Raw genomic sequence first — 144,179 nt, forward strand, 5'->3', positions numbered from 1 at the left:
TCCACAAGATACCTCTGTAATGCCTTGAAATATGGAAGTGTCTATAAAAGCAAGGAGAAGCTTTATACAAGATACACTTTCAACTCTCACAATCACCTTCCATGAAAACATGGGCCCTTTGGTGCTTATTCACTTATTTAATGCATTGGTTGCATACTGAATACTTGAAATAAATGTTATCGGTAGCACATGATGTAGATAACAATTTAGATGCAAGTATAGGAAGTCAATAACCATAAGCACTTTCAAATGGAGGCATACCTATTGCAGAGTTATTGTAGCTAAGTTGTAAAATATGCAAATAATAATCTCAAAGTTTAGGTTGTGAATGCACATATGCGGTATGCAAATCAATGATAGTGCAATCAATGACTTCAATTTGACCATTAGACTCAAGATGAAATGATGATCTGAAATCAAGTGTAGTGCCTAAATTTTCAAACAAAGTACAAAATGCACTACAAAACCTTGAATCTAAATCAAAGATCACTAACCAAAAAACTTTAAATACAAAAGTGTTGCTTGATGTCTAGTGAGAATCTTGTTATACAAGGAATGAAACGTTCCTGCTTGTTGAATCAATCAGCATCATGTTTACAAACAATGAGAAAAAAACCAATAATAAATTTCATTGAGAGGTCTCTTGAGATTGGTAAGAGGGTGTAAGGGACCTAAGCTTTTACCTATATCATATTTAAAATTTTGAAAAACTAAACAAATTAACATCAATTCTCATAGTTGCCAAATAGAAATGTTGACACAAATTTGGATAAATGGCTGCAAAACCGCTATGTTCAACATAAGGAGTTTGTGCAACTCCTTGATAATCATGAAACTAAAAAATTTAGTCACATAAAGCTTATCCTATCTGCTTAATTATCTATCCAAAATCAAAGATTGGGAGAGAAAATATTTGATGTTCTATTGATCTATTTTAATTAATAATTAGCACCCATCAAAACAGTGCTTTAAATTTAAAAAATATGTACAACAAGTGTGAGTTCATTGTTGTAATTATTGTATTCAGATTTTGATAGTCAAAATTTGTGACTTTCAAACATAATAGGGTGATTCTGTTACATGAGGGCATTACCAATTCCATTAGGTGCACTTGCATCAATAACAACTACAAAGAATGGATGAGATGTTATTTGGAAAATATCAAATGCATTGGTCAATTAATCTTGTAATGTTTGAAAGGAATGGTTATGCAAATTTTCCAAATATATAGTGTGGTCGTTTTCAACAAAATGGTGAGACAATGCGTCTTATATGCAAACTTTTCAAACTATAGTTATTTTGGGATCAACATGAATGACTTCTTTAGAGGATATATGAACTAAGCAATCACTTTTAGATTGAAGGAAAGTGCTTCTGCCAAGATTCAAATACAACTTATCCTTTCAAAGACAATTGCAAGGTGCTCTTTATGTTCATCCACAGACTAAAGACAAGGTTTCCATAAAAAAATACAATCACAATAAGTTCGTGATCAATGAAATTATGATTCGTCATGCGAGTGAGTGGCAAGTGTACTAGCTTACCCAAATTGCACAACAAGAAATTTGCAGTGCTTAGTTTGAGTCCTAAATATAGTTTTGTAAATCTCTTTACTACTTTTACCTAGTGGTATCTTGAATCAAGGTCAAATGTGCTAAAGACAATAGTCCCCATCATCTTATCTAGCAAGCCATCTACCCTCAAAATAAGGATTGTATTTTTTATAGTGATCTTATTTAAGGCTATATATTCTATACACATACAAAAGATGCTAGTTTTCTTCTTGACAAGAAGAGCAGAAGTTCCATATTGTGACCTACTAGGCTTTACAACTCCCCTATCTAGCAAATTTGAAACTTGGGTGTGTATATTGTATGCTAAAGGATTCACTCTGTAAGGTTCTCTTCTACAAGGACCAAAATTATGTCTATCATATGCCTTCTAGCCTAGAGGTTGGTACTTCAGGAGGCAAGTCAGGCACTTTCACCAAAAAAAAAAGTAATTAAGCCTTGGATTACCCACATATGTTGAAACTGGATAGTAGAGAAGGTGTTTCTAAATATGTATATCATAAAGTGGAAGGTTTGTGGAGTTTTTCCTTATACTAGAAAACAATTTGTTATGATGAGAAATTCTTGCACAAGTGATTCAAAATTTAAATCCTGCTTGGTACTAAAAATTAACACACAAGAAAGCTAGTTCAATAATACAATGTAAATATTCAATTGTGTTACACTTGGGGTCCCAAATATAACATATTTTTCCATTTTAGTGTTGATCAAGCAAGATGTCTCTACAAAGTGTATATAATGAGGACTCTAGTCCCCCATGTGGGCAAGGGTCTAATAGTAAGGATGAGGTGGTTGATGTACCCGTAAAATACTCATAACTTTCTATATTGATGTGAGGTGGATGATGTACCTATAAAATAATCAAAACGTTCTATATTGGTGCGAGGTACATATTCTTGCCATTCATATTAAAACACCATGGTTCTACATATATAGGATGTATAGCCCCCTAGGAGGCATAAAACATCTTTAAAAAGCTGGTTCCTACCCATATCTAGGCCAAGAAGATATGCTCAAATGATGAGACAAACTCTATGGACAAGAATATGCTAATAAGTAATTATGTCAGAATCCAACATGTGTAGGGTAGATATGGATAACCTGCAAGTGTGATTTCATGATCTTAAGCCACACGAGAATGTATTTCAAATTGTCTATCAGAACATAAATGGTAGTATGATCATTAGTTAGGAGAAAAATTTGTAGAGGGACTCACGTTTTTTGAACAAGCTGGTTGAGAAAACAATGAGTTTTCTATGTGAAGAGATGTTGAGCTCACGACCGTATGTTGGGATCAATGTCAAAGTATGTGCCAACTCATGGAGAAATGTATGGTATATGAATATGCCCCGAGCCTCCACAATTAGAAAACCTTCTATATCATGTGTGTTCAAGCAGCATTTAAATCACCCCTCTTCACATTGCATATTTTCATGAATTAAATGACCACTCTTCTTTTAAAATATATAGATTTTTTCCAAATGTGATTTTTAAAACCCCTTTTGCTGATGTAAATCAGTAACTTTCTTGACATTATGAACTCACATGCTATAGTTCATATTTTAAGGTGGACCCCAAGGGCGGATATAGGTGCTTTCAAACACATGACTAGCCATGGTGGATGGTTTAAGAGGATGCATGAAAAGTGATATTTTGTTGAATCAACTTCTTGTATGCTACATGCTCTTGCACATGTTGTTGAGGTTCCTTCATCATGTTCAATGGCAATCTTGTAGATGAATTACATGAAATCAAAAGCAACCCAAAAAAATCTTTAATAATTTTGTTGAGATATGAAGCTCAACACATGGTGCATCTAGATGGTCTCTCTCCTACATTTATATGTTTGCATGAGGTACCAAACACAAGGATTATCACAAGTGGTACTACAACTAGACTTCACCAACATAGTCAACTTATTGAGAGTGATGGCCCCTTATCCGGCTAGATCGATCACTAGTGGTTTCACATTGACTAATTGTCGATAGCTATCTCTTTATGTTGGAATTCCCTTCTTGCATTCTGTAGACTGTCTTATCATTTTGAGAGGAAAGAAGAAGCTTCAGTTTTCAGCCTGGTATTCGAGTTTGGTTGTGGCTAAGGAGTTGTGAGTGGCAAGCCAGAGCAACAAAAGAAGCATGTGAGGGTAACATCCTTTCCATTTTCCTCCCTCAAGATTTGGTACTACAGTCATCCTCAAGATTATTGGGAGGCATCATTAATGATATCCGATTTCAAAAAAAATTGTTGGAGATCATGTTGTTCAAGATTCCATGCAGTCCTTTGAATTGTACTTATGCAACCAAATTCCATTTTCGACACGTTTTGGCCATTTTTGGAGTTAAGAGTATATTCATGTGCACGAACGTGCAAGTTTGGGCTTTGGCATCTCCCTATTTGATATTACAAGAAGCCATGTTGGTGGTGAAGTTTTCATAGATACTTTATAGTAATGTGAAACCATGTATTGAGTGTATATATACATATTGTGGTCACAAGTTGCAACAAAAAATTTTGTGCAAATTTTTTATTTTTTGCAACTATGTCTAATATTGATGGAAATCAATGCAATTGCTAGTGACAAGGTGGACAAGAGCAACTTCCATGCTTGGAAGTTAATGACCAATTTTGCGAAAGGTAAATGTTATTGGGAGAACATTGAGGGTGAACAAGAAGACTTTTCCTGAGAAAACTTTTGCTCCCCAATAGGTTAACACATTTAAAGATTGGAACTAGAGGGCACCAAAGTCATGTAATGGCTATCAATTTGTGTGCAAGATAACATGCTTGGGCATATAGAAGATGCCAGGTCTCCCAAGGAGGCATGAAAAAATTTGGTCTCACGACCAACAACAAGGCAATGAAGGTGTAGTTGAAGACATAGATCACCTCTGTGCCTTAAACGGAAATTTAAGTGAATGACCATGTGTTGATAAATGATATATGTGAATTCCTTAGGCCTATTAGGAGCATTATTGATGGTGATGACAAGGTGGAAGCCTGCTTGCATGGGCTAGGACCAGCGCAGTCAAGACCACTTCGAGTGTGATTTCTCATGAAGAATGGGCCAAAACAAGTGTGCAAGTACTAGCAGGGGTATATATTAGCTAGAGAGATTGTTTGTTATGTAGCACATGATGGCCACTATGTCTGTATATTTATCAAAATGCGGTGATCATGTACAATATGTGGACTCGGGAACATCCAAACACGTGACCAACCTTGGTGAATGGTTTAGTGACCTCCAAACTTTAAGTTGAGATAGGGAATGATACAAGGTGACATGAATTATTTGGTTGATGTACTACACCTCTACAAAATTTTAAAGAACTTAGTTATTGTTGGGCATATGGTAGAGGCAAATTTGTAGGCTAGGTTCAATTCAGATGGTCTCTATTTAGGAAGAACACCGAAAAAAGAATGGAAGGCTCATTGTGCAAGATAAAAATATCGATATGAATGCTCACTCTTGATGCAAATATTTTCGCATAAGGGTAAAAATTTACTCTAGATATTGATATTTGGCATAAGCATATTGGGCATTCAAATGTACAAAGGCTAAAAAAATCCAGAGCCAAGAGCTTGTTGCATGTTTGCCTATGTTTAAAGTTGATAAAAGCCTAAGCTTTGTGAAGCATATTAGTTTGGAATGCGGACAAAGGTACCATTTCCTCATGAGAAGTATGTAAGCAAAAATGTGCTGGAGTTAGTGCATTCTAATGTATGGGATCCTCAGAAGATTGTGTCTATGGGTGGATACATATTTTATGTCACCTTCATTAATGACCATACAAGAAATTTATGGGTGTATTTATAAAAGAGAAATGAAGTGTTTACAACCTTTAATAATTTTAAAGTTATGGCTTAAAATAGACTGGAAAGTATATTGTGTATATGGGTGGATACAGATTTTATGTCGCCTTCATTGATGGCCATACAAGAAAGTTATGGGTGTATTTATAAAAGAGAAAAGTGAAGTATTTACTCACTTTCATAATTTCAAAGTTATGACTTAAAACGGACTGGAAAGCATGTATAGTATGTGAGGTAAGATGGAGGGGGAAACAACTGCTCCAATGGGTTTATGAATTTTTTGAAAAGGCATGGAATATAGATGCAGTTTTCAAGCAGATAAACGCTACAAAAAATGGTGTTTTATAGAGAAATAACATGCCCATTATAGAAGTTACAAGGGAAAGGATGAAAGAGAAGAATATAGATGCAATTTTCAAGTTGGTAAATGCCACAACAAATGGTGTTTCATAGAGAAAGAGCCTGCCCATTATAGAAGTTACAAAGGAAATGAGGAAGGAGAAGAATATACCTCGTTGTTTTTCAGCTGAGACAATCTCTATAAGAGTCTACATTGTGAACAAGACTCCCACTACTATTGTTTTGTGTACAATTGAGAAGTTTACTAAGAGAACTCCTGATTTGGCACATCTTAAAGTGTTTGGATGTATTGCTTAATTGCATGTGCCAAACAAGACGCTTGTTTTGTATAATTGAGAAGAAGTTTATATTGACAAAAAACCTGATATTGCACACCTTAAAGTGTCTCGGATATATTGCTCTTTTCCATCTTCTAGATGAGCAGCAAACAACATTAGACTAAAAGCTGGAAAGTGTGAGTTCACTGTTTTTTTTTTTGAGCAAATAGTGATTAAATCTTAGAACCCTGTCACACATCAAGCGAGGGTGAGCAAAGATGTGGTTTTGATGAGTTGAAGAGCTGGTATGTTGATATAAAATATTACCTTGGGGTTGATTTAAAAAAGAACCTTGTTGCAAAAAATCAAGTTTCACAATCAAAGGTATTGAGTAGATTATAAGGATCACTTAGTTCAAATCATGTTGAGAATGCTTTGAGTGGCAAGTTGCATGAGGAAGTATGTCTTGCAAATTTGTTAAATGCGTTAAGGAAGAAGGCTCAACATACCCCAAGGATTTCAAATATGATTGTAGGTCATGATGATGGTGATTCAAGTGGCTCAGAGGAAATTCATGATGAGGAGTTTGTATGCCATCTATGAAGACTCTATGTGCAAGAAGAATGCACGCAAGAACTAGGACATGTGGCAGTATTCTTGGACAATATACATCTGAGAGGAGAGTAAGGGATCTTATGCATAGATTGACTTAGAACACTCCCCATTGTTCATGCATGACAAAGATTGTGTGGGATATAGAGCTTACTTGTTTCGAGGAGGTTGTTGGAGATCCAAAGTGGGATCAAGCTATGGATGAGAAGATGGTTGCTTTTGGTGCTAATAAGACATGGGATTTGGTACCATTACCGAAATGAAAGACAATAATGAATGTCAATGGGTTTGCAAGGTGAAACACAATGCAATTGGTTGAATGAGTAGGTACAAAGTTAGATTCATAGCAAAGGGCTATGCATAGACTTATGAATTTGATTATGACGAGACATGTGATCTCAAGGCTAAGATGGCTACTATTTGTACTACTACTCAAGCGCAACAAAAGGTCGGGTTTTGTAGAAAATGGATTACAAAATGCATTCATGCATGGAGACGTGTAAGAACATGTGCATATGCAGCAACCATACGAATATGATGATGTGGGACATCTTGGGTATGCAAGTGAGCTGAGGAGATGAATTTTTGAGCTACAGCAAGCACCAAGATTCTGGCATGAAAGAATTGTAGGATATTTGATTAGCATTGGCTTTCATATGGCTCATGTGGATCACTCTTTGCATGCACGGAGGAATGAGGCATGCATTGTGATCATATACATTTATGTGGATCATTTGATTCTTAGAAGTTATCATGAGGCTAAATTTGAGGACATAAAAACCACTTAAAGCTCAAATTTGACATGAAGGATTTGAAAGAGTTATGCTATTACACACGTGGAAGAGGACATATAACATTGAATATGTTGTAAAAGTATTGTATGGTTGACTGTAGGTCTGTTGCTATGCCCTTAAATCAAAATTTGAAGGTGCAATATGATATGGTTGAGGGGCTTGGCAATGCTACCAATTACAAGAAAATGTAGGTAGTTTGATTTACTTGACAATCTCATGACCAGGTTTAAGTCGCATAGTTTTTCTTGAGAGCCAATTTATAAGTCTCTCTCTCTCTCTCTCTCTCTCTCTCTCTCTCTCTCTCTCTCTCTCTCTCTCTCTCTCTCTCTCTCTCTATGTATAGGTAAATATACGTGTGGTATGCTCTATACACACATTATGTATGTATATGTGTGGTAAGTTCTATGCTACGTACATCTTTGGACTTGGCATGTTGTTGGTTGTGGACAATGAGGGTGAGCTTGAACAATGGCCATAGTTCTACTATGAAGAAAGGTAGGGCTCATGTCAAGTCGACATGGCATTGGCTACATGCGTGCTACAATGGCAATTACAATAAGAAGCAGGTCATAAGGTGGGACAAAAATGATTGCTCTCTACAACTTGACAACATGAAGCTCGAAGCAATGGTGAAAGCCCCCTTCAATTGCAATAATATTGTTTAGCAAGCATTGGTGGGGAGCCTCCCTTTGATAATTGGCTTTCTCAAAAAGCATCTGATGTGGTCAATGATTCTTCTACTCCAGTTAAGGACTTTGAAACACACATTTCATTCTTGTCCTTTGGCAGTGTCGAATTGAGGAGTCCGTGAGATTTGTTTTTGACAACTTGCAAAGTGGAAAGGCCTCGTGCTGGTGTCATTCTGCAGAGCATTTGCATCTTTGAAAATTCTGCAGTCTCTTCAATTTCTTATGTAAAACGTTCATTATGTGTGTAAAACACATGCAAGGGTTACACAAATGATTGAAATAATCACCCAGAGAGCGCACCCCATTCTTCCTTACAACTTGAATTTCCATATCCCTCAATCCCGGCCACAAGTGGTTCTATTGACAGCTCATATTGCAACTCATTCCATCACTTGTAAGTGAAAAGTTGTATTTTCTCATTTCCCAAATATTATTTATTCTACAAACGTGAGGATTTCGGAACATTCTACTCGAAGAATGGACCTCAAAGCAGTCCACTTGCATCCATGGAACTCAATACTCAAATAATATACAACCCTTGCTTCAATATCCCCAGGCAAGGGAAAGCAGCACAAAGTACATATTAAAATGTTCTTGACTGCAAGCACTTGACCATTAACACCAAATAAGTGTTTTGATTGTTTCATAGAATGCTGTACAGTAGGGGACCTAGAACCCCTCAGGTTATCCAGCAACGATGACTGTCAAACCCACATAGTAAAAAGAATAAAGTCAAGAAAGTGAGATACTGTATTTATGCCCACAAAGCAAACAATTGCTACTTACCGGAGTCTGTAAGTCAGGAAATTCCTTGACATTTTCTTCAGTCGGAGAGTCGTCAACCGAGTAGCCAGCCATACACAAACACGTGCCTCCCGAACCAATAACCAAAGTGATAAGGGCTCACCTCTCTTGCCAAGCTCATGCTCAATATAAAATGCACTAGAATATGTCATGAAGTATTTTTTTTGTTTAGCCTGACACTCGATTCTTGCTGGATATGCATCCTCAAATGGTCGCCTGGAAAACTCATAGCACTTGTCAGTCTAACCATTCTCCGATACGCTTTTCCTTTCTACAAACGGGTATGGACCTGTTATATCTTCTAATCCTACAAACCACATGGATCAAGCTTAAATTTCACTTTTTGCCCAACATAACCTGAAGATTTGTAGCAACATCGTCTTTCAATCACGAAGTAGAAAGTCACCTAATTTTACGATTGCTTCCTCCACAAAAATACAGAGGTTTAACCTCCTCCTTAGCTCTTCTATCCTCTTTTCATAGGGCAATTCAGCCTCAAAATCCTCCTCCAGAACTGTCCCCAGCAAGAGAGCAGAACGCCAAAGCCCTCTTGCTTCTTCCAAAAGCTTTCCTGTTCAATGCTCAAGATGGACTAGTTGTAACCTTTTCATGGAATGTTAGGCTAATTTAACAATGTTTATGACATTGCAATTTTCATAAACACAAACATAATTTAATAAAGAGACGTGTGAAATTTGGGAGAGCAGAGAAAGAAGAAGATAATAGACAATATTGAGGGTCGGATTTCATGCGGGGGACCCCCCCTTGACAAAAATCCCTTGGCAACCATTCTTTACAATTGAATGTCATTGCATGTGTGTGTCAAATTGATCAGAGGGGGCCAAATTGGATATGCAGTCTTGGTTCTTCGTAATCCGAGAGCTCTCTAGCATAGACAACAATTTGCAACAAAACAATCGGTACATTTTGTCACAGATTGGTGACGTGGCAGAGGCTCCACCATGTGGAAGAGACACGAGAGCACAAGGGAGAAAGATTGCTGACTGCTAGCATGGCATTGCTGTGAAAACCGATGATGTAGTATGCTGACATGGCAGCTGCACCATGAGGCTCACAAAATTGCTGGCATGTAATCCCCTAGGCTCCACGATTACTATATTCAGGATTCTCTCTCGAAGGCATCCACAACAAGAGAGGATGTCAAATGCACATGCCTCAATGTGCCATCTGGACATGCTACATCGACTTCCAGAGCCAATCCTGTATATACTAGAGTCATTGAGCCTAAGGGATTTCGTACCGGCAATTTTGTGAGCTTGTTCGCAGAACCTACATACCCAGACAAGTCCATTAGATTAGGTTTTTGAGTTTTGGAACCCTTTTGCAAAAATGGTTTCTACACATGTTTGACAGGTGTTGTTCCACTTTGGTTGGCATTCGGCAACACTAGGAATGTGTCGGTCCAGTTCCCATGTCAAATGCATAATTGATTAGTAAGTTACACAAGAAACATCGGCAGAAACTCTACATGTGCACATTGCACTTACGAAATGGGTACCACTTACTAGATGGCAGTTGGTACGGAAGTCTAGGGCACTTACCTGCTCATAAACAGCCCTTAGCCTCTCCACTTGAGTCTTGAAAGAAGATTTTGGGCGCCATTTTCTGTAGATCCTGCTGCCCACATCTACCCCCTAGCGTTTTGGAACCTCTTTCGAATCGTGAGAGTGAGAGACTAATGGCAAAGACGGAATGTTCTTGTCAAGCGAAGGACCACTGGAGGAGCTCCTTCAATTGTGAGAGAGAGAGTGTTTTCTTTCCAATCATTGCGTGGATTATACCTTTAAACCACTTAATGCCAAAAACCAAATCACATCCTTTGAGAGGAGAAACCACAAAACGACGACGAAAACCGACATTTTGTAAACGTGCGCTCTTCACGAGAGATTCACTAATCACATCATGCATACTACCCGTGAGATCACAGCCCAACCTTGAGCCTTACATTTTCAGCTTGTGCTGCCGTCCATTCTGCCCTCATCCACAAAGAATCCAGCATTGCATTGAACACAAGATCTACTGCATTTTTACATCTCAGATCAAGCGGCTCTGCAGCCAGCATTCAGCACTTGAATCTTCTTACATCGGGTGCAGAAATCAGCCCCAGATCTGCCCCGTGGTGGCCATCAACAGCCACATCGAGTCAGATCTCAAGGGGCCTCATATCAGCCTCGGAGTTGCTTCACCTATAAGAGTCACTGCCACTACATCATCCATAGGGTCACGAAGAGTCCTGCATTGAGGTATTGCATCTATGTACATTCCATTTACGCAATCTAGTAAATACCACCCCGTTGTGGGGGGGCAAGAAGTTTGGTTGGGACCCAATCGGTGCTTCTCTCTCTCTCTCTCTCTCTCTCTCTCTCTCTCTCCACTTCTAGTAGTAGTAGATTGTAGTAGTAGTAGTAGTATTTTGTTCCACTTCTAGTTCTTTTGTACCCAGACATGGTATTAGATTCACTATTTTGTAACTGATTGGTCTCATAGGTCATTTTGGCCTTTTGAAGACGTTAATATAACATTTCATTTCATTTCATTTCTCTCTCTCTCTCTCGCTCTCTCTCTCTCTCTCTCCACCACTGATCACATCTTCGTTCTGCGCTACCTCATTGATGGGGCAAAGGCGCGGAAGAAGACTTTACTGCTGCTATGTGGATTTCCGCAAGGCCTTTGACACAGTCCCACGCGAGAGACTCTTCCAGCGCCTTCACAGCATTGGGGTACCAACAGAGATGATTTGGGCCATATATGCTCTCTACGAGAGTTCGTTGCCCAGGCGGTTTTTCAGAGACCATTGCTAGCACCATTGGTGTTAAGCAAGGATGCCCACTCTCCCCGACACTCTTTGGGCTCTACATCGACGAGATCTCCGACTTCATACTGCGAGCAGGAGGAGAGGGGAGCGACTTGGCAGGTACTCCGGTCCACATCATGTTATATGCTGATGATATTGTGTTGATTTCAGAGTAACCCAAGGGCTTGCAACGCCATCTTGAGGCCTTGGACGAATTCAGCACACACAGGGGGTTGACTGTGAACCTTGGCAAAACCAAGGTTATGATCTTTCACACATCCAGTGCAGTGAGGAGCGCTGCCACCTTCACAGCAGCAGGAGGACAGGTTGATGTAGTCACCTCCTATGTCTACCTTGGCATCACATTCACCAGCCTACCAGGACCCTTCACTATGAGGCAGGCTGCTGCTGACAGGCTCACCCGAGGATATGCAACTCTGGCCATGCTAGAGCGGAGATGCCACCAGGCACACTTTCAGGAGCCCTGCACGAAGGGGTGGCTTTTCGACACCTTAGTCACCCCGGCCTTGATGTACTCGGCGGCAGTATGGGCACCAGGATTGACAGCTGACCAGTGGACACAGCTTGAGAGGCCACAGGTATGTATGATCTCACGCTTGCTCCGCAGCAAGAAGACAGTGCCACATGACATTATTAGCGCCACACCACCTATGGTTGTAGATGCACTATTCCAGACAGTCTGCTTCATCCAGAGGATGAGAGAGCTACCTCCTGACAGACTTACTCGTAGAGCATTTGAGGCAGCTATACAGCTATCAGAGAGTGGGCATGAGAGAGCATGGTACTCACAGGTCAGAGCATGGTTTGAGGGACACGGTCTTGACATGGAGAGCCTACCACCATTCCAGTACGACCCCCACTCACCATATGTTCACCTCTCTCGCAGTGAGAGGAACTTGGTATTGAGACAGGATCTGTGGCAGCTATACACTAGGAGAGTCTGGGAGTCACCTGGCTTGGGGACGAGGATGTCAGATTACAGAGACCAGTTTCTCACCATATTGTCTGGGGGGTTCATACAGAGACCACGCTACATGGACACATATATGCCACATAGCTCACGGGTGGCAATTGGTCAGCTGAGAGTGGCTTCACACAGGTTAGAGATTGAGATCGGGAGACATACTGGTGTTCCCAGGGAGGAGCGAGTCTGCAGAGCCTGCACAGAGGAGGTGGAGAGTGAGGAGCACTTTGTATGTAGATGCAGAGCATACACTGAGATCAGAGGCAGGTATGAGGCCTTATTCAGAGGACAGCCCACTCTCCGAGAGATCATGGACTCTCGAGATCAGAGACAGCTCGGACGTTTCTTACTAGAGATACAGAGCCATCGGGACACACTACCATATTGTCTGGGGGGTTCATACAGAGACCACGCTACATGGACACATATATGCCACATAGCTCACGGGTGGCGATTGGTCAGCTGAGAGTGGCTTCACACAGGTTAGAGATTGAGATCGGGAGACATACTGGTGTTCCCAGGGAGGAGCGAGTCTGCAGAGCCTGCACAGAGGAGGTGGAGAGTGAGGAGCACTTTGTATGTAGATGCAGAGCATACACTGAGATCAGAGGCAGGTATGAGGCCTTATTCAGAGGACAGCCCACTCTCCGAGAGATCATGGACTCTCGAGATCAGAGACAGCTCGGACGTTTCTTACTAGAGATACAGAGCCATCGGGACACACTACTACAGCCACACACAGCTACACAGACAGAGGGAAGACAGCCGCAGCTCACAGACTTCTTTCAGAGGATTGCCGCCCCTCCCTCACCAGACACTCAGAGGGGAGTGACACTCCCACAGGCGGAGTTGAGCCGAGCTAGACGACGACCACGAGTCACAGGCTACAGGGGCGCGAGCTCCCACCACCGACAGATCGAGGAGATCCGAGCCCGAGAGCGCCGTGCCACTGAGGAGCGAGTGGCTCAGATGAGGGCCGACCCGACAGCTTTCATCCGGGTAGCCTTGGCACCAGACCCGCCCATGTACCACATCTTACATCCCCCCATTAGTACAGGATGGAGCTAGATAGCTTGATGCATTCTCATGATTGTACTCCCTTGAGCATATAGACATGCATATACCCCTAGAGATAGAGCTCCATCCCTCCTCAGATACTCCACTACCTACATTCAGTTCAGTTTTGTATCAGTTTTGTTTCATTTGTCTTTCCGATAGACGGATGACATACACACCATGTACATTTGATTTGTCTCATAGGCCGATTTCGGCCTGACATAGACGTTAAAAATCTTTCTTTCTTTCTTTCTTTCTTTCTTTCTCTCTCTCTGTGTGCAAGAGTTGATGCCAGAGATCAGGGCAGCAAGAGAAAAGGGGAAAATCGCCTTTTATAGAGGAGGGAAAGTAGTGGTTCTGGAAAAGCGCTCATCATGACGGTGCGAGACCTATGGGGCGACGCACCGAATAGCGGCGTGGAATTGTAATGGATCATATAGGCTAGATGTAGGTGCTTTTGAAGACAGCTTTAGGGACAGAGACATAGTTTTCTACTCAGAGACACACCAGATACCGGGACAGCTTATGCCACATGTGAAGGGGTATTTATGGGAAACAGCGGGTCGACCAGACAAGAGATCTCTACAAGGTAACCGGGGTTCAGGAGGAGTAGCAGTCTTATTTAAAGAGGAGCTGAAACCACTACTATAGATTATCAGGAAAGATAAACAAGCAAGGTATATGTGGGTGAGAATGAGAGCCGAGACAAGTAGATTTCTATATATCGCTATATGCTACTTCCCTCCAAGTACATCAGTCTACTCCTCACCTAAAGGACAGTCCCCTTTCTCCATATTGAATAATGACATATGGGAGTTCTCTAGAGATGGAGACATCCTTCTCTTAGGAGACTTTAATGCCAGAACGGCCAACTCTCAAGCAGTATTCTATGATACTTCTGAGGAAATGCTCAGAGAAGTGGATTTATCACAGGAGGGGCTTACTAGAAACTCACAGGATAAAGAACACACTGAATATGGGAGACATCTCATGGAGATGGCAACTACACATGGTTTGGCCATACTTAATGGTCAGAGAATTTCCCTTTATCTGGGGGATTCACATGCTTCCCGCACAAGCATGGGGCCAGTACAGTGGATTATGTCATGACTTCACCAAGCTTTATTTCTAGTATCGAGGACTTTAAGGTGGGACCCAGACCGGTTGGAATTACAGTGGATCATGCTCTCTTGACCTTATCAATCTCCTTCCAATACAATGCCTCTCAAGTACAAAGGAAGAAGACACACACAAGATATACTTTCACGCCAGAGATTGATTCAGTCTATGTGGAAAAGATCTATAATAGGATGTGGGCAGCCGAGCCAGTATATACTGTAGAGGAGATTACTTCTCAGCTAACAGAGATACTACATGGAGCAGCACAAGAGGCATACCCACATACTCAGCCTGATCATAAGAGAGGATCTGGGAACATGCCTCAAAACAGTTGGTACGACGAGGAATGCAGAGAGACGAGAACCCAGGTCCAGAAAGAGCTTACACTAGGGATCATCACATATAAGCAGTCTCAGATTGCTCTTCGGCGTATAGTACGTTGCAAGAAAAGGGCATTTTTAGCCAAACTGGAGAAGGATTTATATCAGCTCTTCTTGAGTCAGGACTCACATGAGGCCTAGCGTTTATTTCACGAGCACTCATCGCCTCCGACAATTACTTCTCCTGAGATTTGGGGTCAATATGTAACATCATTATATATGGTATCTGGACAGCCTCCATTACCAGATCCGCTAGAGCCATGCCCGGCTACTAGTACTTTCTTTACTACGGAAATGGTGAAAAAAGCCATTGACAAGATGAAGACAAGAAGAGCATATGATCATAAGGGTTTAGTAGCAGAACATCTGATCCATGCAAGGGATCTACTTTCAGAAGTCCTTGCTCGTCTGTTTAATCGGGTCATGTGTGAAGGATTACATGAATCTTGGAAATTATCTACTATCGTACCTATTTTCAAGTCAGGGGATCCTATGATACCCGGGAACTACCGTACCATTATGGTGGGTCACACACTGACCCGACAGTACGCATCCATTCTGGAACAGAAATTGAGTAGATGGGCAGAGAATGAAAGCATAAGGGCAACAGGACAAGCTGGATTCAGGAGGGGTTATTCCACTTTAGATCATATTCTTACGCTCAGAGCCATTATTGAGGAAGGAAGAGCAAGCGGGAAAAGGATGTATTGTTGCTTTGTGGATTTTCGGAAAGCTTTTGATACAGTACCAAGGGCCAGATTGATGCGCAGAATGCAAGAGTTAGGGGTCCCCAAAGAGATTATCTGGGGGATCCTGACCTTATACGGGTCAGTAACTGGTTATGTACGTACTCCAGAAGGGGATTCCGACATTGTTCATTCCACCGTTGGAGTAAAGCAGGCATGCACACTGTCCCCTACTTTATTTGGTATGAATATAGATGAGGTATCAGATTACATTGATAGAGAGGGTGACAGAGGTGCTCAACTTGCAGGGTCATGGATCCCTTTGTTGTTGTATGCAGATGATATTGTATTGATAGCAGAATCACCAGATGAAATGCAGAGGTAGTTAGATGCATTACATAAATTTGCGGAGGATAGCGGACTGTCGGTAAATTTGGGTAAAACCAAAGTTATGGTGTTTAATACCACACCGCAGTGGGTTAGGAGATCAGCACCTACATTTGCATATGGCCAGGATACAGTAGAGTACACAGATGCATACACATACCTTGGTGTGGTATTTACAGGACCGAAGTTTACTCTTAAGAAAGCAGCAGATGCTAGATTGTCCAGAGCCTTTGCGGCCTTGGGAGGGTTGGAGAGGATGTGTTCACAAGTGCAGTTTCAGGAACCACGAACGAAACTTTGGCTCTTTGATACTGTGGTGGCTTCGGCTATGCTTTATGGGGTCCAGATTTGGGGACCATCTGTGGATCATTGGAAGTCAATGGAGAGACCTTTGGTATCTATGATTTCCCGAATGATTAGAGCCAAGGCCTCCGTACCACACGCGATTACCCGAGCAGAACTAGCTGCCCCTCCGATAGAAATTGAAGCTCTTACCAGATCAATGTCCTTTATACATGGTTTGTGGAATACAAATAATTGCCGATATACTAGATTGGCCCTCGAATCCTCTCGACAATTAGCAATGAAAGGAGATACATCATGCTGGTATGCGCAACTGTCCTCGTGGTTTCAGAGACACGGGTTCAGTATGGAAAGATTACCCCCCTTCCAATACTCTCTTGAGGCTCCATCACTGGCAATCACACGAACGGAGATTAATAAAATCATCCGCCAGGATCTTATACAGCTGGACACTAAGAGGACATGGGTAGACCCTACACAAGAATTGAGCACGAAGATGGCCGACTATAAAGAAAACTTCCTACAGCTATCTGAAGATGGTTTTGTGATTCGCCCGAGCTACATGGATACCCACCTGTCTCATGGTTTGAGATGTGCTATTGGTCAGATTCGTACATCCTCACACCAGCTGGAAATTGAATTTGGCAGATTTAGGGGAATCCCACCTGAGAGCAGAATTTGCAGTTATGCAGAATGGAGCCGGAGACAGAATTACACTACATATGCCATTGCACCGTATACTATGAGATACGTGGGCGTTTCCATTGCCTATTTAAAGAAGGCTTTGGAGCTCTAGATAGAGTCATGCAATACCAGGATCAAAGATGCCTAGGCCTGTACCTACTGGAACTACATCGGCACAGGGATAATCTAATGAGAAGACAAAGAGCACTACAGCCTCAGAGGCAGATCACAGATTTCTTCGGATCGAGAGAAGCAGGAATGGAAGGAGAAGCAAGAGGTCAGCAGCGAGCACAAAGGAGTACCCACATTCATACCAAAGGCACCCTCATTGACAGGGCGATTGAGCTTAGGAAATCAAGATGACCACGACCGAGATGCAGAAGCACACTTCACCGGAGGAGACTACAACAAAGGATTAGAAGCATTCTAGCCAGACACCCAGAATGCTCCTAAGAAGTTTATTTAATACTTTGTATTTAGTTTTCACATTTATTTTCACACTTTCACACTTAGTACTTTAGTACTAAGGTACCCAGACATTGTAACAGATTCACCACTTTTGTATCAGTTTGGTCTCATAGGTCATCCTCGCCTTTTGAAGACGTTAATATAACATTTCATTTCATTTCATTTCTCTCTCTCTCCATTGGGACCACACTCAAAGTTGCCACCTGGAATTGTAATGGATCTATGCGCCTTGATGAGGGTGCTTTTGAGGATAGTTTTACGGGAAGAGACATCGTCTTCTACTCTGAGACACATCAGGCCCTGGGGCAATCTATGCCTCACATTAGTGGATATAGATGGGAGACAGCCTGTAGAAAGGAGACACGATCAAAGCACAGAGGGCGGGGCTCAGGAGGAGTGGTAGTGTTATTCAAGGAGGAGTTGCAGCCATTGATACATATAGCCCCCAGGGATGAGCAAGCTAGGTACATGTGGGTGAGATTGAGAGCAGAGACAGGCAGATATCTCTACATTGCTAATTGCTACTTTCCCCCGAGTACGTCAGTTTATGCACCACCCAGAGGACAGTCCCCCTTCTCTATTTTGGATGATGACATATGGGAGTTCTCTAGAGATGGTGACATCATCATTCTAGGGGATTTCAATGCTAGGACTGCCCATCATCAGACAGTATTTTATGATACTTCAGAGGAGATGCTGAGAGAGTTGGATGTTGCAGAGACGGGCCTATCCAGACTATCACAGGATGGAGAACACACTGAGTATGGAGGACACTTGATAGACATGGGGACTACACATGGATTGGCCATCTTGAATGGCCTACAGAGATTTCCTGTTGCGGGGGGTTTTACATGCTTTCCACACAGACATGGAGCCAGCACAGTGGATTATGTCATGGCACAGCCGAGCCTCATCTCTAGTATCCAGGATCTCAGGGTTGGACCCAGACCTGTTGGTGTGGCAGTGGACCATGCTCTTGTGTCGTTGACCATCTCTTTTCAGTTCAGTGTAGCACACAGGCTACAAGCAGCAGTCCCTACTCGCTACACCTCACGCGGGAGACGGACTCTATATACATAGATGGGATCTACAGACGCATGTGCACAGAGGAGCCAAGGCGACCTCTGGAGGAGCTTACTACTATACTGACACAGACACTACATGATGCAGCAACAGAGGCATACCCACATACCAAGCCTGAGCAGAGACGCCGTTCGGGGAGCATGCCCCACAACAGTTGGTATGATGAGGAATGCCGGGACACTAGAGCTAGACTTCAGAGGGAGGTGCTTTTGGGGGACATCACTCACAGACAGTCACAGATTGACTTCCGACGCCTAGTGCGGCGGAAGAAGAGGACATTTTTGGCTCGCATAGAGGAGGATCTATACCAGCTATTCTTGAGTCAGGACTCACGTGAGGCATGGCGGCTCCTTCATGAGCACTCCCCCCCCCCCCCCCCCCCCCCCCCCCCCCCTGCCATCACTTCTACAGAGGCCTCGGGCCAGTATGCATCATCTCTGTACACAGTTCCTGAGCAGCCCCCCCTTCCCGACCCCCCCTATCCATGCCCACACACATGTGCTTTTTTCACCGCTGAGATGGTGAGGAAGGCCATTGACAGGATGAGGACTGGGAGAGCATATGATCATGATGGCTTAGTGGCCGAACATTTCACGCATGCCAGAGATTTACTAGCAGAGCTTCTAGCAGTTATGTTTAACCGTGCCATGTGTGAGGGCTTGCCTGATACTTGGAGCCTATCTACTATTGTACCTATCTTCAAGTCGGGAGACCCTATGGAGCCTGGGAATTATCGCACTATCATGATTGGACACACATTGGCACGGTTGTATGCATCTATTCTTGAGCAGCAGCTGAGTAGATGGGCAGAGAGGGAGGGGATACGCGCAGCCGGCCAGGCAGGTTTCAGGAGGGGTTTTTCTACCCTTGACCATATCTTGACACTCAGAGCCATCATTGAGGAGGGCAGATCGCGTGGGAGACGGATCTATTGTAGCTTTGTGGATTTCCGCAAAGCATTTGACACAGTGCCCAGAGCTAGATTGATGCGCAGATTACAGCAGATGGGAGTACCCACAGAGCTCATTTGGGGGGTCATGGCATTATACAGGTCAGTAGTAGGGCACGTACGCACCCCAGAGGGTCTATCCACACCGGTTTACTCCACTATTGGGGTGAAGCAGGGCTGCCAGCTCTCTCCTACTCTATTTGGTATGTATGTGGATGAGGTTTCTGACTACATTGAGAGAGATGGTGATAGAGGTGCACAGCTGGCAGGGACATGGATTCCACTATTGTTATATGCTGATGATATTGTGTTGATCTCCGACTCTCCGGAGGGGATGCAACGTCACTTGGATGCTCTGCATAGGTTTGCCCTGGAAAGTGGTTTGTCCGTCAACCTTGGTAAAACCAAGGTCATGGTATTTGATACCACCCCACAGTGGGATCAGGAGGTCAGCGCCAACATTCACATACGGCCAGGAGAAGGTGGAGTATACAGATGCTTACACTTACCTTGGAGTGGTTTTTAGTGGGCCGGCATTTTCATTGAGGAGGGCAGCAGAGACTAGATTGACCAGAGCCCATGCAACATTGGGTAGATTGGAAAGGATGTGTTCACAGGTTCAGTTTCAGGAGCCTCAGATGAAGCTCTGGCTCTTTGACACTTTGGTGGCTTCTGCATTGCTTTATGGAGTTGAGATTTGGGGACCTCCATTGGATCATCACGGAAGGACAGGCCGCAGTGATGGATGGGGGAACATGGAGAAGCCTCTGGTCTCTATGATCTCGCGGCTCATGCCAAGGCTTCAGTACCACGTGCTATTGTACGAGCAGAGCTAGCTGCCCCCCCACTAGTGGTTGAGGCGGTCACCAGATCTGTCTCCTTCATACACCGCATGTGGGAACTTCCTAGAGACAGATATGCACGCCTTGCACTTGAGTCCTCTCGACAGTTAGCCATGCAGGGAGACACAGCATGCATGTATGGAGAGATGGCATGTATGGGGAGATGGCATCATGGTTTTAGGCGCATGGGTTCAGCATAGACAGATTGCCTCCCTTCCACTACTCGCTGGATGTGCCCTCTCTGACTCTTACACAGTCCGAGATCTCACCTGGCTCATTCGCCAGGACTTGACTCGGCTAGACACCAAGAGGACATGGATACAGTCGGCACAGGAGCTGGGCACGAAGATGGCTTTCTACAGAGAGCATCTCCTCCAGCATACGGAGGATGGTTTTGTGACGAGGCCCAGATACATGGACACCCACTTGTCTCATTGGATACAATGTGCTATTGGCCAGATACGCACATCCTCACACCAGCTGCAGATTGAGACTGGGAGATACAACGAAGTACCAGCAGAGGCCAGGACATGCCCCCTGTGTGACATCGAGCCTGAGACAAAGTTGCACTACACATGCCACTGCCCCGTCTACTACGAGATACGAGGCCGCTTCCATTGCTTGTTTAAAGAGGGCTTTGGACCATTCTCTAGAGTCATACGGTACGAGGATCAGAGATGCCTGGGTTTGTTTTTGCTCCAGCTGCGCAGACACAGAGAGAGCCTGCTGAGAGGAGAGGCCAGCCAGTCTCAGAGACAGATCACAGACTTCTTTAGAGCTGCCACTGGACACCCGGAGGAGTTACCACCACAGCAGAGCTCGTCGCCTCACACCAGAGGCACACTGATCGACCGAGCGCCTAAGCTGGGGAGATCGAGACGCCCACGACTGCGAAGGACTACACAGCATCGACGGAGGCTGCATCAGAGGATTCGGATCACTTTGGATCGACATGCACGACGCCCGGTCAGACTACTTACCATGGAGGAGATTGATAAGATCCGCCAGCGACCGATGTTGGATCTCCTATGATCTAGCTATCCCGGCTAGCTGTTTAGCTGCTTAGTTCACACCTAGCAATTCATGATTCCATAGTATTTCAGTTTGTCATTTTGTCATCTTGTTACTCTGACTTTGTATCAGATCGACCGCATTGTAACTTTCTGGTCTCATAGGTCACTTTGGCCTTTTGAAGACGTTAATATAACATTTCATTTCATTTCTCTCTCTCTCTCTCTCTCTCTCTCTCTCTCTCTCTCTCTCTCTCTCTCTCTCTCTCTCTCTCTCTCTCTCTCTCTCTCTCTCACACGACTTGCTCTGCCAGCGTGAGGACCTGCGGAGCGACCTGCTTCAGCGTGAGGTGCTTCAGCCCTGCAGCGCGACCTGCTATGCCAGCGTGAGGTGCTTCAACACCTGCAACGCGATCTACTCAGTCAGCGTGAGGCGCTGCTGTGACACGCACGCCCGCCGCAGGTACATACAGCACCCCCACCCCCACCCCCACCCCCTTCAGCCCACAGGTACATACACCTGGCAGATTTCAAAATCTAGGCATTTTTCGAATTTTCCGAATTTTTGAATTGAATTTTTGAATTTTTGAATTTTCAAAATCCTGCAAAGGAGACCTCTGAGCCAATCACTTGCAACATGAGGTGGATGAGCCACAATTCTGACACTTTGATTTTGTTTTTGATTTGAAACAAATTCAATGATCATAGAGACATCGCTACCGGGAGCAGTTTCCGGTTTCGTTCCAGGCGACGCTATCATGCAGAATCTGAGAACTTCAAGCCAGACAGAGCTGGTAGAAGCACAGTGGGAACAAGTACAAAGCAGTCCAAGTCTGAGGGCCATTGTAGAGGAGATGGAAAGAGAGGGACCTGCTACAGGATTGAGGTATATGGATGATCCAGAGGTCTTATGTAGGCTAGGAAATTCTCTTGGGTTGCCATTTCCAGAAGGATCGACCATTGATCATGAAATTAGTCAAGCAACACCAAGTGTGAGGTTTCCAGGTGAAGATACTTGAGAGGAGGTCGAGGAAGGATTGGCTCTTCACCATGCAGCAAGTACAGGAGACGCAAAGGACCCTGCACAGGACACGGAAGCCGTCAATGTCTCACCTGCTTGCAAGTCGCGAGCAAAGGCAACCTTCATGCTCACGAACAAGCGGATGGCGCAGATGGAGAGGGAAATGAAAGAGTGGAAAACAGAGATGGAAGGATGGTGGAAGGAGAAGGCCAACCTCCTTCAGATGGTCTTCAATAAAGGCGCACAATGGAAGAAGGAGAAAGAGAGCCTTAACGTAGAAATACAGACACTCAAAGAAGAAGTCTCAGCCCTCAAACAGGAGAACCCAAACGGCGAGATACGGACACTTAAAAATGAAGTCTCAGCCCTTAAACAGGAGCTTGCTGATAGAGTAAGCAGTGGGTTAGAGGAGGGCGAATTTCAGCTCTCGGTAATAGATGAAATCAAGGAAAACGTAAGGATGATCACAGAGGAAGAGAAACTGAGTGTGGCAAAGACATCTTCATGGGCGGAGATGATAACAAGGACACAGAAAAAGGCAGACGAGGCCGAAAAATGGATTGAGGTCGCCAAGAAAGGGAAAGGTCAAGAAACTCCTTGTACACCGACGCTTATCAACATGACCCTCGAAGAGGAACAAAGAAGGCAGATGCGAGCACTGCATGTGAGAGTGACCACTCTCAAGGACATAAACAATGTGGAGAAAGAGGTCACAAGCCTTACATCAATGATGGGGATGGAGAAGCCTTTGCACACAAAGGCATGGAGGGTAGGTAAGAAAAGTGATGGCACGGGAGAGTCTTCAAAGGGGAGAGCTCTCATACTACGCTTCCCCTCGTTGGAAGATAAGAAGGAATTCTTGAGGAAGAGGCCTACTCTCAAAAAGACAGGTATTTTCCTCGGTGATGATCTGACTCTCTCACATCTCGCACATATGAGAGAGGTAATGCCAGAGATTACAGCGGCAAGGGAGAAGGGAAAGATAGCCTTCTACAGAGATGGACGGGTGGTGATTTTAGAGCGGCGCACTGCATGACGGTGCGAGACCCATGGGACCACATTGAAGATGGCTACCTGGAATTGTAATGGGTCTATGAGGTTGGACGTGGGTGCATTTGAGGACAGTTTCAAAGACAAGGATATTGTATTCTTCTCAGAGACTCATCAAGCCCCTGGACAGGTGATGCCACATGTGTTGGGATATAGATGGGAGACAGCTCACAGAACAAATGCGAGATCTGAACATGGGAGTAGAGGTTCAGGAGGAGTAGCAGTGCTATTCAGAGAGGAACTACAACCATTACTGCATATTGTACGAAGAGATGATCATGCTAGATATATGTGGGTGAGACTGAGAGCTCACACAGGTCGATTCCTATATATTGCCATATGTTACTTTCCTCCCGGTACATCAGTGTATGCTGCATCCAGAGGGCAGTCGCCTTTCTCTATACTAGATGATGACATATGGGAGTTTTCTAGGGATGGTGAAATCATTCTCCTAGGGGACTTCAATGCCCGAACGGGCAACTCGCAGACAATCTTCTACGACACTTCAGATGAGATGCTTAGAGAGCTGGATGTGGGTGAGTTGGGACTTGACAGATGCTCAGATGACAGAGAGCAGACGGAGTATAGGAGATACCTCATGGAAATGACGACTACACATGGATTAGCCATACTTAATGGCTTACAACGATTTCCTAGAGCAGCCGGTTTCACATGCTTTCCACACAGACATGGGGCCAGTACACTGGATTATGTTATGACACAACCGAGCTTTGTCCCCTGCATTCAGGATTTCACAGTGGGAGCCAAGCCAGTGGGCATAGCAGTAGATCATGCTCTCTTGACACTGTCTGTTAAAATTCAGTATAGTATAACCCAGACATCAGGAGGCAGGTCACACACCTGCTATACATTTACACCAGAGACTAATTTTGTTTATACAGAGGAGATCTGCGACCGTCTATTGGAAGGCACAGCTGGCACAAATGGTACAGGCCTCTCAATGGAGGAGTGCACCACTCTACTGACTGAGACATTGCATGGGGCTGCATCACTGGCATACCCACACTCTCAGCCGGGCAAGAGATGACATTCTGGGAGCATGCCCCAGAATAGTTGGTATGATGAGGAATGCAGAGAGATGAGAGCCCAGCTTCAGAGGGATCTTCTTTTAGGAGTCATCACTTACAGACAGTCTCGGATTGCTTTCCGATGCCTTGTGCGACGGAAGAAGCAAGGTTACCTCGCTCAGATGGAGCGAGACTTATATCAGATGTTCTTGAGTAGGGACTCAGGAGAGGCATCGCGACTCTTCCATGAGCACTCCCCTCCCCCAGTGATTACTTCACCTGATGTGTGGGGCCAATATGCGACATCATTATATAGGGTTCCTGGACAGGAACCCCTTCCAGACCCTACCAAGCCTTGCCCAGCTACGAGCACTTTCTTTACACCTGAGATGGTACAAAGGGCCATCGACAGGATGAGGACAGGGAAGGCATATGATCATGACGGGGAGCACTTTATACATGCCAGGGATATGCTGATGGAGGTTCTCGCAGTGTTGTTCAATCGTGCCATGTGTGAGGGATTACCTGAGACTTGGATGTTGTCTAATATTGTGCCCATCTTCAAGACGGGTGACCCTACAGAGCCTGGGAACTACCGCACTATTATGGTTGGACACACATTGGCACGGTTGTATGCATCTATTCTGGAGCAACACTTGAGTAATTGGGCAGAGGGCGAGGGGGTACGAGCAAAGGGTCAGGCCGGCTTCAGGAGGGGTTTCTCCACTCTTGATCATATTCTGACACTCAGGGCCATCATTGAGGAGGGCACAGCACATGGGAGACAGATCTATTGTAGCGTTGTGGATTTTCGCAAAGCATTTGACATGGTACCAAGAGCTCGATTGATGCGCAGACTACAAGAAATGGGGGTGCGGGTGATTTGGGGGATTATGGCTCTGTACAGATCAGTGATGGGACAGGTACGCACTCCGGAAGGGGCATCTGATTTAGTTCACTCTACTATTGGAGTGAAACAGGGCTACCCATTGTCTCCTACTCTATTTGGTATGTATGTTGATGAGGTATCTGATTACATTGACAGAGAGGGTGGCAGGGGTGCCCAACTGGCAGGGACGTGGATCCCATTGTTGCTATATGCTGATGATATTGCGCTGATATCTGACTCACCAGAAGGTATGCAACGACATTTGGATGCACTACGCAGTTTTGCAGAGGATAGTGGATTGTGTGTAAACCTAGGTAAAACCAAGGTTATGGTGTTTAACACCACGCCGCAATGGGTCAGGAGATCAATACCTACTTTCAAATATGGTCAGGAGATTGTGGAGTATACAGATGCATACACTTACCTGGGGGTAGTCTTTACTGGGCCGAGATTTTCTTTGAGAAGAGCAGCAGAGACTAGACTAACTAGAGCTGGTGCGGCTCTGGGAGGAATGGAGAGGATGTGTTCGCAGGTTCAATTCCAAGAACCTAGGACAAAGTTATGGCTCTTTGATACTTTGGTTGCCTCTACTATGTTATATGGGGTGCAGGTTTGGGGACCTTCTGTACGCCAGGATGGTTGGAGGCGTATGGAGAAGCCCCTGGTATCTATGATCTCTCGGCTAATTAGAGCCAAGGCTTCCGCACCGCATGATATCATTCGAGCGGAATTAGCTGCCCCCCCTATGAAGATTGAGGCGCTTACTAGATCAGTCTCCTTTGTACACAGTCTGTGGGATACTACCAGAGACAGATATGCCAAGGTGGCTCTAGAGTCCTCCAGACAATTAGCTCTTAATGGGGATACATCATGCTGGTATGCACAGATGGCATCATGGTTTCAGACACATGGTTTCACCATGGACAGGTTGCCTCCTTTTCAATACTCTCTACAGGCACCCTTGAGGTCTCTGACACGGGTAGAGATTAATAGACTCATTCGTCAAGATCTGATCCAGCTGTACACGAGGAGGACATGGATAGAGCCGATACAAGAGTTGGGCACAAAGATGGCTTTCTACAGAGAACATCTTCTCCACCTCACGGGGGATGGGTTTGCAATTCGACCTAGCTATATGGACACGCATCTTTCTCATGGTTTGCGTTGTGCCATTGGCCAGATACGCACGTCCTCACATCAGCTCGAGATTGAGACTAGCAGATTCAAAGGGACACCAAGAGATAGCAGGATATGCCGCTTACGCCATCTAGAGCCAGAGACAAAGGTACATTACATATGTCATTGCACAGTGTACTATGAGATACGAGGCCGTTTTCATTGTCTATTCAGAGAAGGTTTTGGGCCTCTATCTAGGGTCATGAGTTATGAGGACCAGAGATGTCTTGGGCTATATCTACTTGAGTTACACAGGCATAGAGAAACTTTACTGAGGAGAGCTAAAGAGAGACAACCCCAGAGACAGATCACAGATTTCTTTACACTAGATATTGTACACCCAAAAGAACAAACAGAGGAGCAACCAACAGTGGAGAGGTCTGCCCGCACTACTGGCATTCTCATAGACCGAGCATTGGAGCTAGGGAGATCTAGACGACTCCGTTGGAGAAGAGGAGCTACACAGTTTCGAAGGAGGCTTCAGCAAAGGATTCGAGCCATACTTTTTCGTCGTCCAGAGTGCAGATGAAGATGGATCTCTATGAAGATGGATCTCCACTTCCCTCCCATATTGTATACACATTGTACTGCTTAGTTCACACATTTCACGCCTTTCACCTTTCACACCTGTCAGCTTAGTTTAGGTTTCCGCAGTATTTATATTTTGTTATCCTAGATTAATTTATTTTGTTAATCTGACTTTGTATTAGATACACCGCATTGTAACTTTCTGGTCTCATAGGTCACTTTGGCCTTTTGAAGACATTAATATAACATTTCATTTCATTTCATTTCTCTCTCTCTCTCTCTCTCTCTCTCTTTCTCTCTCTCTCTCTCTCTCTCTCTCTCTCTCTCTCTCTCTCTCTCTCTCTCTCTCTCAACCTAGCTCTGTCTCTGTAGTAACCTTGCTCGCCGCCTTTCCCTGGGCGAGAGGTTGCCCTGTGGGAAGGCATTTAGCCTCAATCTCGCCTCATCTCTCTATGCCATAGCCTGCGCAACAACCCCTGCCTGTTGGGTGTGTCCGTAGCCTGCACCCCTCTCTGTCATAGCCTGCTCGCACCAGCCCCATCTCCATACCGTAGCCTGCGCGACAGCCCCTGCCTGCTCCGTGTGTTGGCAGCATGCCGTAGCCTGCACGACAACCTCTGCACAGGAAACTCGCCTTGCTCGACCCCTTCATAACCCTAGAAAAATTAAGGGTGTGTTCTCCCCTTCATAACCCTAAAAAAAGCAAGGGTGTGTTCTCCCCTTCGTGGTAAGATGTTCACCACGCTGATCTCACGCACCCATAAGTCCTTTCTTGCGGTGGCAGCGGCACCGAAGAAGGATCCTTTTGCTCGCCAAGATGCGAGAATCACAAACCTTGAAGCCCAAATTCAAGAGCTCATCGAAGAGAATGCACAGCTCAAGCAACGTTTGTGCAAGCTTGAGGAAACGAAGGAAGTAGAGAGCCAAGCTCTGCTTGTGAAAGCACATGAGGTCGAAAATGCTTTTGCCGAAACTGTCAAAGCAGACCCGAAAGAAGTCCACGAAGTAACACGTAAAGAGATCGTCAACGAAGTTCAAGCAGCATTACAAGAAAATCGGCTACAAGAATCTGTTGGCCTCAAGGTTCGGATTGGAGGACTTCCCTCACCATGGTACACAGAGGAACACTCTTGAAGACGCAATCACCAAGCTCAATGACAATCTCCAGCCAGTAAATATCAAGCCAGAAACCATCTTGTGGATCAACGACACACATAGAAAGGTGCCACCCCAGCATTGTATCCTTACTCTCAAGGACAGAGAACGGCGGAAGCTACTATGCCAGTCTCATCTCCTAAAGGGAACAAAGCTATGGGTCGTCGAAGAATTGACCCCAAGCCAACTCAAGACCAAAGCAAGTGAACTCAAGAAGATGCGCGAAGCTCGCAAACAAAGTAAATGGGCAGTCTATCGAAGTGGAAAAGCCGTCATCCAGGAGTTTCAAAGTCCCAAACTGCCCCCACCCTCACCTGAGCCTTCTTAGGTTTCATCCTCCTTTTTCTTTTTCATTATCCTCTTGATGGACCCTCACTTCTTAACTAATATGTATCCACGCTTTATTTGAAAGCAAGCATTGTAATAGTAGTTTTGTGTTTCAGTCCTATAGATCATATCTGACCTCCATGGACGATAATTCTCTCTCTCTCTCTCTCTCTCTCTCTCTCTCTCTCTCTCTCTCTCTCTCTCTCTCACACACACACACACAAAGTGGGGCTTATAACCCTTTTCTTAACAATGAGATAAGCCTATAAAAAAAACCACAAAATGTATCTAGGGATAAAGATATGCTAATCACAAAGTGAAATGTAGTTATCTGATTTGTGATAAGCCTACACAACTCCTTAAAGCTTTGTCCACCTCATGTGATGTAGTGAAAACCACAATGTCCAGTGCTATGTATCTGACTAATATGAAAATCTCCTATAGAAGCTCACAAAAGTCAAGGGACTATGGTTATGAAAGAAGAACAGGTTGAAGAAGATGGCTTGCAAGAGGAGTTGGTGGAGCCATGTGGCTCTGTTTTCTTGGAAGAGGAAGTGGTTGAAGCTACTGCTCGTGTAGAGTGCAATGAGAAGTTAATGCAAGAAGAAGATCCGTTCATTGAAAAGCGAGTGCTGCCAATTGTGCAAAGCAAAGAGGAACAGTCTACAGACTATGGCTATGGAAAAGCTATTAAAATAGGTATGTGATTCACTGTTGATGAATATGCTTATGGATGCGGCTGTGCACTGGGCCATTCACCAGGTTCAGGGGTCCTTAGTGGAGATCTCTATGTTCTATGGCTCGGAAGGTATGTCTGGTATAAATGGGATGCCTATTGAGCATATCGCAAGAGAGGATGCAAATCTATGGCATAGCCATACTACAAGAGAGGCATAAGGAATCCGATCATCGTCCACCACAAAAGCCAAGGGAAGGTGTAATAGGCTCGGACACTCAAGCGAGAAATCGATAGCAAGAAACGAACAGAAACTACAACAAACTAAACTTGAAGAGAGAGAGAGAGAGAGAGAGAGAGTTGACACGAAGCGGCAAAGTTCCGCTTCTAGATGCATTGGCCCCAAAGTCTTGCGCCTCTTTTGGTATTTCCTTCTTTATTGCTCAATTCCACAATACAACTCCTGAGGGTCCTTCTTTGTACAAGCTCTCACGGCTTCAGTGTCTGAGAATGAGGCCTTGGACACTCCTTTAAAGATGCATGGGGTCTAAGAGCAAAGCCAATCAAAAGCATCAGGTTCTAAAATCACTTACCTAAAAGCTGGCACTCTAGCGCTTGCTGCTGCTGACTCCCTGCTCGTCATCGCCCGCTTCATCTGCCCGCCAGCCCCCTCCCCCCTCCTTGCACTACTATCATCGGCCCGCCACCCCCCCTCTCCCACCTCGCGCTGCCCTCAACAGCCCGCCAGCTCCCCTCTCCCACCTCGCCCTGCCCGCAGCAACCCGCCAGCCCCCTTTCCCACCTGCTCACCTGCCCCTGTTGTTGTGGGCTGTTTGCATCCTATTGGCAACGGATTCGACTCATTCGCCCCCTCCTTGATAGCAGCAGACACAGAATGGCGGCCCCTGCTCCACCACAAAGGGACTCCTCAAAAGCCCCCTCGCTCGACCCTGCGCAGCCGATCCTTCGACTTGCTCTTTCGCCAAAAGTGCAAGCGAGCTTGATGGGCAGAGGTGGAAGCCTCCTCGGTTATCTGCAAGATTATTGGCACTCGACCCAGCCGAGGTTAGGTTCGGGATTTACTTCAGACTAAACTCCTCTCCGATGTGGGCAAGATCACCGATGTCCAGATCCTCAGGAGAAGGTATTATCAGATAGAGTTCGAATCTCCAGAGATGACGGCCAAGGTGATATCGATAAGCCCGCTCGGTATCCGAGCGGCTTGCTTTTCCATTCCCCCCCCCCCCCCCCCCTTCCCTCTTTTCCGGAAACGTTCTGGAGGCCCCCGTTCCCGTTCCCCATCCCCGTTCTGTGTAACTTTGCTATGTTGAGGTGATGAGCAGATTTTTGACTTGCATGCCTTTAGCTCCCTATTAGGGCAGATGAGCTTCTTGACGCGGAGTTTGCCAACGACTCAGCCTTGTACTTGGAGGGCCAAGAGGCCAACCTGCACACGTGCGAGCAGGCTCTTGAGGTGTTCTGTTGTGCATAAGATGCACTGATCAACTAGAGGAAGACAACAACTCTCTGGGTTGGCAGTGCTCCTACGCCTAATTGGTCGCCAGGTAAGGGTTTTTGATGGATTCCCCCGAGGACTGCAGTTTGTTACTTGGGTTGTCAGGTTGGCCTGGACTTGTCCCCTGAGCAGCAGACTGCTCCTCTCTTCCTGTCCATTAGGAGGAAGATGCTGAATTGGAGTTCGGCACTCGTGTTGGAATTTCTCCTCAAGCTCCTGTATCAGCCAGCTAAAGAGGCTGATCAAGAACTTTCAGGCTGATCAAGAACTTTCTTTGGTCAGGGCGCAACACCCAGTCAGCTCGGGCCAAAGTAGCCTGGCAGGTCATCACCCTACTGTGTTCTCAGGGGGGGCTGGGGATCATCAACCCAACACAGCACATCAGAGCCCTTCTTGGGAAGTTTGTTGTCACAGGATTGCTTCCAGGGGAGGAGCCCTAGAAGGAGTTGTTGCTTCAGCGGCTTCGAGCTCAAGTGCCTCATGCAGAAGGCCCTTGGAGCCCTTCCATAGATGTGCAGAGTTGGTCTGAGCAAGAGGTTGGGGGATCGATTTGTTGCGAGCCTGCTTCGCTCTTGAAAGCAGCTACGGAGTGGCATGGAGCAGCACCAGCCACTTGCACGGAAGAGTGCTTGAGACAACCCCTTGTTTGGAACCCCATGGCTAGCACTCAGAGAGGCCACTTGGTTGGTAGTAGGCCTCATGTTCTTGGGGTCCCATGGTAGAGGGCCCAGCCCGCACTCTCGACGACTGGCTTCAGATTTCACGTTTGCAAGAGGAGGTACAAAGCATCCAGTTACAAGGCATGAGCGGGGTGCATGTGCCAGGACATTACAGAGGCTTTACCAGCTGAGTGGCTCACCCCTCTAGAGACAGCAGCTCCCTGATGGATGGGGGCCTTCACGTGACTGGAGGTCTTCATCGCAGTTCGCGCTTGCTCGGAGTTAGTATTACCCCATGTTCTTTGAGATCCACGGCGAGGGTCGACTACACAGTCTCTCCACACGTTGCAAAGTGTCGTTATCAGAGGATATGAGTAGTGGGCGTCTCTGGGAGGACCTGTGTCACACATCCTAACCTAGCAGATCTTGAGACGGGCCACTAGAGGATTTGGGCTTGGGAGAGCTGCCCTCTGGCACTAGTGCAGTCCCAAAGTGGGACCTTGGAGAGTGGTTTTGGAGAGACCCCTTCTCTTCAGCCGACAACCCTGGGATCCCTTTCTTTCAGTACACTGCTCAACTGGGACGTCACATACTCGCGGAGACATACTGGCAGCACTTCATTGGCAGGAGGAGGGTCCCACTGCTGAGTTTCTATCAGGTTTTTGAGAGCGGTTGTGGGACTCCAGACCACCGAGGAGAGCCACTTTGTTCCAGTGGCTTGTTGCACACAAAGCTACAGCAGTTGGAAGCTGGCTAGTACACAATGGCTTTTTGGCAACCTGTGCAACTTGTGGTCATCTTTTGGAGAGTCAGCGACAGTCTGTGGGACTGCGCCATGGCACAGCAGGTTTGGCTTCGGGTTCTTCGGCTGATGCCAGCTCTTTCCACAGCTCAACAATACACTTGGGTGCTGCAACTTGGTCCACTCTTATGAGACCTGCGCTCCAGTTTGAGTTGGCTTCCACCAGCAGGATGATAGTGATCCAGGGGGGTCGACCTACACTTCAGCTTGCAACGGAGCTTACCCCCCGATAGTGGTGCAGTGAAAGAGAGGTGTGTTGGGCGCTCATTTGTGGCCTGACAATGTGGTTCATTTGGCGGGCCCGCTGCTTCCGCATCTTTGAGGCTCACCCTGTTCAACCAGCACAGATTGTTAGTGATTTTTGGCTGGAGCTGATCCACACTCTCAAGGGCCTGTTTGAGAGACCTCAGGGAAGTTCCGACCGCATGCGGGAGCGCCGAGAGGCTTTCTTGCGACTCTGGTGCCCAGGCCCTTCTTCACCATGGTCCAGGGTGCACCCAGATGGCATTACCGTCCACCTGTGTGGCTCTTTCCTCCTCCCATCTCGTGATTAAGCCCCCATTGTACATATCCTGTTTTTTCAATGGGAGAGTCTCCCCTTGCTGAAGCCACTGATCATCCCCACAAGACAGTACTACACAGAGCATGCATTCTACAAATCACGTGGTTCACACTCAACACTTAGGTGCAAACAGTCGATCTAGACATCTCGTCTAATGGAGAATTTTTGATGCACCTAGATCACTATCTAGCCATCTCATCCTTTCAATTGAGTAGAATCTGCAAAGTCCTCCTCCTCCGTCCACTTTGCAGTGAGAGCCAGAAAGTTCCTGCCACCAAATTATCAATGGACTTAGCTTACCCTTATATTCTTTTTCATGTGCCCTAGGACCTGTTGGTTGCTGCTTTGGCTCCCTGTCCACCTGCACATCATTTTGAATCTTCGGAACTGTCTGATATGAACCATCAGCTGTTACCTTTGGTTTTTTTTGGACACTTCGCAAAGACGCTCCATACAAGAGATCTGTATTACCAACAATCTAGCCCTTCTGCCACTTACAAGGTAATAATTCCTACTCCAAGACACACGCAACACACACACACACACACACAACACACGCGCGCACACATATGAATTAAAGAGGAACATACTGTTGAGTAGATAAAAGCCCCCCAATGCAGTCGAAATGCTCACACATTTTTGTTAGCAATATTCTAAGGATAGGCCGAAAAGTACAAATTTTTGCAAAGCTCCATACCATAATAAGTGCACTAATGAAAGATGCCAACCAAAAGTACCGAAGCAGACAAAGCAGGAGCCTGCCAAAGCAGTTATGACATACCAATCTGACGCTTCATTTCAGAATAAGATGTCTGCAACTCTGGTTCAGAATTGACGATGTCCCCACCCCATTGGTCCATTGCATGCACCTTCAATACAAGCCTCCGAATAGAAGTGTAATTGCCAGCAGTCTTGTGTAAAGTGGCTACCTTCATCAATGTTCAACACATCCAGAGTAAAGCTTGTTGACATATCAAACCAAGAATCGCAGAAAAGATTTACCATTGAAGCATCGACCGATCGGAGCTTTAAGCTTTCTTTTATAATTGCGGTAGATATTGGAACCTGCCATAAACGAATTTAGTTTCTAGTAAATTGAAGCACTGCTAGCCAATACTTAAATAGCTCCGGAGCGCCTGCAGATCGATATCACACAGAAAACTTTGAGGAAATGAGAAAAGTAAAGGAGGTAAAGCAAAAAATAATTAGCTGGTCTAACCGGTAGGCTAATGTCAAAGACGAGGCAACAAACACTCTTAAGGGTTTTGAGGTAAAAAGGGAGGCAATGCTACGTTGCCACTTTACACATGACACTTTATTACAGAAAAACAACTTTGTAAATGTACATGCAGCTTTAGGGGAAAGTTATAACATAAGGACTGCCCAAATAAGCTTGACTGTGTACTAGAAGGTAAAGTTTTTGTTGGGGTTGTTGCAAACCACAGCTCTGAATATAAGCCAGGAAAGAACTCCTAGGTAAGGGGTTTGACCCCCATTTTTGAGATGAGATGCTCCAATCTTTAGCAGCCAGTCTGTACCCTAAACATGAGCATAGGTACAATAACTCTTTCAAAAAGCTACATAGTGCAGGAGGGCCCAGATTGTAAGGCATGCAATCACATCATCAAACAACCAAAGCCAAAGCACTATCATATAATCTGGACTGGCAACTGAAATTCTTTTGAACTATCTGGGTCTTGTCGTGATTGGTATCTCAATTGTAAGCTCTTGGTTCCCTCGCACTTCGACCTCTTGAGCTTCCAAGTTCTGCTATGTAATATTCGTTTCCTGAGATAAGGGCAAGAGCAGCTTACGACACCACACCTTGACTTTCCAGTCAAGTTTGCAACTACATGCGTTTACTCTTTGTAACATGTTTACTTCTCCAATTTATCTTACTGGAGAATAAAAATATGTTTTAGATCTATTTGATAGACCCACATAATTTATTTGCAATAACCTTGGAATTTATTTGTCCTAACTACACAATAGTGCGTGAGGTCAAATGACCATCTGTCACAAACTGCTGACGTGTCAAGTCACTGAAGAACGAAGCCAACCTTCAGATCCCAGCCGAGCGGCCTAAATCCTAAGAAGTAGAAGCAATAGAAGAAGCGGAAGCGGAAAAAGTTCCCAACAACTTATGGGACCCTGTCCGATGGGGCCCAAGTGACATAAAGGCATTAAAATAAAAACGGACCCTCACACACACAAAAGACAGCCTAACCAACTGATGACATGGCAAAATAGTACGGACTCCCGAATTTTGCACTGGCTGTTGACATGGCAGATTGTACGGATTTTGGATTTTGCGCTAGCCAGCTGACGTGGTAGAGTTGTATGGATTTCCGCGTTTTACGCGGACTGCTGACGTGGTTGAGCTATACGGATTTCAGCTTTTGCGCTGGCAACTTTTGGGCCAATTGCTTTTGAGTTTAAAGGTTTTTCATGTAAACTGCTTTTCATGGGCCAAGGGCCTTTAAATATGTGCAGAGGGCTCATTCTCTGGCATGCTTCAGTACGAAGGTCAAAGAGCGCGAGTACCGGCATTGTACTGAGTTAAGTAATATAAAGAAATACCGAAAGGGGCGCCAACATTTTGGGGCCAATACTCTCTGGGGTGGAATTCCGCCACTCCGTGTCGCGTGTGTGCTCTCTTTTCCAGTTCAATTGTTATTGAAGTCCTAAAAGTCTGCTTAGTCTGTTCTTTTCCATTGGCACGTGGTGCCCCTCTTGTGACAGTGGTATCAGAGCTTCGGGCATGTGCTTTTCTGAAAGCATACGGGTCCTACCAAAGAGCAGACAGAGCAAGGTGGCGCTTCCAAAGTCTACTGGAATTGTGTTTTGAAGTATCTTTGTGTACCGACCCCGGACTTATTAGCCACTCCCACCATTACTATATCGCGCATCGGGCGCGGGCGCGCTCCAGTCTTCACCGCTCGTGTCTTACAGAGCATAAGCCATAAAGATCACTTGCAAGAGAAGGATCCAAGATTTGTTTCAAGCTGCTGTTTTTCTCAAAGGCAGTGCCATGCAGTGGTGGAAGTTTATAGCTACCAAGCCGCACACTCCAAGGACATGCAAGCTTTTGAGAAAATTTTTGCCCGAAGTTATATGGTTTTTGACATCTTCCTTCGGAGTGCAACTTCTGGCAGAGTGGGGTATCGCCATGGAAACCCTAGCAGATTACAACTTGCAGTCTTTAGACGTCTCTCAGCAGGTGTCTCTTGTTGATAACCTTGGAGGTCCACTGTGATTGCTATGTCTTGGGACTACCATCGCCGCCAGAGGAACACTGTCTGTCCAAGAGCTGATGGACCATGCTGTGGTCGGCTACAGCCTTATGGAAGAAACCTAACCCTAATTTCTGGTGTAGGTTTCAGGATGGAAAGCCACTCAACTTTTCGAGCTCGACTGATGTCCAGATTGCTTTTTAAGTTTGAATTTTGTTTGAGAATCTGTTTGAGAACTTGTTTAGGGTGATCTTGTTTGGAATTTGTTTGAAATAGATGGTATCTGTTTTAAACCTGTCTTGGTGCCGATTTGAAATGTTTGACTCTGGTTGTAATACTGGTTTCAATGATTGGTGATTTTACTCCCGGGTGGAGTAGTGAGAAATGCTATTTTGGTATTCTTTGAACCTCGGAACGACGCAGACAGGATGTCTGGGGAGCGTTTCGATGTATGCTTGAAAAGCTTGGAACGACGCAAACAGGATTTTTGGGGGTTTTGTTGTATGCTAGAAAACCTCCGAACAACGCAGTCGGGATGTCTTGGGAGTGTTTGGTTGTATGCTTGAACCTCCAAGCGACGCAGGCTGCGGTCTGGGGAGCATTTGGTTGTACTAGTCCCCTTAGCTCATGGCCCGGACCTTTTTAAGTTATTTGTGGGGGGAGTGACGAGGTAGTCGTTGAGTAGCTTCATAACGCAGACCGTTTGTCTCGGGGAAGTGCTCAGCGACGTTGTTCGTTGTGTTTTGTAACATGCATATATGAGCATTTGTGTTGCATTGTGATGTGCCAACCACTGAATATTCCTAATTGGATCAGATACTTCTGGAAAGTCAACGAATTGGGATATCAAGAGTTCTGATATGGAATGAGACTCCTTATTAGACGAGATTCTTCTCGAAAGCCAACAAGCCAGAAAATCAAGAGCTCCGATTTGGAATGACAACTGATTGTCCCTCAGATTGACCCTCGGAAATTTTTGAGCTAACTTGAATTGTTTTGTAAATATGCTGTAATCGCGGGCGATTACTTTCTTTCATGAAGGGGGGATGTCACAAACTACTGACGTGTCAAGTCACTGAAGAATGGAGCCAACCTTCAAATCCTAGCCAAGCGGCCTAAACCCTAAGAAGCAGAGCAGTAGAAGAAGCAGAAGCGGAAGAAGTTCCTACCAACTTATGGGACCCCGTCCAATGGGGCCCAAGTGACTAAGGCATTAAAATGAAGTTGGACCCTCACACACACAAAAGACTACCAGCTGACAACGTGGCAAACAAATACGCATTCCCGAATTTTGCGCTGGCTGCTGACATGGCAGATTGTATGGATTTCCAAATTTTGCGCTAGCCTGCTGACATGGCACAGCTGTATGGATTTCCGCATTCTACACTGACTGCTAACGTGGTTGAGTTGTACGGATTTCAGCTTTTGCGCTGGCAGCTTTTGGGCCAATTGCTTTTGAGTTTGAAGGCTTTTCATGTAAACTGCATTTCCTGGGCCAAGGGCCTTTCAATATGTGCAGAGGGCTCATTCTCTGGCATGCTTCAGTACAAAGGTGCAGAGAGCGTGAGTACCGGCATTGTACTGAGTTCAAGTAATATAAAGAAATAGCGAAAGGGGTGCCAACGTTTTGGGGCCAATACTCTCAAGGGTGGAATTCCGCCACTCCATGTCGCGTGTGTGCTCTCTTTTTCAGTTCAATTGTTATTGAAGTGCTAAAAGTCTGTTTAGTCTATTCTTTTCTAATGGCACGTGGTGCCAGTCCTATGACACTATCCCATTGCCCTTAATAATTGACCCACACCTTGAATGGACCTCAGAATTTAAACTTCAGTCCAGGCTACCCCTCGCCATGTCTGCCTGCCTGTCATTGTCTCTGTCTCTGTTTCTGCTGATCGCTTTGTTGCTAACTTTGATGCCTCTCATCTCTATCATGCTGTCGTGCAGCGTCTTGCTGTTGGGTAGAACCACTGCGACTGAGAGGATCACACTCTCCTGCAACCATTGGGGCAATCCCTCAATAGATGCCCCATTATCTAACATCTAAGGTACTAGCTTGGTCAGCCCATAATCGCGATTCTTTGCAAGTATAGCAAACCTTTCGAATCAAAAGTAATAGTATTTGGTGATTTGGGGTTTTCATGTAGAGCTCGCTACGTTGCTCACACCCTGCGTACCCCCCCCCCCCCCCCGCGTGCTGCCTCCCCGCAGCCCACCTTCGCTCGCCCACCTTTCACTTGCACCCTGCCCGCCTCCCTCGCAGTCCCCCCCCCCCCCCCCTCCCCCCTCCCAATTCTCTCTGGTTCCCCCCTCCCCTCCCAATTCTCTCTGGTTTTCTGCCGAGTCGACCCTCCTTGTCCTGCTTCGGTTCTCCCTTCTGGGAAAGGGCTCTGTAGCAGCAAAGGTTGAGTCGACACCTTGCCCACCAACAGCAGTAGACACAAATAGACGCTTGTGCTCCGCCACAGAGGAACTCAGATAAAGCCCCCTCATCCGGCCCCGCCAACCCCACCACCCGACTTGCTTTGTCGCCAGCAGAGCAAGCGAGCCTTTCAACAGAAGTGGAGCACCTTCAGGCCACCTCTGTCATTTGCAAGATTATTGGCAGTCGTCCTAGTCGAGGAGGAGTACGCGACCTTCTACAGGCCCACCTTCTAGCAGAGGTGAGGAAGATTTTGACATCCGGCTTCTCAGGCGAGGATACTATCAAATCAAGTTTGAGACTCCCTAGATGGCTGCTAAGGTCATCTCGATGAGCCTGTTGGCCATCCGAGCGGTTAGAGCTCATTTCCGACAATGGCTCCATGGTTTCGATCTAGCATCGGATGTCCCATTTCGGTTTGCTTCCCTAGTTTGAGGAGGGAATACTTACCGCTTCTTTCCAAGATTGGTTCCGCGATCAGGACAGTCTTGGAGACCCCGCACACGGCAGTTTCAGTTGCAACCAAGGCTGCAGGTATACCTTCAATACACGTTCTGGTTCGTGACACTCACTCTACCGAAGGTGGTCCTTCTACCTAGGGTGAGTGGGGGATGGTTACGCCAAAGGGTGGAGTATTCAGAAATCCCAAACTAGTGCTTCATTTGTAGACAAATGGGCCACTTAGCGAAGGCATGTCCTCGTAGGAGATCTCGACCCATAGCGCATGCTCAGCCTCCCAAGGCAGAGCATGCCCAACAGACAGGTACCAAGGACACAAAGGCTGGTACCTCGACAGAGGCCAACGATCAAGCAAGTGACGGCTGGCAGCAGGTGCCGGCTATTGTCGGCAAGGACCGGATCGCCACATTGCCTCCCCTTGTGGCCGACCTCCTGCAACTCAGCAGCATTAGGTTCCGACAGGGAACCATTTTGACCCCTACACCAGGAATCCTCTAAGGAGTCCACCTCCACCTCAGCTTCACCACCGCCACCTCCTTCCCCCCCTCCACCTTCACGCTCCTTACTTCCGCCTACACCTCCTTCCCCACCTCCCCCCCGGGCCCCCTCCCCCTTCTCCCCCGCCACCTCCTACTACCCCCCTCTCCTCGGTGGGGCCCTCAGCCTCATCACCCGACCCATCCCACACTCCTCCTCAGACACATGGGATTGGACACACATCCACAACTTGACACTCTCTTGGAAGTGCTTTCGCTACGAGCCGCATGGCTCGGGAGGGACAATCCCACTTGAAGACACCACTTCTCGTTCAGACCTCTCCTTTTGCAGCAGTCCCCCGTGGGCTAACTAATTTTGATTTTGGTAGACGATGGGACTTTTTCGACTACAGTTTCACACGCTTCCTTGGTGACCCTTCTCCCCACCTGAAGGCAGCTTACTTTACAGTTTACGTCCTCTTTCTAGCGGCCCGAGGCACCGAGGCTCTGGATTTAGCGGTAGGTTTCTCCTTTCCGCTGTGCGACTGGCTCCAGGTCCAGGCTGTTGAATCCTCACACCACACAGGGGACTTGGGGGTGACAGGTTTGGTACAGACACTTTGGCCTTTAGCCAAGTTCAGTGTGACGCCGCAATGTGCAACTGGATGTAGGCACATTGTGGTGCATTTGTTTGCTGACACTCACAGTCCCCCATGCTATGTATTTGTACATGAGAATTCTTGGACAAAGGATGTAGCCTTACGGACTGCACGGACTGCACGCTCTGCTTAGGCCTGGGTGGGACAATCACTTCAGATGCATTTGTCTAGAGGTCGCTCAGATGCGGATTGCTCCCCATCCAAACCAGCCTTGAAGATAGCAAGATTGGCTGTTGTTGCAGCATCGGTCTTTTCTCATTGATCCCATGAGGATTGTCTTATGGAATGTGCAGGGTTTAGGTGGGCCCCAGTTTCAGTGCCAAAGGGGCCGGTTGCGCCAGGAGCTTCAGAGATGCCTTGTGGGTGGTATGATTGATATTTTATGCTTCAGGAGCATCATCTTTGTGATAGCCGCATTCGGCGATGTGGTCAAATTCTGTGTCACCATGCAGGGCCATTGAAGGCAAGCAGGTCGCAAGCTGTCTAGGCTGAAGCAGGTGGTGAGGGCTGCAACCGAGGTAGGGGCGGTGAACACCCACCAGCATGATACAGAAAAAGGTGCTCACAAGGGCTATTCACAGGTCACCAACACCCCTCGGCCAATCCATTTGCCAACCTCTTTTTTTTTCTTTTTTTGAGGGGGGAGGGGGGGTAGGGGTAGTACTCTATTTTAAGTTGGCGGCCATACTATTTTTGTGAGGAGCCGCACAAACCTAGTTATTTGCACGCTTGGCTTTGATGGAGGGATATCACATGCTTGCTTGTTTCAGCTGTGGGTATGAACTTGGAGCCTGCGGATCACCGATCATCACGACTCTTACTTGATAGGGATGATTGATCCTGCATGGCTAGTAGTGCCCGCCCTTATCCAACTTGTATTCGGTGTCACCTCCATATGCCAGAGTCTATGCAACCCTGTTTATGAGTTCCCCTCAGTCTCCTATGGTTTAGTGTGTTATCTGTGCTCTTATGTGCCATGTGGGCCTTCACCAGGAATTTGTGACTTAGTACCCGTTTCCTGGCTTCAGCGAAAGTTTAAAAGTAAAGCAACAAAGAATAGAGGAGGCTGGACACCAGGTATACTTTTAATCAGCCAAAACTATAAGCACAAAGAGCAACACCAATTCATTGTTCATATATAATCATGGAAAAATTGCTGACAAATAAAACAAGTAAGAATAAAGACTGATACCAGCTTGTGTTTGTGTTCATAGACATGGGTCCTCAAGGGTGACAAAAAGGCTGCTAAATATAAGCTTTTTCGGTGCTCCCCCTATTTTTCCAGAGTCAATCAGTGCTGAACATCAAAAGGTTAATTGTTCTCAATAACTGCACAAAACATTATCTGAACATACCGACAGTTTAGAGCTCCCAAAATGTCTGAGGACATCAATAGTGGCACCAAGTGCATGCAAGCAGGTTCTACACAATCAAACATATATTTGCCTCAAAAGGACAAAGATGTTAACTCCAAAAAACTACTAGACAAGGAAATTATTTGATTGGAAAAGGTAAAAAGAGGAAGAGACACAGATAACAACATCATTGCAATAAAGTTCATCATCACTTCATAGATTGACAGCTTTGTATAACCTTTCAATGCCTTCTGGAAGAGTGATGCTTAGTTCAGCAGGCGGTCTGAAAACGACAGGGAATAGCTGAGTTTCCACCAGCAACTCCATGGCTTTCAGAGGGTGATTACATCTAAATATTCTTTCAACCTACAAAAAAGCACGGAACAGAAATGAGCCTTTACTGGTTCCCTAATTTGCTTATAAATTTGATGGACTCTATCTTGCATTAACCTCTCCACCAATTCGCTCGCGACTAATTCGGACGGCCAGAGCAAGTTTTATGTCTGCATCAATGGCATCCTTTGCCTCAGAATGGAGCTCATACCCTAGAACTGACACTGCCAATAAAAGGCCAAAAGAACAATTGGTCATGACACATAAGACATCGACCCAAAATATTTCTATTAAACCATTCCCCTAGCATGTATGCATTTTGAGTACACGCCTTTAAATACAGCCCAATGGCGTTTTAAATATAGCCAAATGGCATGTAATTGAATTTTTTTGAAAAAAGCATAGCTGACAATCTAATACTTGACCACCCTTAGAGCGCCAAATGAAGACCTCAAGAAGAAGCAGAAACTGTTATGAAGGCACTCATAGGCAATTACAAGGGCCAACAGCCAAACTATAAAAACTGACCACTACGACTAAGGTAGAGCCTGAACACAAAAGGCCCACAACCTCCAGTCTCCTCCGTAGCCTCCTCAAGATAAGGATCCATAAGCTAGAGGCCGAACCCTGGATCGCCCACAATCTCTACTCCCTCAACGGTCAAGATTCAGGATGCTCCCTAGCGTTGCTGCTGCCACAAATCTAAGCCTCTAGAAGGTGCACTCTGAGATCAAGGCCGCTCACACCGAATGCCAGCAAGCAGACCCTCCTCTGCATCTCAAATAAGAAGCAATCCACCTATGCCTGCAATCAGCACCTCTACTTCAGTTTGTTCTTAATGTGTGTTGCTTCTGGCCTTGAGTCAAGTTCTCTCTTTTTCCCTATTCCCACCACATGGGGGCAATCCCATCCGTAGGACCTAAAGCTCAATAGGTACATGACAATCTGACGGGAGCGGGAGTGCTAACTCGATGTCCTACTGCATAACTAATCGTCTCCAAATAGCCTCAATCCGTATGCCTATACATCCTCCAACATGTTGCAAAAGCGAACCCTCTCTTTATAACTCCATACAAGTCTAGCTGCCATGGGACCCCAAGCTACATATGGCCTACTGCCTAACACATAGCCATGCACACTGCGTAACAGGGGTTCCAAGTCAACAGCTAGCAAAGTCAATCCTCCAGGCAAAGGATGTTGTCACTGAAACACGCTTGGTCCCAGCCTCGTACTGGCCCTCGGCAAGATGAGGGTAAATCTGTCTTTTCCCATCCTCGGCTCAAGCCAACCATGCCCATCTTTGCGAAAACCAATCGAGTCTCTAGGCGCCATGGGCCACTCGTCAGGAGAGATCGAGCTTGAATCTTGGTCAGAAGGAATTCCTTTCAAGACATGTAGGATCCGAACCGTACGTAGGGATCCTCCCATACCGAATTCACATTTTTTAATTTTAAAAATGGCAGTTTTTCAGCAGTGCTCCTATCTACGGCTATTAGACTCTTGTACTCCTTAAGCACTCTTTACATAGACTCTACAGTGCAGACATAGACAAAGACTCAGTTTCTTGTTGCAGAGCCTGTAGAATTACCGCCGACATATCTCGTGCGCAGTAAGTGCCTCAGACAAATCAGCAGTAAGGGAATTACAAATCAGCAGCCAAATATGGCATTTCCAGGTCAAGTTAATAGCGGCCAAGGAACACAGATGAACCCTAATAGTGTTCCCATGTTTCAGTCACTTCCATATGACAACTTAACGCCGCTGGAGAGGCCAACTCCGTACAAAGAAGGTGGCAAAGGTGTGTCTGTCACGACCTTTACAGGGTTTGATGACAGGAAGAAGGCTCTCTCATTCCTCCAGCAGTTTGACAAGGCCTATGCAGGGGGAAACTTTACAGAGGCTTCAAAGGTCCGCAAGGCAGCCACTTTCTTGACAGGGAATGCGGGACAATGGTGGACAACTTTATTGCTTCAAGGGCAAGCTCCGTCCACATGGATTTACTTCAAGCAGATTTTTGCAGCAGCATGGTTATCTAATGACTTTGAAGCAGATGTCATGACAGAATGGCACCAGCTTAATGCTGCCACTTGCAGAAATCTAGATGATTACAATCGGAAGTTTAGGAAAGCTCTACTTCCAGTAACTTCCTATAGGTTTGTGCCATTGACAGAACAGATTGAAAAATACTGTTGTGGCCTACCCAAAGGATTGAGAAAATACTGCACGAAGACAAAAGTCACTACTTTGACGCAGCTCATCGAGGTAGCAAACACTGGCAATGGTTTGCTCAAGGAAGAAGATTGTGAATTTAACACTGGCGTCAAGGCAGGATCAGGCAAGAAAAATTCAGCCAAGAAGCACGTTCCCAATGAGGCTCCTAAAGGGACTCAGGAGCCAGCCAACACAGGGAAAGGCAAAGCTACGACTGAATCAGAAAAAGGACCAGCAAAGAAATGGAAAAGACGTTTTCCTCGCAAGTCAGAAGAACAAAAGAAGGTCCTGAGGACAAAGAACAAATGCTTTATATGTGAGCAGCCTGGCCACATTGCTTACAACTGTCCTACAAAGAAAAGGCCAGCTGATTCTGATGACAAGGAAGACAAGAAAGGAAAGAAGCCCATGGCTGGTCTAGTGCCAGATATGGTGGGCGACAAGCCAAATTCAGATGCAAGTGAGCTTTCCAGAGCATGGGGAAAGATCAAGGATCAAACAGTGCTTATCTTCTTTGATCCAGGTGCCAAAGCCAACTTCATTTCCCCAGAATTGGCTTCAAAGTTGGGAATCAGACCTGAAGAGATGGGGTATACAGCAGACGCAGGTTTAGCATGTCCTGGCCATACAGAGGCTGTGACACCCATCATTGGAAAGTTGCGTCTGCATATCCAGTCCTATGTAGATGCTGAAGAATTTTACATCATGCCACTGGACGGATGTGATGTGTTGTTAGGTATTCCTTGGTTGTTTCGTGTACAGAACTTCTGATTTGTTTCGTGTACAGGTCCTGTACAAATACCGACCTCAAAGACATAAACAATGTGGAAAAAGAGGTCACAATCCTCACATCCATGATAGGGGTGGACAAGCCTTCACACACAAAGGCATGGAGAGTGGGCAAGAAGAGTGCTGGACCGGGAGAATCTTCAAAAGAGAGCTCTCACACTACGCTTCCCCTCCTTGGAAGAGAAGAAGGAATTCCTAAAAAAGAGGCCCACTCTCAAGAAGACAAGTATTTTCCTCAGTGATGATCTCACTCTCTTACAGCTTGCGCATATGAGAGAGGTAATGCCAAAGATTACGGTGGCAAGGTAGAAGGGAAAGACGGCCTTTTACAGAGTTCTTCTCCAAAGCATGACACACAGGATTTGCATGATGATAAGCATGATGAATTGAATGATAATGATAAGCATGATGATTTCGATGACAATGACAAGCATGATGATTTGCATGATGATCAAGATGTGATTTCTCACGAGCATGATGATTTGCATGATCAAGATGTGATTTCTCACAAGCATGACGATTTGTATGACCACGATGTGATTGTTCACAAGAATGATGTGTTAGTTGATACTTTTTCTAGTGAAGCTAACCTCATTGCAAATTCGATCAACCACAAAGAACCGATCTTGGCTCTCGAGTCGAGGTCCAAAGAACCCCCTCAGGAAGAACCAATTTTGGCTCTCGAGCCTAGGTCCAAAGAACCCTCACAGGAAGTATTATGTGTTCGCATGATTCATACGCACGCATTGTTCGAGTGCTTCATTCGTGATCGGTTCCTGTATTTTCGTCAACGTCTTTATGTGATCCCTTTTACTAGCCATGACATATTGTACGTTGAGCACGTTTCACTCATGAATGAGCATGAATGTATGCAGATTGTTCATGAAAAGCTGAAAAGTATGCATTCAAAGAAGTCACATTCCATGTCTCTTCCTTGGCACGACACAGTTGTAGAAAGAGCACATGAGAGTATGAGCACCAAGCATGGGCATTTCCGTTGTGAATTGCCACGGTTGATTGCTTTAGATCATAAGAGAAAGATTCGATCTCATTGTTTGCGTGTGTGTGGTGAACGGTTTGGCATTCCGTCGTTTTGTTCATCTACATTGCATGCTCAGTCTTTGAGGAAGACGAGATTTTTTCCAGTCACTTTACATGGAATAGATATGTTCATGTTTTTTGTGTTGGAAGTGGTTTCAGGAATTTTCAGCCTTGGAGATTCTTGAAGAAGGTGGACCTACGTCCATAGACAAAGTTGAAGCATTGAAGGAGCTACAGAAGACTTTGTGTCGCTTTCGGCGCGGCCCAAAGAAGCAAGCTTTGCAGACCTTTATGAAGTTCAAGTATCGCACGACCCACACATCAGAGTAGGCCGGCGAAGAGTCCTTTCGAGGATTCCAGATGTTGTTGGAGATCTCCCTCGACGCCATACAGTTCGGTACCAGTACCTCACTTTGAAAAGGAGGGGATGTCACGTGACACATCCAACCCTATGTGTCCTTGGACAAGCTACAACATGACCAGGGTTCAGTTCAGTCAAGTCAGTCTAGAATAGGAGGTGATCTGGCACTTTTGTGAGTCTGTTCGCAGACCGTGCATGTCCAAACACTTAGATTAGATGCATATCCTCTGGTTGCACACAGCACGACTAACAGATTCCAGTCAAATCCCTTACAGTGCATAGACCTATTTTCCCTAATTTTGAAAATTTTCACTTATTATTTTTAAGTGACTTTTGTTGGAAAGTAGGTAGGGCAATTTTGCTAAGTTTGTATAGAAGCAAACCTAGCGCTAGCACTTTCTGGCAGAAGAGGCAGTAGGAGCACCTTGCTTTTGCACTTGCAGATTCCCGGCGACAGTAGACAGCAGATCAGCCCTAGCATTAGCAGTTTGCACTAGCAGATCAGCAGCGTTTTTGCAGATCGAGACAAATCAGCCCTAGCGGTTTTGCAGATCTTCGCGACAGAATCAGCCCTAGACTCAGCGTTTTCAGTTTTCAGCCTTTAGATACAACAGAACAAGTCCCGAACCTCGCAGATCTCACCTTCCCACAGCAGTTCCTCGTCGCACGGTGGGATCCATCGAAGCTTTTAGTTTCAGCCCGGAAAACGCAGATTTCAGCATCTGCATTTTCAGCGCGTCGTCGTCGCATCGTCGCCATCGACATCGTCACCGACATAGAGTCAGAATTCAGCAGATAGAAGATTTGCAGATTTCAGCCCTTCACGTTTTCAGATTTCAGCCGTCTCGTCGTCGTCCTCATCGTCGGCAAGTCCAAGCATTGTAGAGATTTGTGCAATCATAAGTAGACCGCTCTCGCCATAGAGAGTGGGGCCTTCGGAGGAGGGTTTTACAATGTCTCTGGTGTCCTATTCTCTTCTCTATCTCTCAGTCTCATACACTTCCATTCACAGTGTCCATTCGCTTTGTTTGTGTCCATTGCACTCTCTCACTAAAGGAACGGAAGGCTCTCCCTTTTGTAAGTAAAAGGAATCCTTGAGCACAGTTCGGAGCACTCATCTTGAGCAAAGTTCAACATTCATTTCGCTTCACCTAACATATGAGCCTGTACGTAGGATGTGCATGTCCAGGTACTTAAAGAGTAGTTGCATAGCATTCGATTGCATATAAGCACAACCAGTCTCTAGTAGGTGTAGGCATTAATGAGTGTTCCCATACAGCACCATTAGTACCAAGCCTAGGTAATAAATGCATACAAAGCATCTCTTATTAGTAGTTCATCAACTTATTGATAAGTGACATATTAGCATCATTTTATAAAGTCGTGGGGGCTCAATTTGACACTGCTCAACACAGACTTTTGCACCTATATAGAAGACCCTAGGGGTCACCTCTCCACACATCTAGTACCCACAGTACAGGTACCCGAAGCACAAGCATCTTTAGCCTTTTTCAGCCATCAGACCATTGCCAGCGTTAGCAGCAAAATCAGCCAAGCACTTCAAATTTCATCCCTAGCCTCATCGTCATACCACAGGTCCAAGCCAGATCAGCCCTAGCATTTTCATTTTCAGCTTTTAGGCTCTCAGATACAAGCATCTACCACAAGATCCCATCAGCATATCTGAATCTAGGACCATTGTATCAGCATTTGTACAATCTAAAGCAAGTACCTCTCTAGCAATAGAGAGGGGGGTTTGGGACCCCATCCGGTGTTAGTCTTCTCTCTCTCTATCGCTCACAGAACCTTCACTCGCACTATCATTCTCTCTACTCTCTCTTGTGGGTGACGACCATGAGTCTATACCTTGCACTTTCTTGTAAGGGTGATCTCGGCTTATCCCGATTTCATTTAGGTATATATTTGCAATCTTCTGTTTCTCCTTCACCCAGGATTGTGCATGGACACGTGAAGGCAAAGTGGTCTGCGTATGCATGCGTGCCCCTTGATCCCAAGATTGACTAACATCCTCATCTAGATCCTTAGTAATATAAGCTCTTTTCCTACTAGTGCAAGCAGGTGGTGGCATGATGTAATGTGCAGCAGAAGTGATGGATGATTGATGCTCAGGATGAGTGCTCACTACGTACTCAAGGTTCCTTTACTTAATGCGAGAGTTCCTTTTACTTTATGAGAGATGTGCAAAGACTAGACAATACAGCCATCAGCTCCATCATGCACAATATTGACTAAATATTACGACATCCCCACTAACGTTACCAGTGCCCGATAGCAGGTGTAGAAGTAGAACTAGATTGCAAAGATGGAGATTGCTCGCACTCTCATAGAGTGCAACACCTCATTTAATGTTTTGAGGGCAGAGCACTGATCCCAGTAAAAGCTGTGTGGCAGCACTCCGCGTGTACTATTATTTTCAATGGGTGGAGCAATATTCACAAACGGGACCTCATCAGCATCCTTGTGTCTTCTTGCCTTGGTCCTAGTTTTCTACGCACCGTGGATGCGCGCAAGGTGAGTGAGCGCATTTCCACAGAGTTTTATCTTTGGTCATATTTGATAGGCCATCCTTGAATCGGATTGGATAATGTGGTGCAAGCACCTCCGCATTCCATAGCTTTCTTTTAGTTCTTCGTTCTCTTAACCCTCTTATTGGTTATAAGTTTATGGTCGCATGGTTTTGCACGTTGTCAAGGCCAATGCATTCAACTAGAAGACCATGGAGGAGATGTTGGCACAAAGTTGTGGACCCAAAGTGTAGGTTGATCCACCATGCACAGACCGAGGCCACTAGGTACATACAGAGGAGGGTGCTTGACGAGAGCTTCTGGATAGAGATGCAATCTTTGGCAGTGGCTCACCGACCTGTCTATGTTCTCCTCTATGTGACAACCATGGAGGGCTCTACAATATGCCTTGTCTACCATCTATTCATGCAAATGAGACGTCACATTGCGGCATGCAGTTCATTGACACAACAGCGGTACGTCAGCTTTAGCTCAACATCAATCCGTCTTGGAAGTCTTTCATGTCTTGATTGTTGAGTTTTGTGAGTCTTGAGCGGGCATACATATTTGCTATTGTAGAGAGCCCATGGATGTATATGCATCATCCCATTCATGAGGTACCTGCTACACTTCATCCCCAAAACTTTTCAAGAAGACCACTTTGCCGACCTTGCGATCAAGAGCTCATCGACATCATGTACACAGAGGATGAGCAGCTAGCTATCGATAGTGCGATAAATAGCTACACGAATAGGTCTTCCATAGTTGTGCCATCTTGCACTACGCATCCCCTCACTTGCAGGTACTTGAGTCTTAAGCAATCATAAATAATCAAGATGATATGCTTGGATATTTTTGTAGTTTGATTGCAAGAGTTGATTTGATTTGTTATTAAGTTTGGTGTTGATGAATATAAGATTGCTCTAACGGAGCTTGTGAGCGCAATTGAAGGGCCTACTCGCTTATACACGCCAGCACAAGAAACCGCTTAATCGCTTTGCATCAAGAGAAGTTGGTGTTTAACGGTTGGAGACATGGCTGTCTTCTTCACGGACTCATGAAGAGACATAAGTGTTTCATGCTTCATTAGTATTCAAGGCTTGGTTTATGGATAGATCCATCATGTTTTTATGGATCTCGTGATTTTGATGAGGATATCATCTATGTCTCGTTTCATACGACGAACTTTCCATTGTTCGTGGTTGAATTTGTTCTCATTCGTTTTTATAGTTTCAAAATGATTGTATCGAGTATCATCTTTCATCTATTGTGTACACTGTAATCTAAAGTTTTTGGAGTTTGTTGTTGTATGTATATTTGGGAAGTAACTACGGCTTTGTCTCTGTTGTTCATTTCTAAATGTTTAGTGTTGGTTGTCTCGAGTGGTCGCCGATATCGATTGTATGAAAGCATCAAATTTATAGTTTTGATCTTTTGGAGTGATACTTATGAATACTGCCTAAACCTCTTAAAATATTCTAGATTTTAAGCTTTTTTTAAATAATGTACAAATTTACGTACTTAATAACTCAATCCATTCAGTATTGTGTACCTTAAGTACCGAACAGTAGGTACCTTACCACCTTGCTTCCAACTCTCAATCCATTCAGGATTGTGTACCTTATGTACCAAACACTAGGTAGCTTAGCACCTTGCTTCCAACTCTCAGCCCTTAGGAGAAAACCGCAAACAATGGGCTCCCTTAGGAAGGCCCGACTCTGAAAAGTAAGGTCTATGAGCCCACAACCACTGTGCAAGGTGGGTGAAGTGATGTCCAACCCAGCAACCTTGGCCCCAAATTGCCATCTCTTACCTGAGCATAGAAAGTTCCCGATAAGTCATCGAATCTGGCCTATACAGTAGCTGGAGAAGATCCAAGAGGAACTCATGTAGTACATAATTGCCAAAAGCACTTGGTTGGCCACCACAATCCATTCTGCTAGGGAGAGTGCAGCTCAAAACCAGGGTAGAAGCTTCCTCTGAATGCTTAGAAGGACGGGGGCAATCTGCTGCTCTAGTGTCAAGTCAACTCTGACCTGACCGCCCAAATATGACACTGGCATCCTTGGTGGAATCTATTTAAAGCCCTTTCCACAACAATAATCAGGAGTAGGTGACTGACCAATCCAAAATGAAACTGTCCTGTGCCAATTGATCAGCCACCTCACAATGCAATGTGTTTTATCAAAATATTTTCCATATATTAAGAGCAGAAAACGAATATTTGGTTTCTTATGTTTGCCACTTTTCTACTCACATTCACTTCATAAGTTTCTACTAACTTGATTAGGCGCTTGAATGGGCAGAAAATGTGCAGCAATAAGCAATTCTAGAATGTGATCCTGACTCACACATAATCTTTAAGATATTGTGTCTATAACAACACAGGTCAGGTCCAACCTAGTCTAGAGCCTTGCTTCATGAGAAAGTCTAACAGACAGAATTCTTTGAAAGAGCATACCAAACCTCAGGGCTCTCAGAGCACGAAGCGGATCATCCCTGAACGTGTCTTTTGCAGGTGAAGGTGTTGCAATAATCCCCGCTCTCAAGTCAGAGAGCCCTGCAAAGCAAAAGACAATCTTATGCTAACCAAAAATTGTACAAAGATAAACCTCGATGACTCCAGGAAAAAAACCCAAATTGGCTTTTAAAGCTCTAAACTGTTGGTAGTCATCCACAAGACAATGTCACCATCAATTCAAGATATTTGGTATTAAATATCCCCCCCAGTATCATCAATGATCACTAGTGGATATACAAGCCACATATAAAAACACATTTGATTCCAAAACTGAAGTAGTCCGACCTCATACCTCTACCAGTTGGGTCCTCAACCAGTCCAGTATTTATATTGTAGAACAAACTGCAGGGAGAGAACACAACACACATCAATATCTTCTCCAGTCTGCATCTGTAAAGAGCCTACATATGACATGTATAATTATGTACTACAGCCTCCTAGACAGCAATACTAAGCTGTTTTCAGGAAAAAGCCATGAAGCACCTTGAAAATAAGTCCATATATAGACCACAGGAAATGCCATCATGCTTTACTTAATGTATGGCAGATAGCTCATTTGTTTGTTAAGCTCACCAACTTAAATTCCCAATTTATAAAGAGAAAATGGTATGCCTGAATTGTGCAAACCCACTAGCTCCACCTCCTAAAAACATTTTTCTTGATTGTTACTATTATCTGTGATAGCACATCCAATCAACCTTGCCTCTTCCCCTAGGTGTTATCCCAAAGCGGGTCTTCATCGTCCTATATCATGAGGGTGTTCATTCCATGGTATTAAGCTATGGTAAATTCTACTTAAATCAATCAGATCTATTTGTGTTGCTATGTTACAACTGCTTAGCTTGTACGCCCCCCAAAAGAACGCAATGGAAGATTAGATATGCTACCATGGCAGAGTGAGAGTAGAGAGGTCCTTATATCGTTGTCATGTGCACATCTAACCCCATGTGTACCTGGACAAGCTACTTCATGACAAGGGTTCAGTTAGCCTAGCTTAGGAAGTGTTCTTGCACTTTTGTGAGTCTGTTCGTAGACCGTGCATGTCCAGGCACTTAGAGTAGATGCATATCCTCTGATTGCACACAGCATGATCATTAGATTACCATCAAAACCCATCAGGAGCATTTTTACAATGCACATACCTATTTTCCCTATTTTAGCGATTTTTCACTTATTATTAATAAATGACTTTGTTGGGAAATTGGATAGGGCAATTTGACCAAGCATGTATATAAGAAAAGCTAGCGCTAGTGTTTTATGGCAGAAGAGGCAACAGGGACCAAGTGTCCAACAGAGCACCTTCTCAACAAGACTCCCCTCCCCGGCAGGCAACCTAGCGTTTTCAGCCATCAAGAAAAGCCCAGCGTTGTCAGCATTTGCAGATCAGCCCTAGTGTTGTGCAGTTGCAGATCAACCTGGCAATAGCATATCACAGCAGATCTCATAGTGTTTTTGCAACAGATGAGCAAATTAGCCAAGCGTTTTTGGAGTTGCAGATCAGCCCTAGCGTTTGCAGATCCTTGACGACAGATCCCAGATTTGTATCAGCGTTTTCAGTTTTCAGCATATAGACACCGCAGAACAGCCCCCAAACCTCGTAGATCTCACCTTTCCGCAACAGATCCTCAGTGCACGGGCAGATCAACCAACGTTTGCAGATTCAGCCCGCTATTCACAGATTTCAGCATCTGCAATTTCAGTGCGTCGTTGTCGCATCGTCGTCACCGCACATACAAGATTTGCAGATTTCAGCCCGTCTCGTCGTCGTCCTCATCATGGACGACATCGTCGGCAAGTCCATCGCATTGTAGAGATTTGTGTAATCAATAGTAGACCGCTCTCGCCATAGAGAGTGGGGCCTTCGGAAGAGGGTTTGACAACATTCCAGTGTCGTATTCTTCTCTCTCTATCTCTCAGTCTCAGCACCTTCAGTCACAGCGTCTTCCACTTTGTTTGTGATCGTTTGCATTCTCTCACTAAAGGAATGGAAGGCTCTCCCTTCCGTAAGTAAAAGGAACCCTTGAGCATAGTTCAGAGCACTCATCATAAGCAAAGTTCAACATTCACATCCGTTGTACCTTACATTGGTATCAGAGCTTTGGCAGTGTTCTGTATCACTCAAGGAAAGAACCACAAGAAATTTTTTGCTTGTTGCGGTCGCACGTAACCCAAGTCCTCTTGGACGTGTTGATTCCTAATCGTGTTTTTGAAGAGTGACAGGAAACCCAAGAAAGATTGTTTCTCTTTTCACGCGTTGAGAGCGGACCGTGCACTTACCGGTCGGCCAATCGACGTGAGGTGGGAAAAAGCAACCTTGGTGTGAGCGCAAGGCCGTCGAGGGGTGCAAGCCCGCGGAAGAGAGAAGAGCTAGGGTAAGAGAGGATCTTTTTCTAACACAGATTGCAAGCTAAAGAAGAACCTCAAGAACTCAAGACCCTCAACAACTCAAGAACCCAAGAACCACAAGAACCCAAGTTCCTCGTGAACTTAAGAAAGTTCCTCGTGAACTTAAGAAAGTTCCTCATGAACTTAAGAACCCAAGACTTCAATGCATGGTCATCACCCAAAGCGGAATGGCTACTTCGGTTGGAGGTGATGACCATGGAAGTGGCGAAGAAGAATTTTCCCCACCAGGAGGCTTTTCCGACCCTCCCCCTCCCCATCTACGCCAAGGATTGTACCAAATCCTATGGACGCTTTGGTCAAGACGATGATGGACATGATGTGACAACAAGAAGGGCAACGCACTCCCTTAGAGCGCGAGCGCAAAGAAAGAAAGGCATCCTTGGATCGCAAACGCGAAGAAAGACAGGCATCCTTGGATCGCCAGCATGAACAAGCGCGCTTGGCGGCCAAGGAAAGAAAAGCAGAATTGGATCACGAGCGCGAAGAAAGAAAAGCAGAATTTGATCGTGAGCGCGAAGAAAGAAAAGCAACATTGGAGCGTAAGCGCGAACAAGCGCGCTTAGCGGCCGAAGAGAAAAGGGTAGCCTTGGAGCGTGAGCGTGAGCAAGCGCGCTTGGCAGCCGAAGACAGACGAGCGGCCTTGGAGTTAGAGCGTGAAGCGCAGAGAGACCAACGCATGCAAGAGTTGGTCCTACAGGTACTCACCTGGAAACCCGAGCCGGCCAAAGATATTGGTGATTTATCAAGTAGCGCAAGCCGAGATTCGGACGCCAACAACCCCGTCACCGAGAAGTTGACGTTCAGTAAGTATGACGATAAGATGGATGCTACTATTATTCATTCTTGGTTGCATCAATTTAATGCTTATTTTGCGACAACTAAGCAGACAGGAATCACAAGGCTTTAACGGTAGCCATGTACCTTGCCGGTGATGCCATTAATTGGTACCACGCATGGCAAGAGGCACAGTTCGCCGCGCGCCTAGAGGAAGGCGATGGAGATGCACCCCTTTTCTTCAGCTGGGCGGACTTCCAAGACAAGCTCAAGGCGCGGTTTATGCCACCACAGTACCTAGCACGGTTGAAGGACGATTGGCGCGGTCTCAAGCAAAATGGTATGCCCGTAATGTCTTTCTCTAATCGTGTTTTGCAGCTCGGCACCCAATTACGCAAATCGGATATTGAGCGCAAGGAGGCATTCCTTTATGGATTGGACGAGTATATCAAGTTTGATGTCGAGGTCCTTGATCCAATCGATCTTAACAAGGCGGTAGCGATTGCTCTCGCACAAGAGTTGAAGCACAATAAGGGAAAGCCTAAGGAGAACAAGACTTCGCAAAGTATCTCTCAAGACTTCTCAAAACCCTCAGAACGGTAAGAACGGTAAGAATGGTAACTCTTCTAACCAATCTTCCTCTAGTCTCTCAAAACAGAACTCACCAAATGAATCTAAGGGTAAAGCTAACACAATTGCTAAACCTAAGCTCACCCCAGATGAAAAAGCAACACAAGGAATTTGAGGAGGATACATCAAGTCAGAAGAACAAAGCATTTATTCTAAGGAAGGTCGATGTTATCATTGTCACATCAAGGGTCACATAAACAGAACATGTCCTAAGATTGAATCTAACGAATCTAAAGAACCCATAGAACCCACATTCTCTGTTAATGCCATAAATGAGAACACTAGTGTGACCCAAGTTCCTCATGATACTCCAATTGATGAGTCTCTCATTAAGTGTTATGGTCATGTGAATGGTCAACATATGGTGGTCTTGTTTGATTCTGGTAGTATGCATGATGTGGTTAGTCCCTCTCTTGTCGAAAGAGGTTGCTTGGAGGTTAGCAAGACATTTCCTTTCGAGGTGTCGGGCTTCGCTCCAGGTATGGACTCTCTTATTATAGGAGAATGCCTTGGTGTGTTGTCTACTGTTCAACAAGCGTTCTTCCGCAGGAAATCTGAAGTATCTCCTCTTTCACGATGTGATATGCTTTTAGGCATTCGATGGTTTCGTGAGCATAACCCTCTCACTGATTGGGCCGATAATACTTTCACTTTCAATGCCAAAAGTGACCCTCCCATTCTCATTCATGGGGAGGAAGTTGTTCATTCTTCATCTCTCACTTCTAATGTGCAGGCGAAGGTTGAAAAAAATCAAGAGAAGGAGACTCTCTCAGTCTTTTCTTCTTCAAAGCACGACACACAGGATTTGCATGATAAAGATGTGATTATTCACAAGCATGATGATTTGCATGATAAAGATGTGATTATTCACAAGGATGATGGTTAGTTAATGCTTTTTCTAGTGAAGCTAACCTCATTCCAGATATGATCAATCACGAAGAACCGATCTTGGCTCTCGAGTCGAGATCTAAGGAACCAACTCAGGAAGTATTATGTGTTCGCATGATTAGTCAGCACGCATTGTTCGAGTGTTTCATTCGTGACGGTTTTATTGTTTTTTCGTCACCGTCTTTATGTGTTCCCTATTCACAGGCATGCCGTATTATACGATGTACATGATTCACTCATGGATGAGCACGGATGTATGCGGATTTCAATCGAAAAGAACAAAAGTTTGCATGACACAGTCTCAGAAAGAGCACAAGAAAGATTGACCATCAAGCATCGGCATTTTCATTGTGATTTGCCACAGTTGAGAGATTTAGATCAGAAAGTTAAGATTCGACCCCATTGTTTGCGTGTGTTTGGTGAACGGTTTGGCACTCCGTCACTTGCTTCATCTCAATAGCATGCACACTCATTTAGAAAGCATAGTATTTTTCCAATCACTCTACATGGAATGGGTATGTTCATGATTTTGTGTTGGAAGTGGTTTCAGGAATTTTCATCCTCGGAGATTCTTGAAGACGGTAGATGCATGACTATAGACGAAGTTGAAGCATTGAAGGAGCCACACACGACTTTGTGTCGCTTTCGGCGCGGCCCAAAGAAGCAAGCGTTGTAGACCTTTATGAAGTTCAAGTATCGCATGACCCACGCATCAGAGTGGGCCGGCGAAGAGACCAGTATCTCACTTTAAAAAGGAGGGGATGTCACGTGCACATCTAACCCTATGTGTACGTGGACAAGCTACTTATGACAAGGGTTCAATTAGCCTAGCTTAGGAAGCGTCCTAGCACTTTTGTGAGTCTGTTTGCAGACCGTGTATGCCCAGGCACTTAGAGTAGATACATATCCTCTGGTTGCACACAGCATGATCATCAGATTACCATCAGAACCCATCAGGAGCATTTTTAGAGTGCACAGACCTATTTTTCCTATTTTAGCCATTTTTCACTTATTATTAATAAGTGATTGTTGGGAAACTGGGTAGGGCAATTTGACCAAGCATGTATATAAGAAAAGCTAGTGCTAGTCTTTTCTGGCAGAAGAGGCAGCAGGGACCAAGTGTCCAACAGAGCACCTTCTCAGCAAGACTCCCCTCCCCGATAGGCAACCTAGCGTTTTCAACCATCAAGAAAAGCCCAGCGTTTTCAGCATTTGCAGATCAGCCCTAGCGTTTTACAGTTGCAGATCAACCCGGCGATAGCAGATCTCATAGCGTTTTTGCAGCAGAATGAGCAAATCAGCCTAGCGTTTTTGGAGTTGCAGATCAGCCCTAGCGTTTGCAGATCCTTGCAACAGATCCCAGATTTGCATCAGCATTTTCAGTTTTCAGCATATAGACACCGCAGAACAGCCCCCAAACCTCGCAGACCTCACCTTCCCGCAGCAAATCTTCGCCGCACGGCCAGATCAGCCAGCGTTTGCAGATTCAGCCCGCTATTTGCAAATTTCAGCATCTGCGTTTTCAGCGCGTCCTCGTCGCATCCTCGTCACCGCCGTCGTCACCGACATAGTCCGAATTCAACAGATACAAGATTTGCAGATTTCAGCCCTTGGCGTTTCCAGAATTCAGCCCGTCTCGTCGTCGTCCTCATCATGGTCGACATCGCCGGCAAGTCCATTAGAGAGTGGGGCCTTCGGAGGAGAGTTTGACAACATTCTGGTGTCGTATTCTTCTCTCTCTATCTCTCAGTCTCAGCACCTTCATTCACAGTGTCTCCCACTTTGTTTGTGATCATTTGCACTCTCTCACTAAAGGAACGGAAGACTCTCCCTTTCGTAAGTAAAAGGAACCCTTGAGCACAGTTCTAAGCACGCATCTTGAGCAAAGTTCAACATTCACATCCGCTGCACCTTACAATCGTAATCCAAACATTGAATGCTGAACTCTTGAGAGGGGTGTGCTAGGCAGAACAGCATTTCGAAGAGCTCGTTGCTGCTCCCCGCTTCCCCCTCGCACTTCCTTCCTCCCCCTTGCCCCCTTGTGCCCTCCCCCCCCCCCCCCCGGTCCACTCCCCTTGCTTCGTCAAGAGCGACCTGTAAGCTGCCCTCAGCGTACCGGCGGCCTTTGTGGACACCTTTGCCCTCTTCTTTTGAGCAGACGACACAGAATGGCAATTCCTGCTCCATCCCAAAGGGACTCTTATGAAACCCCCTCGTCCAACACCGTGGAGCCCTCCCTTCGACTTGCCCTTTTGCCAAAAGAGCAAGAGAGCTTGATGGCCGAGATGGAACGGCTTCAAGCCACCTCAGTCATCTGCAAGATTGTTGGCACACGACCCTGCAGAGGCGAGTAGGGACTCGCTCCACGCCCGACTCCTCACCAACATGGGTAAGATCATTGATGTGCAAATTCTCAACAGAGGCTACTACCACATAGTGTTTGAGTCTCCAGACATGGCCACCGAAGTAAGAGCGATGAGCTTGCTAGGCATTCAGGCAACTCGAGCTTACTTCGAACAATGGCACCACGGTTTCGACCCGACTCCGTATGTGCTTGAGAAGGAGGCACATCTTCCTATATCAATTTGTTTTCCAAGCCTGAGACGTGAGTATCTTCCCTTCCTCCAAGATTGGCTCCATGTTTGGGACGGTTCTTGGAGACCACACGCACTTCAATTTCAATTGTGGCCAATTAACACAGTTTTTTGGCTACCCGCATGCTAATTTAAAGGTGGCTTGCTTTCGGGTTCATGTCCTATTTCTTGTGGCACATGGTAGAGATGCTCTAGACTCTACATTCTGATTTTCTTTTCCACTTTGTGGTCGGGACCAACAGGATTGGACCTTGGATTCGACACTTGGATGGCTACAAACTCACGCCCTTCGGTTCTCTCATCACTCGGGGGACCTCGCGATCACAGATTTGGTGCAAACTTTGTGGCCGTTGGCCAAGTTCACAGTGACGTTGCTCGATGCCACAGGCTGCACACACATTATTATTCACTTTTGGGCACATGCGCAGCTCTCTCCTAGCTATGTATACACTCATGAGGACTCTTGGGCACACGATGTGGCTCACAGGACAGCACAAGCCTATGGGTGGGACATGTGATGCAGACTCGCCTATCTCAAGGTCAATTCAATGCAGATTACTCCCCATCCAAACGGGCCTGAAGATTGCTTGCCCGACTGTTGCAACACCATCAATTTTCTCTCACTCATCCCATGAGGATTGTCTCATGGAATATCCAGAGCCTCGGAGGCCCACAATTTGTACGCCATCCGGGTCATTTGAGACAAAAGCTCCGGAGATGCTTTGTGGGTGGACCTATTGATATTCTTCTAATACAGGAGCACCATCTATGTGAGAGCCGCATTCGGCGATGTGGACATGTTCTGCGAGGTAGGTATGAGACATTTTCATCTGTTGGGTTAAAGGCCTAAATAACCCCTTTTTGTACATTTTTATACTTTATCCAGGTTCATATTGAACCTGGACACATTTTTTAAAGGTCACATATAATAAAAGTGGGAAAACCCAAAACTCACTTATTGAGTTTTCCCCAAAAACGTGAGCTCTCTCTCTCTCTCCCTCTTCGTTCTGCTAGCGCTTCCCTTCTGCAGCACAGTGCCTCCGCTTCAAGCCTCAAGGCCTGCACATCTTCGCGTGCTCTATCACTTGCACACACCGCCGCGCACTCATCATCATCAACTGCTTTTGGGCTTGGTGGCATTCACGGAGGTGTATGTATGACTCTTGCGGACTCGTGGCAGCAAGCCATTGTGGGAGAGGTATTATTGTGCCAAGCAGGGCCAAGGGGGTCACCATGTAGGTTCAAGGTGGACTTGTGGTATTGTTGAACATCTATGTGCCCAACCATCCGAGTGCACTGGCTGAGTTTTGGCCACATATTGTGGAGTCTCTGCCTCACATAGAGCCGTGGTGCATTGGGGGGGACTTCAAGTTTCAACATGCTGAAGGACCCCTCAGATAGGATTGGAGGCAGCCATGCTTCTGTTCACAGGGCTGAGTTAGCTGCTTAGGAGCACCTATGCATGGCTATGAGGATTTCGGATGTATATCAACATGCAGGCTTTGTACGGCCCTCATATAGCCTCTCTCTCTCTCTCGATCAGACCGCAGAGTGGGGGGCGTGAATCTATCCACGATAGATCGTTTCTATGCTAGTGACCACATTTGTGACATAGGCAGTTCAATACGCATTTTGGCAAGGACTTCTATTTGAGATCATGCGCCGGTGATTCTTATGTATCAGACAGACAGACAGAGGAGTGGCAGTGTCATGCTACACATCCTAGAGAGGATTTTGTTGGATACAGAGCTTAGAAAGCAGGTTGTGGCACAGTGAACAAAGAGTTTGAACTTTGGCCACGCAAGAGGACCCGGCTGTTACAGCGGCCAGAGGCCTTGTGGAGCTTAGTCGTTTCTTCCTCCAAGAGTCTGCAGCTCGCGGACGGTCAGGGAGGAGGAGAAGGGACTACAATGCGGAGGATGCAGAAGCGCCACCCAGGTAGCCCTTGGATGGAGGAGCATATGCAACAGGCTCGGTAGGAATTGATCACCATCGAGGAGCGACGCTACGAGTTTGCCTTTCATCGTCAGGCATCTCAATGGACTCATGTGGGCGATCGAGTTACTCGTGAGTTATTTGAGATGGGTCCTTGTCATGTGCACACTAGTGTTGATCAGCTCGGGAGAGTTGGTCAGCTCAGGAGGCCCGATGGGTTTGTTAATACAGAGCCCGAGGATATGGGCTCAGTTGCTACTGACTTTTACCATGAGTCATTTTCAGCAGAGAGCCACAGTCAAAGCATCGAGATGCATGCAGAAAGCAGGTGGGGGCACAGATGCCTTGTTTAGTCACTAAGGAGATGCGTCACAAGCTTGAGCGCCCACTTCAGCCCAGGAGCTACAAGAGAACCTCAGGGCACTTCCCAGGGGTAGTTACCCAAGGGAAGATGGTTTGAATCTCAGTTTTTCCCTAAGTACTGGGAGGCGCTTGGTCAAGACCTCTGTAGTGCTTACCACCACCTTCTGCACACCTGACAACATCAACAAGGGATTGATCTACCTTATCCCCAAGGAGGGAGGCTCCTTGGACGAGATTCGTAAGTGGCGACCCATCACCATTCTCAACTCAACCTACAAAATCTTAGCAAAGGCTTTAAGTTTGAGAATTCAAACACTACTTGAGAGCATTATACATGAGACACAGATAGGTTTTTCCAAGGAGCGTAGCATCCTTGACAACGTTTCTACCTTCTGGGAGGCAGACTACCCTCGCACATCTGCGAGGAGAGGATCTTGTGGTACTCCTCGATTTTGAGAAGGCATATGACAGAGTTGAGGGGGTCTTCCTTGAGGGCACTGTGCATTGGATGGGGTTCACATGCATGGATTAGGAGAGTGTCAGCTTTCCACAGGCTGCACATAGTGAGGTGTTGTTGGCAGGGGAAAGAGGGGAACGTTTTTTGTTCATGCGCTCGGTTCGACAGGACTGCCCTCTAGGCTCTTGCCACCTTCCTGTTCCTTTTCTATGTGGAGGCGATGAGCAGGTTCTTGACCTCACACGAGGTTGGATTGTGAGGACTCCAGTTGCCTATTCCGGGAGAAGAGCTTCTAGACACTCAGTTTGTTGATGACTTAGATTTGTTTTTGGAGGGCCAGGTGGCCAACTTGCACGTGTGAGCAGATTCTTGAGGTGTTCTGTTGTGCATCGCGAGCACTAATCAATTGGTAGAAGACGGTGGATTTCTGGGTTCGTAGTGCTCCCATGCCCGATTGATCGCCTGGAGAGGGCTCTAGGTGGATTCCTCCAGGGACATCGATACACTTTTTGGGCTGTCACATTGGTTTGGATCTATCACTACAGCAGCAGACTGCTTCTCTCCTCCTTCCCATTATAAGAAACTGCTACATTGGAGCTCAGCACGGCTCTCTCTTGCTGGCAAGGTTCTGATGGCCAACCAAGTCCTGTTGGCCGCTATGTAGTACATCATGTCCTGCTGGATTTTCTCGAGTTCTTGCATTGGCCAACTAGAGCAGCTGATCAGGAATTTCTTGTGGTCAGGGCGAGACACGCTGTCGGCTCTGGCCAAGGTCTCCTGGCAGGTCATCACCTGGAAGAAGCTGTTGCTCCACCGGCTTCCGGAACGCGTCCCACAAACGGGCGGCCCATGGAGCCCATCCACCCATTGGATTTTTTGAGAGATGGTGAAGTTGGCCTGAGCAGGAGGTGGGAGGATAGCTTTGCTGCAAGCCTACTTGGGTCTTGGGAGCAGCTACGGGGTGGCCTTGAGCAGCACCAGCCCACATGCACTGAGGAGCGGTTGAGACAGCCACTAGTTTGGAACCCTATGGTCAGCACACAATGAGGACACATGGTTGGTAGCAGACCTCATGTCTCTTGGGGTCCCATGGCAAAGGGACCAGCCCGTTACTTTGGGGACTCATTGTAGTTTAAATCACTTTTTAAGGAGCTACAGGACACTCAGCTGCGAGACTTGAGGGGGGCACAGAGCATGTGTCAAGATATTGTAGAGGCTATACTTGTTGAGTGGCACAGAGCCTATGCATATGAACAAGCAACAAAACTCTGATCGCAATTTGTTTCCAATAGTTTCTAAGATACGTAAATTGTTACATTAATTAGATATTTTCTTGATTCTCCAACAAGAACAAACACTCAAGTTGGATTTTGTATACAGATTGTCCCTACAATAGTCAGTGATGTGAAAACCTGGGATAATAGAGAAAAAGTCCTTGTTGCGATATTCCATACCTATTTATAGTAAGATCTCGTTGGTATGCATCCTCCACACTCGTCCCAAAACCTTGCTTCAAGATGCGAGAATTTGCTCAAAACACTTTAGAATCAAGTCAGAATGAAATGTAAACCTTGCAATGCCATTCCAACCAAGAAGCTATAAAAATGTTACCAGAGTAAAGGACTTGCTGCTGCTTTCTGCATAGCCAGGAGACCTCAAGTTCACAAAATCAACTGCGACTCCAAAAAGCTCCATTTTGGCGACTTCCAGATGTCTTGCCTGAGCGGGTTTACTGTAAACCAGACCTTTTATAAGCATTCAGCTTCCTATAGCAATGGACAATAAATCCCAGCATCAAGGACCAAGCACCTTTTATCAACAAACCCAACTTCTAAGGCTTGAAAAAACACGGAAAGGCCATCGACGCTGTCTGAATTGTTCTAAACATTGCATAATCATACATAAGTAAAACGACAACTGAGAATCAGCACAAACACACTAGAGTGCAGAATCTTTTCACATCGTCAATAAACTTCATGAAAACAACATGAACAAACTCACATCGATTATCTCAAACTGCTGGCATGCAATTTAATAATACAAAATGTTCAGTTTAACATTTATCAAACAGTCCATATCTTCGGATACTCACATCCATAAAACAAAATATAGAGGCTCTGCCTGCCCAATTATTTAGGCTACTGGTAACCCCCAAGCAATTCATTGACACTACCAAACAGGAATGCAGGAGTCGTGATAACTTCAACAATATGCACGCTTTGAATAGTCAATGTTGATTCATTAGAAAAATAAGCAGAGCATAGCCTGTACCTCCTGATGACACCAAAACCTGTTAGTTCCATTCCAATCAAGCTACAATAATCCAGAAGCTTTTGACAAAATCTCCTTCCCAGCATGTCATCAATTGCAATATCAATATCTCCACATTGTTTTCCAAGAAGCTAGATTCACGACAAGAACATCAAATGACACTCATATAGTAAGCAGCTATATCCAAAAGGGAAAGGCGGGGAGGAAGGGAGGGGGATTGTGAGTGAAGTGGACAGAAATATAGCTTTATCAAAACATTTTCATAGAATTTCTTTCCAATACATCTTGATACCTTTGATGTCGGTGCACCACGCATGCAACACCCTATATACACGTTTTACTTTTCCGACACTGAAGGCACACGGTCCAACGCACAATGGAGTGCCCCGAAACATTGCAAAACACAACCTTGAGCACGAGAGAGAGAGAGAGAGAGAGAGAGAGAGAGAGAGAGAGAGAGAGAGAGAGAAAGAGAGAGAGAGAGAGAGAGAGATGAAATGAAATGTTATATTAACGTCTTCAAGAGGCCAAAGTGGCCTATGAGACCAAAAAGTTACAATTGGTGAATCTGACTGTCACACCCCAGCGACGTGGCTGCCCAGTACACACTCACAGACACCCTCCCTTTGGCATGAACAATCCCGCGGAAAACCTGGCAGAACTGATGACATGGCTGCACTGTACGGATCCGGGAAATACGGAAAGCTATTGACGTGGCCTACTGTACGGATGCCCGCATTTTGCGGCGTCATTCGCGGAAGCAGCGTACAGAAAAGCAGTCTTGGACCAGCTTGGCTACGCAGTGGCTACACAAGGCAGTTGAGAGAGAGAGAGAGAGAGAGAGAGAACCTTTTTCTTTATTTTAAGAGGCTTTTGAGTTTTCAGCTTTTAGGGGCTCTGCTTTTGGCATCCCTTGTAATGAATAAATAAGTGGGCAAGCCTCCCACTTCTCAAGGCATCTGGATGCAAAGTCTTGAAAGTGAGAGCCTCCCACTCCCTTGTACTTTGAGTTGCAGATTAATACAAAAAGAAATACCGAAAGGGGCGCCAATCTCTAGGGCCAATATCTCTAGGCACGGAACTCCGCCAGGCCAATGTTAATTCAATTGTAAACTGTGAACTGTTTTGAAGTGAATTCTTGTGGTGTCGCGGTAGAATCTCGACTTGGAGTGTCCAAGTCTATTACAGTGGTATCAGAGCACGGCCGATTTCTCTTCTACCGGGAAATCCGATCCTTTTTACGTAGCACCTATGGCTTCAGACAGAGATAAGTCGACTTCCTCTGCATCCGGAGATGCGGGAAGAGATCACGAAGAAGATTCACACGATTATGGCCCGCCTCGGCCTACTCAGGCGGAGCTCGAAGAGATGAAACGTCGACGATTGATCGATGATGACACAAAGATATGCTAAATTTTGCCAAGGACCCGAAATTTGCAAATTTATGAGCCAGACCTCCTTCAACGAGGTGCATTCACAGTGGCGGCAAACCACAGAACCACCCCTCAAATCAGCACTGAAGAAACCTCCTACTCCAAGGATGTATACAAAGCAAGAATTAGAAGAGGTGGTTGATGCACGGATTTCTGAGCTTTTTGATGCGCAAAATAAAGCAGAAAAGCACAGCAAAAAGCAGAAGAAAGGAACTGACTTCCCGTGTTATTTGGGTCGTCAGTCTACATTTGCATCGGCAAGAAAGCAGAAGATGCGTGTTCGATTTGAAGGAGTACCTAGTTCTTCTTCTTCTTCTTCGAGTTCTTCTAGCTCCTCTGACTCGAGCGAAGAAGACAGAAAAAGTAAAAAGTGAAGCAAAAAGCAAAGCTTCGAAAAGGGCAAGAAAAAGGCAGTGTCGTCTAAATCTCGCCTAGTTGTCGACAGTTCTACAAAGGACTCGTCTTCAGATAGTTCGGACTTTGACGACAGCAGCTTTTACGCAAAGAAGAAGAATTTCTATAAAGCCAACCAGTATGACTTTCTGGAAGATAAAAGCAAGAAAGTCCAAGAGTTCAAAGAAGGTGGACAGTCAATTAAATTTGATACATTTTTTGGATACCGAGATGCTTTGAAGGCTTTGGCCTTCATCCAGCAGTTTGACATAGCTTTCTCTGGAGGGCGTTACTCATAGCACTCCAAGAATTTGGAGGGCTACCTCTTACTTCAAGGGAAATGTCCAAACTTGGTGGTCCACGCTTTTATTGAAATAGACAGCGCCAGTTAAATGGCTGAAATTTAAAAGGCTTTTTATTTCTTCTTGGCTGACTCGAGAGTACGAACGCGACATACGAACTGCTTGGACCCATCTTCGGATGACTGAGAAGGATACATTGGACACATATTGCGAGAGATTCTGGAGCTCTTTTCTACCGGCCTCTTTATTTAAGAAGATCTCGTTCAAAGAACAGATTGAGCGGTTTACCTTGGGACTTCCTACGGAGATCCGAGATCACTGCTTAGAGCAAAAGCCAGATTCCATTCAGGAACTGATGAGTCATGCAAAACAGAGTTTTGCCATTCACTCAGGCAGTTTGACCTACCCCACAAATGAAATCATGACGCAAAGGACCGAACATACTTCGAACAATGAAAGTAGAAAGAGGAAGAGCAACCCAGAAAAGAAAGAAAAGGATGCACAACCCAAACTCGCTCCTCGAGAGAGAGCTCTCTACATCAAAGAGAGGAAGTGCTTTGGATGCGAAAAAACTGGGTATATCTCCGCAAAGTGCCCTAAAAAGGCACCGAAAGAACAGAACGACAAGGATGAAGACAGGCTAGAGGGTTCAAAAGCAGCTGAGGAACGTGGACAAAAAGGCAAGATGAAAACAGGACTCGTTCCAGATTACGTGGGTACTGACCCAAGCACGATGACGAGAGTACAGAACTTTGCCTAGCATGGGGCAAAGTGAAAGACCAAGAAGCCCTGATCTTCTTTGATGGAGGAGCCAAGGCAAACTTCATTTCACTTGATTTGGCGGCGTGGCTCGAGATCACACCCGATCGGATGGGACCACAAGCAGAGGCAGTTCTGGCGTCACCCGACAAGGACGTGGCCATTACACCTATCATTGGCAAACTTCGGTTGCATTGTCAGGGGTATTTGGGGCATGAGGACTTCTACATAATGCCCTTGGAAAGTTGCGATGTCCTCTTGGGAATTCCCTGGTACCATAAGAACAACGCCGTGGTCGACTATCGGGCGAGAAAAGCGACTTTGACTATAGAGAAGGGCAGAACCATTGTACTAGATGTAAGACTTAAGGGCGAGTCTGACCCTATTGTATCGGCTTCGACCGTTTCAAAATTAATGAAATCCAGTCTGTTTGTTTACTCGATCTCTTTAAGAGAGATGAATGATGAGAATAGGACAAATATGTCTGAACTTGATAAAGAACACCAAGATTTTCTCCACGCTCATGCCGATAGCTTTTCGAAGGGCCTGCCAGGCGAGTTACCACCCGCTCATCCAGAGGATCATACCATTGACTTGATACTTGGAAGCACACCACCGAACCGGCCACCTTACCTTGTGAGCCGAGCCCAGAACAAAGAAATTATGAACCAAGTGAAAGACCTCTTGGAAAAAGGTCTTGTCCAGCCTAGTACTTCACCGTACTGCTCTCCAGTGTTGTTGGTTTTGAAGAAAGACGGATCTTGGAGAATGTGCATCGATTATAGAGCTCTCAATAAAATCACCGTCAAGAACAGATTTCCGATTCCTAGGATCGATGATATTCTTGAATGATTTACAGGGATCCTCGTGCTTTAGCAAGATCGACTTGAAGAGCGGATATCATCAGATCCGAATCGCGCCGGGAGATGTCTATAAGACAGCTTTTCGGACGACTTTTGGGTTATTTGAGTTTTTGGTGATGCCTTTTGGCCTAATCAATGCTCCTGCGACATTTAACTGGATGATGGACAAGATTTCGAGAGTACAGACTATTTGTTGGCACTTTCTTTGACGACATCATTGTTTTCTCCAAGGATGAGGCAGAACATAGAGAACATCTGCTTCAGGTCTTTCAGGCATTATGAGATCACAAGTTGGTCATTAATGCGAAGAAAAGTGAATTTTTTCTACCAGAGATACACTTTTTGGGACACATTGTGTCAGCAACAGGAGTGCAGATGGACCCGGCCAAGATAGAGACTATCCGTGATTGGCCCGATTTGAAGAATGTCCATGAAGTTAGAAGCTTCTTGGGATTGTGTTCGTACTACAAGCGGTTCATTAGAAAGTTTGTGGAGGTTGCTTCCCCTTTGCATATCTTGACATAGAAAGGAGTCCCTTTCTCGTGGAGTCTCACCTCTGTGGAGACCCACAGAGGTGACTGCCTTTCAGACATTGAAAGAAAAATCGACTACAGGACCAGTTTTGACTTTGCCGAACTTGCAGAGAGCCCACTCTTCTCAAGGCCGGAATTGAAGACACAGATTTATGAGAAAGAGCTTTTGCCGATTATCCATGCTCTTACTCAGTGGCGACATTACCTACTCGGAGCCGATTTTACGGTCTTCAAAAACCATCAGAGTTTACGCTACTTGTCACAGAAGCAGCTATCGGAAAAGCAGATGTGGTCGGCGATTATCTTGTCATAGTTTCACTTCCAGATTGTCCATGTGCAAGTGCAAGGACAGAAGAATTTGGTGGCAGATGCTTTGTCCCGGAAGCCGTTGGTTCTGGCTATTTCCGCAATACATCATAGGAGCTTCAAGGATATGGTCGATCAGTATGCCAAAGATACAGATTTTGCAGATATTGTCACTCGTATACGGAATGGGGAGATAGTAGCGGGATATTCCATTCAGGATGGCTACTTGATGAGGAAAACCATGTTGTGCGTTACACAACCGTTGAGGGAAAAGGTTATGATCGAATGTCACTATCCGCCTTTTACGGTCACCGTTGCATTGCTACCACCTTGAAAGGGGTAGAGAGATACTTCTTTTGGCCGAGACTCAAGAAGGATGTGGACGAGTTTGTGCGCAGTTGCTTATAGGGATTGTTACAGCCTTTGCCCATACCCACCCGCCCCTGGGAAAGTATTGCAATGGATTTCATTTTTTATCTCCCGAGAACACAGAGTGGTCACCATGGTATTTGGACTGTTATTGACACATTTAGCAAGCAAGCTCATTTCATTATAGTGAAGAAAACAATCAAGCCAGATCACTTAGCGAGACTGTTTGTGGCCCAGAACTTCAGATTACATGGCATGCCCGAGACGATTCTCTCCGACAGGGACCCTAGATTCACGAGTTTGTTTTGGAAGGCTATTTGGGAGAACATTGGCACGCGGTTACAGTTCTCGTCATCTTTCCACCCGCAGACTAACGGGCAATCAGAGATTGCCAATTCAGTGGTACTAGATTTATTGAAGTCTTACATCTCGGATTAAAAGACTCAAAGGGAAAAGTACTTACCTTTGGTGGAATTTGCCTACAACACCACGATACATTTGGCACCATTTGAGATAATTGAAGGTGCTATGAAGGTTCCACCCATCCTAAGCACGAAAGATAAGATTTTTGAAGCCGATGAGTACACGCGCAACTTGGACACGGCTTTTGCCAAGGTCCATGAGGCTTTGCAGAAATCTCAAGAAAGACAGAAAAAGGTAGCAGAATCGCAGATCGCCATCGTCGCGATTTGAAATTGAAGGAGAACGATTGGGCGCTCTTACGTTTTGAGAAGGCACGCCGGAGAAAGAAAAAGGGAAAGGAGAGGCTTTTTTCAAAGCTTAGTATGCGATACTACGGACCTTTCCAGATCTCCGAAAAGATAAATGATGTCTCCTTTAGACTAGAGCTGCCCGATACTTGGAGGATTCACATTACTTTTCATGTGAGTCTCTTGAAGCCTTTTAAAGGGGATGTGCCCGAAGATGGGGAGTCTGATGAGCAACCCGAAGTGGAGGAGATCCTTGTTCCGGAACAGATATTGGCACATCTAGAAAGAAAGATTAAGGGTAAAGCGATGAGGCGGTTCTTGGTTAAATTCAAGAACTATCCTGCATTGGATGCGAAGTGGATGGAGGAGGAGGACCTAGCAGATACTCCTCAAATTGTGAATCTTTACCTTGAAGCTTTTGGTTTCACATAGTCTATTCCAAATGGACCCCGAAATTCAGCTTGGCCGCATATTCGGTGCAGCGGGTATGCACAAGAGGGGAGTTACTCCGCTCCTTTGTCAACCGATGCCTTGATTTTTGATACTAGTCACTGATGTCTCTTTGAGCTTCAGGGATACTGAGAGCTGACAGTATTCTGCTGTAATGACTTTATGAACTGGAATTCCCGATAATATGATATTGATTTGTTCTTGACTTGTTTAACTGCAGGAACTGAAAGACGAAATGACAGCAGCATTTTGGTCTGAATGATCTCGATAGACATGGTTGCAATAGGGATTAGTCAATCGGGCATCTATGAGGTCTTGAGTGGATCTAGATGCGATTGCTAATTGCATTGCTGATAACTCATGGTCTCAGATCCGAATGAATGTTGAATGTGATTTGTCATGTGATGTCCTGTGATGTTTTGTGATGTGATTGTCGATTGGTACATGTGTTAGATGTGTGTTCCTAGTGCGTCGGTACTAACAGTCAGTGTCAACTAAGACAGTTTATGGCTTCTGTCTGTTTTACAGTCGTAATCGAGGGCGATTAGAATGCTTTCAAGAGGGGGGTATGTCACAACACAGTGACGTGGCTGCCCAGTACACACTCACACACACCCTCCCTTTGGCATGAATAGTCCCGCGGAAAACCTGGCAAAAATGATGACGTGGCTGCACTATACGGATCCAGGAAATACGGAGAGCTGCTGACGTGACCTACTGTACGGACACCCGCGTTTTGCAGTGCTAGTCGCGGAAGCATCGTACAGAGAAGCAGTGTTGGACCAGCTTTTGGCTAAGCAGTGGCTACGCAAGGCAGTTGTGAGAGAGAGAGAGAGAGAGAGAGAGAGAGAGAGAGAGAGAGAGAGAGAGAGAGAGCCTTTTGCTTTATTTAAAGAGACTTTTAAGTTTTCAGCTTTTAGGGGCTCTGCTTTTTGCATCCCTTGTAATGAATAAATAAGTGGGCAGGCCTCCCACTTCTCAGAGCATCTGGACGCAGAGTCTGAGAGTGAGAGCCTCCCACTCCCTTGTACTTTTGAGTTGCAGATTAATACAAAAAGAAATATCGAAAGGGGCACCAGTCTTTGGGGCCAATATCTCTAGGCACGGAACTCCGTCGGGCCAGTGTTGAATCAATTGTGAACTGTGAACTGTTTTGAAGTGAATTCTTGTGGTGTTGCGGTAGAATCTCGACTTGGAGTGTCCTACACTGACACAATGTCTGAGTACAAAAAATACAAAGAGCTTAAAAAATTGAAGCTGAAACGAAATAGGTGGGGAGGGTGATGGGGTGAGGGCTGATATAATGGGTTAGCTGATGGATACAAATCATCAGGGGTAGGCAGGTCAAGCTCAAATGAGATCCATCATCGGTTTCGCTGCCAAATCTCATCAATATCCTCCATGGTCAATACTCTGATTGGTTGTCTCGCATGTCAAGCTAGGATGATCTGGATCCTCTGCTGCCACCTCCGTCGATGATGTGAGGGCCCCCGTGGTCGTGGGCGCCTGGATCTGCCAAGCTCAATGGCTCGATCAATCAGCGTACCTCTGGTGTGGGTGGGATCTAAGATATATTGTGATGACTGCTCCCCTGGCTGTCCTCTGGCTCGTGTAAATAAGTCCATGATCTGTCTCTAGGATTGGCTCTCCCGTGATGTCCTCAGCAAGCTCTCTCTATGTTTGTGCAGACCTAGTAGAAACAGTCCAACACATCTCTAATTCCTCGTATCTCATGACTCTAGAGAATGGTCCAAAACCCTCTCTGATTAGACAGTGGAAGTGGCCTCGTACCTCATAGTACACCGCGCAGTGACATGTGTAGTGTAGCTCTGTCTCTGGCTCTAGGCGACATAATTGACATATCCTAGCCTCTGCTCGTACCCCTCGAAATCGACCAGTTTCAATCTAAAGCTGATGTGAGGATGTGCGCAGCCGTCGCATCTGCCCAATAGCACGCCGTATCACATGAGATAAGTGTGTATCCATGTATGCAGGCCTAGTCACAAAGCCGTCCTCCGTGAGTTGGAGAAGATGCTCTCTATAGAAAGCCATCTACATGCCCAACTCCTACGCCGGCTGTATCCATGTGCTCCTAGTATCTAGGTGAAACAGCTCCTAACGTATTAGTCTGGTGATCTTTGTCCGTGTGAGAGATAGGGAGGGTGCATCTAAGGAGTACTGGAACGGAGGCAATCTATCCATGCTGAAACCATGTGACTGAAACCATGAAGTCATCTGCCCATACCAACATGTTGTGTCACCCTGCAATGCTAGCTGTCGGGATGACTCCAAGGCTAGCCGAGCGTATCTATCTCTAGGGAGGTCCCATACACTGTGTATAAAGGATATTGATCTAGTCAATGCATCGACAACAAGGGGTGGGGCAGCTAGCTCGGCTCAGATAATCTCATGTGGCACTGAGGCCTTGGCCCGAATCATCTGAGAGATCACAGAGACCACAGGCCTCTCCATACATCTCCATCCATCCATGCTGCCAGATCTGCCATGGTGGTCTACAGAGGGTCCCCATATCTGAACTCCGTAAAGCATAGCTAAAGCCACTAGAGTGTCAAAAAGCCAGAGCTTTATTCGCAGTTCATGAAATTGAATCTATGAAAACATCCTCTCCAATCCTCCCAAGGCTGCATAGGCTCTCATCAATCTGGTCTCTGCTGCTCTTCTCAATGAAATCACCGGTCCACTGAAGACTACCCCAAGATAGGTGTATGACTCCACAGTCGCCTGGCCATATGTAAATTTGGGTGTTGACCTCCTGACCCACTGTGATGTGGTGTTGAACACCATAACCTTGGTTTTCCCAAGGTTGACAAACAATCCACTATCATGAGCAAAGGTGTGCAAAGCATCCAAATGACGATGCATCCCCTCCGGAGAGTCGGAAATCAACACAAAATCATCAGCGTATAACAAGATCGAAATCGACGTCCCTGCTAGCTGAGCACCTCTTTCTCCCTCTCTCTACATAGTCTAAAAACTCATTCACATACATCGCAAAAAGAGTCGGAGATAGGGGGCATCCTTGCTTCACCCCAATAGTGGAGTGGACTATGTCAGACATACCCTCAAGAGTGCGTACACGCCCTACCACTGTCCTATATAAAGCCAAGGTCCCCCATATCATCTCTGTGGGCACACCCATGTTCGGTAGTCTGCGTATAAGTCTTGCTCTCGGCACTATGTCAAATCATCTTGTGAATGGCTTCCTCACCCTCTCAACAGCAAAGAAAGTACATGTCTCAAGGCATGTCACCGGTGGGTCTGGCAAAGGTGCCGCCTTGATGCTATGTAGACTCTAGAGAGATGTGGCATATTCCCCCCATGTCTCTGTGGAGGTGATGGCTGGTGGTGGTCAATGCTCATGGAATATTCTCCATGCCTAGCCTGAGTCCTGACTCATAAACAGCTTATACAGATCCCGCTCTAGCTGAGATATATAAGCCCTCTTCTTTCGTCGCATTAGCCGACGAAAGACAATCCGTGATTGTCTATGTGTGGTAATACCTATGATCACCTCCTTCTGTAATCTAAGCCTCGTCTCTCTACACTCCTCATTATACCAGTTGTTCTGGGGCATGCTCCCAGATCGTCTCCGTGTAGGCTAATTGTGGGGATATCCCTCTGATGTTGCATCATGGAGCGTCTCTGTCGGTATCTGAGTGAGCTCATCTAGTGGCCGTCCTGGCTCCTGAGTGCATAGCTGCCTGTAAATCTCATCCATGTACACGGCATCCGTCTCCCTCATGAAGGTATATTGGGTGTGTGTGGAGACCTCTCCTAGTGGAGCTGTGCTGAACTCGAACATGAGAGTGAAAGATAAGATAGCATGATCAACTGCTACTCCAAATCCTGAAAGGATGGAATGAGACATGGCCGGGCCATAACATAATCCATTGTGCTAGGCCCATGTCGGTGTGGAAAACACGTGAAACCTTCCGATGTAGGAAATATCTTTAGGCCATTCAAAATGGCCAATCCATGTGCAATCCATTCAAATCATGGAAATGCAGGTTAAGATACGTTTTTGCTAATGTATGTACACTAGGTGCTATGGGCCCATATCTATCAAGTATCTGCCATACTCACTGTGCTCTTCATCCTGTGATAGTCTGGATAAGCCCATCTCTGTACCATCAAGCTCCCTGAATATCTTCTCTAAAGTATCATAGAATATTGTTTGATGATGGGGCCTGGGCAGTCCTAGCATTGAAGTCCTCGAGTATGATAATGTCACCATCCCTGGAAAACTCCCATATGTCATCACAAAAATAGAAAAGGGGGATTGTCCTCTAGGTGGTGCATATATTGACATACTAGCAGGGAGATAACAAATAGCAATGTAGAGAAATCTGCATGTCTCTGCCTTCAGTCTCACTCACATGTACCTAGCCTGCTCATCTTTGCATGCTTTATGTATCAATGGTTGTCACTCCTCCCTGAATAAAACTGCCACTCCCCCTGAGCCCCGTCCTCGATGCTCTGATCGGATCTCCTCTCTGCAATCTGTCTCCCATCTATATCCGCTCACCTATGGCATGGACTGCCCAGGAGCTTGATATGTCTCAAAATAGAAAATGATGTCCCTCCCCTCAAAGGCACCTACATCAAGGCGTAGAGATCCATTAATGTTCCAAGCGGTCACCTTTAATTTAGTCCCATAGGTCCCGCACCGTCATGTGGGGCGTCGCTCCATTATCACAACCCTCTCGTCTCTATAAAAAGCAGTCTTTCCTTTTTCCCTTGCCGCTCTAATCTCTGGCATTACCTCCTTCGTATGAGCAGTCTGCGAGAGTGTGACGTCGTCCCAAGAAAAATACCCGTCTTCTTAAGAGTGGGTCTTTTCTTCAAAAAGTCCTTTGCTTCCATAGAGGGGAAGCGCAGGATAAGCGCTCTTTCCTTGGAAGTTTCCCCCTTGCTTTCACTTTTCTTGTTACTTACTCGCCAAGCCTTTGTATATGCTGGCGCAGTAACTCCCATCATAAACATGATTTCCTTGGCCTCTTCCTCAACATTATCTTGGTCTTCAAGGCAAGTAATCCTCACATGTAAGGAACGCACATGCCTCCTCTGCTCCTCTGCTAGTGTCAAGTTAATGATGGTAGGTGTGGGAGTGGAGGTTGATTCTTTGCCTTTGCCTTTTTTGGTGACCTCAATCCATTTCTCGGTCTCATCCGCTTTCTGTGAGTTTTTGTAATTATGTCCACCCAAGAAGTCGTCATTTCTTTATTTTGCTCCTCCCCTTCTTTGATGACCCGCACTTGCTCTTTTATGGTATTGAGCTCTTCCATTACCAATGGTTGAAGTTCCCCTTCTTCGAGTGCACTTTGTGAGCGCACTTCGTCAAGCTCCTTCTTAGAGTCGTGCAATTTTCCTCATCCTGGGCCGTGACCCATTCCTCAAGTGTGTATCATGCCTACGAGCTTGCGGTTGATTATGTTGATGGTTGCTTGCATTTCCTCTTTCCATTTTTGGATGGCATCCTCGAGGGGGTCATCCTTGTCATTTTGCTTCCTCATGGCCGCTTGTTATATTTGTGCAGGCACTAGTTCAATACAGAGAGGGCGAGGGCGAGAGAGAGAGAGAGAGAGAGAGAGATGGAGACGAAATGAAATGAAATGTTATATTAACGTCTTCTAAAGTCCACTATGACCTATGAGACCCAAGAGTTACATCATACTGAATCTGATACAAGGTTTGAATAAAAAGAAAGAAATTAACTAAATGGAAACACTCAAAGAGTTGTAAAGGGTGGGTATTGTAAGAAATATGGAATACAATAAGGATCTAGTAGCAAGGAGAGTAGAAAGAGATACAATGCAAAGTAGATTAGTGGCAAATCAAAAACTTTAGATTAGCACACTATTACAAAGTGATGGCGTCATCCACCCATGCGCTCTCAAGTTAGAGCTTAGATGGCGATTTAGACAACTAGAGCAAGTAGGAATACAAGGGACTAACAATCCTTACACAAGGATGTGTTGTGTGCATCAAGTGTGCACACCATTCTACCGAATTAAGCCTCCTTATATAGATGTAAGGGAGCCTCTAAACGCCCATGTGCAACGGCCCTTAGATAGCCAAGTCCAAGTAGGACTCTCCCATACGCCCATGTGTAGCCGCTTTTGGGTAGACAAGTCCTCCTAGAACTTGGCCACCGGCCAAGGAAATCCGGCCACCAGCCAAAGACCACCGCCTGCCGACCACCGCGAAAGCCACGGACAACCGGCCACCGGACGGCCATTTTCCAATTGTCTTCCGGCCGTCCGGCCAAAATATTCCGGCCCTGAATTTTCTCCGTACCATCCATGATCACAAATATTGATCTCATCAACGTGCAAAGCTGGAATCCACCAAATATATGTGCACCATTGGCTTCTCCTCATATGGGGGCCTTACAAACTGTGCAGCATATATTGTGGTGGCAAAACTGAGAGAGGTGGGCATTGCAAGTATACCAACAGGTATAACGAGCTTGAGGGGTACATATACAAAAGGTGGGTATGTATCTCAGAGAAAGATACAAAATGATGGATATGAGTGTATCAGAATCGGGAGATGGCTCGCATCAGTTGATGCACGATCGTGTCAATGTCCTCCATGGGGGGGGAGAGAGAGAGAGAGAGAGAGAGAGAGAGAGAGAGAGAGAGAGATATTTTTAACGTCTATGTGAGGCCGAAGTCTGTCTATGAGACAAATCAAGTATACATGTGTGTATGTCCTTCATCTATCCAAGAGAGAGAGATATATTTCTAACGTCTATGTGAGGCCGAAGTTTGTCTATGAGACAAATCAAGTATACATGTGTTTATGTCCTTCATCTATCGGAAAAGACAAAACAGTCCAAACTAGTATAGAATAAGGATAAGGATAAAAACCTTGGTTTGTGATGGGATATATGGGGGGGAATCAAACTCTAGTACTAGGGGTATGTGCATGTCTATATGCTCACGTAGTACAACCATGCAAATGCATCTAGCTAGCTAGCTCCATCCTGTGTCAATAGGAGGGTGTAAAATGTGGTGCATGGGAGGATCATGAACAAGGGCTGCTTAGATGAACGCAGCTGTGTGAGTCATCATCTGGGCTCGTCTCTCCTCAATAGCTCAACGTGCTCAGGTTTGGATCTCCTCAATCTGTTTGCGGTGGAGTCATGGGCCCGGCATCCACTAACATGTGGGCGTCGTCTGGCCCGCCGGCTCATCTCAGCCTCTTGGAGAGTCACTCCCCTCGGTGGGTCTGGGAGTGGAGGGGTTGTGGTTCTCTGGAAAAAATCTCTAAGCTACGACTCTCTCCCCCCCCCCCCCCCCCCCCCCCCCCCCCCCCGTCTCTGTAGATGGTTGTAGAAGTGTATCTTTGCGCCTCTGTATCTCCAGCAAGTACATAGTAACAAGAAACGGTATTTCGGAGGCCCGAAACGGAAAGCTGTTTCGGACCGGAAGAAACTCGGTTTCAAGCCGGATGAAACTCTGTTTCGAACCTTATTTTTTTTAAGGGTCACTCTGAAGGGAAAAGGCAAGGGCTTGAGCGCCTACTCCAGCCCTTAGAGCTACAGGAGGCCCTCATGGCACTCCCAAGGGGTAGCTGCCCAAGGGAGGATGGTTTGACTCTAAGTTTCTTCTTGGAGTACTGGGTGGTTCTTCGTCGAGACCTTTGTAGTGCCTACCAACACATTTTGCACACTGGGAGATGCATGACAGCAGGTTTCTTGTAGACCGTAGGTTGAAGGTTTTGAGTTTTTGTCGTATAAATTCTAAAGTTTTGTAGAATATGAAATTATGATCATTAGCTTCTCTTTCTAGGCTTCTCCTTTTAAGTATTATATTGGGTTTTTTTTTTAAATAAAAAAACCTCGTTTCTTAACCAATTCGACCGAGGTCGAAACTCCGAAACTCTGGTTTTTCCGTTTCCATTTCTACCGTTTCTATGAACTGGCGAATCGCCACTGGCAAGCTTTGTGGTATGTAGATGTCCATATAGCGTGGTTGTTGTATGAACCCGTCCTCCAACATGGTAAGGAGATGATCTCTGTAGTGTGACATCTTCCGCTGAAGGGGAGATGTGATCCAAGTCTATCTAATATCCTCGGTAGACTCAGCTCTGGGACATTGAGGCGGCAGGCTCGTCGCATCTTCTCTTCCTCAATGGTTGTGTGTATGATGACCGCCTCATCTATTTGGACTTCCGCTCTCGCCTCTTTTTTGATATACTTCTTTACTACTTCAACCCATCCCTCCAATTTGTCGTCGATGCTCGCCGTGAGAGCTTTGGTGATATCCTCCTTGAGGGCTTCCTTGGCTTCCGCTTTGATCTCTCCTTCGAGGCTAATGGATGCAATAGAAGCACTGAGCAGTACGATTTTCTTCTTCAGCTCTTCCTTGTCTCGCTTCCATTCCTCTTTCTCCTTCGCTCTCTTCTCCTCCCACTTCTCCTTCTCCTTCTTCCATGCTTCCTTCTCCTTGGTAAAACCTTCAACCTCTTTCTCCAGCTTATGTAGCCGGTTGGCGATGACGTTGAGGGTGTCCGCCTAGTAGGACGTCACCTTATCATCGGGCTTGGCCACCTTCTCCTTCGTGTTCTTCGGCATGTCGGCGTTGGGAGGAGAGGGGGGGGGAGGGGGGGGGGTGGTTGCGAGTTAGGGTTTTGCGGGCATAGGATATCAGCCGTGCGCAGGGTCAGCCCCAACAAGCAGCGAGCAAGGCGCGCACGCAGACGAGCAGACGAGCGTGCAGGTAGGCAAGGCAACGGGCAAGGCACGCAGGCAAAGTAGCAGACGAGTGCCCAAGTAGGTAGGACTCCAAGCAGGGCATGCACACAGAGAGAGAGAGAGAGAGAGAGAGAGAGAGAGAGAGAGAGAGAGAGAGAGAGAGAGAGAGAGAGAGATGATATATTAACATCTTTAAGAGGCCAAAATGACCTATGAGACCAATCCATTAAAATTTGGTGAATTTGATACCCTGTCTAGGTACAAAAAAAGAGATACAAAAATGAATCTATAGGTGCTACTAGCTAGAACTATGTGGGGTATATGTGACCATTGATACAATGGGTGCCCAATACAAGAGGATGATATACATCCTCCTCCGTACTACGGACGTCAAGATAGTATGGCTCGAATCCTCTGATGTAGTCTCCGTGCTGTGAAGCTCCTCTCCTTAGTCGTGGGCGTCTCAATCTCCCTAGCTCCAATGCTCGGTCAATGAGAGTATCGCGAGTGTGAGTATGAGCTGAGCTTTGCAGTGGTGGCTGCTCCTCTATATGTCCAATGTCTACTGTGAAGAAATCAATCATTTGTCTCTGGGATTGTCTCTCTCCAGATCTCCTCAGTAAACTATCTCTGTGTCTGTGTAACTCAAGTAGATACAGTCCAAGACATCTCTGGTCCTGATAGCTCATGACTCTGGAGAGAGGTCTGTAACCCTCTCTGACTAGATAGTGGAAGCAACCCCGTATCTCGTAATACATTGTGCACTGACATATAGAATGCATCTCCGTCTCTGGCTCTGTATGGCATAGGCGGCATATCCTGCTAGCTGTTGGTAATAGGTATCCCTCTTGATCTATCAGTCTCAATCTCAAGCTAGTATGAAGATGTCTGTATCTGACCAATGGCACACAGTAACCTGTGAGATAGTTGTGTATCCATATAGCTGGGTCAAATCACAAACCCATCCCCTATGAGTTGGAGAAGATGCTCTCTATAGAAAGCCATCTTCGTGCGCAACTCCTGTCTCCTATCCATGTCCTCTTGGTGTCCAACTCAGTCAAGTCCTTGCGAAGAAATCTAGTAATCTCCACCCGTGTAAGAGACAGCTATGGTGCATCAAGGGAGTATCCGAAGGAAGGCAAGTTGTCTAGGTTGAAGCCGTGTATCTGGAACCATGATGACATCTATGCATACCAACATGATGTGTCCCCATGTAAAGCTAGAGGACTCAAGGGCCAATCTGGCATATCTGTCTCTGGTAGTATCCCATAAGTTGCTAGTAAGCACCTCTATCTCCATAGGGGGAGAGAGAGAGAGAGAGAGAGAGAGAGAGAGAGAGAGAGAGAGAGAGAGAGAATTTGGGGGATTAGCAGATTACAGTGAAATTCAAGCTCTAATACCAATGTCAAATGCAACGAAATGAATCGACAATTTACACTTCCACAATTCTTTGTTCTTTCCTTGCTTGATAAATGCAACTTTGTGTTGTTGATGGTTCCTTTTAGATACTTCAAAGAGGCAATGGAGATGGATAGATAAAGACATAGAAGCAAAACGCACCAATAGACATAGAAGAAAAACGCACCAATAGGGTCCCAATCAACCCTCTCAAGAGCCCCCCCACACCGTTACCGATATACCTTCATAAGTTCAGGATAGTCTGAACTCACAAATTATAAGAGGGAATAAAGCACTCATAAAACCATAAAAGCAAGGGACACAAGAAAAGAAAAGAAAAAACAAAAACAAACAAACAAACAAACTAAATCACTTTGTTTGCTACCAAACAAAACTAGATAAAACAAATCACTATTAACTTAAAAATGTTTTTAGAAAAGGCATGCGTAAAATAAGTTGACGCAACTTACTTGGCTTAAAACAAGTACTCAACTTTAAGCAAAAAAGGATAAGACATCTTAAAAATTTAATCTTAGAAATCAAACTTCACACAACGAACACATTCTTAAGTCCTCAGGTAAGCTAAATACGAAATCGAAAAATGAATACTACTACAAACCTAGGAAGAGCAAAGATCCAAACTTGACAATACGTGACCTCAACTTCGCTGCTTGTCCAAACAGGAAGAATAAGATTATCACCTTTATCATGCATAGCTTGGAAAACAGCTATGACATCCCTACTCATGTCGTCAGTGCCCAAGAGTAGGTGCAGGTTTGTATAGAGGTCATTCATACTTTGAACGTACTCTACAAAACCAACGAGCTAAGTTTCTATCACCCTGGAGGTGATGGGCATACTCAGCAAGATAAAGGCTAGCATTTGTCAAGCTATGGTAAAAGCGCGTATCATAGATCTACTTCTAATCCCAAGGGAGTCTGAAAAATCTTAAGGTCTAAAAAGGCACAACAATCACTATTTGTGGTACAGTTAAGAACAAAACTCCTTAGGATAAATTCCTTCGCATACAGAACTCGAATTCAAGTCATAAAATCTTGAAAAGAAGAAACGTCACGAACAAAAAGATCATCTACAAAGCGTCTTACATCGCATAACTTGTGCAAAAATATTGGGCAAGTGTTAGCAAGGACAAGACGCTCCATAAAATCAAATTCATAAGTAAAAAGATAGAAATTAGCAAGAAAAACAGCACAATTGGTGCCCATAGGGATACCAATTGTTTGCTTGAAGAGAGAGTCGCTGATGGTTATATATAGATTGTCCAAGAGAAAATCTAACCAAGATATGATGTCAATGTCATCCACAATCCTAGTGAATCTCTTTCTTCCTTTGTCTACATCTACATTCTTACTTTTCAGCCATAAGAAATCAAAGTTCAAGGTTGACTTTTCTACTAGCAATGCCTTGTACCTATCCTTCTCAAGCTTGTACGAAAAAACTTTTGAAATAAGAGACTTGACTCTAAATTTAAGGTCCTCCAAATTTAGCTTCGTGTATAGCGTTGTAAAGTCAAAAGTTTGTAGACATAAAGGAGAAGATTTCTCCTTAAGGCTTCTTGAAGAGTTCAAAAACTTTCTAATAGGAATCACACCTATTGAATCATTTAAAATCCAACTTGACATAGTAGGTACGTCTGCTTCCTTTAGCATATTTTTCCACAATTCATTTACGCTAGGAAACAATAACTAAGCCATTTGGAAACCTCGGTCAAAGAGGTGTTACAAGAAGCAGCTATAAATCTGGGCTTTATAGGGTTCTTGTGGAACTTTCAAACAGTATATAAAAAAGGTAATTTAGGCTGGCACTTGAAACCAAAAGACTTACAAAAGTCTTTTGGTGGAATTTGCTTTAGATTGCGTAAATGGAATATACCTAGATGAATCCAAGATAAGCCTAGATTCACCTTTAAAGGAAAGTGCAAGGTATAGACCCGTGGTAGTCACCCACAAGACAATATAACCATCAGCTCCATCATGCATAGTATTATATATACCTAGATGAATCCAGGATAAGCCCAGATCCACCTTTGAAGGAAAGTGCAAGCTATAGACCCGTGGTAGTCACCCATAAGACAATATAACCATCAGCTCCATCATGCATAGTATTGACTAAATACCACAACAACCCCACTAATGTCGTTAGTGCCCAATAGTGGGTGTAGAACTAGGTACTAACATATACTCCCAAACACAACATACACCACACGCACACACACATGAGCATACATCAACACAAAGTTCAGTGTGCTGAGTTTTTGCACACCCGATGTGAGAGGATACAAGGGCTGAATGCTGGCTGCAAAAACGCATATCTGAGATGTAAAAACGCACCAAATCCATCGTGAGAACCAAGCTGAAAATGCAGTAGATGATGGAGCAAGTGTCACAAAGTGATGACGTGGCGGACAGCAGAAACCCTAATTTTTGCTAGAAACCCTAATTTCCAGAAATCACGGAGGCTGAAAAAAAAAATTTGATGAGCGACGCGAATTTTGCTTTTTTTATAAAAAAAGATGAAAGACTCTCTAAGAGAGAGAACTGATGCTTTTTATTTTAAAAGCTTTTGGGGCTCTACTTTTGGGCACCCCTTGTATCTTTAAATAAGTGGTGAGGGCTTCGCTTCTCAGAGCATCTGGACGCAGAGTCTGAGAGTGAAACCCTAGGCACTCTCTTGTACTTTGATCTGATTAATATAAAAAGAAATACCGAAAGGGGCGTCAGTCTTTGGGGCCAATATCTCTAGGCACGGAACTCCGCCGGGCCAGTGCAAATCTATTGTGATCTGTGAATTGTTTTGAAGTGGTTATTTGGTGCTGTCGCGGTTGATTCTTGACTTGGAGTGTCCAAGTCTGTTACAGCAAGGGATGGGCAGCAAGGATGCCAATCTCAAGGCTGTGGGGCATGGAAGAGAAGGCTGAGGATGACTGCTAGTAGGGGCTCCTAAGGGGCTGCAAAAGGAATTGGTCTTCTCTTTTCAATCGATACCATTTGTAATCATTATGGCAAGCACATCATCACATTTTCTATTAACGATGATAAAAATTCTTGTCTACCTCATTTTCTTTATTTTCAATGTGGCTTGAAGGAATGAAGAAAGGATGAGCTATAGGAGTCAAAAGCTAAGAGGGAGAGAAAGAGAGAGAGAGAGAGAGAGAGAGAGAGAGAGAGAGAGAGAGAGAAAGAAAGTTGTATTAACACTCTTTTGAGGTTGAAGTCGACCTATAGTACAAATCAACACATCTCAGTTGCAATCCACTTCGGTAATCAATGCATAGAGACATAAAACAAAAATAAAAATGAAAATAGCTTCTAGGGAGTTTTTTGGACTCCTAATAGTTACAATTACAATCAAATTCATCGAAAATGAAGGGTGACACTCCTAATAAAAATGAAAATAGCTTCTAGGGAGTTTTTTGGACTCCTAATAGTTACAATTACAATCAGATTTATTGAAAATGACAAGTGACACACATTTAGTAGCGAAATTGTTATAACACTCAAGACTCTGACCCCATGAAACCCTAGGAACAAGAGTCCCACCTCATGCTCGCCTACCAAGTAGGCAACACCGTGGGATGCACCACTGAGAAAAGGTATGTCTATCTCAAATACGGCCGAGCACAGCCATAAAACTGCCCTCATTCCCTAATACGCTCCTTGGAGATACTGGAGCCACAACCAAACACGAATCTCAACTCTTAACACCCCCTCTCAGCACTTGGACAGGAAACAAGTCCAAGGGAGCTTGTGTGAGAAGATAATGTCGCTTGTGGAAGAAGTTGGTGCAAATATCAGCAAGGTTATCAAAAATTCGGAATACAGTCTAGTCAAATAGAGCCAACCGTGGTCTTCTCATGTACAAAATGGTATTGTATCTCTATATGTTTGGTCTAAGTATGAAACACTGGGTTCCTCGCAATGGCATGTGCAGCCTGTGGCCATCCTTTAGAGAGTCAGTGTCATAGTTTGTGGGACTACCCCATGGCAAAGCAGGTTTAGCTTCGAGTTCTCCGATTGATGCCAGCCCTCTCCATAGCCCGACAGTACACTTGGGGGTGCTACAGCCTGGTCCACTCTCATGGGCCATGCACTCCACTATGAGTTGGCTTCCACCACAAGGATGATAGTGATTCAGGAGGGTCGACCTATACTTCAACTTGCCATAGAGCTCATCGCCCAGAAGTGGTGCAGTGATAGAGAGTGGTGTTGAGAGCTCATCTACGGTCTGACACTCTAGTTCATCTGGCGGGCCCGCTACTTTCGCAACTTCGAGGCTCGCTCTATTCCACCAGCAAAGACTATTCGTAACATTTGTCTCGAGCTCATTAATACACTCAAGGGTCAGTTTGAGAGACTTCAGGGCAGCCCAAACCTGTCAAGGGCTGTAATTGCAGGTTTTTGACCCAATTTCGGCAACATAACGGTGCCAAAACCCCTGTGGGGGGACTTTCCATCGCTGGACCTGTCCCAGTTCAAACCTGCGTTTTTTGGCTGGCACCTGCGTTTTTGAGGGACCTGCGTTTTTTCTCGCAACCCAAGCAACTCTTGCGTTATCAGCCAGAGAAAGGGAACGCTATGCCCCACCCACTATGAATCTTGCCCCCACCCCCCGGCTCAGCATCCGGTGCTTTACCGGCGACATTCCTCTTCATTTCCATCAAATTATAGCCATTCCCCACTGCTGTTTTCTCTATTTTCAGCCTATTAGAGGCTGTGACCTTGATTCACCACCCTCCCCAAACCCCCTGCACCGCTCCGGACAATGCCGGGAGCGTACGAGCATGCTGAAATTCGCTGGACAGCAGCGTTTTTATCACCTCGCAGTTGCGTTTTTGGGTGGACAGCAGCCACATGGTTTGAGTTTTTTTTACAAAGCTGGTGTCCTGGCAGGACACCATCCGGTGGTGGTCCATGCAATCTCTCGTGATTGCTGCAGTACACGGTGTCAAAGAGTTGGCGGTCTTGCCAGGAAGGCGCCGGGCCTCTAGCTGTGAGAGTTTGTGGGGAGACTGTGAAGCTTTTCACTTAAGCGAGCTTAGTGTTTGTAGAAAATACATTGTGTGTAGCCATTGGGATCTTACACACAGACACACACATACGCACACGTGAAACCCTCAAAACAAGACAAAGATAAAAACATCAAGGCTTTGATCGTATCTAATCAAAGGTAGGATGAAAGGGTTCACTGATTCATTTATAATGGCAAGTCGTTGTGCTCCAAATAGACTGCGAATGGTTCTTTGAAACTGTAACTTAGTTCTTATGTAGATATTTTGCCTAGCGATAGGAATGAGCCGTGTATACAAGTCTTCTTGGTTCATAGTAATATTAAGAAAGCAAGACTCAACCCCTAGAGGAGAATAAATATGTGCACATCGAAAGAATTAGAGTAGTCTAGTAGTGGCAAAATAAGAGGATGTGGAGAAAGAAGAATCTCTTGCAGTCTTTCCGGCCCAAAGAGAAACACAATTCTCTGTTGGAAGTGGATTTTACGGCTAATACAAACGTTAATTCTAATATGTTGTACAAAATGAAAGGGTTGAAAAGTTACACCATCGGGGTTATTCATCTAAGAAAGCTCAAAAAGCAGTCCAAACAATGGAGGAAAGAGATAAGAGAGACAATCAACACACAAAGACCCACACAAACTTAATCCAAAGAAGTGAAGCACACCTCAAGACTTGTGGTATTGTAGCCAACTTGATGAAGTAGATGATGCGTAATAGTCCCCAACACCGTTTGCAAGCCACCAACAATGCGTCTTTATTGATGAAAGAAGGTTACAAAGAGTGTATGAATATTACAAGTGAGGAGATAGAAGACTTGAGGCATGAAGTAGCAAGCTCAAGATGTGTTGGGCTAAGATTGAGAGAGAGTTTTCCTCACGGAGATGGCTAGGAGGTTGGGTGATGGCTTGATAGAGTGGCTTGATTATAGGGATTGCTTGAGCGCTTGGTTGCTTGATGGTTTGCTTGATGATCAAGTGAGCAGCAAGAGGCACTTTTTATAGGTGAGGTTGCCTCTTGAAGAAGATATTTGCTTAGAAATATCCAAGGGAGTTTTGCGACAAGTGTCTCCCTTTTCAAAAATATCTTGAAATTATCTTCAAAGTTTCTAGAACTCTCTTCAAGAAATATCTAGAGGTTCTTCTAGATCTTTCTCTTCAAGAAAAATCTAGAGGTTCTTCTAAATCTTTCTCCAAATATCTTCTCCTTGCCGCCATAAGCCTTCAAGAGTAGCTTTATAAAAATTAAGAGAGAGCTTGGCATACATCATGGATGACATCAAACAAACTCGTAACCACTTTTCTAAGGGATTTTTCTAGGTCCATAATCACTCCAAAGTGCACCTACTATGTGTAGAATGACACCTCATGGGGTATACTATGACTAAGGCCACTTTTGGCCATGCTATACATGTCATATGCCACCTAAGATGCCTAGTAGATAGGAGGTAAGTTTTATAGGCTTATTTCATCATGGCTCCAAGAAGACGTTCACAAAGAAGCCCGGGTTCGAAGCCCATTACCAACAAGAGTGACACATCAGACTTCGACTAGCTTTTTGCATGCTAAATAGAAAATGCATATACTTATGCATCCTTAAGGTATACACATAAAATCCATAATATTGTAGGGCTTAGCTTGCGTTCCCACTATGCACGTGCCACGGCACGACAACGGTATCTTCGACATCGGCTTGATCATCTACGGGCGTACATCTCTTGGGAGATCCATTCATTCTAGCCATATTTCATTGCGCACTCTGAAGGGTTAGTGACTTGTGGTTTGTTTTGGACACACCTATGCACTCATCAAAGGAGTTCACACGAGATACAGCCATACTCATGGTATATGGGATTCCGACATTCCCAGAGAAGACAACACCATCTTGGGTGGACAGACACTTACCACTTGACCTCGACACATCAGATCACTTGCTTACACAGGAGCATCCACATGAACTTAGGGAGAGGATCTTGGATCTCTTCTTGGACACGTTCATTGCTTGGATCTACAGACTGGGTGGGACTTCATTGCTTTGGACTCTCTTGGAGAAATTACCCGCGAGATGCCGAAGATAAGGCATCATTACGTGACTACATCCGGAGTCACTTGGAGCTTAGCTTGGACGGTAGTGCAGTTGCTCTTCTACACTCCTGATCATTTGGATTGCTACCTTGAGAGTTGCTTACACTCACCCTCCGTAACCTTACAGCAGACTTATCTCCCGACCTGGGTAGTAGGCCACTCCCAGCTCATTCACATTGAGAGCCACACCGAGGTTTGGTGGCGTTGTTCGTGCGGATTTTGTTTTGGTTGACATCGCAGGATTGGAGGTAGGAGATATAGGCAAGACGGCGCAGAGAGATTGGTCTGGCCTTTCCTCTTCTCAGAGGCCCTTCATAGTGTAGACTGTTGAATCTGGCTTTCCCCTCATCTTGGATTACCCTACCTACTGACAAGACACCATCCGGTGGTGGTATGTGCGGTCTCTCGATGACTGCTGCAGCTTACGGTAGCTTCTACAGTGCAGACTGTTTAGTCTGGCTTTCCTTGTTTCGGTCCGCGTTTACGGCGTTGATTGCTACATCTAGCTTTCTTTCTGGAGTTTTACACAGCTACAGACACCTAGCCACCTTGGGTTGCAGGTGCTTCTCATGATGGCTCCTGGGCTTCCCCATTTTCTCCAGACTGTTTTTGACTACAGACACCACATATCCTACTAGGTAGGACACTTGCAGATCTATTGGCAGTTCTTTTACGATAAGGAGTTGTTTTCACACTCAGTTCGGGACCTTCATGCAGTATTTTCACCCTGTATCGACGGAGTATAGCAGTTTGCTACACTGCTCGTGACGGCACTTTACCATGGAGATCTCTCCAAGGTTGGAACACCCCAAACTACTGCCACACTCATGAGTATCTTTCAACAGACATCTTCATCCTTTGCCTCACATCTTCGGCTTAACGCGGTTTGTTCAGAATCAGGTACTGAGAGGGGGTGTTAGATTTACAACACTGCTGCTTCACATAGGTCTATGGCATACTTGTACGGCTTGTGTGTGTCCGGGCTGGCCACATATGTATAGGTTGCACTTTTGTCCAGCCGCCCAGGTTTGGGGTGGTCGCCCACCTAGTATGGTACGTATTTACATGCTAAGTCGTGGGGTAGTATCGAGACTGCTCGACCTTCCTTAGGCACTCATATATATGGGGCCACGGGGTACCCACTACACACAGCATCTGGCATTTGTACATCACGTTGGCTCTCTAATAGAGCAGCGTTTTCTGTTGTAGGTCAGTGGGGGGCCGATCGCCCCCTTTCCCCACAAATGTGTTGTGTCTATTGTCTCTCTCTCCTCTCCTCTCTCACGCTTCCGCACACGCGCACTCTCACAATCTCATGCACATATGCAATGTTGACACGTGCTCCTTTGTGGAGAAGCATCTGCTTTTTCAAAAAGCAACCCACTTTTTCAAAAGCAACTCCATTTTCTCAAAAGCTACTAAGAATCCATCTTCATTCAAGTGCTTGTCTCTTGCCCGCAGCTCAATTTGGAATCTACTTAGACGATGGAATATTCCCTACTCCATGCTCTAGTCACCACCATGTGATGCATTAGGAATTGCCAACTCTTAGTCTCTCACCCTCCAAACTTGCGGAACAACTGTGTTTCAAGTTACGAGGAAACGTTCAAAAACTTTTCGCCATTCCGAATGATGCCCTATATGCGTCCTTTTAATGTCACGGTGTAAATTATCCCCATGTTAATTAAACATTCACGTCAAACTGACTGCCTCACAACACACCTAACCATGGAAGGAAAGGGAAGACAATGAGAAACAAACTTGTAAGCAAACTATGAAAAACAAAGCACCTTATCCCGAACCCATCCACCAGCAACTCTGAGAACACTCTTGAGGTTGTAATGCACAAGAAAATCTTTGAGAATGTTGAAGATCTTGGACTCCACCTCAGTGAGTTTGATAGAGTCTGCAATAGCAATAGACTTCCTAAAGGATGGAGGCCCTGTGGTAGTGGAGAGGCTGCGGTGAGTAACGGGGATAGGGAGCAAGCGCTTTGGCAATGGTCTTTGAGCAACAGCTTTCTGCTGGATGACTTCTGGACTTTGCTGCATTATGGGCTTTTGTTGAATAGTTTTAACATAGCCATTGCCTGGGACTTTTACAGGCACCTGTCCATGGCCTTCATTGCACCGAGATTGTCCCTGGGTGTTTGAATGCTGCCAAGCTAATACTTCACTACCTTGGAAATCCAACTGTGGATGATGCGTGCCATGACCGGAGCCTCTGGTTGATGAAGACACTTGCTGATGAGCTTGGAGAACACCGTATACAGGACCTAATTTATGTGAATCTATTTGATAGTGCCCCCGAGTTCTGATCTCATCAATCCTGCAGGTTTGTACCTGGTCTTGCATCTGCTTATGGGCTACAAAAGGGCTTTCAACATTTCTACGACCCACATTCACCTGAGCCTGGGCTTCTTGTAGCCCGTAGCCGTTATTATCTTGCCCATGACTCTGCTTGTGATACGTGAGCAGTCGCTTCACTACCATTACTTGCCATCGATTTTTTTCGCTTGACGTCCCAGATGCAGATAAAAAGAGCGAATTTTGCAGCCATAGCTGCTCCTGCGAGCGCATCCGCTTGAGCATCCACCAACGTGGCACCAGGGGTGTGAGGATAATAAGTGGCTTATTAAAAAGTACAAATTCTGGACTTTGGTGTGTTGGGGCCGGCCCCTACGATCGTTTTTGGCCTGCCCAAAGGGCAAGGCTATAGCGTTGCCTTCTCTTTTTGTTGACTAAAATAGGTAAAAGGTTGAGTTGTATTTTTAAGCATTTTTTGACATGTCAAAAATGTTGATTGGTTGAAATAAGATAGTGGGCACTTATTGAAATGAATTGGGTAAATTTAATGATGGACATGTCTTGACTTTTGAAATATGAAATGAACTCTCATATATCAAAGAAAAGATTTTGGGTTGCCCAATGCCTTTGGAAGCATGAAACCTTGATAGCCTTACATGTTAAATGATAAAGCCTTAGAGGCTCCACAAATCCCAAGAGTCACATTTTCATTTTGAAATTTGTGTTACCCACCTTTTCATTTTGAGAATTTGGTTGTAGACTAAAGTTGTCATTTTTGTTAGTTAAAACTTGAGGTAATAGACTAAAGTTGTCATTTTTGTTAATTAAAACTTTATGGAAGGAATTTATCATTTAGGGTTTTAACCTTTAAAGATTTTTTATTTTTATTTTTAGAGATTTAAAGCTAATTTTAGAACTTAAAGATGTAGAACTTTTAAAGTAAGGTCTCCAATGATCCAATGAGGACCTAGAGTTTTTTTTATACTAGAAAGTAAAACTTTGAATTAAAGAAAGTGAAAATGTTACATGGATCCACAAGTAGAGGGAGGGTCACCCCGAGATGCTAGAGTTTTAAGACTTAGAACTTTAAAGCTTTTAAAGTGGGATTTACAACTTAAGGATCTACAGTTTTAAATTTGTAAAAAGGGCTCTAGAGCTTAAAAATGTAGAATTTTTAAAGTGGGATGTAGAGCATAGGGATCTAAAGCTTAGGGTGTAGAGCTTAAGGGTGCTTTTTTAATTCAATTCTATGTGCTTATGTTTTTTTAAAAACAAAACTTAGAGATGTAGTGATTTTAAAGTGGGATCTAACCTCAAATCAAAGCCTAAAATTGACGCCTACTTCTTTTCTCAAGGGCTATTTTGCCTATCAAAACAATCTCAAAATTGCCTGTCATTTTTTGTATTTGTATCTTTAAGTTAACGTTATATATGGCAAATTATATAAGTTGATTGAATTACACAAAGCATATGAAAGGGGGCTTGAAAAATTGGATGTCAAAATGAAATTTTTATCATGCCTGGCAAACCTTGTGATTTTATCACTTGTTGCATTCGTTCTTTCCGGGAATCCTAGCATAATAAGTGAGTACTAGTAAGGCCAGCCGCTAACGGCCTCTCTCTCTCTCTCTCTCTCTCTCTCTCTCTCTCTCTCTCTCTCTCTCTCTCTTTATCGCGTGCACAGGGGCTTCTCTAAGTTTTGGAGTTAAGCCTTCATGTCACAAATTTCGACACGTGTAAGGGGCTCTCCCTTCCGCCATATTATATTAGTTTAGATTCTTGTTGTGTGCACGTACTATTTCACACAATGGTATTTATTAATTTCAGACTATAAGAGAGACTTAAAGAGAGAAAGAGATGAACAATGAAAATTGAAAATGTTTGTTTTATCTAGTTTTCCAAGATGTGCATTACACACATCATCTACATGCAGATCCTAATTTCTGGGTAAGGGGAAGGAGGGCATTTCTGGGTATATTTGCTAGCTGATGGTTGCTTGAAATGAGTAGAAAAAAGCCTCTTCTTCGACTTTGGACAGAGAGGAACAAACTCAATATGTAGAGAGCCTTTTAGAGTCTCCATGCCGATGTTTTTCGGAAGCTCTATCAATGCTTCATCGTCATGTATGTTGATTAGTCTTAGTTGCATGCTTAACTTTTCCATGCTCTCTCTCAAATGTTCCAAGATTGTCGAAAAATAGGCCATAAGGATTGCAACAACAAAGTATCAAAGGTTGTGAGCTCTCAAAAGAAAATGCTCCTACAAAAGAACCCTTAAAAGCTCTATATCTTTTGCTAGCATGACATATATACAAAATTATTTCACAAATATAATTTCATTTAACGTAATAGAGGTTGGTGGTATGAAAGGTGAATCAATCCTCGTTTTTACTTTTAATCCACCTCGAGTATTTCATTGGTGATAACTATGATTTAATGTGTGATTGATGCATGCTGGTAGATGAGTAGATATAGATTACCAGGACTCGTTTACTTCAAGGAGTCTCTACTTCTTTAATAACGAGCAAAGCATATTTAACTCTTAGTTCATATAAAACCCCTTTTGAACCATGCAAACTCTATTTTTAATTTAAAAAATTACTTATTACCTAAAGTGGAATGTATCTCTTCCTCCTTTTGAGCTTTCTTTTTGGCTTTCTAAAAGAAGCCTTAAAGATGTGTTGGGTTAGGCATACTTTCAATGTTTTTAGTGATGATTGAGGATTACCTTAAATGTTATTTTGGTTTAAATTATTAAATGAATATTTTTATTTCACCTTTCATTTCACTTCCTCACATGGCTTGACTTCTCTTGCATTCTATTCTTTTAGAATGATATAGTTCTTGTAAGTTCTATACATACATATACTTATATACATACACACACACACACACATATGTGTGTGTATATATATATAAAATAGAAATAAACAAAATTAATTTACATATATAATAAAAAGATCTCATTAACATATATTATATATTCAACACACACACACATATATATATTAATGAGTTCTTTCTCTATATATTTATTTATAGTTATATTGGGCGGGTCGCACTCAGAGCTAGCAGGGATAAGCAACGATCAAATTCATTAATAGTACGCTTCCTCACTTCTTGTAGACCTGCAACAAGCGCCCTACTATTCCCTTCAATTTTGAAGGTATTATGTTATATTTCAGCAAGCGACTGATGCAGCGTGAATATCTGAACCCATTCACCAATCAACCCTTTTTCCCTCATTTCTCTTAGCCCTTCCTACTCCCTTCTGAGTGCGACCATGTTCTTCCTTCTCCCCATTTTCCCCTGGTAGCTCTGGTGCGACTCGGCTCTAATGAGCAAACCATGGTAAAGAGAAGAAAAATCGGTGCAATGATGTCAAAACTTAGTTCAAAAATCCTTAAAATTTCAAAAAAAATCCTAGTATTTTTGGTTTGCTTCTTTGCAAGGAGGACACTGGATCGCTTAATAAAAGAGACATTCTCGAACATCGCTTCACCTTATATAGTTCTAATTAAACTCAACCTAATGATTTTATCACTTTCTTATTGTTTTAGTAAGCCATCATGACCCTTTCACTTGTTTATTCAAGTAATAAAATCAAATACATGCACGAAGAAGTCTCTCACTCTTGTATGGGGGAGACTAGATCCAATATGTGTGCTTTGTCTTCTTTGTCTCCATCTCTACACATAGTTGTAATGTGTTTGCAAATACTTGTGCATAACAAATTCAACATCTTGCAAAACAACTGCAAGTCTCTATAATTCTAACTTTTTGCATCTAACCCACCTATTCCAACAACAAGAGCCCCATCTCTTCAATTCTTTCACTAAGAAGTATAGAAACTTGCAATCCAGATCACCACATTGTATTCACTTATCCCTTTAATAATTTATATTATGCAAATAAGTTATCTACACCTTTCAATGTAGTTCTCAACCTAAACACAATACTGCACAATCACGTCTACGAGACACTCGTTCCACTTGTTTAAAGTGTAAACATAGTGGACACCTCACACCCAATTGTTGTGTCAAACCTACTACGAAAGAAGCCCCCTCCCAATCCTGTTGTTTTGATGAACTATGTGCATGTAAGTGTGGATATTGATGAATTGCTTGCAGAAGGGAAGCCCTAGAACCTTCTCCAAGCTCTTCTTACATACAATCCCTTACACCCATCTCTCTCTCTCTCTCTCTCTCTCTCAGACACTTACACACTCAAGATTAAGACACTTCTTTCGTATGCACACGCACATACAAACAATTAAATGTAAACATAAAGTTGAAAGGAATTGTAGGAGATGAAAATGCACAGAGGGTGACCAAAATTGCACAGACATATTGATCATAGTAGAAGAGAAGAGAACTAGCACACTTTTTTGGTACGCACATGCACATACAACAAATTAGATGTAAACATAAAGTTGAAAGGAATTGCAGGAGATGAAAATGCAAAGAGGGTGACTGAATTTGCATACTCATATTGATCGTAGTGAAAGAGAAGAGAACTAGCACACTATAAGCCTAAATCTTAGCCCCCAAATTGCATGGCACGCGTCTTGGCACTTGGGTATTTTACATTGAAAGCCAAAAATAGGCCCCTCTTTACAAAAATAAGATATTGTACAAAGGATCAATGATGAGTAGTTGTTATGTACCCAAAAAAAATAGAGGTGGTTGTGACCACGAAATAAATAGAAATGAAAGAACTTCTTTTCAAGCCACCTTTATAAACTCCAATCTTTAAACATGAGTTTACACATTAGTTACACAATCAACCATTGGATTAGCAATCAAATAAATATGCAAGTTCAGTTATTCCCAATAAAGTGTCAATGTTAAACCACAACAACACAATCGATCTTTCACACGTCTCTAAGTTATCACTAAGGTGAGATGGTCGAGGTCCTTTGGAAGGTCTAAATAGAGTAATACAAAATGCATTGTGAATGGGTCAATGATAGGGCAAATCAAGTGTAAATGAGGCATTATTAATGACATATGAGATAAGGAAAAGTACAAGAAAACGAGAACAAAAATATTTGTGTCAACACTTTGAATTCGACGTGTTTTTTAATATAAATAATTACGCAATTATCTTCCTTAAAAACAAGAGCTCTTTGTCCTTGTTCACACCCTTGGAGTATTGTTCATGTGAGTGTTTTATGGCATCATGAGCACTTGGATAAAGATATTGAAAATCGATAAAAATCATCAATAGTATTAACAAACTTAGACAAACGAGAAGCGGGTTTGGGAAGTTAAAATGTCGATAGATGATTTCAAATGATAACTTACTGTTCACACGCAAAATGTGCAGTGTTATTGTATGCAAATTGCAAGATGTGCAATTACTCATTCCACTTCTTAGGCTGTGTGTGAACATATGCCTTGAGAAAATCAATGATTAGTGCATTTAGTGACTTCATTTTGCCCAAGAAGAAATAAAAATCATTTGTAGCGCCCAAATTTTCAAAAAAGGTTGTTCAAAATGCACTATAAAAGTTTGAATCACAATCAAGAATCATTACCTTTGCTAGAGCATGATGTGGAAAAACAAAATCCAAACACAAAAGTGTAGCTTGATGTGCATTGAGAGTCTTATTGCAAAAAATAAATATGCTTGTTTGCTAAAACAAGCAATCAATGTCCACATATCATGCTTCCTAGCGGTAAGAGGAAATATAATATAAATTCCATAGAAACATGTCCCCCAAGGCCTCTCAAAAATATGCAAGGGATGTAAGAGACACAATATTTTCCTTGTATCAGATATAACTTTTTGACCAAGAATTTAGTTTCAACATACATTTTCAAATCAATGCACAGTGTAGACCAAAAGAATCATGATGCAAATTCTATTATGTAATAAGGTCCACCTATCTACAGATAGTTGTTGTCATGGCATCATTTTTCCACATTCAACACCGTACTTTCACCACTTTGTTTTTGGTTTTCTAATTACTACCACATTGTGATGGAAACATTCAAGTTATTTTATTAGTTTATGGCACATGTTCGTTCCAATAGCATTTAAACGATAGTGAAGAAATTATTTTGAAAACAAAGGAGTTACATAATTTTTCTCCAAGGCACTCTTGGAATAGGTTTCTCTTAGAAAATTCTACTTGCACAATGAGAACACATTTGTGTATATATTATCCAAAAACCCTTGCCATCCTAAGCGTCCTATACCGCTCCTCAACTCGTTCAGCTAACTTGAGCGTACTCCTACCACAACAACAACGGTGTCAACCTGGACATTGTTCTGTCACGACATACAAGAATCCCACAATATTCCGCTCGACCAACCCATAATATTGTACGGTGGTTTATGTGATTCTTCAATGATCGTGAGATAAAATGATTAAGTAACACAAAGATTTTTCTTGAAATGCAAAAAATGACTTTGAATGGTGTACTAAAAAAATGAATGTGTAGCATGCTCACTCAATGGTAGACAAAGTATTAAGATAGGGTATTCTACTCAAAGCACTAGCGACAACATTTTCTTTTCTAGTTGGGTACTTAATGGTTGGTTAAAAACTTCAAATAAAAAGCGCCTACTTAATGAGGCAAGAATAAATTAAAGAGAAAGAGTAGATATATTAATGCTTTGTTGATGTATTTGAATGACAAAATCATAACCTATTAAATAATGTTTCCCAATTTTAAGTGCATAAACAACAATTGTGATTTCCTTGTCGTAATTGCTATACTTAGATTTAAACAATTTAAGCTTTCAAATTTCTAAAATCAATTGGATGATTATTCTTCATAAGCACAATTATAGCCTTTCTACTAGCATTAGTCACAATGTCAAAGAATGGACGAAAGAAAATAGGCAATTGCAAAATAGGTGCATTGGTCAATAACTCTTTCATTGCTTAGAAAGATTGGTCATGCAAATCAATCTAAACATAAGGTATAGTTTTTTTCAGAAGCAAGGTGAGAAGATATGTGTTATGTGTTTTTTTTTGGTCGAATTTCCTATAATAAATACATAGTGAAGGATAAATATAAACTCATGGAGATTTTTTGGAGTTGGCTATGACTTAATCGCTACAACTTTGTTAGGGTCCACCTGAAGACCGCTTTTAGACAAAATGTGTTTTAAATGTTTGATTTCACATACAATGTGTTTTTCTTTAGCAAATCAAATACATGTGACAAATGCTCCTTACGCTCTTCCATTAATTTACTAAACACCAAAATGTCATTGAAAAAATAGAATCACAAAGTTTTGATAGTCAATGAAAATATGGTTCATAATATGGTTGAAAGGGGAAGGTGCATAAGTTAAAAACCAAATGGTATAATAAAACTTCATTATGTTTTATTTGAGTTCTAAATGAAGTTTTATAGATGACTTCTTGAAACATTTGAACGTGATGATATGTCGATTTGAGGTCAATTTATTGAAAGCATTAGTCCCTTTCAATTTGTCCACTAATTCATCTACCTTGGCAATATGAAATATTCTCTTGACAGTGATGTTATTCAAATCCCTGTGGTTAATGCACGTACAAAAAGTTTGGCTCTTCTTTTTTATAAGAAGACAGATTCCCCATATGGGTCTTACGAGTCCCCTATTTTGAAACTCCTTTATTTGGGTATGTATTGCTAGTTGTGCATGGGATTTACTTTATAAGGTGCTTTACAAAGTGGTTCACTACCAGGAATGATATCTACCTTATGGCCTTCAGGTCATGAGGGTGAAATTTCAAGAGGCAAATCATGAATAAAACAATCTTGGAATTTAGTGAGAAATAGTTTGTGGATGTCATCACAATTGACAAAGGAATCACTAGAAGACACTTCATTAACAAGAACAAAATATATCTTTGCTTGCTTACTAATGGCACGCTTTGCTTCGGTGTGAGAAAGAACTACAACTTTTGTTCTTTCAAGGATTACTTGTAAATGAACCTGTTGATTATTATGTGTGAATGTGAGAGAGCATTTAGAGAAATCAATTGGAGGACTAAATTGATGACAAAATGGCATACCAAGTATCATATGCAAAGGTGCAATTAGAAATAATCTTTTCTGTGAGAAATTTTTCAAATTTACCATTACATTTTTCACTTGGTGTTTGCAATTGTACCTTTGATTACCGAAAGCAGTTTTTACCTTATACTCTGTCGTGAGTAGCCAAATCCTATCTCAATTGACTCAATGTATTCAAAGGCATCACGCATAATACAATGATCTGTGAAGAAAACCAATATGCATGGCTTACAAATGAGAGTATGAGACTTTGGAACATTGAAAAACATCCAAAGATTAAGCTTGCGCTTAAATTTTAAAGGCCCTTTTTAAATCATTCAAAAGATTAATGATAATTCTTATATGCTAAAATAACCATCTCACTGGAAAATACACGATTCTTTTAATATAATATTGTGCCCATTTAGAGACAATCATCTCGTTGCTCTTGTGACTCACAATCATGTTCTCCTTGAAGATGATGTAGAAGTCTCGACCTTTGAAAGAACATTGGATCATGATGTGACTACCGCACATGTTGGGAACAACATCATACATATTTTTGTAGTATGTAAACCATTCAATTTGAGGAAGATTAGTGGATTTGACACTAGTTTGGTTACCTAACAGGACATAAAAGTGTTCTTTTTAGGGTCTGGGAAAAAATTCACAACTCCTAAAAAAGGGCTCCATTTCTAAAATTATTCATTGAGCATAGTCACAAGACTCACAGCTTTAGGCAAAATTATGAAAAGGGCCAAATCTTCAACAAAATTAATGTACTATGCTCTCAAAGTAGGTGCATATCTGCACAATGCTAAAAACAAGGGAACTGTTTAGTGTGCAACTCAATGCTCACAAGAAAAAATTGGTGATGAAATTTGAGCATTTTTGTAGACAACTATCATAGTGTGGCTACTATATAAATTAGTAGTTGTAGCCTCAAAAAATCACACAAGGTCTACATTTTTGCATGTTTTTTGGCAGTTTAGTGTGTGAGCACATATAAGGTTTCAAGCATCTAAATGAGAGGACAATTTGTAGCACTGAATCCTAAAAAGCACTATGATTCCTTGGTAATTGTGTCTACAAACCATTTCTTACAATTTTTATTAAAAATGAGGAGGACAATGGTCATTAAAAGATGATTTCAATCTACATAACAATGAAATACAGGTAAATGTGCCATCAATGACCAATAATTCATTCTTGCACCTCAACAATCATAGAAAATGTAGACATAATATCCACGAGTAAGAAATGAGCTCACAATTAATGCATAGTAGGATACCACACATCACTTCTTGCATGAATACTACATGTTGAAGCACACAAGGATATTGTTGGAGACCGATAATGAAATGGCACACAAAGCATAGCCTTTAAAAAGGTAAATACAATACCGTGACCATGAATTAAATGAGAGAGCTCCATGAAAATTTCATAGCCAATGTTTAAGAGAGGTTCCATGACATTCTAGCCAAAAACCATAATGAGATGTAAAGGAGACAACATGGAGGTAATATGGCAACACTGTCATTAAAAAATCACACGAACCATGCTCTTCCACTTCCCCTCAACAACACCTTCCATAAAAAAATTTGAACTTTGCCATAAATAAAACCAAAACCACACCTACCAAGTCCTCTCATGTATGCAAACCACTACTCTATCAAATCCACTGCTAGACAAATCCAAAAGAGTAGCTAGCATAACCTGCAATAGATCCTTAATTAGATAGAGGAAGACAACAAAATGACAATAATCTGGTATCACCTGCCATAAACCTATCATATAACAACATAAAGCAATCACACAAACAAAAATTTGACAACATTCCCACAAAGCAAAGAAGACATGCAAACTTGCCCCTAAACATGTTCAATACCATAAAACACTTGCCAGGAAATAAAGCAAATGGCACAAGGCAAACAACGCCTGCCATAATATGACAAAACCTTTCATAAGCCAAACAAAACCTACCATAAACTCATAAACTTGCTCATCTCCACGTCAATCATCAACAATCTAGTTGCGATAAAGAAAATGCACAAACCAATAGATGCCATAAAACTCAAACAGTCATAAATAACAATTGTTATAAAATAGAACTTGCCATAAATTGGCTCATCTTCACAACTACCACAAGCCAAACAACGCCTACCATAATATGACGATGAATGTCATAAGCCGAACAACGCCTGCCATAATATGACAACACATGTCATAAGCCAAACAACGCCCACCATAAACTCATAAACACCACAACAACCATAAATCACAACAGCCATAAAATAACTTTCCATAAAATAAAAAGTGAACTTGCTAGCATAAACCGTAAATGAAGCCAACAACCACTTTGGTAGCCAAAAAACAATAGTCCACCAATTCTAGCCATAAGCACAAAAAATGCATAAACTCGTGAACAAAACCATAAACATGCCATACTACACATTCACATACCTCAAGACACATAGCCACTAAACCCACCATCAACAAGCTACCATAGGATTCTACATGTCCAAGAACACAAAATAAGATTAAAGAAGGGAAGAAAAAAGGAAAAACATCATTTGTAAAGCACAAGTGAAAACCATTTACAAAGAGGTGCAGGTTCCCACTGTCTTGTCACTCATGACCTTCCATAATACAAGAGGTCAGCTACAGCCTTTGCATGGTATCTCATGAACCAAGGATCAGTAACATGGTGTTTTTGCACTTCCCACAACTCCATTTAGTGCAGAAGGCTTACATCCCTCCACTTGCTTATGCTCTAACATGAGCTTCTTTTGCTTTACAGAACAAACAACACAATAGTTGCTTGACTCCTCATGCAAACGCATTGGAAAGTGTCCATTATATACATCCTAAACCACAAGTCTCTTACAAACATACGATCGAAATGCATTATTGAACAATTGCTCATGTAAGCGCAACATAAAATCAAACCTCAACGTATCTAGTTTGCCATACAAATCCTTCCAAATTATCCAACAATTGGTAAACACAGAATCCATGAGACCCCAAAAGAATGCATGCCACCATTTCCACCTATTCATGGTGGTTTGTATAAGCTATAACCATGTCCAAGGACCATACTATTAAATACATCACATCCTGCTTTACATGCATTATATCTGACATCCACATCGGGACACGTCACAATCATCCTCTTACCATCCCCAACCATGCATTTAACCTCGGCTTTTTGCATGCCAAAACAATTAGAAGCAAATAAAATTTCCTTTTGTTCCATCCCAGAGCAAGCAATAAGACCTTCCTTATTATGAAATGCAAAGCAAGAGGCACCACAATCATGCTTACCCGAATGCAACAAGTCCTTACATGGAAAATACTCCTTGTTACACACATATGTCCCTATACCACCTTGACCTTGATTGTAAAAATGCTCTAGCAATTTCACGGAAGTGAAATACCTGTCAAAAACACATGGTGTCCTTGCCTAGTTTCTTCATAAGAAAAACCTCTTTGAGGCACTTTTACCATCCCATGCTACACATAAGGCATCCCATAAATCATTGGCATTGGTCTTATCTATTATGGTGAAGTAAATGGATTCACCAAGGTGCAAGCGAATGGTCACCATAGCATGCTCATTTAAATCTTCTCACTAATCAACAATGTATGCATTCTCTTTTCTCTCACGCAGTGGTGCTATCAAACCCTTATTGATCAACACATCTTGCATACGCTGCTTCCATATTGCAAAGTTTGTGTCATCAAACTTTTTGATGTGGTACTCTTCCTTGTCCACAACACTATTATCAGCCATAGTTCAAGAAAATGTGACCAAAAAGTTTTATGGCAAAATTTATGGGAGAATTTTGATAGAATTTCCCTTGCAGCAGGAGCAAAATCTAAACTCAATATGCAAAAAAATCACTTAGTGATTAATCAAGTGTGCCATAAAAGCATATGGAGGACCCCATGGAAAAATCCGGTAGAGTCTCTTATGTTTGGATATCAAAATCTCAAGGGAAACTTATCCAAAAATAACACATAAATCAACAAAGTGCAATCATGGGGCATATATTGGCACAAGTTGCTCAAATAAATTGTTGGATGACTGCCAACTCGGTGTGTGCATCTATACCTGTCTATACATAACCTATGGCGAGGCCACGGAAGGGATCTCCAGTTACCTAATCTACCTCACATTGGGTAACCCGGCCCCCAATGGCCGGCTTCAAAAAACCTCATGCAACAACTCTCACAAAAGGCTATGCAAACTCAAAGACTAACCATAGTCTTAGAAAGGGCTCTTCTGGACCGAGTCTTAGAAACGGCTAGGTAATTGCCAAGAACAAGCAAAAAATGACTCCACAATGTCGTACCAAAAGGTAGTATCCACAAATCAACGTACTTGTAATAGTAGTCACTGCTAGTGTAGTAGGGTTTGCGCACAAACAGGCGCCAAGAACTCGAGGAGGTCACTTAATAATTATGTGACTATCATGTGAGTGCAACAGAAGGGGTAATTTAGTTTTATTTTTTCTCACATTTTCACATACAAAATGGTATCATAAAATAATATTGGGAAAAACATTTATAGATTGAATAGAAAAAGAAAGAGTTTTATAAATAGTCGTTGAATGCACGCGATATACACAATTTATACATAGTGACCCCCCCTGAGGCCAAGAGAGATGCAAGCAAATCTGGATTGATGTCTATCCCTGCGGAGAGTGAAAAAAATTCTCAATAGAGCACAATAGCTTCACAAGTGCTAATCACATATAAAGCAGCGATTTAGATTCCCACTAGAGCAAGAATTTGCGAGCCGTAGGCAAATCTATAAATGGCATAAAGAGTCAGACGCTAGATGCATATTCTGACAGAATTTCGACAGCATAACAACATAAAATGGCTCACAAAATTAAAAAATCAGCTATAATGAGTAACAATCTGGGAGTATCTCTCGATCGAAATCTCAAACACAGTGTACAATACTGCATGCTACCACAGATTCCATACATATGCAAGAACTGGTCGATCTTTGAACCACAAAACGCATACATCACTGAGCACTCTGATGTGTGCGTAAAAAAACTTGCTCGTTGATGCGGATGCCAATGCAAAAAGCGAAGCCGATGCCGATGCCGAAGCTGAAAGTGTTTAAAGCTGAAAATTGGCGAGCCAATGCCGTGAAAGTCGATGCCGAAAGTATGTGTGTGGGAAGAACACCGGGATGATTTGTGTGTGTGTCAACCCCTGTTCTCTCTCTCTTTGATGCCGATTCCGAGAGAGAAAACAACTAGGAGATATGCGATACCGTCAGGGAGTTCCCTCTCTCTTCTCTCGCTTCTCTCTACTTTGCCAAAAGTGTGTGTGTGTGTGTGTGTGTGTGTATGCGCATACACACACGCTTGCCGGTTCTTGCTGCTTCTAACACGAGGGACATCGAAGAGCTCATGCTCTCTCTTGCTCTCCTTGCTCACTTTCTCTGTGTAACACTCTACATTTCAGAGAACTTTCAAAAAACAACGCCATGCTTCCAAATATTCAACACTATGAGTTTTTGTTGCTTTTTAACGCTTTCAAAGGTAATGAAGGCTCTACCTGTTGATTTGGGAAGTGTCAGATACAAAAAACCTATCAAACGATTTAAAGAGATGGTAAGGGAAAATGAGGGGAAGTTTTTGTGGGGTTCATTCAATTATAGGGGCACTAGTATGGCCGGTCGCCTTCGGCGGCCTCTCTCTCCCCTCTTTCCCTTTTTATCGCGTGCGAACGAACTTTTTTTAATTTGGGACTTTAGCTTTCAGGTTGCAGATTACGACACATGTAAAAGGCTCCCCCTTCCGCCATATTATGTTAGTAGATTCGAGTAGCCTTGCTTGGGGCTCCAAACTCTAGAAAGTTGGGAGGAAGCTCCAATCCTTGCTCATAGCTTTCAATATCAATGTGTATGGAGTTGTTCTAGGTTGTTGTGAAGAAATCTATCATTTTGAATTCAGCATGGACACTCACTCAACCTAACCTATAAGCCTTGTGTCATACATACACATTTGGTGATCCAGCTTCTAAACATTATTTGCTTTCTACAAACGTTTTTGTAATTTAATTAATGACATTAGCTTTATGACTTCACACATACTATGCCTCCAAGTGACTGAGATGCACTAGCAACAAAAAAGGGATATATGCATAACTACAATCACATCTCATCTTGTGGTCCATCCAATGTGCCTATCTTCTACCAAAAGAATAGTTTTGTACACGAATTCAAAGCCATGTCAGCATCGAGTCTGAATGATAGCAACAAATATCAAGCTTCACTGAACCCATGGATAACAATCCCATCATCCATAGGTCTTCAGTCCTTTGCCCCTCTTCTTTGCAAGCTATAGAGATTTTATCACCTTTGAATCAACATCATTCACTAATACTTATGGTGGGAATCCTACTGGCTCTACTTATATCTATTTAGCAGGAATCTTATGAGACTCCCACCTACTGGCTTCCTTAAGCTTTCGCTTCGAGGGTGTTCCTGCCTAACCCCTTGCATCGAGCTCCGACTATCACTTCGTCGTGGTCCTTGGATGGTGCTTGCATAGCTATCCCCACCCCATATGCACTTACCCTTCCCTAATAATCCTCTCCATCCACCTCTGTCAATCCTCCCCTACAATGCATGCCTTTGCTTCACCCCTCGTTCGGTGCGACCTTTTGCCCCCAGCTTAGTGAGAGCCCTCCCTGTCGCTATTTCACACACACACACACACACACACACACACACACACACACACACACACACACACACACACACACACACACACACATGGTTGTGTGGGACAATCACCTGCCGCATCTCGACCAACTCGTCGCTCGTCTTGTCTCCTCTCCTACCTCGGAATGTCACCGCTCTTTCCTCCTGACTAGCTGCATCACAGACTCGGGGTTGTGCCCCATGCCCTCAGATGCTTCCGCCCCACGATGGAGAGAGAGACACTTCTGCCCTTGCCCTCCTGTGTCGCAAGCTAGCCCACCCCCTTTCCATCCCTCTTCCACTGTTGCACAATCTGTGAGCTCACACAAATAGTGCTCAAGTTGTTGCATTAAAAAAAACACAATTTTATGGTTCCTTGCTTAGCGTGCGACACCTGCCACCGCTTCCCTCGTGTTTGTATTGCTTTGTCGCCATGCTCTCCTCCTGACTCCAAGCTTAGTTCGCTTGTGTCGCATGCCTGCCATCTGATGATTCCCGCGCATCTCGTGTGACTCATCCACAATTGACACCTCCACTTTTCCCCTTCTTTACTTTTGATTTGTTTTGCTTTGCAAAACAATATTACTACTACTACTCACCTGGCCTAGAGCACTAGGGGGGGGGGGGGGGGAGAGAGAGAGAGAGAGAGAGAGAAAAGAAAAAGAAGAAGAGAGTTTTAACGTCGCATGAAACTATCCCAAGAGACCTTAAATATCTGGAGATACTAAACGTGAAAAGCAAGAAGTTTTTTTTTTTTTCCTTCCCTTTTAGTTTTGACCCCAAGCCAAGGGATGATTTTGAAAAATCGTGTTTTGAGTGGAATATTCGGATCCTCTCTCTCTCTCTCTCTCGCTCAAACTCTCCTTATCTCTCTCATTGTTTTGCATGCGATGTAGGCTAGCTTTGTTCTGGTACCCGTCCCCTTATTGCAAGTTATTGGCCCCTTATTCTCCTAGTGACTCCCCTCTCTCTCTCTCCCTCTGATCTCTCTCTCTCAACCTACGAAGGCCTAGCGGCCCTAGCGTTTAATAGCCAGGACAAAAAACAAACTTCCAACCAATACTTTAAGCTGCTTTGCTGACAAGATGTGTCCGTGCGCTTTAAACAGGAAAACCAACAGCCGTAGATCTGTGTTTCAACACAGGCGCATCGTGAGGTGTGTGAATCGGAGGGGAAGAACACTGCTCGAGCTTTCCATGAGCGCTGCCTTATTAATCCCTGACATTTTGCTTAGTCTGGGAATGCTGGGCAGCGAAATCAGGGATGGCTGCGCGGCCATTCCTATCCAATTGCAGCCTTCCTCTTTGCATTTCTTCGCCAAATCTGCTCCCACATCCCCGCGCTACTCTTCGCTGTAAACATGGGGTTAGGCGGCCGCGGCTCTGCAATGGCCTGCTCTCCATCGGTTTGCAGCTGCTACCCTCTTCCAGAGCACCTCAGCTCACCATGGCTCTCATTAGCCCCGATTCCAGCAACGCTCTCTTCTGTCTCATGGCAAGCTGCGCTGCATTTGGCCAGGTTCCGCTTTTGCAGATTGTGTTTCCTAATCTCGATGCAATGCAGTTGTGTGCATGCTTGCACCTGCGTGTGGGGGCATGTGAGCACAGTCTCTCTGCTTGTGACCTGCTGGAATGGATAATGGATAACAAATGTGTAACATTATCCGTTTTAGCTCAAACTTTTCGAAACATAGTGTTGGTGGTAGAAGGGTACCTATTACATAGCTCTTCACGACTAGAAGTCATGAAATCTATCTGATGGTGAATTCGATAGAAGTTGAAGAGAAAAACTCCGGACACAAGATATTAAAGGTACTGGTGAGGTTAACCATTACCAATGCTTTAAAAAATCATAGGTCTAGTGCTTTCCGACCTATGAACTTAACCTGCATCATGTGGAGAAATTCAGTGTAAAAACCTTCAAACATGGCCAATTTACCTCTGAAATTTTGCGACGTAGAAGTTTTAAGAATCTTGGACACCGATAATAAAGTAAGAGCCATAGCTATGAGTTCCATAGCTGGATAATAGGCATGTATAGTTTCTATTTGCTAATTGTCTTTTGGAACTACTTAAGGGGTGGTAGATGATTGATTCATGTTTGAACTTGCAAAATGTTTCAAAATTTGTGTCTTGATATCATACGGGCTCTTATGTCATGTGCACATGACTCTGTGTGCCACGTGGACATGCTTCATCGACTTCCAGAGCCAGTTTTCCACTTCTTCGCAGAGAGGAGTGTCTAGAGGAGGATTAGTACTTGCAATTTTGTGAGCTTCTTCGCAGGACTTGCATGCTCGGACAAGTCCATTAGATTAGGTTTTCCAGTTTTAGAACCCTCTTGCATATGGTTTGTACAAGCGTTTTGATTTATGTTATTACAATACGATGGGCATTTGACATGACGTGCATATAGTTTTAGGTAGAGGAATCCAACGAGCCATTCCCCGTGTCGATTGGATTCCCGGGTGGGCAAATGTGCGACAGTTTCACCTAGAAATTGACTCCTGTCCAACTTATTAATAAATAATTTTTATGATTTATTTTCTTGGGTCTGATGGACAATTTGCTCCACTTAAGCCTAAGGGAGTTTATAACTTGAAATTCAGCTCTATAAAGAGAATGGGACAGCTAGCATTGAGCAATTGGAAATCGCAAGATCAGCACCAATGTTTTTAGATCACCACGAGCGGTTTCGGATCCGCACCAGTGTTTTCAGATCAGCAGCCAGTGTTTTCAGATTTCAGTCCCTTTCCGTCTCTGGAAACGTCTTGGATTGCCTTCGTGATCTTCCTGTTGCGGTCCAATACTTTTGCAGCCCATCGAGTCTCCCCTCGGCCATTCCCTCGCCGACATTGAGTGCTCCATTGTTGTCCGTCATTGGCAATGTCGAGGTCTGCGTTTTCAGCCCTTCATTCCTCTCACATTAGGAGTGAAAATCAGCCCCAGATATACCCCTCGGTGGCCATCCGCAATCCCACATCGAGAAGGATCCAAAGGTGCATCAAACCATCCCCAAAGATACTTATCTTGAGGAGTTACTGCGGCGACAATCATCATTCGAGTCAATAGAGTCTGCACTCGAGGTATTGCATGTGTTTACATTCCATTGTGTAGGACCGTGCGCCTTGAGCGTAAGAAATGCAAAACACTATATACTAGGGGTTACAAGAGTGATGCGCCTGTGAGAGTGTAGTTGACTTGGTATGCGCGCTCGACCACCTCGACGTAACGAAATCTTAGCATCGATATTTGCAGTCATAAATACTTCAACATGACAGATTGCATCATTGAAGACATTTAATGGAAACATGAAGATGTTGATTGCGAGTATCAGGATTTGTTAGCGGCCTATGACGACTAAGGAAGGAGCCTTCCAGATCAGCCTATTAGCTTTGGAGTCTTTGCATTGTTTGAACAACCATCTCTCCTATCTGCTTGGAGAATTCCATCATTCATTGCATTGTCATCTATCTGTACACATTTTTGGCAGCACATTGGGTCCTCAACATTTGTATCTTCTTAGCAATGGGTAGCCAGCAATCCAGAGCAAAACGGGTCCAATCCGAGGCAACCACCACGAGAGTTTGCACGCATCGCGAGCCTACATTCGCAACCACATTTGTTGCAGAGACGAGGATTCAAATCTAGTCGAAGCCCCAAGAGGAGCTTTTATCTTTGAGGAGTTACTTGGTGGTGTTGCTCTCGCCAATCTTCCCGCGTAGGGGTAGCATAGGTTGGCCGGTAACCTTCGCGTATCCCGCCATTCGCTCGACGAGTATCCATCCGGTTTGCAATTTGGCTCACACCATCCAAGTTGGGGCAGCAAAGGTTATTGTTTGTCAGTAACCAACAAGGGTATCATTGATCCAAGACACAGTCCATTGTTTGTAAGTAGATGGATCGTCACTATCCTTGTGTTTTGGATATTTCCTCATCACTTAGGGAAGCCTCTCTCTCAAAAGTCACCATGGAGGACATCATCTAGAAGGAACTTCATCCGAGACCATCTTATGGTGTGCATGGAGTCCAATAGAAGTACCTCACCTTAAGCAGGAGGGGATGTCATGTGTACATGGCTTTGTGTGCCACATGGACATGCTTCATTTAAGTTGCAATGGAATGAATGTTGTACTTTGCTCAAGATGAGTGCTCCAAATTGTGCTCAAGGTTCTTTTTTCTTATGGAAGGGAGAGCCTTCCGTTCTTAATGAGAGAGTGTAGTGAACACGAACAAAGTGAATGGACACTGTGCGTGAAGGTGCATGAGACTGAGAGATAGAGAGAGAAGAGAATACGACACCAGAGACGTTGTAAAACCCTTCTCCGAAGGCCTCACTCTCGTTGGCGAGAGTGGTCTACTATTGATTGCACAATCTGGTACAAGCGTGGATGGATGCTAACTGATGCAAGATAAATGGCTATGTCGATGTCGACGGACCAAGTCTATGGCTGAAAATTGAGTATTCTGATAACTGCGGTACTGCTGTCCAAAAACGCCAATAGGCTGAATTCTACTGATGCAAAAACGCAATTGCTGTAGCATGAAAACGCTGTTTTACTGCAGTAATTCAGTGCCCTTTTGCTGCCTTGAAAACGCTGCTGTTGCTGGTCCCTTAGTCTTCCAAAAACGCTGATGATGCTAGTCTTAAAACGCTGTTTTGCTGAGGCTTAAAACGCTGATTTGATGAAGCTTAAAATGCTGATCTGCTGAGGCTTATGGCACTGATTTGCTGAGGCTATGGCGATGAGGCTAATGGCTGAAAACGCTTGTGGTGTAGGTCGCGGGTCTTGCTAGGGGAAATCGCCACCAAGAAAGGGGAGTCTTGCTTGAGAGAGAGAGGGGGAACCTGTTGCCCTTGGCTTGTGTTCTCCTTGCTGTTCTGCCAAATAGTGCTAGCCTAGGTTTGCTTATATATTATCTTGCCCGATTTGCCCTACTCAATTCCCAATAAAAGTCACTTAGAATAATAAGTGAAAAATGTCAAAAATAGGAAAAATAGGTTTAATGCATTGGAAAATGCTCCTGATGGGATTCTGTTGGATTCTGATGGTAATGCTGATGATCATGCTGTGTGCAACCAGAGGATATGCATCTACTCTAAGTGCCTGGGCATGCACGGTCTGCGAACAAACTCACAAAAGTGCCAGAACACTTCCTAAGCTAAACTGACTGGACTGACTGAACCCTTGTCATGCTGTAGCTTGTCCACGGACACATAGGGTTAGATGTGTCACGTGACATCCCCTCCTTTTTAAAGTGAGGTACTGGTACCGAGCTGCATAGCTTCCTTGTAGTCTGCCAACAACTTTGGATAATCCTTGAAACACTCTTCGTCGACCCACACCGCTTCGTGGGTCCTTCGATCCTTGAACTTCAAAAAGTATTATACATTCGAAAAGACAACTTTGGACACTTCTTCCAACTTGCTTAAGACGTTGCTTCATGATTTTTAAATACACCCAATTCCTTTCCTTGATCGAAACGTCCTGTCGATGCGTATTAGCCTGCCGTGAATAAGATTCCTGAGCCTTGCTTAGCCGAAGCTTCACACTCTCAGAAATCTCATCCAATGACTGACTGTCAGCATTGACATTAGGCATTTGACTGACCGAGCAAGTCAAAAGTGACTGGAACGGACGGCCAAAAGTTGCCTCATACGGAGGTCGACCAATGGCAGAGGAAAAAGAGTCATTCAAAATAGCTTGAACCAATGGCAGATAGAGCTTCCACTGAGATTGCTGGTCATGCACATATTACTTTAAAACATCAAAAGCCAATTGATTGTAAATCTTTGTCTGACCATTTGACTGTGGATGAAAAGCCGATGAAACATTTAATTTAGTGCCAAAATTTTCAAAGAGTGCGCGCCAAAAATTGGACGCGAACTTAACATCCCTATCTAAAACAATTGATTTTGGCAAACCACAGAGGGGGTACCAATGCCTAATGAACAACCGTGCTACATCTTGTGCAGTGACTGTGGCTTTACAAGGAATCAACATGCAAAACTTACTGAAACGATCAACAATTGTTAAACATTGAGTGTTCCTTGAATGCAAACTTGGTGGAAGGTTAGTCACAAAATCCATGGAAATATCTTGAAAAGGTCCATTGGGAATAGGCAGCAGAAGCAAGAGGCCTTGCTACTTACCCCGATGAGCTTTTACCTTTTGACATATAGTGCACTGTTTGACATAACGAAACATACATTTTCGGCCAATAAAAGAATCGTTTTATTTTTTCCAAAGTGATGTTTATTCCCCTGTGTCCACCCGTGAGAGAATCATGTGCATCATGCAATATTGTTGGCCTGAGAGAGGGCAACACACATAAACGTTGACGAAATACAACAAACCATCACGAATGAGATAGTTGCTTGGCCCTTAGGAAGCAAGAGCCTACAACCAATGCGTACCAAACTCGGAATCCGCATACTGATTCTTCATGTTGTCGAAAGACACACCCTGAATAGAAAATGTGGATCTTGATTCAAGAGCCAAAATCTGTCCTTTGCGACTCAACGCATCTGCAACAGGGTTAGCTTTTCTAAGCACATACTCAATCAAATCTCCAAATTGCTCAAAAAATTGTGACTACCGTGCTTGGCGATCACTCCAATGTGCACTAGGCATAGAGTGGAGCCACTTGAGGGCTTGATGATTTGTGCGAACTGTAAATTCTCTACCATAAAGAAAATGCTTTCAATGCTTAAGAGAGTGAATGACAGACAAAAGTTCTTTATCATAAACTGAATAATTCTTTTCCGCACTATTGAGCTTCCGGCTAAGGAAAGCTACAGGAAGATCATGCTGCTGAACCACAACGCCTATGGCGACATTGCTCGCATCCGTCCATACCTCAAAGGGATCATCCCAAGAGGCAAGGATAATACACGGTGCTTCTGTCACTGCAACCTTGAGAGCTGCGAAAGCCTCAATGGCTGCTTCGGGCAAGTCTACGCGCTGACAGCGAGTCTTGACCCCTTTCAAAACATCAGTCATAGGTGCGGCAATGCGTGCAAAATTCTTTATGTGCGAACTATATGCTTAACATAAACCAAGAAAAGAACGCATATCATATGCAGTTTTGGGCAAATCCCAATTACGAACCTGTTTCACCTTCGCGGGATCTAGCTTGACGCCTTCTGCAGAAATAATATAACCCAGATAAGTGACTTCAGTAAGAAAAAATTCAGACTTCTTTGCTGCAATGTACAACTGACACTCATCCAAACGGGTTAGTATCCTTTCGACATCCTTTCATGTTGTTCCCACGATGCAAAAAAAAAGAGAATATCATCAAGAAAGATGAGCACACATACACCAACCATATTGCCGAAACGGCCTACCATGAGACGATTAAATGTACCCACGGCACCTGTCAATCCAAAAGGCATAACAATATACTCCTATTGCCCTCGCTCGGTGCGAAAAGCGGTCTTGAAGATGTCGCCTTTGAATATCCGTACCTGATCGTATCCACTTTTGAGATCGACCTTGCTGAAAACCTTTGCCCCATTGAGCCTATCTAGGATATACTCAATGCGAGGCATCGAAAACTTGTTCTTGACGTCATTTTGTTCAATGTCCTGTAATCAACACACAAACGAGACAATTTATCCTTTTTGCGAACAAACAAAATAGGAGCAGCAAAAGGACTTACACTAGGACGTATGAACCCTCTAGCCACCAACTCCGTGAGTTGTCGCTCTAACTCTTCCTCCTGTGTCTTGTTCAAACGATAGGGAGCCTTACTGACAGGCTGTGTCCCCTCCATAAGCTCGATGCGATGGTCCTCCGGCCGCTCGAGTGGGAGACGGGGTAGAAGATCGTCTCGCAAAAAGAGATGTTTAAACTTGGTAAACAAATCTGAATACTAAGCTGGAGCCTGAATGCTCTGGAAAACTGGAGCAACATAGATGAATGCCACTTGTGCTCGTCGTAATTTACGCTTTACGTGTACATGAGAAATGAGAGGCAAAGAATGCAAACCCTCCTCAGCACGAATGATGAGGGGGGAGTCAGTTTTGGCATTTAATGTGAGTGTTAGCCTCCCAATCAATGAGAGGGTTATGCTCACGAAACCATCTTATGCCCAAAAGCATATCACATCTTGAAAGAGGAGACACAAGAAATTTCCTACGGAAAGTAGCTTGTTGAACTGTAAACATCACATCAAGGCACTCTTTCGTGATGAGAGAGTCCATACCAGGAGCGAAGCCAAAAACCTCGAGAGGAGATTTCTGACTAACCTCTAGGCGGGCTCTCTCAACAAGAGAGACACTAATCACATCATGCATACTGCCTAGATCAAACAATATGATAAAACGCTGACCCTTTACATGACCATAACACTTCATGAGAGACTCATCAATGTATGTTTCAGAGACATGAGAAGATTCAGCTTGGTTCATTAAAGTGCTTGTGGTTGCTGTGGGTGCCTTTGGTTCTTTAGGTGGGGTTGTCTTAGGACAAGCCTTCTTAATGTGACCCTTGACGTGACATTGATAACATCGACCTTCCTTAGCATAAATCACTTGTTCTTCAGCCGTGATGTATCCTCCTATTATTCCTTGTGCCGCCTTTTCATCCGGGGTTAGCATAGGTTTTGCAGGTGCTTTAGCTTTACCCTTGAATTCATTGTTAGAGTTCTTTTCCGAAGAATTAGAGGAAGATGGGCTAGAAGAGTTACCATTCTTACCATTCTGCGTGTTCTAAGAATTCTGAGAGGTTCCTTGAGAAGTCTTGTTTTCCTTAGGCTTTCCCTTGTTGTGCTTCATCTCCCATGCGAGAGCAATCGCTACCGCCTTGTTGAAATCGATTGGATCAAGCACCTCCACGTCAAACTTGATATACTCGTCCAATCCATAAAGGAATGCCTCCTTGCGCTCCGCATCCGATTTGCGTAATTGAGCGCCGAGCTGCAAAACACGATTAGAGAAAAACATAATTGGTATACCATTTTGCTTGAGAGCGCACCAATTGTCCTTCAATCGTGCGAGGTACTGAGGTGACATAAACCGCGCCTTGAGCTTGTCTTGGAAATCAGCCCAATTGAAGGAAAGGGGCGTAAATTCGTCGGCTTCCTCTAGGTGCGTGGCTAACTGTGCCTCTTGCCATGGGTGGTACCAATTGATGGCATCACGGCAAGGTACATAGTTGCCTCAAAACCTTGCTATTTCCTGTTTTCTTAGTTGTCGCAAAATAAGCATTAAATTGATGCAACCAAGAATGAATAACCATAGCATCCATCTTACCATCATACTTACTGAAAGTCAACTTCTTTGTGACTGGGTTGTTGGAGTCCGAATCGCGGCTTGCGCCACTTGAGGAACTACCAACATCTTTGGCTGGTTCGGACTTCGAGGCAAGAACCTGTCAAACCAATTCTTGCGTGCGTAGGTCTCTCTAAGCCTCACGATCGGCCTCAAAGGCCACTCGTCTTGCTTCGGCGTCCTCCTTTCTTTGTGCTTTTCTTTCTTTTCGTACATCGCGCTTGCGTTCCAAAGTAATGCGAGTCGTTTCTTGTTGTGCCAGCACAACGCGATTCGCTTCTTGTTGTTGTGCCATCATGTCCATTATTGATTTCACCAAATCCTCCATAGGGTTTGGTGCAATCCCTGGCGTAGATGGCGAAGGGGGAGGGTCAAGAAAACCTCCATGGTGAGGAAATTCTTCTTCACTACTTTCATGTCCATCACCTCCATGCGACGTATCCATTCCGCTTCGGGTGATGACAATGCACTGTGATCTTTGGTTCTTAAGTTCACGAGGAACTCGGTTATGGGTCTTGGGTTCTTGGGTTCTTGAGGGTCTTGAGGTTCTTGGGTTCTTGAGGGTCTTCTTTCGCTTGCAATCTGTGTTAGAGAAGAATCTTCTCTTCACCCGAGTTCTGCTCTTTTCCGCGGGCGCACCCCTTGGCGGCCTTGCGCTCACACCAAGGTTTCTTTTTCCCACCTCACGTCGATTGGCCGGTTGCTAAGTGCACGGTTCGCTCTCAATGAGTGAAAAGAGGCACAAGGGGAGGCTGAACAAGCCCTTCTTTCCTGGGATTCCTGTCACTCTTCAAAAACACGATTAGGAATTGACACGCCCAAGTGAACTTGGGTTACGTGCGACTGCAACAAGCAAAAAAAATTTCTGTGGTTCTTTCCTTGAGTGATACAGAACATTGCCAAAGCTCTGATACCAATGTAAGGTGCAGCGGAATGAATGTTGTACTTTGCTCAAGATGAATGCTCCGAACTTTGCTCAAGGTTCTTTTTTCTTATGGAAGGGAGAGCCTTCCGTTCTTAATGAGAGAGTGTAGTGAACACGAACAAAGTGAATGGACATTGTGCGTGAAGGTGCATGAGACCGAGAGATAGAGAGAGAAGAGAATACGACACCAGAGAAGTTGTAAAACCCTCCTCCGAAGGCCCCACTCTCGTTGGCGAGAGTGGTCTACTATTGATTGCACAATCTGGTACAAGCGTGGATGGATGCTAACTGATGCAAGTCTAATGGCTATGTCGATGTCGATGTCGATGGTGGTGACGATGGACTGAGTCTATGGCTGAAAACTGAGTATTCCGATAACTGCGGTACTGCTGTCCAAAAACGCCAATGATGCTGAATTTTGCTGATGCAAAAACGCAATTGCTGTAGCATGAAAATGCTGTTTTACTGCAGTAATTCAGTGCCCTTCTTCTGCCTTGAAAACGCTGCTGTTGCTGGTCCCTTAGTCTTCCAAAAACGCTGATGATGCTGGTCTTAAAATGCTGTTTTGCTGAGGCTTAAAACGCTGATTTAATGAAGCTTAAAACGCTGATCTGCTGTGGCTTATGGCGCTGATTTGCTGAGGCTATGGCGATGAGGCTAACGGCTGAAAACGCTAGGGGGAGTGTGGTGTAGGTCGCGGGTCTTGCTGGGGAAAATCGCCACCAAGAAGGGGGAGTCTTGCTTGAGAGAGAGAGGGGGAACCTGTTGCCCTTGGCTTGTGTTCTCCTTGCTGTTCTGCCAAATAGTGCTAGCCTAGGTTTGCTTATATATTATCTTACCCAATTTGCCCTACTCAATTCCCAACAAAAGTCACTTAAAACAATAAGTGAAAAATGTCAAAAATAGGGAAAATAGATTTAATGCACTGTAAAATGCTCCTGATGGATTCTGATGGTAATGCTGTGTGCAACCAGAGGATATGCATCTACTCTAAGTGCCTAGGCATTCACAGTCTGCGAACAGACTCACAAAAGTGCCAAAAGTGCCATAACACTTCCTAAGTTAGACTGAGTGGACTGATTGAACCCTTGTCATGCTGTAGCTTGTCCACGGACACATAGGGTTGGATGTGTCACCTGACACTTCATTGACTTCCAGAGCCAATTTTCCTAGATAGGAGTGTCTAAAGGAGGATTAGTACTGGCAATTTTGTGGGCCTGTTCACAAGACGAGTCCATTAGATTAGGTTTTCGAGTTTTGGAACCCTCTCGCATATTTGGTTTGTACAAGCGTTTTGATATATGTTATTACACTACAGTGGACATCTGGCAAGATGTGCATATAGTTTTAGGTTAGAGGAATCCAACGAGCCATTCCCCGCATCGATCGGATTCCTGGGTGGGTAGATGTGTTACATGCGTGAAACTGACCCCCCTGGCCAAACCTACCCTACCTAAGCCTAAGGGAGTTTATAACTCAAAATTCAGCTCTAAGCAGCCAACATTGAGCAAGTTGCAGATTACCTAGCACTAGTAGAAGAACAGCCCTAGCGTTTTCCAGTTTCAGATCAACCTCAGTGTTTTGCTCGAAATTTTCAGATCAGCATCAACGTTTTCAGATCAGCACCAGCGTTTTTGAATCAGCGCCAACGTTTTCAGATCAACAGCCAAGGTTTTCAGATTTCATCCCCTTGCCATCGCCGGAAAGACCTTGGATCTGCCTCTGCGATCTCCTGTTGCGGTCCGGTACTTCTACAGACCATCGAGCCTCCCCTCGGCCATTCCCTCACGGACATTGAGTGCTCCATTGCTGTCCATCATCGGCAATGTCGAGATCTGCGCTTTCAGCCCTTCATTCCTCTTACATTGGGAGTGCAAATCAGCCTCTGATCTACCCCTTGGTGGCCATCCACAATCTCACATCAAGAAGGATCGAAAGGTGCATCAAACCAGCCTCGGAGGTACCTCCAGAGTTACCGGAAAACGGGTTTTTAGGAGGATGGAACACCGGAACGACGTTCCGGGGATGGGGGAACGGCTGGCCGTTCTGGATAGCCTGGCCAAACCGGAACGGGGCTACCGCAACGGCCGAAACGATTGGCTGGGCAACAATCATAAATGGGTAAAATTTGGGGGTAGAATTTTCAGCTCTCCCTTATGAAATGCCCCCCCCCCCCCCCCCCCCCCCCCCCCCCTCTCTCTCACCCCTTACCTTCACAAGTGACAATGCACAAGGTTGCCACAAGCTCTAGCCTCTAAATGCAATGTATCTACTCTCTCTCTCTCTCTCTCTCTCTCTCTCTCTCTCTCTCATCTCAGGCTATTATGTATCTCTCTCAAGCTCTCGCCCTCTCCCCCTTTCTCCCTCTCCCTCTCCCTCTCCTCTTCCTACCTCTCTCTCTCTCTCAAGCTCTCGAGGAGTCAAGCCTGCATGAAACACATTTGCCATTGAAGATTCAAGAATCTTTCGAGTTGTCTCAAGTCTACAAGGCTCAAAATTCAAGCTCTCTCTCTCTCTCACGATCCATGGCCTCATACGTATTCAAACACATAGAGCTAAAAATTGCATGTTTTTAATGCCTAAAGTTCTGTGCCGTTCCCGTTCCGGACCCCTTGGGCGTTCCCCCGTTCCGCGGGGATCCCATCGCTGCTCCCATTCCGCGTTCCGGGTAACTCTGGGTACCTCGTCTTGAGGAGTTACTGCGGCGAAAGTCATCATTCGAGTCAATAGAGTCTGCACTTGAGGTATTGCATGTGTCTACATTCCATTTACGCTTCGAAAAATCAGTATGTATATTCCGAGTTTGGTAAGCAATGGTTGCAAGCTCTTGCCGCCAAAGGGCCCAACAACTATCTCATTCGTGATGGTCTCTTATATTTTGGTCACAGTTTGTGTTACCTTCTCTTAGGCGAACCATATTGCATGATGGTCATGATGTACTCACGGCTGTGCACAGAGGCATGGATACGACTTTAGAAAAAGTAGAATCTTTTATTGGCCTAAAATACGAAAAGATGTGTTTAGCTATGTCATATGTCGTTTCCTTTGTCAAAAAGTTGCAGTCCCTAGAGGTAAGTAGCAAGGTCTTGTGATGCCGCTACGAAAAGATGTGTTTAGCTATGTCATACACCGTTTCCTTTGTCAAAAAGTTACAGTCCCTAGAGGTAAGTAGCAAGGTCTTGTGATGCCGCTACCTATTTCTGAGAGACCGTTTGTAGATCGTTTCAATAAGTTCTGCATACTCATTCCTTGTTAGGCCTTAATCACGGCACAAGATGTAGCACGTTTGTTCATTAAGCATTGGCATCCCCTTTCTGGCTTGCCAAAGTCGATTGTTCTTTGATAGAGATGTTAAGTTTACGTCACATTTTTGGCAAGCACTCTTTGAAAATTTTTGCACTACGTTAAATTTATTTTTTTTTGTCCTTCCATCCACGGTCCAATGGTCAAACTGAGATTTACAATCAGTCAGCCTTTGATGCCTTGGAATCATATTTGCATGATCAATAGTCTCGTTGGGAGCATTATCTCCCGTTAGCACAAGCAATTTTGAATGGTTCCCATTCCAGTTCCATTGGTAGAATTCCGTATGAAGTAGCATTTGGCCTCCGTTTCTGTCTTTGTTGACTCGATCGATCAGTTAGTTGTCTGATGCCAATGGTAAGAGCCAATCCTTGGAAGAGGTTACTGAGAGTGTGAAGCTTTGGCTATATTATTCAAGGCAAGCTAACAAACATCGTCAGGATATTACTATCAAGGAAGGGGATTGGGTGTATCTTAGAATCATGAAGCAACGTCTTAAGCAAGTAGGAAAGAAGTGTCCAAAGTTGCCTTTAAGAATGTATGGTCCATTTCTAGTCATTAAAAAGATAAATGATGTGTCTATGAAATTGCGGTTGCCTAACTAATGGTCAATGCAGAACATTTTCCATGTTTCTTGGTTGAAGTTGTGTCTGGGAGATCCCCCAAAGGAGATTCTTGAAGAAGACGAACCAGAGATCGTAGACGAAGTTGAAGTCATGGAGGTGGAGCAGATTATATTGCATTACCTTCGGTACGGCCCAAAGAAGCAAGCACGACAATACTTTAAGGATCAAGGAACCCACGAGGCAGTGTGGGTTGACAAAGATTTCTTCATAGATTACCTAGAGTTGTTGGCCGACTACAAAGAAGCCATGCAACTTGGTACCAGTACCTCACTATGAAAAGGGGGAAATGTCACGTGCACATGTAACCCTATGTGCATGTGGACAAGCTGTATCTCCTACTTCTACTGTTTAGGACAACCTAGAAATGTTATGGCACCTTTGTGAGCCTATACACAGGGCGTGCATGTCGAGGCACTTCAGTTAGTTACATACCCTCTGATTGCATAGGATCACCACCAGTGTCTACTAGGTGTAGATACTGGGAGTGGTCGCATTTAGTACGATAGTATTAGGCCTAGGTAGTTAACAACATGTGAAGCACGTCATGGGGTTAGTTTTGCTATGCACTACTTGACCCAGCCTGTTGGGGGCTATATATGCAGATCTTAGTCTCCATTTGCACATTAGTGGCAAGATAGTTTCAAAGTGCTCGCCTCCTCCACCTAAACCCCTATTGAATCTTCCTCTACACCCAACAATACGTTCCGCAAGCCTTTCAACCTTTCCAACTTTCAATTGAACAAAGGGACACCTTACAATAATCAGTGTTATCAATGCTTCCAAATTGGACACACTTTTTGTGCTTGCCCATTACTTAAAGCACCCTCCACTCCTACAGACATGCCAAACTCCAAAGTGGCATAAACCTTCAATCGGTCTCATTGTCGATATGATTGGGACTCCCTCTCACGATGATCCTCGTGAGTTTTGCGGAGCTTGGGGCACAGTTCATGGACAAAAAGGTCTTGATTTCTTTGTCGTTGGAGCTACTGAAAATTTCATAAGAAGATAAACTTCAATCGACTTGTAACAGCTTGCAACTTGAATTAGCCTCAGGGTATCTCACTAATGTCTCACCTCTCATTGGATCATTGCAGTGAAAATTCAAGCTTACTCAGGACTATGGATTTCCATATAATAAAGTTACCTTGATGTATCCCATTGGTTCTATACTAACTTTGGAACTTTGGATGTCCGCAAGAAGAAGATCTCCCATGCAAATACTCCTTAAGAACCTTTTTTGAATCTTTCAGCAATATCCAATGACCATAAGTGTACCTATTTGGAGGGGTAATGACCATAAGTGTACTGAATGTGTACGTAACATGCTGAACCTAATGTGCCTGACCATTTTGAACAAAGGCTTTGTAACCTAGAAAGATAACTCTTGGTTTCGTGTAAGAAAAGATGAACTTCTTGCTAACTTGCAAACTGCTGTAGGACCATAATCCATGTCTGTATATGACAAGATGATTCATGAAACTCTTGCTAAGCTGCAATATGTCCTTTTTTAAGCCGTCCCTAAAGGGATTATGGCCTTCTCTTCATAGTTCCATTCCTTGCTCTTTAGTTTGAAATGCTTAACCTAGAGCACTTGGAAATGTAGAACATGAAATCTTGTTGACAAGGAGAAGATTCTTTTTAATTATGCCATGAAAGGAGCTTACTTACAACTTAGCAAATCAATGGTCTAAGGAAATACTAGTTCTTATCTTGGGGCCTTAAGGCTAAAGGAGGCTGTTTTTGCCTGTTTGGTACAACGAATGCCCTGCTGCTCTTTGTTAAGTGATCGGAAACAGGGTTTCTCGCATGACATCACCATCAGCCTTTAGCTTGAGCTTTTTCTTTGCAGCCACATGAATTCAGCCATCACGAGGGTGCATATATTGATGGAAATACTGCTGCCTTCTGTCTCACTTTGCACAGTTCAACATGATTATTTGGATCAATGATTTTTTAGTTAAGATATATAAACTGTTGTCAATGTATATAGAAACATAAAATCAGTGGTGATGCTGTTGGTTTGTTTGTTTCTGTTTTGTGGAAATTCTGCTCGTGCATCTGTTTTTGTTTGAATTTGTAAAAGCTCCACTCGTGCCATCTGATGTATCTGCAATACAAAACGCCTGCAGGTCATGGAAGCCAAAACACAATGGGGTTCCAAACTGTCAGCCCCGCTGGTTGCTCTTTTGTTTGGAATGGCTCTTGCTGGAGCTGGAGTCGTCCCAAGCATGTCGTCATCTTATGATTTTGTAAGTTGTAATGTGCCTTTGTACATCTGCACCTCCAGAATAAAGTTTTGTCTTGCATATGTCTAGAGATTTAGCGTCAGTTTGTGGTCATTTAACTAACTTTATGTCAGCTATATGTGTTTCTTTATAGGGTGACAATACACCTAGTAACCTAGGTTTCAGTTCTAAAGTAAGTAGATGACATACATTTTTTCTTTTATTTTTTACCTTTTCTGTAAACAGGCAGGGGTTTACGTTTCCACACCAATACTTATCCATTCATACACAATCAGTAGCTTTTGTGTTGGCATATGTGACAAACTATGCTGACCTTTAAAGCTTTGTGATGCTTATAAAAGGTGGCACAGTGTCTTGATGGTGTCGTAGAGTACATGAATTAAATTGTGCTTGATGATTATCTATCTACTCCATCTCCTTTCACTGCATGATTCTCATTACGATGGTTATGTGCTACTTAAATAAGATTTCAAGATCGGGGTTATCTTGTTAAATTGGTGTCTTCTCAGCATCAAAACAATGTGATATTTCACATTGGGTATAGTTTAAATAGGAAAAGAAAAATTTGAAATATATACCTTGCTTGTTTCTAAAGATAAACTCTAGATGGAGGAAATATAAAATGCTTCAATCCACCCCATCTTTAATGCGTTCTATAGTTTTGAAATCATGAAGAAACATGCTCCATAACATTGACCCCTCCTTATCCAATAGGAACCTAACATTCCATGTCCTCCTTGAAACCTTTGCATTGGGAGGTCCAAATTGTTGTCTTTCTAGTTCAAAACACAGTCTCTATTGCTTTGATGTGCTGCACTGTGGTTCTGTTATTATCATATCTGAGGTTTCTTGCTTCGCAGGTTAGCTCATCCATTATGCCTATGGCTGTCTCTTTATGCTTGCTGGAAACAGACGTGCAAAGTATACTTGGTGATGCTGGTGAGTGTAATACTCCTTTTATACTCAGTGTTTCTAACTGCAGGAAAGGTTGTCGTTTTTCTGTCCTACTTCTGATGATAACAAGATAATGATATCGCTGACATTGTCAAATGTGCTTTATCACAATGCTATACCAGGAATTCTTAAGTATATGCATGTTTTCCACATTGTTTGTAGGCGAAAATAGCAAGATGGAACAAAAATTTGTCTAGGCTATAACTGTAGCAGTAGACAAAATAAACAAAGAGAGTCCGTCAACAATGGCATCGTTCTACTGCAGGCTGTGGCTTTGTACATTAGGAATGCCCTCTTGCTGTTGGCATGCCGTGTTTTTGCTACAGGCTCTCTTAGATGGGAGCTAGTACTGAGGGCCATGGCTTTGAACATTAGGAAGGCTCCCTTGTTGGCATGGCATAGTTTTGCTTCTGGATGTTTGAACATGTTCTTTAAGAAGCTAGCTTGTTGCCGCTTTCACTTGTATTGATGCGGCTTAATGAATTTTTGCAACATCAATCTAACTTAATACTTATGATTTGTAAATGGCAGGGGTAACATTGAGGGCTTTCTGGTACGGGGCACTTGGAACAATAATTGGGACAGTGTTATCGTTTAAGATTGTTGGTCATGCATTGGGACCAGATGGTTGGAAGGTCCTCAATCTCTTGTACTTCTCTTGCTTAGCATGCCATGTCCACAAGTTGAATTTAATTTTCTGTTTGGCTGAATTTGATCTGCTTAAAAAAACTTTTCTGCTTGCTAACATGCATTGTTTCTGCGGGCTAGTTTTATCAAAGCCACCTTTTTGGGTCAAACTTGCTCAACGTTGTTGAACTTTGACCTCTTGTCATTTTGACTCATAAAACTCAATAAACAATTTAGTTGAAGTGGCAGGTGTTTGCAAGATGAAGAGCACACTGGATATGGGGGATATTTGACAGATTTGGGGACTGCACATGGACTAGCCATCTTGAATGGCCTCCACAGATTTCCAGTGTCGAGTGGGTTCACTTGCTTTCCTCATAGACATGGGGCCAGCACAGTGGATTATGTTTTGGCTCAGCCCTGTGTCATACACTCTATTCAGGACTTTACAGTCGGTCGGGCCCATGCCTATTGGGGTAGCAGTAGATCATGGTCTCCTCACATTTACCGTCTCATTCCAATTCAGCACAGCTAGACTGGCACAGACACCTACATATACCCGATACACTTTTACTTCAAAGACTGATTCTGTCTACATAGATGGTATCTACAGACGCTTACGCACAGAGGATCCGGGGAGACCTTTAGGGGAGCTCACTTATATGTTGACAGAGACACTACAGGATGCAGCAGCAGAGGCATACCCCCATATTGAGCCTGGGCAACGCCAACGTTCTGGGAGCACACCCCAAAATAGCTGGTGTGATGAGGAGTGCAGAGAGACGAGAGCCCGACTTCAGAGGGAGGTACTTCTAGGTGTCATTACTCACAGGCAGTCACAGATTGCTTCTTGGTGTTTGGTACGACGAAAGAAGAGGGCGTTTCTAGCTCGGCTAGAGCAGGATTTATATCAATTGTTTTTGAGACAGGATTTAGGCGAGGCATGGCGACTCTTCCATGAGCACTCCCCCCCACCGGTCATCACTTCTACGGAGGTATGGGGTCAATAAGCATCATCTCTCTACACCGTCTCGGGCCAGCCACCTCTTCCAGATCCGCCAGAGCCATGCCCACACACATGTGCTTTCTTTACCGCGGAGATGGTAAAGAAAGCCATTGACAGGATGAAGACTAGGAGAGCATATGATCACGATGGCCTAGTAGCAGAGCATTTTATACACCCCAAAGATTTTCTTGTAGAGCTTCTAGCAGTGGTGTTCAACCATACCAACCATACCATGTGTGAGGGCCTACCTGATACTTGGAGTTTGTCAACGATTGTACCTATCTTCAAGTCAGGGGACTGATCCTATGGAGCCTGGGAACTACCGCACTATCATGATTGGACACACATTGGCATGGTTGTAGGCATCCATCCTTGAGCAACAGTTGAGTAGATGGACAGAGAGAGAGGGTGTACGGGCCGCAGGACAGGCGGGTTTCAGGAGAGGTTTCTCTACTCTTGATCATATTCTGACACTCACAGCCATTATTGAGGGGAGATCATGTGGGAGACGGCTCTATTGTTGCTTTGTGGACAAAGCCTTCGATACAGTGCCCAGAGCTAGATCGATGTGTAGGATTGCAAGAGATGGGGGTTCCAAAAGAGTTGATTTGGGGGATCATGGCCCTATACAAGTCAGTAGTGGGGCATGTACTCACTCTAGAGGGGATTGCTGATTTGGTTCACTCCACTATTGGGGTGAAACAGGGCTGCCCGCTATCTCCTACACTATTTGGTATGTATGTGGATGAGGTTGCTGACTACATTGAGAGGGATGGTGATAGCACAGTTGGCAGGGACATAGATCCCACTATTGTTATATGCTGATGATAATGTGCTGATTTCCGATTGGGGATGCAGCGTGATTTAGATGCTTTGTACACATTTGCCCACGATAGTGGATCGTTTGTTAACCTGGGGAAAACCAAGGTTATGGTGTTTAACACCACACCACACCACAATGGGTCAAGAGGTCAGCACCTACTTTTACATATGGCCAGGAGACGGTGGAGTATATAGATGCATACACCTATCTTGGGGTAGTCTTCAGTGGACCGGCATTTTTATTGAGGAGAGCAGCTGAGACTAGATCGACGAGAGCTTATGCAGCCTTGGGAGGTTTGGAGAAGATGTGTTCACAAGTTCAGTTTCAGGAACCTCGAATAAAGCTGTGGCTTTTTGACACCCAGTGGCTTCAACTATGCTCTATGGGGTTCAGATTTGGGGGCCCTCAGTGGACCACCAGGGAAGATCTGGTAGCACTGATGGATGGAGATGTATGGAGAGGCCTCTAGTCTCTATGCTCTCTTCGATGATTTGGGCTAAGGCCTCAGTGCCACATGGGATTATTTGGGCCCCTCCTCTCGTAGTTGAGGCCCTTACTAAATCAGTTTCCTTCATGCATAACTTATGGGACCTTCCCGGTGATAGATATACTCGGCTAGCACTTGAGTCATCCCGATAGCTAGCGCTACAAGAGGAAACAACATGTTGGTATGGGTAAATGACATCATGGTTTCAGTCACATGGCTTCAGCATGGATAGACTGCCTCCATTCCAATACTCCTTGGATGCACCCTCCCTTTCTCTCACATGGACAGAGACCACTAGACTTATACATCAGGATTTGATTCAACTAGATACTAGAAGCACATGGATACAACCGGTACAAGAGTTGGGCACAAAGATGGCTTTCTATAGAGAGCATCTCCTCCAACTAACAGAGGATGGATATGTGATCAGACTGGCCTATATGGACACTCATTTATCCTATGGGATACGATGTGCTATTGATCAGTTGCGCACATCATCGCATCAGCTAGAGATTGAGACTGGCAGGTTTAGGAGAGTACCGGCAGAAGCTAGAATATGTCAGTTATGTTATGGAGCTAGAGACAGAGTTACATCACATTTGTCTTTGTCCGGTATACTATGAGATATGAGGGCACTTTCACTATCTATTTAGAGAGGGCTTTGGACCGTTGGCTAGAGTCATGGGATATCAGGATCAGAGATGCCTCGGGTTGATTTTGCTAGAGCTGCGCAGACACAGGGAAAGTTTCTTGAGGAGACCAGGTAGTGGGAGACATTCACAGAGGGAGATCACTGACTTCTTTAGAGCAGGGACTCAACAGCCGGACGAGCATGCTTCACAGCAAACTTCAGAGCCCACTTCTACCAGAGGTATATTAGTGAACAGAGTCACTGAGAGCGGGAGAGCTAGACGCCCACGTCTATGGGGGCGACTACGACATCGACGGAGGCTCCACCAGAGAATCAAGACTAATCTAGCAGGGCATGGGAGACGCCCAATACGACTATTTGCAGAGGCGGACATTGACGAAGCTCTTCAGCGACCGATGCAATACTTTCTCGGACAACGCCCGATGCTGGGCATCCTCGGGCATGGATGATGATGATGATGATTTTTAAGCTTACAATTTAAATCTTCTAGTTTCTTTTTCTGGATTCCGAGATGCTTCGAGGGCTTTGGCCTTCATTCAACAATTTGACTTAGCTTTCTCTGGAGGGCATTACTCAGAGCACTCCAAGATTTGGAGGGCTACATCTTTCTTCAAGGGAAATGCTCGAACATGGTGGTCCACTCTTCTTCTGAGGCAAGAAGCTCCAGTTAAATGGTTGAAATTCAAAAGGCTCTTTATTTCTTCTTAGGTGACTCGGGAGTACGAACGAGATATACGAACCGCTTGGAATGATCTTCGGATGACCAAGGGAGATTCTCTGGACGCTTATTGCGAGAGATTTTGGAACTCTTTTCTACCGACCTCTTCATTTAAGAAGGCCTCGTTTAAGGAATAGATTGAGCAGTTTTGCTGTGGACTTCCTACAGAGATCTGAGACCACTGCTTGGAACAAAAGTCAAATTCTATTCAAGAATTGATAGGTCATGCAAAACGGGGTTTTGTGATACATTCGGGCAATTTGACTTACCCCTGATGAGATCTTGACTCAGAGAACCCAGCAGACTTCTAACAATGAAAGTAGAAAGAGAAAGAGTTCCCAAGAAAAGAAAGATAAGGATACACGACCCCGGCTCACTCTTCGAGAGAGAGTCAGTTACATCAAAGAAGGGAAGTGTTTTGGATGCGGGGAACATGGGCACATCTCCGCAAAGTGCCCTAAAAAGGCACAGCAAGAACATAATGAAGATAGGCCAGGGAGTTCGAGAGCAGCCGAGGAACGTGACAGAAAAGGTAAGATGAAAGCAGGACTGGTTCCAAGATTGCATGGGTACTGACCCAAGCACGATTGATAAAAGTACAGAACTTTGCCGAGCTTGGGCAAAGTGAAAGATCAAGAAGCCCTGATTTTCTTTGATGGAGGAGCCAAGGCCAACTTCTTTTTCACCTGAATTGGCGGTGCGGCTTGAGATTACACCCGATCGGATGGGACCACAAGCAGAGTCAGTTCTAGCGGCACCCGGACGGGACATAGCCAGGGACATAGCCATTACACGTGTCATTGGCAAACTTCGGTTGCATTGTCAGGGATATTTGGGGCACGAGGGCTTTTACATAATGCCCTTGGAAGGTTGTGACGTCCTCCTTAGAGTCCCTTGGTACCATAAGAACAATACCATGGTTGATTATCGGGCGAAGAAAGCGACATTGACAAATGGAAAGGGCCGAAAAATTGTACTTGATGTGAAACTGAAGGGCGAGTGTGTCCCTATTGTATCGGCTTCGGTGGTTTCCAAATTAATGAAATCTAGTCTGTTTGTTTACTCGATCTATCTGAAAGAGTTAAATATGAACACATAACGAATATGTTTGACCTTGATCAAGAACGCCAAGATTTTCTCCACACTCATGCCGATTACTTTTCTGAGGGCCTGCCAGGCGAGTTGCCACCATCTCGTCCTGAGGATCATACCATTGATCTGATATCTAGAAGCACACCACTGAACCGACCTTACCGTGTGAGCCAAGCCCAGAATGAAGAGATTATGAACCAAGTGAAAGACCTCTTGGAAAAGGGTCTTATCCAGCTGAGTACTTCACCCTACTGCTCTCCGATGTTGTTGGTTTTAAAGAAAGACGGATCTTGGAGAATGTGCATTGATTAGAGTGCTCTCAATAAAATCACCATCAAGAACAGATTTCCGATTCCGAGGATCGATGATATTCTTGACAGATTACAGGGATCCTCTTGTTTCGGCTGGATCGATTTGAAAAGCGGATATCATCAGATCCGAATCGCGCTGGGAGGGGTCTACAAGACAGTGTTTTGGACGAGCTTCGGTTTATATGAATTTTTCGTGATGCCTTTTGGCCTTACCAATGCTCCAACACTTTCAACCGAATGATGGATAGGAATACAGAGGGTACAAATCTTTTGTTGTCACTTTCTTTGATGACATTATAGTCTTCTTCAAGGATGAGGCAGAACATAGACACCATCTGCTACTGGTCTTTCAGGCATTGCGAGATCATAAGTTAGTAATCAATGCCAAGAAGAGTGAATTTTTCTTACCGGAGATACACTTTTTGGGACACATCATCTCAGCAACAGGATTACAAATGGACCCGACCAAGATTGAGACTATATGTGATTGGCCCGATTTGAAGAATGTTCATGAAGTTAGAAGCTTTTTGGACTTATGTTCTTTCAACCGGCGGTTCATTCGAAAGTTTGCAGAGGTCGCTTCCCCTTTGCACATTTTGACACAGAAAGGAGTCCCTTTCTCGTGGGGACCCATGGAGGTGACTGCCTTTCAGACTTTGAAAGAGAAATTGACTACGAGACCAGTTTTTACTTTGCCGGATTTGCAAAAGTCATTCGAAGTATATTGTGATGCTTGTGGTCGTAGTTTGGGTGCGGTCTTAATGCAAGAAGGCCATGTCAGTGCCTATGAGAGCCGATTGTTTTCAAGGTTGGAATTGACAGCACAGATTTATGAGAGAGCTTTTGGTGGTTATCCATGCTCTTACTCAGTGGCGACATTACCTGCTCGGAGCCGATTTTACGGTCTTTACTGATCATCAGAGTTTACGCTACTTCTTGTCACAAAAGAAGCTTTCGGAAAAGCAGATGCGGTGGGCTAACATCCTGTCACAGTTTCACTTCCGGATTGTCCATGTACAAGGGACATAAGAACTTGGTGGGCAGATGCTGTCCTGGAAGCTGTTAGTCTTGGCTATTTCTGCGATTCATCATAGAAGCTTCGAGGATATGGTCGATCAATACGCCACAGATCCAGATTTTTTGGATGTATTCACACGAATAGAGAATGGGGAGGTAGTAGCGGGATATTCCATACGGGATGGCTACTTGATGAAGAAAACGATGTTGTGCGTTACACAGTCGTTGAGGGAAAAGGTTCTAATTGAATGCCATTGTACACCATTTACGCGTCACCACAGCATTGACACCACCTTGAAAGCTATGGAGCATTACTTCTTTTGGCCGAGACTCAAGAAGGACGTGGATGATTTTGTACGCAGTTGCTTAGTATGCCAGAAGGTCAAGTTTGACCGGCATAAAGCACCGGGATTGTTACAGCCTTACCCATTCCCACCTGCCCCTGGGAAAGTATTGCAATGGATTTCATTTTTGATCTCCCGAAGACACAGAGTGGGCACGATGGTATCTGGATTGTTATTGACAGATTTAGCAAGCAAGCTCATTTCATTCTAGTGAAGAAAACAGTTAAGCCGGATCATTTAGCGAGACTGTTTATTGCCCAGATATTCAGATTACATGGCATGCCTGAGACAATAGTCTCTGACAGAGATCCCCGATTCACGAGTTTGTTTTGGAAGGCTATTTAGGAGAAAACTGGCACACGGTTGCAGTTCTCGCTTTCTTTCCACCCGTTGCAGACAGATGGGCAATCTGAGATTGCAAATTCAGTCGCACTTGATTTATTGTAGTCTTACATTTATGATCAGAAGACTCAATGGGAATTTTTTTTCCCTTGGTGGAGTTTGCCTACAATAACATGATCCACTCTTCGAAGGGGAAGGCACCATTTGAGATTATTGAAGGTGCTACGAAGGTTCCACCCTCTTAGCACGAAAGATAAGATTTTTGAAGCCGACCAGTACACGAGGGACTTGGACACTGCTTTTGCCAAGGTCCGGGAGGCTTTAGCGAAACCTCAGGAAAGACACAAGAAGGCAACAGATCGACACCATCGCGCTTTGAAATTAAAGGAAGACGATTGGGTGCTCTTACGTTTTGAGAAGGCACGCCTACGAAAGAAAAAGGGAAAGGAGCGGGGTTTTCCAAACTTTAGCATGAGATACTATAGACCTTTCTAGATAAAAGAAAAGATAAATGATGTCTCCTTTAGACTGAAGCTGCCTGATACTTGGAGAATTCACAATACTTTTCATGTGAGTCTCTTGAAGCCTTTTAAGGAGATGTGTCCGATGATGGGGAGCCAGATGAGCAACCCGAAGTGGAGGAAAACGAGGAGATCCTCGTTCCAGAACAGATATCGGCACATAAAGATAGAAAGATTAAAGGTAAAGTGATTAGGCGGTTCTTGGTTAAATTCAAGAACTATCCTGCATTGGATGTGAAGTGGATGGAGGAGGAGGACCTAGCAGATACTCCTCCGATTTTGGAACTTTACCTTGAAGCATTCGGTATTGCATAGTCTACTCCAATAGAACCCCGATTTCAACATGGGTGAATCTAGTGCAGTGGGCTTGCACAAGAGGGGAGTCGCTCTGCTCCTTTGTCGACAGATTACCCCGATTTTTGATATAGAGTCACTGATGTCCCTTTGGGTTTCAGGGATACTGCTGGGCTGACAGTATTCTGTTGTATGACTTTATGAACTGGATTTTCCGAAAATGAAAATGATACTTTTGATTGATTTGTACTTGACTTGTTTGAGTGTAGGAACTGAAAGAAGAAATGACTGCAGCATTTCAGTCTCATAAATCTCTATAGACATGATTGCAATATAGATTAGTTAATCGGGCATCTGTGAGGTCCCGACTAGATCTAGATGCGATTACTAACTACGTTGCCGATTAATCATGGTATGAGATTTGGAATGAATTTGAATGTGATTTGTCATGTGATGTCAAGTGATGTCCGGTGATGTGATTGCCGATTGGTACATGTGCTAGATGTGCTGTGTCGAGTGCGTTGGTACTAACAGTTAGTGTCTACTAAGACAATTTATGGCCTCTGTCTGTTTTTGCAGGCGTAATCGATGACGATTACAATTCTTTCAAGAGGGGGGTATGTCACAAACTGATGACGTGGCAGTGCCCACATACACGGAGACACACTGTTGACGTGGCGGCAGTCCCGGATTATGCGCCGACAGGCTGTTACGTGGCAGATTGTACGAACCCTCGGATTTTACGGAGCGAATTATGCTGATGATGTGGCAGTCCGTACGCTGTACGGGATTCCGGAAATTACGTTGGCAGATTTTTACGGCAGCTTTTGGGACAATTGCTTTTGAGATTAAAAGCTTTTGAGTTTAGAGATTTTTGGGGCTCTGCTTTTGGGCATCCCTTGTACTTGTAAATAAGTGGGCTAGGCCTCACTTCTCAGAGCATCTAGACGTAGAGTCTTCTCTCTTGTACTTTGAGCACAGGTTAATATAAAAAGAAATACCGAAGGGGCACCAGTCTTTGGGGCCAATACCTTTGGGCACGGAACTACGCCGGGCTGTGTCATCTTTGAGTTATGTCATATAGAGCCAAAGACAGAATTACATCACATTTGTCATTGTCCGGTATACTATGAGATACGGGCACTTTCACTGTCTATTCAGAGAGGGCTTTGGACCGTTGGCTAGATTCATGAGATATCAGGATCAGAGATGCCTCGGGTTGTTGTTTTTGCTAGAGCTGTGCAGACACAGGGAAAGTCTCTTAAGGAGACTAGGTAGTGGGAGACATTCACAGAGGGAGATCATTGATTTCTTTAGAGCAGGGACTCAGCAGCCGGATGAGCATGCTCCATAGCAGACTTTAGAGCCCACTTCTACCAGAGGTATATTAGTAGACAGAGCCACTGAGCTCGGGAGAGCTAGATGCCCACGTCTACGGGGGCGACCACGACATTGACGGAGGCTCCACCAGAGAATCAGGACTATTCTAGTAGGACATGGGAGACGCCCAATACAACTATTTACAGAGGCGGACATTGACGAAGCTCTTCAGCGACCGATGCAATACTTTCTCGGACAACGCCCGATGCCGGGCATTCTCGGGCATGGATAATGATGATGATGATTTTTAGGTTGACGATTTGAGTCTTTTAGTTTTAGTCTTTCACTTCATTTTATTTTTGTACCCAAACATTGGATTGGATCCACAAGGATTGTTTCAGTTTGGTCTCATAGGTCATTTTGGCCTTTTGAAGACGTTTAATATAACATTTTATTTCATTTCATTTCTCTCTCTCTCTCTCTCTCTCTCTCTCTCTCTCTCTCTGCCCTCAGCCTACAGCTGCTCGCCCTACCCCAAGTCAGCTCACGGCCACCTGCCTTGCTCGCATCGTCCTAGAGACGTCCTGTCTCACGCTGCAAGCACCCTGCTCAGCTCTCTACCACCACAAGGCAGCTAGATGCATTACAAAAATTTGCGGAGGACAGTGGACTGTCGGTAAACTTGGGTAAAACCAAAGTTATGGTGTTTAACACCACACCGCAGTGGGTTAGGAGATCGGCACCTACATTTGCATATGGCCAGGATATAGTAGAGTACACAGATGCATACACATACCTTGGGGTGGTATTTGCAGGACCGAAGTTTACTCTTAAGAAAGCAGCGGATGCTAGATTATCCAGAGCCTCTGCGGCCTTGGGAGGGTTGGAGAGGATGTGTTCACAAGTGCAGTTTCAGGAACCACGAACAAAACTTTGGCTCTTTGATACTGTGGTGGCTTCGGCTATGCTTTATGGGGTCCAGATTTGGGGACCATCTGTGGATCAAGATAATTGGAAATCAATGGAGAGACCTTTGGTATCTATGATTTCCCGAATGATTAGAGCCAAGGCCTCCGTACCACACGCAATTACCCGAGCGGAACTAGCGGCCCCTCCGATAGAAATTGAAGCTCTTACCAGATCAGTGTCCTTTATACATGGTTTGTGGGATACAAATAATTGCCGATATACTAGACTGGCCCTCGAATCCTCTCGACAATTAGCAATGAAAGGGGATACATCATGCTGGTATGCGCAACTGTCCTCGTGGTTTCAGAGACATGGGTTTAGTATGGAAAGATTACCCCCCTTCCAATACTCTCTTGAGGCTCCATCACTAGCAATTACACGAACGGAGATTAATAAAATCATCCGACAGGATCTTATACAGTTGGATACTAAGAGGACATGGGTAGACCCTACACAAGAATTGGGCACGAAGATGGCTGACTACAAAGAAAACTTCCTACAACTATCTGAAGATGGATTTGTGATTCGCCCGAGTTACATGGATACCCACCTGTCTCATGGTTTGAGATGTGCTATTGGTCAGATTCGTACATCCTCACACCAGTTGGAAATTGAATTTGGTAGATTTAGGGGAATCCCACCTAAGAGCAGAATTTGCAAGTTATGCGGAATGGAGCTGGAGACAAAATTACACTATATATGCCACTGCACAGTATACTATGAGATACGGGGGCGTTTTCATTGCATCTTTAAAGAAGGCTATGGACCTTTAGATAGAATCATGCAATACCAAGATCAAAGATGCTTAGGCTTGTACCTACTGGAACTACATCGGCACAGGGATAATCTAATGAGAAGACAAAGAGCACTACAGCCTCAGAGGCAGATCACAGATTTCTTCGGATCGAGAGAATCAGGAGTGGAAGGAGAAGCAAGAGGCCAACAGCCAGCACAAAGGAGTACCCACATTCATACCAAAGGCACCCTAATTGACAGAGCGACTGAGCTTAGGAAATCGAGACGACCACGGCCAAGATGCAGAAGCACACTTCACCAGAGGAGACTACAACAAAGGATTAGAAGCATTCTAGCCAGACACCTAGAATGCTCCTAAGAAGTTTATTTAATACTTTGTATTTAGTTTTTCACATTTATTTTCACACTTTCACACTTTTCACACTTAGTACTTTAGTACTAAGGTACCCAGACATTGTAACAGATTCACCACTTTTGTATCAGTTTGGTCTCATAGGTCATTCCGGCCTTTTGAAGGCGTTAATTTAACATTTCATTTCATTTCATTTCTCTCTCTCATCGGATAGATCTTTGAGGTCTCTTGGGATAGTTTCCTACGACGTTAAAATCCTCTTCTTCTTCTTCTTCTTCTTCTCTCTCTCTCTCTCTCTCTCTCTCTCTCTCTCTCTCTCTCTCTCTCGTCCATCCGACTAGTCATATGGTTCAACATAAAGTTCTTTAATTTTAGCCAAGCTTCTTCAAGCAGGGCCCTGCTTCAAGTAGTTAGTCTTCTGGAATGGTGTATCCGATATTTGTTTCAAGATGGTCTTGAGTCTATGATGCTGTGTCACCCCTCCATGTCGCATCCAAAATGTTACATTCTTTGTGTGGATCCACTACTCTACTCTATTCTAATAGTAATAGTGTGCATATTAAAAAAAAAGATTATGACAAACAAAAACAACTAATTCAGCGAGAGCAGGCTGAGTAATAGAACTTTATACGCCCACATATACTTCTTACCAAGTAGCAGAGGCATTTGTGTCAGCGAGGTGATGAGATTCCTAGAGTTCTCAGTATAACTTGTTCATGTGGACAATTGCACACTATGCCTTTCCATGGGCTGCCATCTAGTGCAAATGGTTGGATCGTGCAGTCTATTTTCCTAAGATGAACAATTGACCCTGCATGGAGGCTCCTTGTCCCTCATATGCATTGTCTCCTTGGACTCCTACATTTTGGCTTGTTTGCACCGTTTTATGGGAGCATTGATCACTTATCTATGTAAAGAAAAACATGAAACTGGTGAAAGGGTTCTTGAAATCTCCAAGACACAGGTATGTGATTTGCCAAACATTTTTTTGAGCAGATTGCTTCGTCACTTTGTGCAAGCTACATAGGAGGCACTATCAACTATGTGGCCACGGCGCAGGTATTATATGTGCATAAAAACTCCTGATTTATAAGTCCCTCACTGGTTGGCATGTACTGCATCAGGCTTTAGGTTTGACTTCATCGAGCACCTTGGCAGCAGGAATGGCAGCTGATAATCTAGCCATGGCTGCCTATTTTGCATTGATCATGTCAATCCCTGATGCTAAAGACAAGGCTACCCTGGGAAGAAATGGTGAGTATCATACTTTTCTGTAATTGGGTTTGTGGGGTGTTAAAAAAAGAACGCAGTAGATGTGTATGTTACGCTGGCTATCCTTTGGTCATTCTCTCGACATAAAAAGTAAGCATCTGGCACTGTAGCTGAGGAAGTACATATTGGAGCCTGTCTGTGCTGACCAGAACAGATGGTTGACTTACTTTCCAACTGACGGAGTTCTCCTTAAGAGTTGAGGAAAACAGCTATACTCGGAAGGAGGCGGCGAGATTTCACTCTAGATGGAATCAAATGCCAAGTATGACAGACACTACATATATATTGCAACCTTAGGTTCAAATTGTCTTCAAATAAGTTTGCTGCTGGATGGTTTGGTGTCTTATGTAAACGAGAGGAACGAAGCAGATCTTTAGTATATCAAGCTTTGACCAGAGTTCTTGGCAAGTTGCCCTTTTTACCAGACTAAACCTTATATCATCATCACTTTTGGAGGGATTTTGTGGAAAAAAGCATTTACTAATAGCAATGTAGGAGTAAAACTAGGCTTCTCTTCAGTTTGCGGTTTTATGCTTTTACTGTGGTGTGAGGCATTGTTTGTTTCAGTATCAAACCACTACCAACAAATTGGTTTGGGACTGGTCAAGCAAAATTTATTTCAAGACATGTTTCAGTAGTGGAGCTTGTCTATGAGAATCAGGTTGAGGGCATAGATAATGTCGTAAGAGAGGAATGCTTGTTTAGAAGCATTCTCCAGTATTTCAGGAGTTGGGCCAAATTTGTTGGCAAGATGCCCTTTGTACTTGGCTATCGATTCTCTTTTTGAATGGGTGTTTTGTGGTCTGTTGAAAAAGGAATTTTCTTTGTAGGAACTTAGGGCCCAGCCACATATGTACTCGAGTAAAACTGGATTTTGTTCAGTTGGAGTTTCATGCTTTACTTTTTTGTGAGGCTTCTGGTCAAAAACTTAATAGAGAAGCTCAGTCCTGGGTTGTCGTTCCAGATGGCGTTTTGTCAAATAACAGCACACCACCGACTGTTGAGTCGATTTCAACATCTTTGGCAGCAGCGGCAACAGCTTGCACTCTAGGTAGAGCATTCGCAGGACTTCTACCCTCCTCCTTTACTGGTGAGTTATTTCTGTAGCCTTGCAATGTCTAAAACCTTACAATGTCTGATACTTGTTGATGGACATTGAGGACCTCTTATTAATGTATCCCTCCCCTTTTTCTCGAGAAGAACGAGAATGATTTATTCAGTAGATTTACTTTCTACTGTCAAATAAGGTCTATATCACAAGCAAAGTTTTTTGCGGACGTGTCTGATTGGGCAATTATACTACCGGACGCATCTGAGTCCGATTGGGTTTTTTGGATCGTCCAAGTGATTGAAAAAAATCACTATCTACTATGAGACTTACTCATGATGGTCCTGAATATGTACTATGATGATCGATCTTTGGTTAGCTAGATTCTAAAGTTTCCATGGTGTTTGACTGCATTCTATGGTTTTGTGCACCTCTGTATCGTTTGAAGTGTCATATGTAGACTGTCTTTAATGTTCCTTATGGAATCCGACCTGTGGAATCCTCGGGGATTTTGTTAGTCCAAACTTCCGCTCTGTCCGAGTCTGACGTATGGAAAACTATGATCACAAGTTTGTTTACCGGAGTGCGTACTACTTGGCGAAAATCTGATGTAGGACTCCAATTTTCAAGGTGGAAATAAGAAAGAGCTTGTTAATGTGCCTTGTTGTGTGAAGTAATGACTACCCATCTGGTTTATTTTTTGCACGATTTGTACATTTTCTGCCCCCTCAAGTTTCATAGTGTCCCAGATTCAGAGTGCTGAAAGCTGTCCCATATGATTATAAACAAGTATATATCTGAAATAAGTGCAGAAATGAAAGATGTATGGTACCAGGGCAAGCTCCTAGAGGGAGGAAATGGCAGGGTCTTTCATTCAAGAATGGTCTTTAAGTCTGGATTTGCAGATTCCAGAGGGAGCTTGATCTGGCTAGGGCTCTTCATTGAGAAAAGCATTTAAGGGAACATTTAAGGAAATACCTACAAGGAGATGAATGTTTCTGAGCAAACCTTCATAGGTACCACGTAGAGCAGCTTAAGGGATAGCTCTTATTCGGGCAATTATGCATGCAATCCTGCTAGTTTGTGTTTTTTATTTTTTCTGCTGCTTGTGAGGTTCCTATTTTGATTTTTAAACAGGATGTATTAACATTGCGGCACCGTTCTCTCAGGATGTGGGCTGGCCATCACTGCTTTGATTGCGTCCTGCTTCTCAATTGCTGCAGCTCAAGTTTACAAAAATGTTCCTGCACATACTCCTGTCTTTGCAGGGTCTCAGATTCTCGGAGGTGGTCTGATGCTTCTCTATTTTTCTGTTGTAAGTGCTTAAGAGTTCTCATCACAGTAGAGCATAGTTTTCTGTTTTGCTTTTCACTGACCTATTTACAAGCCCGACACACGTCCAAGTTGCACGACTACAGAAGAAATTTGTAATACATTGGATTAATTGTCTATGAGTGCAAGAGGTCCGTGTTTCTGGTGCTTCATTCAACAATCTGATATTGTTTTTAAGGCCAAGTTGAGAGCCTAGTCAGTCTTTTATTTGTAGAGCTAGTCACAGCTTTTTATTTATGTGCAGTTGCCTGATGTTGCAGGTGGGTGCATCGGCAGGACTGCGAGATGCTTTTCTGGGAGGATGGCCACTTCTTGTATTCATAGTTTTACTTATATCTGTAAGTTGAGACCTTGCAATAATTAGATTACACTCTTTGGTTACGTCTTGATGTCAAATGCTGCCTCTTCTGGGAATGATCATTCCAGGTTCATTTGGGGATCATATTATTGCTTGGACGCTGGTCTAAACTTCCCATACCTGTGGTAAAGTCTCTTCTTGTATACTTGGATGAACTATTTTTGTTTAAGCAGAGGCTGTAATATTTTTCTCAAGCTTAAAACTACAGGTTCTAGTTGCCTCCAATGCAAATATAGGAGGTCCAACGACAGCTGCAGCAATGGCAAGTTGTCGTGGTTGGAACAGTCTGGTGAGACATCATCCCCTTCAACCTCTGTGAATGCTTAGAGCGCTCGTGCATTTTCACTTGATTAGTGGGCTACATGTTAGGCTTAGACGTTCTCTTGCCAGTAATATTCTTGAATCCAACTCTAAGGGTAGCACAAGAGCTTGAATGGGATTCTCACAATTTAATTGAGGATTAGGAAACTTTAGATGATTATTCAAGAAGGATTGCAGGTAACATATGCTAAACAAAGAGATTGAACGAGATTAAACAATTTTAAGATGCTTGCATAAACATGGGCTTAAACATCATTCTATGTTTGCACCTGTCTACAAATGAAGCATCGATGCATTTTTCAAAGATGAAGTTTCTATTGGAATGTTCGTTGCAGGTAAAGCCAGCCCTCCTTGTTGGAACGCTCGGCTACATCATTGGAACAGGCATTGGGTGCCTACTTGGACTCCATGTGTTGCGACGTATTCTGTAACAGGGTGAGTTGCTGAAAATCGATTAGATTGTGACAACGTCAGTCTGCAATTTCGTGTTTAACCACTAACTAGGTTCTTTTTTGGGTTCCCCCTTTGTGAAGGATACAAGTTCAGAGCTCTTCATAGTTTGGGCAGTGGGAGATATAACGCGCTGCTAATCTTCACAGAAAACAGTCCTTGTTTTTGTGGAGAGAAGCCCCACAGTTTTTAGTAGCTTTATGTACAATGAAGGTTCTTGTCCTCGTGCAATAGGCACCTGCCAATCTTTTTCTTGAAGTATTTTCGAATTTTTAAAACACCTCAAAGAGTACTGTATCATATTGGAACCACTTGTTGGAAAGGCTCCAATACTCAACCTCTGTAATCATCTAGAGAAATCTTCCCAATTCGGGGAATCATTATCAGTCTAAAAAAGAATGCAAATTTTGCGAGCATGAGCTTGTGTGGTGTCACGGCTTTACATTCTATGATAAGAGTGCAAATAGTCCTAGAAGGATCTCGTGTAGTGTCAAGGTTGTTGGGGTAAGCCTTTAGCTTACAATCATAGTGAGGACAATCCCTAATAGCCAAGCATGCACCATTATGTGCATAATCACACTTTCCTCATGAACCTTATAGCCTCACACATGCTACTCATTCCATACATACTTGCTCTACACTTGATAGCCACATGTTACTTGTGGTAGCTTACATGATCTTTTTGCCATTATCATATGTGGTGCATATACATTCACTCATTGATTCCATTCCTCCACCTTGAATCTACATAGTGCCACTATCTGAAGCTTATAGTCTCTCACATTCTACAATCACTCAAGCAAGTTATCATTTTTACCTTATGTATTGAGCTCTCTAATCTATCTATTATCTAATGCCATGGTGCCAAAGCAATCATGAATCCTACAACGGTGCATCCTTTATAATCTTTACATTTAACATTAGAGCATGGTGAGTGAATAACACTTCTTAATCGCCTTCACATGATCCTAGTAGATTAGTCTTATCATTATATTATATTTATAGAGCTCAATTGAGTTGTATGTAATTGAATATGTACAAAAGGCTCAAAATTTTTGAGCCAATATAAAGACATTCAAGGAGATTGAGCATTAAGAGTATCAATTTTTCGGCAAATCTCTTGGATTTTGCGTGTATTGGATATGTTGAAAAGCTCAAGATCTTTGAGCCAATATAAAGACATTCAAAGAGATTGAGCATTAAGCGTATCAATTCTTTGATAAATCTCTTGGATTCTTTGTTCTCCTTGTGGTTGTAATCTCTTGGATCCTTTGTTCTCCTTGTGGTTGTAATTTTAACTCTAGTGCATTCTGTATCTTGCGTGATTGTGTGTGCATTGCTATATACATTTTAAACTTTCTTTGAACCGAATCACATTGCTTGAGAGCATTAATTGAAAATGATATGTATGTGTGGGAAAGTATGTATTAGTGATATCATTTTTAGCACTTTTTGGTGATGCCCTTTACAAAAAGTGAAAATTACTAAAATTCTTACAAAAAAATCAAAATATGTTGGACCTTATAGTCTTAAATTCTACTTTTAAAACTTATCCATTGATATATAACACACTAGCTTATTTCACATTCAAAATATGAAAATAGGATCCATTAAGTGCTATCAAAGGGTAGTTCAAAACATGTATTTTGGTACCACTAATAGATGCTTTTGCTTTTGCTTGCATAGAGGCTTTCATAAGCTTTTAAATGCACTAATCAATGCTTTATTTGGCTAGAGTATCAAGCAATGATGCCTTGATTAAATCTTCATGTTTTTGTGCTTGAAAAACTCCATAATCTTTTCTCATTAATTTTGCTTAAGTGCGTGTTTCCCTTGAATGTGTGTCCTTGAATTCAATAGAAACGTTCTTCAATGCATTATGGAGGGAAGCCAATCATGGGACCTCGTTCTACTGAAGACCAAGGGTCCTCTTGAAGGCTATGTGCCACTTGTCTGTTGGAGCACCCTACAAATTCCGACCGTCTTGGCGCACCCCTACAAGTCCCTTCGGCTGCTGTCGGTCAGAAGCACCTTCTAAGCGCCTCACTTTTGTCGTTCTGACGAACCCAAAAAATACCATTGAATTCATCAATTGTGGGTCCGTTGTGCATTACCCCTTAGCCAACTCCTTAGCCAGACTCTACGCTATCCCAACAAGCTTCTTTTGATGCTTCATTTGGGGTCCGCCGTAGTCTACACCGAGTTTCTACATCACATCCATTTTCCTTAAGACTCACACCCTCTCCTTGCTTGACCAAGCTCAAGTTCCCACACTACTCCTTGGCCTCATAGCTCTTCCTATGGGTGCTACAACGCACCAAGGTCTTGTTCACATAGCATAAGCAAGGAGATTCCCAAGGCATCGAGCATTAACTCATTATATTTTTCAGAGCATTAAGTGTGAGATTCAAAAGCTGAAAGTCTCTCTTCTCAGATGGCTCCAATTGTCTTTGTTTAAAGCGATGACATTGTCAGTTTTAGATATGATTGAAATGTATGCGACGATTGAGTGATCAAAACTCTCACATTGGGCACTTGTACCAAAATGTCTATAAAGGAGAGACATTGCATGTCCCAATGACATAGTAAGATCCTCCCTTTTCACTTTTGTTCTCTAGGGTGTTTATGTACCAAATTACATTCAAAGCTACATATACCTACATGTGCACCATTATCATCAAATTCTTTCAAATTCCAAAAGACAAGGCAAATTAACAATAGAAAATGAGGCCACCAACAAAGTTCCAAATAGAAAGTGATGGCACATATTTGTGAAGTGTTTGAACATTGCTCCAAACCCCATAGTTTGGAGGTAAGACTCACACTATCCTCTTGCAGTCAATTCATCTTTATGAGCCATATGTAGTTACCTAATGTAACCCATATTAAACTTCATGATTGGAAACCATGCTCATCGTGTAAGCTTTAGCTTACGGGGGCGTCTGTTGGGGTAAGCCTTTAGTTTACACTCATAATGAGTATAATCCTTAGAAACCAAGCATGCACCATTATGTGCATAATATATACTTTTTCAGTGGAACCCTATAGCTTCACACACATGCTATATAAAAACATGCTACACAATTGATAGCCATATACTACTTGTGATAGCACACATGACCCTTACCATTACCATGTATGGTGCATATACATTCATTGATTCCATTTCTCCACCTTGAGTGTTCATAACCCCACTATCCAAAGCTTATAATCTCTCTCACATTACAATCAATCAAGCAAGATAACATTTTTATCTTGTCTATTGAGATCTCTCTAATCTACCTATTTGCTAATGCTATGGTGTCAACACAACCATGAATGCTACAATGGTGTATCGTCCATAACCATTACAAGGCATTTCTATAGATTATCAGGTTACCCAAAGTCCCACTACATGATTGCTAATAATTTTTAGCTCAAGTGGGTGGAACATACATGAGGGCTTGTATGGACATGGCAATGAGAACCTCTCTTTTTTATCAAGATTTTGAAATTATGGTTAATGACACAATGCATTCTTGTTGGTTGGTCACTCTCTCTTCTTGTATTTTGTGAAATGGAAGATATTTTGTCAAGCTAGTGAAGGTGTGAGACTCAAAGGAGTGGCCTCTTGGATGCACCACCCAATCATCCTTATATAACCTTTTGTAGTTATATAAGGCTCCTTTCCCAGGCCTTTGGGCTGGTAGCTCACTTGCATGACCCTTGTACATTCTTTTTCCTCACATTACTCCCCCTTTGGAGAATAGTTTTTGTTTTCAAAAACAAAATTGGGAAATCGTTTTTCAATCGGATTAATGTTTTCCCAAGTAAACGGAGTTTGGGTCCATCTTTCCACTTTACCAGTGGCGTATGTGATGCCTTGTACCTAGATCATGAGAATTTAAAATACATTCTAGTTCATGAGGCAAACTTGGTGGTTCGATAAAACCAACCAAAATATGTGTCTATCACTTTGTCATCCATGCGTAGCCGTTTCTTCAAATGACTAACATGGAAGACTGGATGCAAACTTGAAGAAGATGGTAAATCCAACTTACAAGAAACTTTGCCAATGTGTTTGATAACCTTAAACAGATCATAGTACCGAGGAGATAATTTTGGAATTCTGCCTATCTTGAGAGTTTTGGAATGTTTTCGTACTTGTATGAAAAACTTGATTACCTTCTTCAAAAGGAACAAATCGTCGTTTTTATTAGCATACTTTTTATACCTATTCTCTGCTTGCTTTTTAACATTTAACAGCAGCACAGAACACAGACATGTGATCCTGTAGAAAGTTCTTGACTTGATGGGTGTTTTCATTGGCCAACCCAATCAATTTGGTGAATGTGGTTGTTAGTTATATTATACATTAACATAAAGGACTGAACTTTCTATAAACATGCTTAGCACTATTATAAGTAAACTCGAAGATTGGGAGATTGTCTTTCCAATCTATTTATTTCTTATTAATATAAGTACGTAACATATCTTCTATGACTTGAGCTACACGTTCGATTTGACCATCACTTCTGGGATGATCAACCATACTTTTTATTATTATTTAATACCCCACTTTTAAATACTACTCACCAAAAATGGCTATTAAACTCACAAGTGAGATAACTTACTATATTGGTGGGTAAGTCATACAACTTGTAAAGGTTCTCCACAAATAGCTTTGCTAACATGGAGTTTTATTGTGGTCTTTGTATACACATCTTGGTAAGACGATGAAACACAACCCAAATTGAATTGTGTCCATGTATAGTGGTGGGTACTCTTACTCTAAAATCCATAGAGATACTTTTTCAGTTGCCATAGGGATGAAGTAGTCCTCCTGTTTTTAATCAATATTCCTTATTAACTTGACGTTTTTGGCAGTAAATCACATAGTTTTGTCGTCTTTATGTAGATGTGATAGTAGATTGCCCACATATGAGTGTATAGGCCTTTTTATATCAAGCTAAGCAACATTAGGACTATCATGACACTCATGAAGGCTTTGGCGCTTGATGTTGTTGTCTGTTGGTACACATACTCTCCCATTATGAAGTAAGTAACCCTTATCAATGAAAAAATGTTTCCATCTATTAAGTTCATCACTAGTTAAAGTGGAACTTGTAGAGTCGTCTTTGGCACTAGCTTGAGTGTTGGTGCATTAGGAATTTTTGGAGTTCATTTGGAGGGCCTTCTAAGAAAATAGAGTTTTTGGTGTTCTCTCTCTAGAAAATAGGTGCGTTAAAAGAAAAGGTGTCCTCATACAACTGTTCAAAAATTGTACTTCCAAGTAGATTCCTCATAATGGTCGTGATGATTGAGAGAATGTCTCTTTTCAGTTACATTTAATGCACCTTGTCATCTGGAGTATCTTGGAGGGAGATTCAACAACTTAGATTTCTTCTCTTTGCAACGTTTCTTGCACTGAGCAGTAATGGATTTCTCATCTTCCTTGCAGTAAGTGCTAATGGGGCTCTTGCATTGAGAAATAATGGATTTCTCGTCTTCCTTGCACTAAGCACTAATGGGCCTATCCTCCACACCCTCAAACCTCATCGCCAAAGGTTCTAGATGTCATCTACACATTCACTCGGATCCTCAATATGGGCCTTTATGTAAGCGAAGCAAAACCAACATACAAGTGATAGAAGCACATAAGAGAGACTCAAACCAGAGAGAGAAAAACATGTAGACATTTGGACACATGGTTCCCTCTATCCTCCTTAATCTTAAGACTAATGAATCCCCTGTATTTACAAATCCTACTGGTTTATTGACCTTTGCTGGTGATGGAGAGAATGGGGTTGCTTGGCTATTGCAAAGCTCTAATTGGCCAAGCTGAAAATCACATATGCATGCTTCATGCTCAAGCAAAGGAGATCCTACGACTCTCTGATTTTCATTGTAACGAACAAATAACCATATTGTAGGGCACACACAAATGACAGGTCCTAGAAGAAAAGGTACAAACCTTACGAAAGAAAGATACGAGCTTGGGTGCTCCTGTGCAAAAGAAGAAACTACGGAATCTTGAAACTTTTAAGACTGGATCCAGTGGTCTGAAAAAAAGAATGTAGGCACTGAGGTGAGGAGTTCAATCTTTCTATGCATTGGTTTGACTTATGTATTTCTTTCTTTGTAGACATGCTAGCTATGTATTTGTTTGACTTATGTATTTATTTCTTTGTGACATGCTATCTATTCGGACAAGGAAAACATTGATACCACAACCAATCTAGGGAAGTAGTTGAAGCCCTTGATAAGCAATAGTCTTGCAAAAGATATAATCCATGAAAAGAAGTTTAAGGTTTTGTAG

The 144,179-nt window shown here is 43.9% G+C and overlaps 3 protein-coding genes and 1 pseudogene across 7 annotated transcripts; 2 read left to right on the top strand and 2 right to left on the bottom strand.

The window, feature by feature from the left end:
* Positions 1–8,488: 8,488 nt before the first annotated feature.
* Positions 8,489–9,022, bottom strand: LOC147455424 (uncharacterized). The gene is made up of 2 exons (XM_086514206.1): positions 8,883–9,022; positions 8,489–8,797 (listed from the first exon to the last, which is right to left on the bottom strand). Exons 1-2 carry the CDS (start codon positions 8,952–8,954, stop codon positions 8,531–8,533), a joined length of 339 nt encoding a protein of 112 aa, XP_086370332.1. The 5' UTR covers positions 8,955–9,022; the 3' UTR covers positions 8,489–8,530.
* A 48-nt stretch (positions 9,023–9,070) lies between these two features.
* LOC147455425 (CCA tRNA nucleotidyltransferase, mitochondrial-like) lies at positions 9,071–89,792 on the bottom strand. Of its 4 annotated transcripts, XM_086514204.1 has the most exons (14): positions 88,895–89,787; positions 63,757–63,887; positions 63,097–63,217; positions 62,940–62,995; positions 51,731–51,780; positions 51,379–51,477; positions 42,108–42,214; positions 41,896–42,023; positions 41,658–41,724; positions 41,495–41,575; positions 34,059–34,121; positions 33,838–33,985; positions 9,307–9,471; positions 9,071–9,207 (listed from the first exon to the last, which is right to left on the bottom strand). In XM_086514204.1, exons 1-14 carry the CDS (start codon positions 89,693–89,695, stop codon positions 9,143–9,145), a joined length of 2,082 nt encoding a protein of 693 aa, XP_086370330.1. In that variant the 5' UTR covers positions 89,696–89,787; the 3' UTR covers positions 9,071–9,142. The 4 variants fall into 4 exon arrangements, 2 of the variants coding, with proteins under 2 accessions (XP_086370330.1, XP_086370331.1); XR_015188351.1 differs by lacking the exon at positions 9,071–9,207 and having other exon boundaries at positions 9,332–9,471; positions 33,838–33,981; positions 88,895–89,790; XM_086514205.1 differs by lacking the exons at positions 9,071–9,207; positions 9,307–9,471 and adding an exon at positions 9,508–10,190 and having other exon boundaries at positions 88,895–89,792.
* On the top strand, positions 23,872–27,364 carry LOC147455426 (uncharacterized; annotated as a pseudogene).
* A 15,467-nt stretch (positions 89,793–105,259) lies between the features above and the next one.
* On the top strand, positions 105,260–138,297 carry LOC147455427 (uncharacterized). 2 transcript variants are annotated; one of them, XM_086514207.1, is made up of 13 exons: positions 105,262–105,654; positions 120,399–120,518; positions 121,376–121,454; positions 122,001–122,104; positions 134,097–134,159; positions 134,225–134,354; positions 135,337–135,462; positions 136,590–136,735; positions 137,013–137,090; positions 137,179–137,235; positions 137,319–137,399; positions 137,767–137,866; positions 137,965–138,297. In XM_086514207.1, the coding sequence occupies exons 1-12, from the start codon at positions 105,400–105,402 to the stop codon at positions 137,860–137,862; spliced, it is 1,335 nt and encodes a 444-aa protein (XP_086370333.1). In that variant the 5' UTR covers positions 105,262–105,399; the 3' UTR covers positions 137,863–137,866; positions 137,965–138,297. The 2 variants fall into 2 exon arrangements, 1 of the variants encoding a protein (XP_086370333.1); XR_015188353.1 differs by lacking the exon at positions 137,965–138,297 and having other exon boundaries at positions 105,260–105,654; positions 136,590–136,706; positions 137,767–137,825.
* The last annotated feature ends 5,882 nt before the right edge of the window (positions 138,298–144,179 follow it).

This window comes from Adiantum capillus-veneris, chromosome 6, assembly GCF_014529385.1.
Source record: "Adiantum capillus-veneris isolate H3 chromosome 6, ASM1452938v2, whole genome shotgun sequence".
Taxonomy (NCBI): domain Eukaryota; kingdom Viridiplantae; phylum Streptophyta; class Polypodiopsida; order Polypodiales; family Pteridaceae; genus Adiantum; species Adiantum capillus-veneris.

What these genes read in the sequence shown, in the direction of transcription:
- LOC147455427 (XM_086514207.1), top strand. Translation starts at nt 105,400, where the DNA reads ATGGCTGCGCGGCCATTCCTATCCAATTGCAGCCTTCCTCTTTGCATT. An exon ending in TGGGACCAGATGGTTGGAAG is followed by an intron (nt 122,105 to 134,096) that starts GTCCTCAATCTC and finishes TTTTTTGAGCAG; the next exon opens with ATTGCTTCGTCACTTTGTGC. An exon ending in GGCTACCCTGGGAAGAAATG is followed by an intron (nt 134,355 to 135,336) that starts GTGAGTATCATA and finishes TTGTCGTTCCAG; the next exon opens with ATGGCGTTTTGTCAAATAAC.
- LOC147455425 (XM_086514204.1), bottom strand. Translation starts at nt 89,695, where the DNA reads ATGCTCAAGCGGATGCGCTCGCAGGAGCAGCTATGGCTGCAAAATTCG. An exon ending in TTGGGAGCTCTAAACTGTCG is followed by an intron (nt 41,576 to 41,657) that starts GTATGTTCAGAT and finishes CTGGAAAAATAG; the next exon opens with GGGGAGCACCGAAAAAGCTT. An exon ending in GATCGGTCGATGCTTCAATG is followed by an intron (nt 33,986 to 34,058) that starts GTAAATCTTTTC and finishes ACATTGATGAAG; the next exon opens with GTAGCCACTTTACACAAGAC.
- LOC147455424 (XM_086514206.1), bottom strand. Translation starts at nt 8,954, where the DNA reads ATGGCTGGCTACTCGGTTGACGACTCTCCGACTGAAGAAAATGTCAAG. An exon ending in TTCCTGACTTACAGACTCCG is followed by an intron (nt 8,798 to 8,882) that starts GTAAGTAGCAAT and finishes TGGGTTTGACAG; the next exon opens with TCATCGTTGCTGGATAACCT.